This window comes from Podarcis bocagei, assembly GCF_964188305.1.
Source record: "Podarcis bocagei genome assembly, chromosome: 10".
Classification (NCBI taxonomy): Eukaryota; Metazoa; Chordata; class Lepidosauria; order Squamata; family Lacertidae; genus Podarcis; species Podarcis bocagei.
Window position 1 is genome coordinate 32824454 of NC_138135.1, and position 143188 is coordinate 32967641.

Genomic DNA, 143188 nt, shown 5'->3' on the forward strand with positions numbered 1-143188 from the left:
AAACTGTATGTAATTTAATTTTTAAATGTATTATTTGGTGGAATGAAATGGTAAAAGATTGAGGGAAATCACCCTAGGCATGTGATGGGCATGTCCTCTCTGTTTTCTACAAATGGTATCAGAATGGTGTTGGAAATGTGTCCTCTCTGCCCTTTTCCCCTTTAATTCTCCCCATGCCAAAAGCTTAATGATCCTTAGTGCAAAGTCCTATAATCCCTGGCTAATTAACACAAGGGAGCCCTCTGTTGCAGTTGTGGGGGAGGAAGACAGGGGCAGAATAAACATAAAAATAAAAGAACTAAATGAAAATGTACATTTCCTGCACACACACACAAAATAAGCCTCCATTTTGGCCATTGTGAATATACCGGTACATATTAAGGTGTGCATGTACAGGAACAGAATATCTGTTTACATGTCCAAAACAGAAGGCAGAGGAGGAATATTTGAGAGGAGGGACAGAAAAGCAGCCCACCACATATATTGTGTCAAGATCTGCCCACTGGTGTGGAAGACAAGTAGTGGCATAGCAGGAAAAGGTAAGGTAAAGGACCCCTGGATGTTTAAGTTCAGTCAAAGGTGACTATGAGGTGCAGCGCTCATTTTGCTTTTCAGGCTGAGGCAGCCGGTGTCTGTCCACAGACAACTTTCTGGGTGGCATAGCAATCAATATCCATGACTTAAAAATGGGAATGGGTAGAAGCTAACGTGCAAAACATGTGCAAAGAGAAATCCAATCCTTATGATCTGTTTACAATAGAAGATCCCAATCTGAAAGTGCCCCAAAACCAAGAGGTAAATCTCACAATTTGTTGAAATGCACACATTTCCTGACATTTCCCCACAAGTTAGACTGTACTTCTCTCTGCAAACATCCATCTGTGACATGGTCAGAGCTAGGCATGATATTTACAGGGAAAGCTAAGAGCACATTGTTGTGGAACTGCCCTGTTCTGTTCCCACTCAGTCAGGACCATTCTGCAATTCATTCCGCAATTCAACAGAACGTGAAAATACATTTTACACTGCATCAGAACAATTTCCCGTCTAACCCAGGGATAGGAGAGGTGGTGTAAAATTCTAATTGTCATGTGGACTTGGGCCAGAGCTTTATAAGTGTGTGAGAGTGTAAGGGAAGGTAAAGTAAGGGAGAAGGGCTGTTTGTCTATATATGAGAGTGAAGAGAAGGCTGTTTGTATTGCTGAGCATAGGGGAGACTGTGTCTGTGAGAGAAAGAGACTGTGTGTGTGTGAGAGAGAGAGATACAGAGAGAGAGAGAGAGAGAGGAGAGGGCCTACCAATATCATTTTTATCGCACATTCATAATGATTTGTTCTCATTATGCTATTGGGGCAGTCACACACAATCCCACTTTCCATACAGTTTGCACCTGCAAAAGTTATGGGACTGTGAAACTGTGAAAATTCCAGTCAGTGCATATCCTGTAACTTCCTGCTGGAAACCTGTAATTTTTTATGCCACAAATGTTTCACTTTATTTTTGTCCTGCTTTTTGTTGTGTGGTAGCTACTATGGACAGCAATGATGTGGTAGCACTGAGATAGCATTGCAGAACAAACTAAAGCAAAATAAATCCACCATTAAGGCACTATTATGGTGTCAAGAATATGTTTCAGAATACACTCGCAATAAAACACCAGTCAGGAGGAGCCCCCCCGGGGGGGCACTCAGGCATGCAGTCCTTGAAGCTGAAAGGTTTACCTTCCCTGCTTTACTATAACACAAAGTAAAAGAAAAGGTTCGTTCAGGAAAAAGAAAAGAAAAAACCAAATACAGCTCCATTCAATGCAGTTTCTAATCAGAAGTTCCATAGTACTTAGTGAGGCTTACTTCCAGGAAAGTCTGCACAGGATTGCAACCTCAGACATAACACACCCTGCACACAGAGAGAGAGAGAAAGAGAAAGAGAGAGAGAAAGAGAGAGAGAGAGAGAGAGAGAGAGAGAGACTCTGTGATTTAAGACACTGCCCACTAGCTTGAACTGTCAAGGCTAAATAAAAGTTCATGATGACCTACTAATCTTCAGGGACATTTAGTTCTCTCATAACAAAGCGAACCCTCTCTACTGCCACATAAGCAGGATTAATTCCAGAAAGTTGACCTCCAAACTACAGCTCTTCTCCATCATTCTTCATTTATACGAGAGATTTCCCAATCTACTAAACAAGACTTGTGTGGTTCTGAGCCACTCAGGCTTTGGTCGCACTGCGAATTGGAAAAGACCCGAGTCACATATGGAATATAAGGGGTAGCAATCAATTTATCTAGTAGAACATGTCTGCAGAAGAATTATCACGGATATAGAACTTACACAAATACACAACTGATTGAAAACAAGGTAGACCAAATGGGTCTGTTGAAGCAGGCCTGGTGTCAGTCAAATACTCTCAGGTAGCTTCTAAAAGCCCTGATGTCTGCATTGGCATTGATTCCTGCCTTGGTCCCACCACCACTGACACCTGTTTCCCCCCTCCAGCCTACCCTTTCCCCCTGCTAGTGACAGTGGGTGGGTCTGGGAAGTCACCCACCATTTAAATTTTCCCACAGTGCACTGGGGCACCCAACACTCAAGGGCATTGTGGGAAATTAAAATAGCAGGTGGCTTGCCAGACACTGTCATCAGTAACCCCTCCACTGTGGTGGGTCTCTGGAACCAGCAGCCTGGTCTTGTGCTGAGCTTAACCTTTGGGTTTAAGATGGAGGCTTGGAGCCGAGATAATTTAGCTAGTGAAAGGCAACCCATGTCAAATATTGCGTGTATTTTTGTCACATTTATTCAACTTCATGGGAACCGAAAAACCTCTTGTTACAAGAAACTGTTGAAAAGGAAGGCCCTTATGAACACTGAGGGCCAATTAGTAGGCACAATGCAATATTTTCAGAGAAAGCAAGAGTACAGTTTGAATAAGCAACAGCAGACGGGCTCATTGTTCCTGAGGTTGTTGCCAAGGGTGCTTTCTCTCATTAGGGCGCTTCAATCTTTATTTTGAGAAAATAATGAGAGAAACAGCAGATAAATTGGACGGGATCAGAGTTTAATAACCATAACACCAGCACTCTGACATATTTAGCAGGCAATATGGCCTTGGCTCTTGGTTTCTCTAAGGACCTGCAAACCTTACTGAAATAATTTGTTATTCATTTAATGCTTTGTTACATGTGCATTATGACTTTCTTTCCTAGAATTAAAAGCAGTGTGCAAGGGGTTCGCAAGTGGCCTCTACACAGGCACTGACCTGGCCCAGATCTGCATAGATCCTTATACTTTTCACATTCGGAACTGCTTTATACATTACAAAATTTCTACACAGAAGGCCCGTCCATTAATTAATGGGCAGTCACATGTCAGATCATCACATGTAACAACATAGGCTTAAATATATAGCTCAGTCAGTACAGCATGAGACTTTTAATCTCAGGATCGTGGGTTTGAGCCCCGAGTTGGGCAAAAAGATTCCTGCATTTCACGGGGTTGGACTAGATGACCCTCGTGGTCCCTTCCAGCACTACCATTCCATGATTCGATAGGCTTTCCCCTGAATGCTCATAGGCTGGGAAGCTGTGGCTGCCTGTGGGATCTCAGTGTGTCTATAACTCACAGGGAGAGTGCCACGCATGCAATTGTTACACATGATGATCTTCCTACAGAGTACATGTTATTTCCACCTAGCTGGCCACTGTGGGGGGAAACAGAATGCTGAACAGCTGACTGAAATGCTTGGGGAGGGTTCACAGCTCAGTAGAAGCCCCAGATCTGCTCTGGAGGGTTAGGGGAAACCCCAGAACAGATTGGGGGCACAGTGGGGGGGGGCACAGAAGCCTGGGAGAGGAAGTCCCATTATGCAAGCAGGACAGGTTGCAGCCCATGGTTTTGCACGCAGATGTTCCCAAGTTCAGTCCTCTGGCATCTCCAGTTAAAAAGATCAGGTCACAGGAGATGACAGAAAATAACTTTCTTTGGCTGAGACCCTGGACAGCTGCTTCTAGTCAGAGCAGACATTCCTGGTCTTGATGGACAAGCAGTTTGGTATCTGGCAGCTTCCTGCAGTAGTTGTTTTTGTTGTGTTTCATGCATTTTCTTATTATTGTGTTCTCTTCTGACATCACTGTGAACCACTTTGGGCATGGTTTGCCCTGGGAAAGGCGGCATACACATAAACCAATAGGGCTGACTGCGTGATTGATATGCTGCTTTTCCAAGGGAAAAAACTGCGGTGGTGATGATAGTTTATGATGATGGTTATAATAATTAAATGGACCTTGGTCTATGAGCAATGTTTTATGAGAGAAGAGGCTGCTTTTGTTACTGCTGCTCCTAGGCACTCTTAGAGTTTTGCATAGCCCATAGTACTGTTGCCCTCTCTTCAAGTAGAGATCAGGGAGCTTTGTGGATAAAAGCAGCAATGAACTTGCTCACAGCATCAGTATCTTAGGACAACGGGGCCTGAAGTCCTTTCAGCCTATGATTTATTGGCACCTTCAATCAGAGACTGAAGTGGGTTGAAAAGCATGTTAGCAACACCTGGCAAGATCAAGACAAGCGCACATAGTCTCATTTCTTTTTCATCTTTTTTATCCCCAGGCAAGCTAACATAGTTAACAATGGCAGGTTGGGCAGAGTTCACGCTTCCACACAGAAGCCCAAAGCACTGCAAATGGCTCAAAATAAATAGCAAGAGAATAAATATGAGAGACATTCTTGGCTGTATAGATTGCTCTGAGAAGTGGGAAGGAGGGAGAGAAGGCACATTCCTTTCCTATAGCTACAAAGGAATTCTACAAATGAAGCTCCACTGAGCATTAATAACTTGAATGGGTTGCCAACATGATGCCCTTCAGCTGTTGTTGGACTCCAGCTCCCATCACTTCCAGCCAGTGGTCAGGGGATGATGGGAGTTGTAGTCCACCAACATTTGGAAGGCACCATGTGGGCTACCTCTGCTTTAACTATCCTTCCATTCAAACCACAGCTTGCCCATCAGGCTTCCAAGGCTTCACTGCAAGCCTCAAGACAATTCAAGAGCTTGAATGCTCACAGTTTTTCCTTTTATACTTGGTCCAAGTTTTGCTTCCAGGACCTTCCTCTTGTTCTTTTAAGATATTCCACGTTCCCTTCTCCCTTGGTTGCTCCCTAACCCCTACACTGTAGCACAGAATGACTAGTGACTTCCCTACGGCAAGGCTTGAATGTAAGAGGTAGCATTAAAGAGGTGTGTTTGAACAGGCCAGGGATCCATCCCCTTCAGGCAGCGCTACTTCTCTTGTCTCGCAGCTCTGAGGATGTATACTGCTGTCCTTTTAAGTCATTTATCAGGACTTCCTGGCTTTCTCCACTCTTCTTCATGCAGTCCTCCACCATGTCTAATATCTTCTGGAGCCGCCGGTCCAGTGCCTTCAAGTGAGGCTCCGCTAAGACTGGTGACAGCTGATCAGTGGCCAAGGACTCACGCATGACGTCACTCAAGCGATAAGGCTCCGTAGCAAGCAGTTGGAGGCGCAAGAACGTTGACTTTTTTATACTGGATCCATCAATAGCAACAGGAAAAAATCAAGAAAGAGGAAGGACAACATTTTTAAACCATAAGAAACGTCACATTGAACATTTCCATTAGTACATGCACAGACTTGGGATATCAGAACCACATCAGAGGCAGGGGTGAGAGTGGGCAAGAAGTTATAGGGTCAGACTAACCACAAACATTATGGATTCTTGCCAAATAATTTCCTCCATATTTATCCCGAACCTGAAAGCAAGAGTATCATGCCATGAGTGTTTCAGGGTGGAGGAAATGCTGAGTCCGCTTTCATATCTGATGAAATTTTTGCTCAGTTGTTGCCCTACATAAAAGGCTCCTTGTTTTAACCACAAGCACTTGCATCTCCCTTTAGCTTCGGGAAGTGGTGGAAGTAGCTGAGTAGGCTTTCTCTAACTCAGAGTGTGGGCATTTCAGTTGGCTTCTGGCAGAAATGAGCCTGCATCCTCAATTGCGCTGTGCTCCGGTGTATCTGCTGGGAACTACCGGTAGCTTAGGCATGCATGCTTCAGATAGCTGAGATGAGAGCCAGTTCATAGAACTGTAGGCTTGGGAGAGAGGTCATCAAGTCCAATGGCCAGCCCCTCATGACTAACCAGGAGTAGCTAATATGGTGCCCTTCAGATGCTTTTGATTAATGACCAATGGTCAGGGATTATTGGAGCTGTAGTCCAAAACATATGGAAGGCTACCCCTGGCCTACACAATATGCCACCAGCAGAGCACAGTGGTGGACAAGGTGCATGGGCTTATGTAGAGGAGGCAAATGGCACAGCCACACGCTTCCGTGCCACTACAATCTGACCAGGGGAAAATCCTTAACCTAAAAACTGAGAGCAATTTGGCCTACAGAACCAAAAAGATTACCCACCTCAAAATAATAAGACTTCCTTAATTATACCCCCTCCAAAGACAGAGTATAAACAAGATGTGAGAAAAGAATCCTTACATGCAACATTGCTGAAGTGGAACCAGAATGGACATTTCATCATGGGAGTGTCTCCCAAACCTGAGAAGAACAAAAGGCACAGATGGTTACTCTATTTTTGGGAAATGCTATTTTGGGAGTGTTTATCTTGCTCAATAAATACTTCTTTTGATATTTAAAAGTCCAAATGTTGCAAATGATGTTGCAACTTATGTAAATTATGTGTGCTTGTGCAGTGCTGTATTCATGATCCTGTTGCAAAGTTTACTTTCCCTGCAGAATTAATATATCTTGGTAGATATTAGAATGGTGTAGAGCAGGAATGTGACCCGCCAGATGTTGCTGGACTATTAAGAGGCATCATCCTTGACCATCTGGCTACTCTCGCTGGGGCTGATGGGAGCTGGAGTCTAACAATAGATGGAGAACTACAACTTTTCCATCCCTGTGTAGAAACAGTTTTGTACTCTCTAGCTGTCATTTGCTATATTCAGGTTATCCTATAATTATATCAGGAAGGGACATTGGAAGGGAAGAGTAAATGGTATGGAATGGGGAAGTTGGAGGACAGCCAAACCACTTAATGTCTCCCCTCCTACATATTGAATTGATATCAGTAAATAACTATACAATTTTAAGGATTTTCCTTTCTTTCTGTTAAAGTATAGAGATTTTTGTTCCTAAAACAACAACAACCCAGTTCTGAAAGTATCACAAACTACAAGGCCATCTTCTCCAAAGTGTGTCAAGTTTGTATGTCCGCACCATACATTTAAAGCACATTTAAAGCTTGTGGCTTCCTGGGAACTTTAAGAAGTCTTCTAAAAGACAAATAGCTTTGGGTCAGCTGGAAAGAGCTTTTGATTACATCGCCACCGCATTAAAACTGAGTTACATTTCTTCATCAGAATATGTGGGTCTGTCATTAACATCAGCTACCGAGCACTTTCCAACAGGTCAAGTCCAAGACATTTCACCACCTGCGGTGAAGAACAAGATAACATCGCTCCCCAATTCCATATACAGTGGTACCTCGGGTTAAGTACGGTCCATTCTTAACCTGAAACAGTTCTTAACCTGAAGCATCACTTTAGCTAATGGGGCCTCCTGCTGCAGCCATGCCGCCAGGGCACGATTTCTGTTCTCATCCTGAAGCAAAGTTCTTAACCCAAGGTACTATTTCTGGGTTAGCGGAGTCTGTAACCTGAAGCGTATGTAACCTGAGGTCCCACTGTACAAGAGCTGACTGGGCTTGCAATCAAATCTTGCATCAACACCTGGTGACTGGGCAGCATCCTTTGCCACATCTGAGAGCCAGTGTGGTGTAGTGATTAGAGTTCTGGACTAGAATCTGGAATACCCAGGTTCAAATCTTCATTAGGCCATGGAGCCCAGTGAGTAATCTTGGGCCAGTCATTGTTTCAGCCAAGCCTACCTCCTGGGGTTGGTTGGGTGATAAAATGGGGAGGAGGAAAGGCGGGATACAAACATCATAATAACGATATTTTCAAGACAACAGGTTAACTTGGAAGGTACAGTGCAGGCCATGTGGCATAGTTCAGCCCTCTAACATCCCACCAGTTTCCCAAGGCTGTCTGAGTACAGTACCTGTTGTCTGGGGCGGCTGCCTCACTCTGCCTTACAGTAGGACTGGCCCTGCCTGATATAGTCAAATAATGGTTTGCTAAGAGCAGTTCAGCATGAACCTGCCACAGGACCACCTTATACTCTGGTTCTTGCCTGCTTTAGATCCTTGTCTTGTAAGCTTCTGCTTTCAAAGTTCACTCCCAGAAAAGCAGCTCATCTCAAGTAACAGCCTGAAGTAGGAATACCCTAGCCCTTTCTTCAAAATGCAGATCATTGTAGGACAGAGCTCAAAAGCTTCCCCTAGTCCCTCGCCCACACATGGAAGCATGTTGCATTCTCACCCTCGCCCATTGTCCAGATGAAGGAAGAAAGTGTCATTCCCAAACTTGTCAAAGGTCTCATAGTGGTGGCGATCCATGTTTCCTACATATGGAGGCAAGAATTATAGAAGAGGAGGCAGACAGCAGAAATAAGAGGAGGAAGAAGGTATTAGAGAAGTCCACCCTGAGAGGATCTTGGGGCAGGATATAAATTCCAAGACCAAATGAAGAAGAAAAAACTGCAGACAATATCAAATAGCAATTATCAGACAATATCCTTATTCCATGCTATTTGTCTAGAAAAAGAGGTACCGGAACTCACCATGAAACCTCCCTCATTCTCTTAGATTAGCAACAGCACCCACCTGAGAGGTGCCAGAACTGAGTTCCGGCAAGTTCTGGCTGAAAAAAAGCCCTGTGTTTTATTCAGGCAAACTAGAAAGGCTCAAAGAGCCTGAGGTCATCAAAACTCTTTATCTGACGCTAATTAAAAAGAGAGTGGCTTCCAGGGAACTCTGGGAATTGTAGTTCTGTGAGAGGACTAGTGTTCTAGCTCTTAGCACCCTTAACAAACTACAGTTCCCAGGATTCTTTGGGTGTAAGGCATGACTGTTTAGCCCAGGGTCCCTTACCTATGTTTAGGATCCTAGAGGAAGCCTATTCCCTCCCCCCTCCGAACTCTTGAACTATCCTCAGCAGGGAGATAAAATAAATGAATAAATGAAATGCCCAGCTATTAATTGGTCAGTGGGTACAACCTGAAAGCTGTTAGATAGGGCAGAAGTAATTATGAAGTATTAAGTGGAGCAGAAGCGATCTCAAGGACAGAAATAACAAATCAGCCTAAGTTATTGGCACCGATGACAAAAGGATGAAAGGAGGGGAATCCATCCAGGTTATGTAACTTGTTAAACCAAAGCCAAATGGTGGGCAAATCAGATGCAAACCCCCCCCCCCAATAAAATGCTGTGAGTGACACAGACTTAAGATGTACTGCCGCTGGTATTGTCAAATTGAGGAAAGAGATAGAGTAGGGATAAGAACATTATAAAAGCCTATTTATTTATTTATTTAATATCCTGACTTTCCTCCAAAAGGAGCCCAGGGCAGCACACTGTATATAGGGGGTGGGGAGGAATCTTTAGAATATAAGGAATGTAGCTGATCAAGAACAGAGGCCATGTGCTCTTTAATTCTGAAGTTCCCAAACTCTTTTCCACTGGGAAATCTAAGAAACTATTTTGTGCACCAGAAAATACCCACTTCACGGGGTGGGGGTGGGGGTGGCGGGAATCTGGCAATGAACAATACACTAAATGATGGTGGTGGCAGTCAGTAGTGGTGATTAATTAGTTCAAGTATTTATTTACCACTTTTTTTAAAATTACAAAATGGTTTGAAAGTAAATAAAATAAATAAATAAAAGACAAGAGAAGAAAAGCAGGCAACCAACCCCCTTCAATTTTTTTTTTAAAAAAAATATGGGAGGGTCAGCAGGCCTCGGCAGTCACCAAGGACAGTGTCTGGGGTCATGATGTTGGTCGCTTTATCACAGCCCACCTCTGACTCCAGCAGTCCCTTCCTACCCCTGCCCCATCCCCACACTGTTCAGGAGGACCCCTGACCCTCTAAGAGAGGCTTTTTGAGAAGGGTGGAGGTGGCTTCGGGGAGAAGGAGGAGACCAAAAGCTTTTCCTTCATTAACTTCATGATCCTTCCCTGACTCACTGTGACATGTTTTCACTGGCAAATAACCTGCTTCATCCAATGTGCGAAATTGGATTGGAGGGGGGGGGCGGGGGGAAAGGTGCAAGGATATGGTCCCATGAAATGAGGTACGCCGGAGAATAAGGCGATGTCAAAAGACAGGTGAGAACGAAACAACGGGAAACACAACTCAATCTGCTTAGCGGGTTGTGTTCTAGTCACGTATATTAACACAATGCACAGCCAGAGATGCTTATTGCAGGGAAGCTGGCAGGCAGGCAGATGTACGCAAACAGAGTTAATTTGTTTCTCAGGAACTCTCAGTGCTGCTGAGTTTCCATCGCGCCTAAGAATAAAATGCAATGAGGCAAAGTCTCTCTATTAAAGGCTGAGCTAAAGGACTGGAATGACACAAAGGAAAGGGTTGCAGCAGTCAGAAACTGGGAGACATAGGAAGCAGCTCAGACTTTTTGTCCATCTATCCCGGGATTGCCTGCTCTAAGGGGCATAAAGAAGGTCCCAGGTTCGAATCCTGATGTGTCATGGTAGTACAACGGTACCTCGGGTTAAGAACTTAATTCGTTCCGGAGGTCTGTTCTTAACCTGAAACTGTTCTTAACCTGAGGTACCACTTTAGCTAATGGGGCCTCCCATTGCCGCCGCACCGCCAGAGCACGATTTCTGTTCTCATCCTGAGGTAAAGTTCTTAACCCGAGGTACTATTTCTGGGTTAGCGGAGTGTGTAACCTGAAGCGCCTGTAACCTGAAGTGTCTGTAACCCGAGGTACCACTGTACTGGGAGAGAGCCCTGTCTGAAATCTTGGAGAGCTGCGACCAATGGTCGGACTCTGTATAAGGCGCCTTTCTGTGATCCTTTTTTTAAACTGCCGGTGCCAAGGATTGAACTTGGGACCTTCTGCATGCAAAGCAGATGCTCTACCCCTAAGCTATGGTCCCGTCCCCAAATGCAGTGCAGTTCGCAGGAGGAAATGTACCCAAGCTCACCCATAAGGAAGTCAAGCACAGTCATATCGATGAGGTTGAGGAGTCGGGATACGTTGTCATATGGTGCCGTCTGTCGTACCTCTGCGCAGTAATCATCATCTGATTCCCACCTTAGAACAGATAGTCATGAAAGGTTATCATTTGTTGCATATGGTGGGGAGAAACCTTTAATTTAATGGTCTCCACCCTTCCTTATAGCCTCTCTAGCTCCCCCAGGTCATCTCATCATTTGTCAACGTATCCATCACCCTGACAGGGCACAGATGCTAAGTGCGATTACATAAATTCTGTTTGAGCCTTTTCATGTACAGCTGCAGCTCTTTGAGACCACAAACAGCAGACTCAGGACCTCTTTAGTTGAATATGTAATGCAGTTTTGTGGCACTGGCAATGGTTCCGGAGCTTAAAACAAAAATAACTCAGGAGATGGTCTCCAACAGAAAACAGATCAGCATGTGTTCACCCCCTAGCTAGGAGTTAGTTCTTCCTGATTGTACTGCTACTTTTTCAAACATTAACAATAAAGCAGTATAAAAAATAGTATTGTATTTATGAAATAAATGCATAAGAAATCTGTTGTTGTTGTTGTATTTGTACCCCAAATTTGTACTCATCTGACTGGGTTGCTCCAGCCACTCTGGGTGGCTCCAGCAACATAAAATCATAGAAATACCAGCATTTCATATTACCCCATGAGCACATTCATTTCAGGAATTCCTGCTACCCTTCCTGTATATTGACAGGGCCAACCAGCCCTGAATGAGCCTCTGAACCAGTCTGCTGGTTGGTTTACTTCACCACCATGGAGCACAGCTACATTGTGCACATAAGAACTAGTTAGAAGTGATGGAGAAAAGGCAAGCTAAGAAGTGCCGAACAGATATGGGGTTTCACCTAAATAGGAGTGATGGGGGAATGTAGATTCAGCACTCCATGCAGACTCATCAATGTCTAGGGCAGCCCTGGTTTAGGGACATATATACATTGCTTCCTCAGTCTTTGGCTGTCCTGGCTCATCAGTTTTCTCCTTTGGCTCTCTTCATCCAGAACATGCGTTTCACAATCTCTCATTCAATACTGGTCCTCCCTCTGCACCTGAGCATACTTACTGAGCTTTCTTGAATTTGGAGTAAGAACGCCTCCAGGGGCTTCTCCACGAACGCCGGTCAGCCAGTTCTTTGTCCGGCAGGAGGGCCGCCATTGAGCCCTCAAGCTGGTCAGGTTTGCCACACAAAGCATGTTCCGTGGAGCAATAGTAGGAGCACTCGCCAAAGAAGCAGACGTTGCCGGCTGGGTTGACCCACGCAAAATGGAGGGAAGCAAAAGTGAGGGAATGCCAACAGCTCATCAACGTGCCACCACATGTCTTGTGGGTGCAAAGCAACATAACAGGAGGGGAGAATAGCTTACATGGCTAGCACAGTTGCTCTACACCAAAGCTGAGGGACCTGTGGTGCTCTGGAGGTTGTGGGCCTCCTCCCCTTCATCTGTGCCAGCCAGCATGGCCAATGACCAGGGATGATGGGAGCTGCTGTCCACCAACTTTTGGGGAGCAACAGGTTCTCCACACCTGTTCTACACATTAGAGCTCATCTTATGAAGGAGGGATAAACAGGGGACAGAGTGCTCACCTGGGGAGATGAAGAAAGTCTTAAACAGTTTCCTGTCCGTTGTGATATCACGGATTTCTTTGGTTATATTCACCAAACGGCCAGAAACGGGGGGAATTCTTCGGAAATCCAGGATCCTCCCCAGAAATGAGCAAAATGGGAAAATGAAACAAATTCTGTTTGCAGCTGGACCAAATAAACACTCTAAACACAGACAACAAATCCTACACAAATGCTCATTATCATAGAACATACAATCAGTTTGGAAAATAGTCCTGTCTTTTCTGCTTCGCACTAATACTTGTCTTGGACACTATCTTCAGTGTAAATTGCCTTGAGATGGTTGTTTAGAATTGATAAATCAATGATATTGATAATATTTGGCAAGAATCTGCCGCACCCTGCAGGACAGGAGAGTGCAGTGTGCTGGACTCACCTGTCGAGGTGAAAGGCTGCTATTTCTGCATTGTGCCGTTCAAAATCTGAGAAGTAAAAGAAATCTGCTGGAGTCTCCTGATCTCGGGTTTGCCTGGGGAAGGGGCAAGACGAGATGGGTTGGGTTATCATGTTCACTGTCGAGTGTTGAACTGAAGCCCACACATCTTTTGCAACTCATAGTCACTATGCACAATGCATACATCCCTTTTATTGGGTGTTCATGATGGTTTGTGCTCAAATTTACATACATGATTCTGTTTTCAATACTGTTTGCACCTGCAATAGTTTCAAGTATGGACATACCACTCTGTTTCCAGTTGGTGCATGCCCTCTAACGTCCTGCTGAAATTCTGCAACCTTTTATACTATAAATGTTCCAGAGCAGCTTGTGTGTGTGTGTCCTGTTTTGGTTGCACTATAGTAGTGCAAGAGGGTCCCTTCAGACAGCAGTAATGCAATAATGTAGTGGAAGCATCACGGAACAACTAATAATGTGGAATGGTCTGTGGTCAGCCAAATATAAACCCACCGTTAATGCACTGTTATTGTGTCAATATTGCAAGATACACCCACAAGGAAAAAACCCACCTCTCTGGAGAAGCCCTGAAATTTTAATCCTAGCTTTGCAAACTAGGAGCGATTGAAGCAGAACTCTGACACAGAAGTCTAGAGCCCATTTCAGTATAACAAACAGGAAGCCCCCATCCCACCCCCAATAGTTGCCCTGGTTTTGAAACAAGTGAAACAATACACGTTACTCATCTGAAGACTACGAGGTCCTCCAGTCTAAAATAGCCTAACTGCACAACTGGCCAAGGCTGAAACAATATTGTTGTGGCCTTAAATGAAAGGGGAGAGGAGTCCATTGAGAACAACATAGCACAACATTTCACAACTTTTACCACCAGAGGTCGCACCTCTCCATCAGAAACAAACCACAACATGGAGGGCTGAGTTCGCCATTTACTGTGGGAGCTAAAACTGATCCAAGGTGATCGATGGCTCTCTGCCATTTCCACAGTAACAGCCTAGGTTTATCTTATGCTGCAGCATTGTTAGGCTGTTGTTGAACGATGGTCCACAAATCCCATAATTAATTCTATAGAAACACCTGCTTTATGGTCCATCAAAACTGTTTGCTTTGACTATTAGCGAACATGATAACCCAACTTGGTAGTGTGCAGTGAGGTTATATTATTGTATTTGCAAACCGCCCTGGGATCCTCAGATGAAGGGTGGCATAGGAATTTAATAAATAAAGAGTGTGAGGTGGCAGAGACGGTTCTCCAGGGATGGGGTAATCAAAGGAGGAGCCTTCACTACAGTTGCTCCAGAGGGTTATGTCCAAACACAGCCTTGCTTTTAGCTCTGTTTGGAGAACTGGCATGAAGGGGGTCACCCTCACCCTCTTGCTACACAGAAGCTGCCTGGTAACTAATTAACTCAAAGTTTGGAAGGTTCCAAGCACAATCTGTTTTCCAGGTGGAGTCCATCGACAGGTTATTGCCACACATGAAAAAGAACTTGGACCCAGGATATTGGTACAGGGCCTCTAAAAGCATTGCTGGCCTTCCTTACTCACTTCATGGGTTTGAAGAGGGCTTGTCCATGGTTGGGGAAGGTCATGATCAGCTTCAGTTGTGTCCCTCCAGGCTTTTGAACTGAAATTACATTAAGAAGGAACAAGGCTCAAATCGCCACCTTTCCCAGTTTTGAGAATGAGGACGAAACCTGGTATTTAAATATTAACAGAGTCCGCTCTGGTGCTTAGCACTGAGGCAGAACATTCCAGAAAGCAGTTCATGCCCCCTTCCCACAAGACTCTTGTCAGGATGGTTTAACAGCCTGGGTATCAAACTGAGAGGGAGAAACAAAGTGGAGATTGAAAGAGTGAGGGGGGAGGAACAAGGCAAACAGGCAAGGTGAAGTGAGAAGAAAGCAAGTAGGAGCGGTCGAGGGACCCGAATGTGGCACAGAATACCTGAGCTGACAATTGGCTGCATGGCCAAATCTTCCATCGTGGCAAGGCGAGCAGGGTCATGGCGGGCATACAGTTCATAGCGATTGATGCCAGTGTAGAACTGGAGCCAAGCAGGGTTGGCATCGTGTTTTGGAAGCTTCGCATGTGCCTTATTGCTGCTAGCCCTGCAGATCCAATACCCCCACAACACAATACACAAAAAGAATTGCATATATTATCATAGGCTGGTGAGCTCCAGAAGGTAACAGAAATCTGGCTACTGAGAAGCAATAAGGAATGATCTCGCGCTGGACCAAAAATTTATTATGCATCTTCTTTTGCAATTCTCCATTAATGAATGCGAGAAGAGAATTATCAGGTCTCTGTCCCCCCAATGTACTAGAATGAACAGCATGCTTCTTCAGGGGTATCACGAGGTTTGCAAATGTGCACACACAAAAGCCCTTTAGGGAAAAGAGCCCAGGGCGGAGGAGGGAGAAAAGCAGGCCAATGAGGACTGAGTGTACTGGCTGGCTGTTGTGAGGTGAGGGGATGGAAAGGAGGCCTTTGCATGCTTTAACTGGAAAGCACGGCCTGTCTGAAAATGTTGCAAAGAAGCTTGAGCCCCCATGTATGTCTAGCAGTGCTTATCAAACGGCAGGCCAACATTCTGAGCCCAGCTGCCCTGAGAGATCAGAAAATGGCAACGAAGTGCTGGCAGAGGCAGGGACTCCGTGGTGGAATTCGTTTTCTCCATATCTAAGGGCAATATCTCAGGCTAAGACCCTGAAGAGCCACAGTCATCAAGGGTAGACAGGATGGCCTGCTGGTCTAACTCAATATAAAGCAACATGTATCCCTATATTAAGCAGTAACAGAGAATCTCAGAGACTAACATATTTATTATGGCATATGCTTTGGTGGATAGGGACGTGGGTGGTGCTGTGGGTTAAACCACAGAGCCTAAGACTTGCCAATCAGAAGGTTGGCGGTTCGAATCCCCGCGATGGGGTGAGCTCCTGTTGCTCGGTCCCTGCTCCTGCCAACCTGGCAGTTCGAAAGCACATCAAAGTGCAAGTAGATAAATAGGTACCACTCTGGGGGGAAGGTAAACGGTGTTTACGTGCGCTGCTCTGGTTTGCCAGAAGTGGCTTAGTTATGCTGGCCACATGACCCAGAAGCTGTACGCCAGCTCCCTCGGCCAATAAAGCGAGATGAGCGCCGCAACCCCAGAGTCGGCCACGACTGGACCTAATGGTCGGGGGTCCCTTTACCTTTACCTTTATGCTTTGGTGGACTCAAGCCCACTTTGTCAGATTATGGTGAAGTGGGTTTGATTCCATGAACGCCATCCCTGCAGAGGATGTATACCAAATTGTATGGGCCACCCAGCTGTCCCTATGAAAAAAACCCCAAGAGCCTCTCACCATTCATTGCTACTTCTCACAAACATCTTCATCTTCGGTCTGGTAGCAAACAGCTTGTCTTTCTTCATAACTTTTGGGATTGGAATCTTGTAGAGCGGATGGTCGAAAAGCGCAGCCAGTTTGGACCTGCCTGTCCATGTTGGTTTTTCTTCTGCTTCTTTTGGCTCGAAGTTGTGACTTTGGAGGGGGATGTTGCCCCTGCTACCTGCATGCGGTACGCCTTCTGGTGAGTGAACACCTTTCTCCAGGGAGCTGTTGCTACCACTGAAGTCCTGGAGAATCCTCAGGTTTAACTTATTCTGGGCTGATAACGCGGGACTAGGTTGATCTTCTCCTTTGCGGGTACATCCACAAGAATCAAGGCCGGCGGAGAGCGCCAGATCCAACACCATGTGTACCAGGAGAGCCAAAAGGAGCAGAAAACAGAGAATGACTTTAAATTTCCTTTGGAACAGAGAAGGCAGGTGGTGCACCATCCTTGTGAAGTCCTGGATGCCAGTAGCACAAAATGTATGACAAAGGTCCACGTGTCAGTAAAAAAATAATAATCCGCAATTTGATCCCCACTCGAAAGGATGTAAAGGATGTTATCTAAGGTTTATTTCCAGCTTTGGGAATCCAAAGGAAAAAGTAGAAGCTCAATTAAAAAAAAAAAAGCAAAAGATTACTTATAAAAAACAAAACCTCTTCACTTATGCTATGATAATCCTTACCAAGGCAAAATAAATAAATAATTCTGGGTCTTGTATAAGGGGCTGCTTCTGCTAGGAATCATTCTGCTCACATAGAAGTCCTCAGCAGGAAAAGGGCAAAAAAGCTGGTTGCAGATGAATTTAATGATGTTGATAAGGGAAGAGCAAGTGGTGCCAAGGTTAACATGAACTAGTTAAACTCCAGATTGATAGCAGCAGATTGGTCAATGCCACAAATCTCTTCGAATTATGTTATTGCATCACAAACTCTTGTGGAACCCCATCGTCCCAGCAGGCTCACATATTGATTCCCTCCTTTCACCTATAAACACTGTCAGCTACCCACCTACATAATTCATATGACTTCTTCCTTCCTCCTTCATCCATTTTTAAAAGTTCGACCTTCACTGAAAAGCTGCAGTGGCTCAACAACTGTCCACAAAAGAAAAGAAGAATTAAAACAAGTTTCTAGGATTCTCAGGCGCAAGAGAGGCATTGCCCGCTCCTTCCATATTCATTGTGTGGGGGATTGTGAAGGGAAATCAGATTTTTTGAGGGAATTGGCATAAAGGCCATGTGTTTTGTGGAGCTCATGAAAATATTGATATGTGGCACCTAGATCTGAGCCCTTAGTTCCCCCTTTCCTCAAAGCACTCCATACATTAAGTGCATTATTTTATAAATACTGCTAAGTCAAATAAGTTTGAAGAATAACACCCCTACCCTTCAAAAAACACAATTCAAGCTATTCCTTTATTAAGCCAACAGTAATGATGGAAAAAAGGGACGCGGGTGGTGCTGTGGGTTAAACCACAGAGCCCAGGACTTGCCGATCAGAAGGTCTGCGGTTCGAATCCCCGCGATGGGGTGAACTCCCGTTGCTCGGTCCCTGCTCCTGCCAACCTAGCAGTTCGAAAGCACGTCGAAGTGCAAGTAGATAAATAGGTACAGCTCCGGCGGGAGGGTAAATGGCGTTTCCGTGCGCTGCTCTGGTTTGCCAGAATCATGCTTAATCATGCTGGCCAATCAATTTTGATTTTAATTAATTCTTATGATGTTTTTATAATGTTGCACTATTTTAGTGTTGTTAGCCGCCCTGAGCCCGGCTTCGGCTGGGGAGGGCGGGATATAAATAAAATTTATTATTATTATTATTATTATTATGACCCGGAAGCTGTACACCTGCTCCCTCGGCCAATAAAGTGAGATGAGCGCCGCAACCCCAGAGTTGGCCATGACTGGACCTAATGGTCAGGGGTCCCTTTACCTTTAATGATGGAAAATAACGTGCAGTGCTTTGAGTTCTCCATAACTCTTCAATGGGCTAGATGGTAGAGGGGGGAGGGGGAAAGTTGGCTGATGAAAGTTGTGGTGTCTGCATCTGGTCACAGAAATGTGAGATAAGGCAGCACACATTCACATGAGCCTCTATTAGGTGCTAGACAGGTTTCAGGTCGAATAGCACCTGATAAATGCATCAGATGCAGGCTTCAAGACTTCCCCAACTTCCCCTGCCCTTTTACATACCAGGGAGAACTCACAAGCTAGTACATCATTTTGGCTGGTCTAATAAAGGTATTGTCCTAATGCGGATTTTGGATTTTCGTTGCTGTTCTTGGGCCAAACACACCTACATTCTCTCTCTCTTCTCTCTCTCCTTCTTTTTTTGGTAAAATGATCTCTTGCTCTTCCTGCACAGTGACTTAGGTGGGGTTCTCTCATTTTATCTTGGAAACAGCTTTGTAAAATACTGTACAAGGCTTCTCCAGATGATCTATTCATTCAGAATTCATCCTGATTTGCACAAAGCTTACACAGGGGTTAGTCTATGTGTGGCTTTTATTGAGCATTCAGCCCAATTTGCCTGCAGGATGTTAACACATCTTCTTGTCAACCACCCATCCATTCTGCACTTTTCAATGTGTTTCTCTGTCACTTTCCAAACTGCAAGAAGTCCTTTTTGCTTTTAAGTGGATTTGTTGCAATTGGACAGCAGAGCATTTTAACCCAATTCAATTGCACAAACCTCAAGTTCTGGTGAGTGCTTGAATCTCTCCTGCAAAATAATGATAGCCCAGAGGTTCCCACGATGCTTGTTCTGCCCAAGGTAACCTTTTTGAGCTTTCTAGCTGAATGATGGCACAGCACCTTTTAAATCTTTGGCCCCATCTGCACTATACTTTAAAGCAGTATCATACTGGTTTAAACAGTCATGGCTTCCTCCAAAGGATCCTGGGAACTGCAGTTTAAGAGTGCCATGAATTGTTAAGATAACACCTATTCGCTTCACAGAGAATAACATTTTCATAGTGTCTTAATAATCAATCCCTCTTTCCCAAGCAGCTCTGGGAATTGTAGCTCTGTGAGGGGAATAGGAATCTCCTAAAAAAACCTCAGCTCCATTAACAAACCACAGATCCCAGGATTCTTTGGGGAAGGCCACCGCTGTTAATAAAGTGGTTTGATACTCCTTCAAATAGATATGTGGTGCAGTTGGGGCCTTTTGTCTTGGCAATTATTTCTAGGACACTGAGGGAAAAGATGTGACCATGCTCATACTCTCTGAAAATATACAGCCACTTCCTCACCAGCATACCATTCACGACACGCAGCCGCGCATTTGCTATGGCACATTCACTTTGTCTCACACACAGAGAACAAATACCGTGAGCTGCGGAGAGAACGGCGAGCTCTCGGCTTACTTATGTCCCATGGTGCGGCGGTTGCCTAGTAACTGTCTCCAGCTAACACTTTCAGTCGCCCCAGATTCTGACAACACCATATTTCTTTTTTCCCCCTTTCCCCCTTGCATTGCAGTAATACCGAGGCGAGGACAAGTCAAGTAAGTTCTATAGCTCCCTCAAGGTGGAGAAATAGGCTCTTGCTTGTGCTCATGTGTGAGGCTTGGGATGAACCGAGCTTTCCGGTCAAAAGGGCCGACCTAAAACCCTGCTTGGAGGACTGAGGTGTCTAAAAATGATGACTGATGAAGATGGCAGAGAGCCTTTAAGCAAGGCATTTTTAAGGCAGGGGTGGGGTACATGGGGCCCTCCAGATATTGCAACGTCAGCTTCCATCAGCCCCAACCAGCATGGCTGACAGGTCCAGTGACATCTGGAGATTCAAAAGTCCCCCACCCCCCTTTTAAGGGCTCTTTGTCAAACCCAAGTGGCTCAGGTGATCTTAGCACATTATGTGCTGGTCCAGTAAAGTAACCTACTGTCAAGAAAAACTCCCTCTGTGTGTGTGGTGCCAGGCCCAAGTCCTGACTGGAAGCCGCATCCTTGTCTCTAGTCCCCAATCTATGATCCTTGGTTCTGTCAGTGGGACAGCACCCCACATGAGCTCAAATACACACATTATTATAGCCCAGGTTTCAAGGGAAGAGGGCATGGAGGTCTAGTACTGAAAACTGGTTCAGAGGTGGACAGTTAAACCTTGCCTCACATTAAATGCTGAAGGAAGTGAGACATTTATCCCCATACAGGTTGCCACTGGAACATGCTTGATGAGCTGATACAGGCCGCTGTTATCCCATACAAGTGATTAAACCAAGATTTGGGGGAAGGCCAGCCCTGGGCCAGACATTCAGTTTGGGTGGTGGTGGTGGTTTTTGGCCAAAACAAGCTCAATAACCACCCAGCCCTCATTTTCAGGCCTCTTGCGCAAATCGTGTTCAAACATTAACACCTGAAACTATCTGCATATAACTGAACTGAGAAACCAACAACATATGCATGCTGTGGGACAGTGCTTCTGGACAAACAACATATGAACCGGGCATCAAAAGTATTACAAATACAGTATAATAAGTTCTTAACATTGCTAATAAAGCATAGCAACACATTAACTTCTCAAGTAGCTATGAACCAAAGACTCTTGCCATCTGCTAGCTATGTTTTCACACTTCTGGTGAGATGTAAAAACAGGGGAGGGGGGAATGTGCAGGGTTTAAATGTGCACATAGTCATGCTTGTGCATTTTAAACGATGCAAGTTATTTTCAAATGTTACACTTAAGCTCAGAAAGAAGAGAGGCAACCTGCTTGAAGATCTACCACTGACTTTTTGTTTCTTTAAATAAAGCACATTTGGTGGCTTATGTGAAAGAGCCTACAGATCTTGGACTGTTTTCACATCGTGCACTCACATTACAAAGTCTCTGCAAGCATTTCTCCAACTTTGTGTCATATGTAAATGCTATTTATAGAGAAGACAAATTGAAAGTATCACCTGGTGCAGACATGTTTAGAACAATTCTGTGCACAAAATGAATCAGGCCTTGTGTGACAATGTCTGAGAGACAGACAGGCAATCTGTAGTTTTCCCTTGCTGTTACAATTTTACTGTATTTTGAGAGTCCTGCGCTCTCATTTTGAATCGCTTTGGGGTCTCTTATATGGAAAAAACCAGCATTTATAGACAAATAAAAATAATCATTGTTTCTCTATATGAGGGTAGGGAACCTTCAGCATGGGTTCCAATTTGGCCTGTGAAGCCATTTTGGGGGACTCGACTGCATCACACTAAATCCTGCAGAGAGCAGAGCTGAAGTCACCACCTATCAGCTGATGAGCAGAGTTCAACCCTCCTGCACCGGCTGTGCAACCAAGTTCCAGCAGCCAATCCCTGCAGATAGCTGCTTTGCAAGTCCTGTGCATGGTGCTTTGCTGAGCCCAGGGCTGGCAAAAACCCAAGTGCCGGAAAACTAGCTGGCTGCCAGGTGCTTGAAAAGCATTGCGCAAAGGACTTTGACAGGTGGGTGCCGCAAGGCATCTGTCAATGATCTGGTGTCATAATGATGCCACATGACTGACAGGTGGGTTGAATGGTGTGGTCTACCCCCTATGTCATACAGCCAAACCCCTGAAGGGAGCTGCCAGCTTTCTTCTCCTTACTTCACATAATAATAATAGAACATGGCGGGGGGGGGGGGAATGATGAGATCCCATGTATTGATAGGTTCATGATTGCCTTCAAATGTTAGTCTGATGGCCCAATGATCCATCTTGGAGGAGGCTGCTTTTGTGCGACAGAAGGAAAAACTAAGCAGGGATGAATCTTGCCACCCTCTGGCTTTGCGTCACTTCATTGCTGGCAATATAAACTGGAAGATTTTTCGTCGTTGGGTTTGAGTCTTGCAGTGAAATGAGATTTTCAAAGCCAGCCCTTCACACCAGGCAATCTGTCAATGTGCTTTGTTGCCATGACACCACTGCAGAGCAACACTCAAATTTCTCACCTCTTATTCCTTGATGACAATGCATTAGTCACATTGTTGCAGTTGCACAGTCACTCCTATTGCTACCATTGGATACATGGTGTATAGCTCAGTGACAGAACATCATGTTCCCATGGCTCCCTCAGTGGGAAAGCAAGTCACAGTGGTTCGCAGCTTAAAAATGGCATGCTAGAGCATTGGGGCCTAGCACTCAAAAGACATGGGCGTTTTACAGCAGTAAATATTACCCTCCAGTTGATCACTCCCACATCTATGACTCATTGTAAACAGAGGGGATAAAAAGCACCACCGTACGATATAACTCTTGTTATGCCCAATTAAGGAGAATACATGTTAGATTTTGCAATAATGGAATTGTGGAGCTACTGCACAACAGCACTGTCAAATTTTCGGAATGAAGGCATTGATTATGTGTAACACAGAGGAGGTTTTATGAAGGTAAAGCACACTGAACTGGACTCCTGTTACCAAGGAAGAGAGAGAAAAAATCCCTCTTCTGCTGGAGTTCTGTAGCAGGGAGTTCAGACCAAAGAGCTGGGGATTGGCTAAATTAGGCTGGCCTTGCTTGCTTCATACAGGTCACAGCTACAGCCACATGACCACTGGATACTGATAAGAGACAGGCAAAGCAGCCAACAGATTGTTTGCTGAGATAAGCCCCCACCGTAGCAGTTTGATTTCTGTAGGTCAGCCTGACACTTGGTTGGGTCATCAAGACCAACATATGAGTGTGCGTGTGTGCTTGTTCAAATATGGACATTGTACTTATTTCTGTAATGTTATTAAAGAAACTATATCAATATGCATAGAATCTCATGCCCCATGTTTGCAAGAGAGATAATTATATACCTTCTGCAATGCCATATTCTATCATCGAAGAATGATGTTCTCTCTCATATGCCCATGTAAATCTATGAAAAAGATCAGATGGCCTATTAAAATTAATGCTGAGCACTAAGAAATAAGTTGATGAGTGAGGAAATATTAATGTGTTTCTGGGGTGGGGACTAGAGTCCCACTGATTTTAGTGGTATAATTCAATGGCAAGCCATCAGTGAATTATCCCTTAAGGAAGCTTTCAGGTGCACATTCCCATGGTGTCATATTGAATACTATGCATGTTTATCATACAGATATTTTGCCAGATGTATATAAATGCAAGAGTTGGGAAGTCCCTCGTTGTAAGGCAAGATCATCCATGCAGTAATCCCCCACTATATAAGCAGGGCCATGGTGGAACAAAAGTAGATACCAGCTACAGTGCAAATATCAGCACAGTACTCAGGTAAGTCATATATCATAGGAAGAGGCAAAAATGTGATTCCTGGATATGGTTTAGGGTTAAAAAGTTCTTTAAAAAATAAATTGTGGTATGTTATTTTAAACTTTCTTGTTAGCTGCCCTGATCTCTATTGAGGAAAGGCAAGATACAAATGTTTTAAGTTGTTTTAAGCCCTACCTACACCACCCTGAGTTCTATCACAGAAAGATCAAATGGGGAAATAAGCCACAATTGAAGTACGAAAATTGACATCACAAGCCATCCTTTCATAACATACACGGTAGAATTTGCTCTTTTGGCGAATATATGAAAAGCTCATGCCACCCTTCCACCACCACACACAAACACAATGGATCCAAGTGAATTCTCCAGACATAAGCCATGCATTTAAAAAAAGTTTATTGTAAAAAGTAAGTCCCCTTCACACTCCAAATTCAAATAGACTATATAGAAAATACAATAAGGACCGTTAATCAACACCCTCGTGACAGCATTATTAGACTCTACAAAATGGAAGTACAATTGTACTTAAAAGTTTTGAGAAACTGGCAGCTCAGGCAGAGCTTCTTCCCACGACCAGTTTCTGAACAAGATACAACATATTGGCATCGTGACACTCCCACCCCATCCCACATGCTATGCAAAATAGTCTTATTTGTGTGCCATACGCTTTACAAGCTATATCAGTGCTCTGTAGGTGTAGTGAGGAGGTGGAAGGGCAATTATCCTAGCAACCGTCCACTGGGTCAGGTTTGTCAAGCTGGCACACACACTTCTGACAACCAGGCAGCTGTCATCTGGGCAAAGAGAAATCAGCTGCCTTTTTCTGGTCTTCTCCCAGAAAGTGGGAAGAGATAGCAAGGAGAAGCTATGGGAAGTTTGGATTCAAACTCTTCATGCTCTCTCTGCAATGTATGGCTTCATAAACTGTGACTTGCAGTCACCATCCCCTGATCCCCACCTCTAAGCAAAAAGCCACATTGGTAAAATCAGAGTCAAACACTCTATGAGCTGGATTAAGTAGCTCAAACATATTTACTTACACTCACGCACACACTCAGTATTTGTCATAAAGCTGGTATATAAATAAGAAAAAGCTCAATATTTTATTATTAAAAATAAGCCTGCCCTTTAAATTGTACAAAACCAATGCAAAGTCTGGGGGAAAATCTCCTGAATGTGGTGAGCTTGAAAAGAGAGAGAGAGAGAGAGAGAGAGAGAGAGAGAGAGATGGAGTATGTCAGGAGCACTTCCAAACACAAACAGCAAGACTGCCTCCAAAGAACATGTACAGCAGATTCTTCACCTCGTGGGTGATCTCGAAACCAAAGCCCTCCCCAATCACGACATGCCAGGAGGAGCCAAACTTCTTGTCCATTGTCTCTTTGATCATCTTGGCAGCACTCTGAAGGGAAGAAACAAGAGATTCAACAAGGAAAGGAATAGGAGCCAAAGGGGAAGGAACAGCAAGTTAGAAAGAGAGAAAAATGGATTCTTTCTCATATGCCGCTGAAGCTCACCAACTGTTTATATATACAGTGAGGGGGGGAAGTATTTGCTCCCCTGCTAAATTTGCCCGTTTGCCCACTGACGAAGAAATGACCAGTCCGTAATTTTAATGGTAGGTTTATTGTAGCTGTGAGAGACAGAATAACAAGAGGAAAACCCCCAGAAACACAGAAGACAAAAGTCAGAGATTGATGTGCATAATAATGAGTGAAATAAGTATTTGATCTCCTATCAACCAGCCAGATGTCAGGCTACCTGGTATCTTCACTGTTTGTAATGAGCTGAGATTAGAAGCACCTGCTGTAAGGGAGAGGTGTTACCTGTAATCCCAGCTCGTTACAGTACCTGTACAAAAGACACCAGTCAACAGAAGCAATCAATCCAGCAGATTCCAAACTAGCCAGCATGACCAAGACCAAAGAGCTGTCCAAGGATGTCAGGAACAAGACTGTATACCTGCACAAGGCTGGACTGGGCTACAAGACTATTGCCAAGCAGCTTGGTGAGAAGGTGAAAACAGTTGGTGCAATAATTCGCAAATGGAATAAACACAAAATAACTGTCAACCTCCCTCGGTCTGGGGTTCCATGCAAGATCTCATCTTGTGGAGTTGCAATGATCAGGAGAATTGTGATGCTGCAGCCCAGAACTACACGGGGGGAACTTGTCAATGATCTCAGGGCAACTGGGACCATAGTCACCATAAAACAGTTGGTAACACATCACACCATAAAGGACTGAGATCTTGCAGAGCCCGCAAGGTCCCCTTGCTCAAGACAGCACATGTACAGGCCCGTCTGCAGTTTGCCAATGCACATCTGAATGACCCAGAGGAGAACTTGGTGTAAGTGTTGCGGTCAGATGAGACCAAAATCGAGCTTTTTGGCATCAACTCGCCGTGTTTGAAAGAGGATGGATGCTGCCTATGACCCCAAGAACACCTTCCCACCCGTCAAACATGGAGGGGGACATAATATGCTTTGGGGGTGTTTTTCTGCTAAGGGGACAGGACACCTTCACAGCATCAAAGGGACAATGGACGGGACCATGTATCGTCAAATCTTGGGTGAGCACCTCCTTCCCTCAGCCAGGGCATTGAAAATGGGTCAAGGATGGGTATTCCAGCATGATAATAACCCAAAACACACAGCCAAGGCAACAAAGGAGTGGCTGAAGAAAAAGCACATGAAGGTCCTGGAGTGGCCTAGCCAGTCTCCAGACCTTCATCCCATCAAAATCTGTGGAGGGAGCTGAAGGTTCGAGTAGCTACACATTAGCCTTGAAATCTTACTGACTTGGAGAGGATCTGCAAAGAGGAGTGGGACAAAATACCTCCTGAGATGTGTGCAAACCTGTTGGCCACCTACAAGAAACGTCTGACCCCTGTAATTGCCAACAAGGGTTTTGCCACCAAGTACTAAGTCATCTTTTGCAAAGGGATCAAAGACTTATTTCACTTATCAGAATGCACATCAATCTCTGACTTTTGTCTTCTGGTTTTCTGGGGGCAAATTTAGCAGGGGATCAAGTACTTTCCCCCCTCACAGTATAGAGAGAGAAATACACACATACACACGCTGTTTTATCTGCTGTTCTTGGCTTCATTATGTAACTGCTTTTTAAAACAAACTGTTGTCATTATGCATATCAATTATATGGTCATTTTTGTTAGCTTTGATACATTTATATTTTGGTCTTGAGATGAATTTGTAACTTTTATTGAAGTTATCTTTTTAATTGAAATTAGTTGCTCCACCAATTTCATCAATCATGTGTTTACATGGGTATTTTGTATTAATATGATTCTGGTATCATCACTGAATTATTTCTATTTATTGTTGTATTGGCTAATTAAATTTAATTTCAAGTCAACTGACAGAGAGATCAAACAATTTCCCCCCACAGACATGGGAGCTTAATAGTAATGTGTGGAACGCCCTCCCATCAGATGTCAAACAGATAAACAACTACCTGACATTTAGAAGACATCTGAAGGCAGCCCTGTTTAGAGAAGTTTTTAATGTGTGACATTTTAATGTATTTTTAATCTTTGTTGGAAGCCGCCCAGAGTGGCTGGGGAAACCCAGCCAGATGCGCATGGTACAAATAATAAATTGTTGTTGTTGTTATGTATCTTCCTTATCATTCAAAAATAAATAAATCCAAGCACGTAGTTCTCAGAGATGACCAATACCTCATTGTTGGTGGAGTATTTCTCACACGCAGTGACACACAACTCCATGGTCTCTACTCGCATCTCCTCTGGCATGTCTGTGTGCTGGAAGACAATGCAAGGAAGGCCATCAGCCACAAAGCAACCCACACTCCCAGACCCATCTGGGGGCCACCACCTCTTCTTTCTTTCATGCTTGGCCAGGAGTGGGCAAAGGATGGAAAGTGTAGAAGCCAGGCACAGGAATTCAAGAGAAATCCTCTGTGACTGAGAAGTTTATTTAGGCAACTGGAATATCTCCCCGTTTATAGAAATGGCAGTCTTGAAGCAAGACGTCTTTCCAAGCTAGATACAGCTCTGAGGTACATTGGTTTTCTGTCCCATTCTCCTCGTCCCACCCTTACTGGGGGCAGAAGCATGCCAAAGATTTTAAAACCTAGCTGTTTGCATTAAAATATAGATATGTATAACAGTAAGGAAAACCTTGCTAAAATAAGTAAGTTTGCAGTTCTTGAACTTGCCATACACACAGAGACTTTCAAATGCCAAGATAATACAAAATGGTTTCCAATCATTCTGCTTTCCTATTACACAGGTAAATGTCTCAGCAGCACATGCTAAAAATTGCAATACTCCATTCCTAGAGATATTATAATCCTGCCCATGTTTATTACTTCTGTGCTAAGAATAATGTGGAGGCAGGAAGTGAGAAAGAACATGCTAATTCCACCCCTTCCCCATGCAGCAGGGAGACTTGTTCTGCTTGTGTAGCCTCTCCATGCAATGTAAAACCCAATATTTCAGAGTCTTAAATAATGGATGGAGCCCGCATAAGTAGAGGGAATGGCAAGAGGGGTCAGAGCTAGGACACTTGTCCTCACTCTTCCTCCTCTTGTGTTCATTTAACCCAGAAGTAGTATGTGTATACAGGACTTATACCTCCTCCACATGCCTCAAATGTTCCATCATTTTTTCTTGCTGCCCACTTATTGTCCCATCTACTATGAAGAACTCCCTCATAACATCACATGCCTCTCCTCTTTCCCATAAGCATCTGGTTGGCTGCTGCAAGAACAGGTTCCTGGACTAGATGGACTACAGGACTGATCCAAAAGGCTCTTCTTCTGGTACTCTGTTTACCCTTCCAGTTTTCTTTCATGCCTTCATGCACAGCACTTTCTTTTGAGCAATCGTTCAGAAATTGTTGAGCCACTGTAGGCAATGACCACAATGACTTCTGCTTCTTCATGTGTACTTTGTAAAATACTTGATAATAAACTCTTTGGGGAAGAAGCGTGGGATAGAAATTTAATAAAGAAAGAAGATGGTGTTTGCTGAGCAATAGACACACATCCCCATTTTAACAAGATTGCTGGGAGTGCCTTGTGCAACTGTATTTTTATGAGATATACCAATAAAGTGTCTGCTTCACCCCACACCTCAGTACTCCTATTTAAATTAAGTAGCAAAGTAAAATGGAAGCTAATGGCACCAAGCCCCCACATCTCCTGATCCAAGAACGTATCATACTTCATTATTCCCATTCTTACCCTGATCAGTGGAAAGCTGTGAAGTCTCTTATAGTCCGCCTCCTCTTTTTTCCCCTCCCCAGTGTCTGCCATTGTCTGTCCACTGTGACCCTGGGAAGGGGCAGAGCAGCCTATAGGGAACCAATCAAGGGCAGACTAGGAAAAGGCTAGGACCTTTTAGAATTCAGTCTGAACTGTTTTGCAGAAGCAGGGTATTCCGATGCTTAAGAGAAAAAGAGAGGGAGAAAATAGTTCAGTTGACGTATCCTCAGCATGAGGATATCACACATCTGAAATCTTTAAAAGAGTCAAAATAAAGAATGAGCCATTCATCTAGTCATGATTATACATGGCTAGATAATATACATGCATTATGATGCTATAGTTTTAGATGATGGTCTTTTTTGCAACTGTCTGTTGTTATTAGCATAAGACGTCAAATTGAAATGGTAACAATATTAAAATACTGTGAAAATCCCAGCCTGCTTGACTTTGCTACTGCCATTTCAAAATGCCAACTCTATTTTGCAAGCAAAAGCTTACAGAGTAGTACGTCTTTTTGCTTGCATATTCCTATCTGACACTAAAGGAACAATGTCCTTTACATCCTGCCTAGTTAACAGCTATTCAATCAAATGTGTCCATAAGTACTTTGAGGTATAATTTAGAAATTATATTCCTCCTGGTCTAACTAAAAAAGGCTGACACTTAAAAATGCTTATTTTGTCAACTTTAAGAATAGGAACTTAATCCCACAATAACCTTCTCTGATTAGCTTTGCACAAGCCCTACTTCTTGCCAGTCTCTGGCTTGAAATGGATTGATTAGCTCACAAAGGTCCTTGGGAAAAGCAGGAAAAGCAGTCCTTGGGAACAGCTTAAGTAACTAAATGGGCTTGGATTTTATTCCAAGAGATGCAAAGAACCTCTCTGTGAGTGAGTGTAATGGTGGCAGATGTAGGTGCCTTTCTTCCACTGATAGGTGGACATATCTTTGTGCTCTGGTCTCTCTCTCTCTATCTTGCAGGCAGGCATTTCATGTTATGCAATGCCTCCCACAAGCAGCCATTTTGTGACTGCTGCAAAATTCCAAATGTGCCCACTGGCCCCCAACAGGCAGACGTCATAAGTCAGTGGTAAAGCCCATTCTTTGCATATAGAAGGGTCCAAGTTCATACCATTGCAGCTCCAGTTAAAAGGATTGATTAGCAAGAGGCAAGAAAGATCTCCACCTGAAATTCTGGAAAACTTCTAATAAAGAAGGCAATATTGGAGAGAGAGACCCCTAGCTTGACTCAGTATGTCAGGCTCATATGTTATCGAAATATCAACATCTGATGCTGCTGCTTATACTGTACAGGAAAATATCCAATATTAGTCATACTCAAAGTAGGCCCTTTGAAATCAATGGATGTAAGCAGCTTAGATATACTGTGTTGATTTCAGTGTGCTCACTCTGAGTTTCCATAGCTGAGCTGTAAATGAAAAAAGCACATTTTAAAAAATTAACGCCTAATGCCAACTTCCTGGAAGAGAAAAAGTTCGCTGTTCTCAAGAGACTGGCAAACATGAAACATCCATTAGCGCCTGGGCACTTGTGTGAATGACTTTCCTCTTCTATTAGTAATGTTCCCTATCTATGAGTACAGCGATGGGCCAAAGGAAGTAACCCGAACAGGAGACGGTATGTTTAGGTTTGTCTTCTGCCTTCTTCATGGATTCTACTGTTCCTAGTTCTCCCCTAGCAGACTTTTTTTTATATATTTGCATAAAACATTGCAAGAAGACCTAAAGTGTTCTAATGCAGGTGAGCTAGAGAAATGATCTGCAACAGCGGAACATTTGGTGCCTTTGTTGCTCCCTGAGGAAATTTGTTTCATCCAGCCTAGACCTCTTACCACGCCAGAGTCCGCCGCCCCGCCAGGCTCCGCGTCAAAACCCAGCCCGCGCCCCGCGAAGATGGTAGCCTGGGATGACCCCCCCGCCCCAAGGGGGCCGGACCGCGCTTCATCCTGTGAGGGGCCAGAACCGCCAGACCGAGCGGGCTGGGGGCGCTCCGAGTGGCCCTTGGCCGGCCGGGAGGGAGGTGTGGTGGGGGGCGCTGGGGTCTCCGGGTGGCGGGAGCGCCCAAGGCTCCACTCCGACGGGGCGGAGAGGGGAACGGGGCGCAGGGAGCCCGACCCGCCTGCCCGGCTTCTCTCACCTGAGTCACCTCGACCCGGAGCCCCAAATACCAGCCTCCCTGCGGTTGTTAAGGAAAGGAAACGTGCTTGTCTTAGCAACCGACGCCGGAAGTCCCGCCTTCCCCCTTCACCCATAGGGCGAGCCGCGAAGGGCGGAGAACGCCGGGTAGGTTGCGAGCGCTTGTCTGTCACGAGGAGGGGAAAAAAGGTCCTTCAGGATCGGCGGCGGCGGGAGTTGGGGGTGTCTATAAGCTGCCGGATGCGATTTGGGAAATAAATAAAATGCCTACATGCTGCAAAGCGGCACCAGAGGTTTTGCAGCTGTGATCGTGTTGTAGGAAGGAAGGTGTGATTTGTCCAGGCAGTTAAAGGTGCTCTGTCCCCGTAGCACCCGGCATTCTCCTGCCTCTCTCCCCGTCACGTTGGGAGGGAAGTATCCCAGCAGGCGGGTGCCAGGGAACTTTTTTTTTAACCTAACCCTGTGTAGACCCTGAATTCTGTATTTATTAAAAAATAAACTGAACGGTTGTGAATAATTCAAATAAAAATACTAAGGGGGCGTGGGGGTTGGGAGAAGAAAGGAAAGCTGGGGGAAATTGATCAAGGCAAGGTGGTTAGAAAAAATCTGGATTTGCTGGTACATCTCTGCATGGTTCTCAGCATAGCTGTCAACTTTCAGGTTTGAAAATAAGGGATCAGCAGCCTGAAAAATAAGGGATCAGCAGCCTCTCCTGTCCCGGGGACAGGCTACAGGATATCTAACAATCCGGGATAGCAGCGGGAAACGGCGCTGGAATAAGGGAATTTCCCGCAAAAAAAGGGAAGGTTGACAGCTATGGTTCTCAGTAGAAGTGCCTATGATTTCTGACTCCCAATTGTGTCACAAGAGCAGCAACTAAACGCCCTCAATTATACCGCTGGAGTGAGAGCTTTGGAAACGGGGAGTGGGATTTTATTGAATCCTGGAGGTTCTAGTAATGAAACTTTGATCCCACAAGCCTGTTACAATAGCAAAGAACATTAATTTCACTCATGGAGAAACAACGGCCCTATCTGAAAAAAGAGAACAGTTGCAAAGAGAGGTGTGGGTGAAGAAAGCATAGCTGTCAACTTACAGATTTGAAAATAAGGGACCAGCAGCCTTGAAAATAAGGGACCTGCAGCCTCACCTGTTCCAGGCACTCTAGTCTTCCTGTCCTCCTGCAGTCTGGTCAAACTCAGGCTGGTCCAACCAACTTTGTAACCAGAGGTTCAGCTGAATAGAATCTGAATCACATGCACCACAAGGCCTATGCAGCCTCAACTTAAGATGGCTCCCCAGCCTGGCTTTGCACTGCAAAGTTTGCAGCAGCACATGCAACAAAATGGCGCCCAGCATTCAAAACCCCCCTCAGCTTGTATTAACTAGCCACACACAAGGCATGCAAGCTCCACCCCCCGTCGTTCTTAGACTTCTTATTGGGTGAGCAACACAGCCAAGCAACAGAGTTAGAGCCTCCCTCCTCCCTGGCTGGCAGGTAGGGAGGGAGAGGAGCTGCTTCCTTTGAAATTTAAGGGACATAATTTAAGGGACATTTAAGGGTCATCTATCAATAAGGGACAGCAGCGGGACATGGCGCTGGAATAAGGGACTGTCCCTTCAAATAAGGGACACGTGACAGCTGTGGAAGAAAGGGGAATACTGCTCATCATCTTAAATGACTGGGTGAACTGGCATTGCAGTGAGAGAAAGAGTGCAGACGGAAGCTGCAGTTGGAGCCATCCTCCCCTAGGACTGACCCTAGACCCTAGACACTAGAGTTTAGGCAAAGTGGAGCAGTGTTATGAAAGAGCAGCCAGTTTGGGAGGAGAGGGGCTGGTGGTAGGATTGCCATATTTTGAAGAGCAAAAAAGAGGACACATTTGCCGACTTCTGCTTTTAACTATTGATCACTATGGCGACTCTACCCATGAAAAAGAGGATGTGTCCTGGAAAAAGAGGACATATGGCAAACCAACTAAGGTGTTCTGCTTCAGGTGTCAAAATAACTTAATTGTCCTCAGGCACCAGGCACTTTGGTTTGATGTGGGGCAGAGGCACCATTTTCTCCTCTGCCTTAGAGAGCAAAATGTCTTGGGCCAGCTCTGAGTTTGAGAGTCCTGACCCAAAAATGATTGTTTTAAACCTCATGCCAATTTGGCCTCACTGGGCTGTAGTACGTGGCTGGCGGACTGCAGCTATTACATGTTAGGCAAACCAGACTGACAGAAATGCTAGTCAATCCAAGTATATTGTGTATTTGCAACCCATCTGTTTGGCTATTCACGATTTCAGTTCTCTGCTAACCTTAAGTCTTATTTATAGTGGCTGATGTTTCTGCTTTTTTCCCATTTGCTAAATTACACATTCTTTCTGGATCCCAGGACCTCTTGAACCATGTCCTATTTCTTGGCTTCCTTTGCAGCTTCCTTTTTTGATTGAGATTATATGTGCTCTTGTTTTACATCCCTAAATAGCTCCTATGTGGAATTTTAAAGTTTTTAATTTCCTCTCCTTACCTTTTGTCTCCACCATCTCATTTCCTCACCACCACCCCCATATGTCATCATAGCAGAAAGGCTGTTAATATATTTTTTTCATTGTTCAGCAACCTGTTGTTGTTCTTTGTGTGAAATGTACCAAGCTGGTCCATATTTATAGTTTTCTTTTCAGCTATGCCATTTTTATTAAATACTTTTGAAATCATTTATTTTTCTGAGGAAAATGTTTCTTTGATCTCAGTCAACCCTTCCTCCCTTTCCTTAGTATTTTCACTCTGCTGTAAAAAAACCAAAAAACCCCCCACACATTTATCTATGGTTCTGTTCATTCTCCTATTTACTTACCACATTTCCTGTGCTAGATTTTTAGTCTGTGTCACACATTAACTGAAATGCATGTGTGTCCTGGACTTGGTTATAAAATCCTACTGTTTGAAGTGGTTTTTCTTAAACCAGCTTCACACCAGCTAGAGTTCTTAAGGCATTGCTAATCCATCTCTAGCTATGCAAATACTTATAGACATCCCTGTTACATCAAGGCCCCTGGTGTGTACAAAAACAGAAATGAAGCTGACACTAATGATGCCATGCTGATGTATGGTGAAACACTGGAAAAACAACAGCCTCACCACACTTCAAAGTGGTAATGTGAACACACCCTCTGTGTTTGAACTCCACCAGAGTTTTCTGGTTCTGTTCAGAGCAGATTGGCACATTTCCCGATACGCCATGAATATGCTGCCACAGCAACCACAATAGTTTGGAGTGTAGATTCACTGGTTCAGATATAGCCACCTGTGTGAAGCTCTTAAATGTGTTGCAGCTACATGTACTTGCAGATCACGTGTGCTGGTTGAGTAAATGTACAACTCATGTTAAACTAACCTGTAGATTTGGGATGGTGCAGAGACAGCACTGGAGAGGTGAAAGCAGAAGATGCTGGCCCAAGCTTTGCAATGAACATTCAACATCCAGAGTCATAAATGGTTCTGTATCAGTGCCATGTGGATATTTCTCTGGTGCTTCCTAATGCCTGCTAGTTCATGGGCAAGAGCAAACCTTGGAGGTAACACAGAGCTGCACCTCTTTATAGTTGCCAGTAGCTGTGAGGTTGGGTGTGAAGGGTGGCAGGAAGATTAGGGCAGGGTATATAAATCCAGGAGCCACCTGTTGGTGGCTGCTTGAATTTCCATTGCTCAAAAAATAGAAGACATTGCAAGATTTACAGTCGTCCTTGTGGTGTGATAAAGTCTGGAATCTGGTGATAGGTGAGAAAACAACACACAATTGAAAAGTCTCAAAAGGATCTGAAGAACATTTCTACACCAATTAGTGGGAATTTATCACTTATGCAACTGCCAATGATCTACAAAGTTATTGGTACTAGTGTGTTAATATTGGACCTCATAACTGCGTTATATAAAAATTGTTCTCTGTTGATCTTATTCCGTGGTTAATATTAGATGAGTTCCTCTGTAAGGTGACAGTGGAAAAAAGTATTCTTAGATGTATATCCCATAATTGCAATTGTTAAGTCCTTTTCCTTTTTGTTACAGAATTCAATAAAACATTTAAAAAACAAAACATCCAGGAGTCACCAGCAAATTAAAAATAGGACTTGAGGTCTGGTACCTGGATTGGTGAAGAGGATAGGAAGCGTATTCTTTTGCCTCCTCAGTAGCTGCCCTATTATACCAGGTAAAATTATTTGCCCCTTTAGCCTGGCATTATTTACGCTGAATAGCAGCAGCCCTCCAGGGCCTATTTTCCCCATCTGATCCTTTAAAATAGACATACCAGGGATTTGAACCTCTAACCACCTGCTCTCAAAGTATGCGCACTAACATTAGCCGTCTGCCACGCACCCCACCCTGGTAACATGCTGCTGTGTGTAGGATCTAGCTACCTCACTTTCTTCAAGGATGCCAAGCATTTTCCTGTTTCTCTTTTCTCCTCACTTCAATATATACCGTATTTTTCGCTCTATAAGACACACCAGACCATAAGGCGCACCTAGATTTTGGAGGAGGAAAACAAGAAAAAAATATTCTGAATCCCAGAAGCCAGAACAGCAAGAGGGATCTGGCTTCTGGGATAGCCTCTGGCTGTTCTGGCTTCTGGGATAGCTGTGCCAAGCCTCTTCAGGGCAGTGGGATGAAGGCTCCCCTTGCCCGAAGAGGCTGCGCGTGGCTAAGGCAAAAGCCAGGACAGCAAGCGGGATCGCTGCCCTGGCTTATGGAATAGCAGCGCGCAGCCTCTCCTGGGCAGCAGGATGAAGGCTTCCCCAGCCCAGAATAGGCTGTGCGCGGCTAAGGCAGAAGCCAGGAGAGGCGCTTCGCTGAAGGGGCGCTGCGTAGCTCTCCCTCTCTGTGCAGCGCCCCTTAAGCGAAGCGGGAGGAGGAGCCCCTTCTGTTCCTCCTCCCGCTTCGCAGGACAGGCGCATCGCTGAAGGGGCGCTGCGCAGTTCTCCCTCTCTGCGCAGCGCCCTTCGCTCCATAAGACGCACTCACACTTCCCCTTATTTTTTAGGAGGAAAAAAGTGCGTCTTATGGAGCAAAAAATACGGTAATTTCCTTCTGGAAAGAAAAGTGATTTCTCAAGTTTTTGCAAGTGTTGCATGGAATGTGCAAGTGCCACTCAGTGTGTGTGTGTGTGCGTGCGCGCGTGCGTGCGTGCGTAGCGGGGGGGGAGTAGAAACTGTGACATCACTAACAGGGGGCCATCTTAATGTTTCGCCATCAGAAGCAACAAGGCCTTTAACAGTGTGACACTTCAGCTCTCTCTAGCTCAAGTACCTGCAACTGCATTTGCTTAAATTCATCCCTCTCCTTGTTGCCTTCCTTGCTGTCAAATATATATGTAAGCTCCTTGGTGTCAGCGACCTGTATTATTATCATTAAGACCTGTAATGCACATCAATAGTGCCTTATGAAATAATCCCCTGCACCCATTATTATTATTATTATTCATGAAGTCTGCCATTTTACACAATACCCTCAGCATCCTAAAGAGAATCAAATACAAACACCAAAGTTTATTGTCAACCATCAAATATACAAAAAAAATACATATGACACATACATGTGTGAGCACATGTCAAATCCTGTTTAACAACTGTACAAAAGAAGGAGGGGGGAGCGAGAAGGAGAGTGAGAAAGTGACCGGTGGTCTAATTATGCCCTCAGGCTTGATCACAGTGTTTTACAACTTGAACATCATTGCTTCCATCCCCTCACCGACTTCTGTTTAGTCTCCTCCCTCAGAGGGGTTTGGGTTCCCTTGGCAACAGGACAATTTGATAGCAGCTTTATATGTTATAGTTTTAGTGGGTATATCTTGCAAGACTGGTGTGTACTGACATGACACTAACAACTCCACATATACTGTGGAGAGCTAGTGTATGTGGCTCCAAATAATGTTATAATGGGATGAAATTGGGGGTTGCAATGGATGACCTCAGGGTCCCTTCAGGCCCTGTGATGCTTGCTTGTAAGAGTGAGGTATGCCAAACTGGTTGGACTAGCATGGCTGCTGGTAATGACTCTGGTAATGTAGTCAAGAACCCTTAATGGAGAACCTTGTTAGGGAGATAGCTCTGTGTAGCTGGAGTCTTCCGGAAGAAAGAGCCATTTGTGAAGCAGGTCTTGCCTTCTCCCATGGGGTAATTCTGTACCTATGCGGAATATAAACAGTCCTAACTGTGGCTCAGCTATACAGCTGCAAATAAAATGTTTGAAGTGTGTTTTAAGTGCGATATACACTAAATGGCGATGGTGAGCCTTATGGAAAATTCAATGTAGGTTTTAAAACGCCTTTTTTTAAAAAAACATTTTCAGAACTTTTTTTTATATGTGTGTAGATTCCACCCCAGTCAGAACATAGAGGGCTGAGCTGTTCTCCAGGAAATCCCAGTGGTGTTGGCAGTTTCTCTGGAAATCTGATGGGGAGCAGCAAACTCTGGAGATCTGTTGATGGGTTCAGTTCTGTGAATCTCCACCTATGCTCCATCTGAATATATGTGTAAATAAAACATATATCACAAACTACCAATAAGTCTCTAGCGGCCTCTTTCTGAAGGAAACAAAATCCAGCAATGCTTCACCCCTGGATTTCTCGCCATTTGGAGAGTAGTAGGTTTCTGTGGCTTATACTGTATCTACCCTACATGTAACAGGAGGCAAGTGGTTATATGCTAGATCAAAGATATAACCTTCTCCAAATGTTGTTAGACTAGATGTTGTTAGCTCAGTTGGTTAGAGTGTGGTGCTGATAACACGAAGGAAGCAGGTTCAATCCCTGCAGGTAGGGGACAGCTACATATTCCTGAATTGCAAGGCGTTAGACTAGTAGATTCTCAGGGTCTCTTCCAACTCTATGAACTTCTGGAGGAGCACCACCACATTGGCTATTCTTGTTCTAGATCTACTTTGCCCATTAAAAGTGCAACATATAAAGCAGTCCTTAAAGGAGGAGCCAGAAATCTATGAAACGACTTTGTCCGCTCTGCCTTCCCTCACCCCTTTTGTTCAGAGAGAGAGAGAAAGAGAAAGATCCAACGTGTTGTATCACCAGTCATGGCAAGTGGTAAGTTTAAGGTGAGGGAGGAAGCAAAATACGACACAAGCAATCACAAGATCCCCAAAGGAAAGCAAAATAACTCACAGGTGCAGTTATCAGTGGGTTCACAGGTTTCAAAACCATTGTAATATATCAGGCACTCAAAAGGCATACAGACTTCCCCAGCTACTACATTTCTGACCCGTGGCTAACCAGCCACCCTTCCAATCTCTTCCCAACGTCTTCTTTTCCACTAGAGTAGTGAAGACTCTCTCGTCAGCTGCTCCAAGAGTTATCGTAAGTCCCTCCCCCTAAGTGGCACATTGAGAATGTGGGGGGGGGGGAATGGCGGGGATCAGAACAGGAAAAAAGAACACAGCTAGATTAACTGCACAGACGTGGTCTCCCATCTCAGAATATGGCCTGTTCAAGGCTGACGCACACACAGCATTTTCTTTTACAGGGTTCACACAAGGGGTGAAGGGTTATCACAGACACATCCAGCAACAAGTCACGTGGTCACCAGAGAAGCTTGAAAAAGAATCATGGCAGTCCATGGGTATTCCAGTTTCACGGTTGTCAACTAACCACTTAAAAAAACACCCAAATCCTAGCCTGGGTAGCTTTTAAAAACAGTTTTAAGTCTAGTTTCCAGAAAAGCAAATTGCAAGGCTGTTTCCGCCTGCTCTGCTGCTGCTAGTAGCATTTCTTCTCGTGAAACTGTGCATCTTAAATGATGCAATGCCTTCTGTGCTTAGTACTATCCCTGGGGCCAGCAAAAACCACTGGCTAAGTGCAGGCAACCCTACAAAATTCACGTTACATTTATCTGTGAATGTGTGCTGGGAGAACAATTCAACCAGGCCTTTGGCAGATTAACAGTCTATGTCCTTTTAAATGTGTTTGGAGGAGAGGGGTTATTGGTTGTTTCGCTCTTGTTCTTTATTTTATTTTTATTATATATATATATATATATATATATATATATATATATATATATATTTATATACACACCACCCTTCATCCAAAGATCTCAGGGCAGTTCACAAGAGAAACATATTATGTGGTTTGTGGTTTTATTCTGTATTTTTATGCTGCATTTTACAAATTTGATTAATACAAATTTATTTCATTTAAATTTAAATAATTAATAACAAAACAATTGGGCTTGCGGATTTGTGTGATCAAATCCATGTTTTATTTATGCGGCAATTGCTTCCTTTGACTGGTGGTACTACTGAATAATCATGCATAGGATTGCACTGTAAATACCAAGTGGTCCATGATATGCAGAGATTGGGCTGGGAGCAGCAGGATACTCTGCAAGCACTTGGGTCACTTACATCATTGCTGTTTAAGCCACAGAGGAGGAGGCACACACGGTTACCGACTCAGGATGAGAAAGGCTCGTCTTAATGAATTCAAAAACAGAAGAAATATTTTGACCTTAAATGTAAACATTGCAACAGGTTGAAGGAAAAAACCAGGGAGGGAAGGAGGGAGGCAAGCTTCTTCTTCAATGCATGCTTTATGCTTGATTTGGGAAATACTTAAGTATCCACATAATTGTGACAATCTGGAAGAAGGGAAAGAGTCTTGAGGGTGCTTCCCAACCACTGCTATTTGGGGGAGGCATTCACAGAGTGGCATATTCAGGCTACGCACCTAAAGCTGATTCACCTGCTTCTTGGAAAAGTATGACTGGAAAGTGTGGAAACACGTGACATCGTGTGACCTCCCCACAAACAAATCAGAATGGATCCTCAAACCTGGTTTTATGTTCTTCATACTTGCGTTCTAATCTCTCATGGTGAGAAGCCAAAGGGAGCATTTGCTATTGCTCTTTCTGGGAAAGAGACTGGGGAGGAGATGGGAGTTATAGAACTATGAAATAATTGAGCAATGTCTAGTCCAGAGCTTTCCAAACGTTTCATGTTGGTGACACACTTTTTAGACATGCGTCATTTCGCAACACAGTAGTTCAGTTTTACCAGCAAATTAGAGGTTTAACTAACCCCTTTCCGGCCCCGGGAGGAGTGGAGGGAGCGGTTGCGTGACACACCTGCACACTGCAGCCGACACATTAATGTGTCGCAACGCACAGTTTGGAAAGCTCTTGTCTAGTCTCTACTACTCATTCCCCATTTGAGTGCTTTAAGTCAATGCACCACAAGCATTGGAGAAAGTATGCCATGAGCATCTAAACTAATATCTAGAAAGCAAAAACGTAGATGCTGATCATTCTTCTGGTTTGATTCTTTCCTCTCTTATTCTGCTACTCCTTTTCTCTCTTTTTCTACCACCACTTATCTCTCTCTTTCTCTGCCTGAGGTCCAGCAGCCTGGATCTAATTGAAACCTCTGCTCAACACAGAAAATCCTAAAGTAGAGCACACCCAGCAGATGGCCATCTAGCCTCTGCTTTCACAGCAAGGAGGAGTCTTTATGGTTCCTTTCTTGAGCAGGGACATTGGATTGTCAGGAAGTGATCCTGCTGTGACCTATTGGCTGTTCTTCTTCTCATTTACCAGAAGGCTTATAACTGTTGGAAGCAATCTACAAGGGGTCAGCAGCAGGAGAGTCGACCTGCTCATACAATTTTGTGTTGCCTAATCCATTAAGAAGCTGTGTATTATTAGAGCTCATTCGTGCATGCAAATCCATTGTTTGATTATTACAGCCATATTGACACTATACATTTAAAGGACTGTGATGCCACTTTAAATAGTCATGCCTTCCCGCAAAAGAATTCTGGGAGCTGTAGTTTGGGGGAAGCCGTGGCTGTTTTAAATGTATGGTGTACATGTGACCTTCATCACCAAATAATAGTGACTTGCCTGGGTGGAGCAGTCATCACAGATCAAAAAGACAGTGAGACTTCCCTATCATATCACACATCTCTTCCAACACCATGCTTTTGAATGGAAGCCATTCACATGATCAGCTGCGAGTCATCAAGTGATAACACCGTTGAGTGACAAGAAATCAAGTAAAAGAACATGCATGTGCGAATCAGCCCTTAGAGGAAGGGAAGAGATGGGAAGAGCAGCTCCCGTAGATAAAGGGTTAGTTAGGAAAGTCAGAATTTTCTGGTTGCCACTTATGCGTTGCCTCTTTAAAAGCTATAATAAAGTATAAAACAATGGATTCTTTTTTAAAAAAAGAAAAAGCTGTTAAAAGAATTTGGAATCTTAAGTCCCATTAAAAATGAACAGAACTGTGCAAATCACACAGCATTTAAATGGCTTCGTATCTGGGGTGGAATGTTGGATTATCGTAAGGAGAAGAGAACCCGAACCTAGAATTTAGGCCTTTCTTGAATTAAGGAATCTGTTGGCAAAGGGCTGCCTTACTAGTGAAGGCTAGAGATCAGAGGCCAGAAGGCAGAAAAGTCGGTGGAACTTCCTGGTGGTTGCATGCAAAGACTAAAGGAATATTGGCTTGTGTATTCCAAGACAATCAATGGCTTCTCATGGGCAAATACCGCCACTACCAAGCAAATTTTAAAGCCTTCAGAATCCTGCTTATCAGAGCCCCCTTATCAAATCAATGATGGCACCAGCAAAATGGGAAGGGGGGGAGCAATGTTGGCAATACCAGTTCCACCAACAGTTTCCCATTCACAACATCAGCCCCTGGCCTTCATCACACTGTTGTTGGGATATGGCCTACCGCTCCTTAACACACACACACACACACACACACACACACACACACACACACACGCCGTCTTTTTGGAGGGCCTTGCCACTCACGGTATGAATTAGAAAGAGTTTTACTGAAACAATGAAAAAACACAGTGTCACAATTTTCTTTGAAGTTCAGAAGGTTTCCCTGTCCCTTGCACACATGCACACACTCACACACGCAGCTCTCTCCCCAGACCAATTCAGACTCCAGGATGTTTTTGTATGGGGATAAAGATCTTCCGTGCTGCCTCATTCCTTAAGTAGAATGGAAGAAGGGGAAGTAGCTTTCGTGCTCCTTTGGTAGGTACAAGGACCTCTCACGCCTTCATCCTCTCCTCACAGATGTCAAAGCTCCACTTGGCTGCCCCTCCATGGACCTCAACCAGTTTTTCATCCCAGTGGATGATGTTGCCTCGCAGGTGGGCCGTGCAGTTGGCTAAGCCCAAAATCTCTGCCGGGGTCAGGACATGATCCCACATGTTGAACTGAGAAATTTCACCAACGAAGGCCTGAGTGGCATCAAATCTTCCACCCAATGCATCCTGTAGCATCGTGTTGGAGAAAAGGACAGACAAACAAAGGGCAGCCAATAAGATAGAGAAGAAAAATATATACAAGAAATTGAATATGAGGCCTTCCATGGGCTCTGCTGAACTATGGGCCCTGCCACACTGCCAATCCTCTGCAAGTGACAACGTTGGGTCAATTGGTTTCCAAGGAGTTCAGGACCCTGTTTCATTCTCATTTTTCCTTAGCAGTATGGCACAGCAAACTATGGAATAGCTTTGCTCTCTCCCCACCCTCTGCAACTTTCTGCATGTCCAGTTTTTGCATTAAAATGCAAATTTCCAAGTGCTTCCATGCAGCAGTTTATTGTGCAAGCAATAATGCGAGCTTTGCATCACATCCACACAGCACTATCTTCTGACACAGTACCGGTATATTAGTTTCCTGTTTAATCAAGATTCTCCACTTCTGCCCGAAATCCCCCAAGTAAAAATCAAAACAAAAATGTAGAAATTGTACATCTGGACTGAATATGGGGGCAGTGGTGGAACATAGGGTGCCATTTGGATGAGGGTGGCATCATGTGGGCGCTGCACAAAACTTGCATGCCAGAGCAGCACCAAGTTCACAATAAGCCGCCATGCAGACACATTCTTAGAATTTTAAGAAATTTCTGTGGGCATTTTTTTGGAACCACAATTCTATTAAAGACACACTGCAAATCCAAACCAGAATCCCTGTGTGGTTATAGGCTTCAAGGACAACACATGTGGCATGTCCAAGAGACCAGCTGGGGATCTCTTATACCCAAGTTGTCAAATTTTGTTCCTTTGAGCCCAAAACTTGGGCAGGTCCTTGAATTATGTTTAAGTTAACTACTGCAAAGACAATACATGGATTAGACTCACCTGCTCCTGGCCCAAGATGATCACACCATGAGGTTTGACCGGATGCCAGGATGCCAGGTTATCACCGGCCCCACGCTCCTCCCCATTTTCATATGCTGACCATATGCCATCGCGTGTGATCCAGGTCAGGCAGATGTGGTGCCACATCCCAGACTTTAGACTCATGGGCAGCTGAGCCACCTGACAACAAAACAGAAAAGTGCCTTAAAATGAACAGTGCAAACAGTTTTTTGGAGGGAGTCTCCCACTGATGTATTTTAGCATCACCTTCCCCAAAGCTGATGAGGAGCACATTATGTCCTTTCTTGCTGGCTGCAGAACAGGAGTGGGTGACACATGCCTTTCTCCAATCCTCCCTCTCTTAGGCCCTTCCCCAGTCCTGGTCTATGCCATCCTTGAGTGCTCTTTCCTGAATGTGATGATTCCTCCTAGCTGGGTGGGTGGAGAGATGTGTAGGTATAAGCCTCTGATTTATACTGTTCAAAGGTAAAAATCACATCCACTGCTCCACTCACTTTTGCCTCTAGCCCCACCACAGGGGCATGCAGCCCTCCAGCCTCCTGGGACCATGCCTGAAATTTGGAAGTAGTTTGAACTCTGACCCAATGGGATGCTTCAGCTGATGCTGGTCCATCATCTTCTCGGGTGACAGGGACCAGTGCAGCACCAGCATTGCTTGCAGCAACAACATGGTCACTGTCTCCTGTTCACTATGACCCTGTCTGGAGGGAAATGTACCTGCCACTGCCTCTCCCCACAATCTTGGCTGCACGTGCCAGGAGTCCTGAACCTGTGACTCTGAAAGTACTTACCAGGTGGAGTCTTTGGTTTGAACCCATTCCCTTCCACTTCATTTTAACGAGGCTGCTAAGAAGTGAGCAGGAAGGAGTCATGTATATCCAGGGCTTTCCCCCCCCAGCCAGAACTCGCCAGAACTCAGTTCTGGCACTTCTCAGGTGGGCGCCATTGCCATTATAATAGAACAAGGGAGGTGGTGAGTTCTGGCACCTCTTTTTCTAGAAAAAATAGCACGGTATATATCTGTATCTCTCTAGATTCATTAATTACAGTTGGCTCTTGTTTTCCGAGCTAATGTCATTTTTCCTAATGGAGTGGGGCCTTTTCTCAACATAAGGAAGGTTAGTACGTGTGTCTTCCAGATGCCCATGACAAAGTCTTCCTTCCCTCCTTACCTTGTCATTGATTATCAGCTCCATGGGGTTATTTCCCCACTCCAGCAATACAAGCTCATTGGACTGTCCTGGTACCGAGTAGGAGAAAGGGGTGCCCACCCCTGCTGGGCCCTTAGATTTCAGCCACATGCAGACTGTGAAAGCATAAAGCTCAGGCAAGCTCTTCTTCATCCGCGCATACATATAGTTGTTTCGTACGGGGATGGTGACTTTGAACGCTTCTGGGTTGCTGAAGGCTGTAGTTTCTGGGTGCATAACAGAGAAATTGGGGGGGGGAGTGTCAAGAAAGACTACAGGGATAGCAGCTGAGAAGAACAAAAGACCACAGACTCCAGAAATTCAAGTCAGGCCTTGCCAATACTGCACAACAACACCGCTGCAAAAATGGGTTCCAGTTGTTATTGAACTTGGGTCATCCAATGAACCTGACCGTTCATTGACACATTGCGTAATGATTGGGTAATGATTGGCAGCTTGGATGGCTCAATTTGATTTATTAGACTTGCATATTGCTTTACCTGCACACAAAAGTCTGAAAGTGATTTACAATGATTGTATAAGATCCAATAAAATATGATCAAACAGATGACACAATATGCAGTACAGTATCAGCATTCCTTGTGTATATTTAACTCTCCCTGTGTTTATTTTAAAGGGGGTTCAGCAAGTTAAGTTTGCCAGTGGCTGCTGCTTAGTTATATTATGATGACTATATGAAACCTCCAAATTCAGAGGCAGGGTGCCATTGTGTAGTTTTTACCCCTGTGTAGATTTCATGAAACTAATGGGCTAGCTTGTCATGCTTGTCATTCATAAATTCATGTGTCTGGAATGGACTCAGGAAATACATATCTAACAGGCAATCACATATATGTAGCAACTTTGGAGCCCTCAGATTTGGCGCTCTTCCTTGCCAGGACTGACCATGCTCAAGCTCAGTGACCCGGTTCTGGAGGGCATCCAGCTCCTTCTCTACATCTTGCTGTTGCAAGTCGTGGTTGTTGGGGACAGATGACCGGTCTTTCTCCAGAGCTAAAATCTTGGAGAGGATCTGCTCCTCCAGTTCTTCCATCTTGTTATGGATTGTCTCTTGGGCTGGCACAGGAGCAGAAGTAGCATTCATTCGGGCTGGAATATCCTGCTGCGCACAAAGGAAAGATATATGATATATGGGAAACAGTGTGTGTGTGTGTGTGTGTGTGTGTGTGTGTGTGTGTGTAATATCTCACACAAAAAGTATCCAGGCAAAACATGTTAACCCAGCAAGAAAAACAGGGCCATGTTCTCAGGGCGTTTCCAGGCTATTGCTGTTTTGGGGTGGGATTCTATCCATAGCTGCCAACCGTCCCTTATTTGGCGGGAAACTCCCTTATCCCAGCACCATTTCCCACTGCTGTCACTTATTGATGATGTCCCTTAAATTTCTCGGGTTTCATGCTCGCCCGGCTCAGGAGGGAAGTAGCAGCTCGAGGTTCTCTGCCACGAGAGAGAGCGTGCGCACAAGCTGCCGTGTCTCCGCCTCTCCCTTTCCCCCCTCAGGGACGCGTCATGAGGAGACGGGTGGCGGTGGGTAGGAGGCAGCCCCTCTCTTGCGAGACTTCCACCGTGCTGCCAGGGGAAGCCGGAGGCGGCGGCGGCGGCTGAGGAGGCAGCCTGAGGGAGGAGGAAGAGGAGGGGATGGGGAGGGACGCAGAAGGGCAGTGCTTCAGCGGACACTGCAGTGCTGCAACCACCTCATGCCGGGCTCGTGGGCGGCATGGGCGAGAGTCTCTTTCCCTCCCCCCTCTCTCTTGGGCGGGGAAGGGCTGATGGAACTCCTCACACCAGGACAACGGCAGCCCCGACGTGCTGCTTAGCATACCCTCCAACTAGTGCAGCATCTTAATGTAGTGATTTCCCCTCTGCATTCCTTTCATAACTCTATTTTTATAAATCATTTGTCCATCCATAGTTCAAATTTTTACTACAAGTTTTCTGTCAATCCTACCAATGTATGTAACTCTTTACAATAGCTTTTCAATTATAAACTTTCCCCATTCTTAATAAAGAGGTCCTCTTCCTGGTTTCTAATTCTGCCTGTAAGCTTTGCCATCTAGACATCGTTCATCAGCTTTGTCTGCCACTCTTCTTTGGTCGGAGTTGTAGACCCTTAGGATCATCTAGTCCAACCCCCTGCAAAACACAGGCAGTCGCAGCAAAAGCAGCACGGCTCCATCAGTGCTGGATTTCTGTTTAAGCTAAGCAAAATCCCTTATTTTGGCTGCTGATCCCTTATTTCCGAGGCTGCTGGTCCCTTATTTTCAAATCTGTAAGTTGACAGCTATGATTCTATCATATACTGGTAAATTTAAACTGAAGTTACCATTGATAGGGAATTCTTGTGCAACAAACCTTCTTCCCCCAAGGATCAGACTTTTTGTGATAAGGAAAGTGAAGGGGAAATGCTGCTTTGGTGCAATGTCATCTAACGTATCCTGCAAACGCACCAGAATGAATTACCAATGTCGTCTAACTTCCCTGCAAACAAATCAGGATGAATAGTCAATAATCAGGTTGTCTGGAAGTACCCTCAGAGGCCACACCCACACTGTGCATTTAAAGCACATCCAACACACATTTAAAACACATCGCTTCCCCGCCTCCAAAGAATCATGGGAACTGTAGTTTGTTAAGGGTGCTGGGAATTGTAGCTCTGTGAGGGAGCAGCAACCACTCGCAAGATTCTTTGGGGGAAGTTGTGTGCTTTAAATGTGTGTTGAATGTGCTTTAAATGGATGGTTTGGGTCACTCAAACCAAGAACCTTTCTGTCTAGGCACTGATGCCCCTTGTGGTGAACCAGATAGGTCCAGCCTAGCCAGGTGTTTCTGAGACAGAAAACAGTCCCATCTATGAGAGAGAGAGAGACCCTGATTCAACCTCTGACACCCCATCTAAATGGGTCACGTAATAGCAGGTGATGAGCGAGTCCTCTGCCTGAGGTTCCCATGAGCCACAGTCAGTCAGAGAAGGCAATCCTGATCTAGATGGGCTGTTGGTCTGGCTGTACAAAATAGCTTCATACAGCTTAGAGACTGGAGGAGGAAGAAGTTGTTGTTAATAGTTTTATTTTTAGCCGCCTTGGAAGTCAGCAACCATCACTCGAAACTCAAACAAGCTCCATATCTCTCCCTTGAAGAGTTTTCTTATACAACATGGAACGTGTCTGTATAATGACTCTTCCTTGTCTTTCCATGGGATTCAATATGGAGAAATGAGTCAGTGGGACTCCGTTCTCTCAAAGGACACTTTTCTCGTAAAAAAGAAAGAAAGGAGCAGTCAAGCATGGAGAGAAACGGGATCACAGTTTTTCCCTAATGAGGATGAAGAAGTGTGCCTTTTTTCTGCCGCTTCGAGGCAACGCCTGTCATTTTGACATTACATAGTAGTTCTGTAATCCTCTTAGAGCTCTACGAACTGAACTGTGTGAGTCTGTGTGCTGAGAGGTCACAGCAGGTATTACACAGCTACAGCAGGGAGCAGCACCCACAGCTGGAGGCAAGTCCTCCTTATTGTCCGCCCATGCCAACCTGCCAGGGCGCTTGCGCAAAGGGAATCCCAGGTTTTAAAGCTAAAGGTTTGTGTTCTGTCCACCAGTGGCAAGTGTGATGAATTCAATGCTGTTTCCATGCTGGGATTAGGTGCATCCTTTCAACACACCCAAACTCTATCATCCTTTAAGACAAACAGCCATGCCTTTGGGTAGAAATGACCACTGTACCATTTACACTATGGCAGTGGCGTACCATGCATTGCCAGCACCCGGGGCAAGGCAAGCATTGCACCCCCTAACCTCATTGCGGGTATCGTGCAGGAGGCAACAGGCAGACTTCGCTCACTTGCACCCCTGAAATGGCACCTCCTGTTCCTCCAAAGACAGTCCTGGGTTGGCTGGCAAGAAAATCTGCCTGATCAGAAGGTCCTGCTTGCTTGAGAAAAGCGCTGCTCTGGATCAAGTGTCATTTGTGGGAGAAAGAAAGCTTACATTTTCTGTGACTTGTAAAACCACATAGATCACTGCCCAGAAAACACCGAGTGGTATATAAACAGACCAATGAGCAGGTAAGCAAGCTGTGCTCAGAGAGCTTATCTGAGAGTATACACACACCATATATTTGAAGGCCATTTAAAGCTCATGACTTCCCCCAAAGGGGTGAACTACAGTTCCCAGAATTCTTTGGGGGGGGAATCATGTGCTTTCAGTCTGAAGCTTGCCTTTCCTCCTGGGCTATGCTTGGGGGTTTTGGTGGAAGAACGGAGTCAGGAAGTTCCCATGATCTAAGGAAGAGGAGAGAAGGGAGGCATGACTCAAGTAGTCATGCAAGGCAAGGAGAGAGCAAAAGAGAAGGGATGGAGAAAAGCAAGGGAGGAGAGGCAAGGGGGAAGGGGCCTTCTCTCCTCCCCATGACATTTCACAGGCCATTAGTCATTGCCTATTCCTCATTGTTGCCATCAGGACGAACCTTAGCCTTTTTGCCAGCCTGTGTGAGAGGAGAGACGTGAAAGCCAAAAGGTTTGGGGGAGATCTCCTCTTTGAGGACTCCCTGTTGTGCTCATTTATTACAGCGAAAGCTCATCAAAGGAAACAGGCCTATTATTCCACCACATTTCTGCCCTTTGATGAGGTGCTCCTAGAGCCCTTGCCTCCTAATTACTGCTACGGCTGCTTATCTCATCATTATTTCAGGCTGTGTTCCCTCTTATGCCAAGTGAAAAAGCAAGCAGCCCCCCTGCCTGTAATTCCTCATAAGTTAATAGGGTACATCCATTGAAAACCGTGTTTTGTCTGTTATGGTGGTGGAGCTTTCTAAAGGGAACTCAGGTTGCAAAACTGAGGCTCCACAAAGGAGGCGGTGAGCCTGGAGGCAGAAAAGGTTTCAGCCCACTCTGAGTAAGTTGCTCACCTGAAATGTTCAGGGGTGCTGTAACTTCTTCCCCGCCCTGCAGACTTATTGTCAAGAGGATACCCACAAAACTATTGGGTTCCCCATCTCAGGGGAGAGGATATTCACAAAACTATTGGGTTCCCCATCTCAGCATTATTTTACCGTGCTCCTTGGATGCTCACCCTTTTGATTCTAGGAATCCAAAAATGTACACCTGAAGAAGAGGCTCCCTGGTGTGAAATGTGTATGTGAAAGACAAACTCATGCTCAGCTCTTGCACTCCCAAGTTGGCCTGAGATGAGGTCATTGCGCTAAAGGCCTCTAGATAATCACAGCTTAATTCATTACTTGGGGAGAGGCCATCTGAGAGTATGACCAGCTCAGGTGAGCTGAGTGGCAAGGAGGGAAAACGTGCTAGTTCAGAACCGGCCTGCGTTGTCAACTGTGCTTTACTTTCTCTGCCCTCGCCTCTCAATCCAGGTAACACAGTTTCCTCAGTTGCCTGTTTATCTTGCTTTTATGTAAGTGATCTGTGTCAGTCGCTTGCTGCTTGCTGCCTTCCAGATGCTTTTATGTCTGCCCTAGTTTCCCAGCTGAACTTTCTAAATACCTTTTAGATTTGCAACTATGGATACTCGGGAAATGCTTTGTTTCATTTCTATCCTGTCCTTCTCCCTTCCGTGGGCCCAAGGCAAGTTACACATTCAATGGAACACTCTATCCATTAAAACAATGTAAGAATCGGGAATGAAGCACCATAAAACCCTTTAGTGTAGCAAAATCAAAACCATCTCAGAGGGGAAGGAGCTCCACAACTGCAGTGCAGCCATGAAGAAGGTCCTATCCTTTGTAGCTACCAACCTAATTCCTAAAGAAGGCAGTATTGGTGTCCTACCAGGGCTGTTTTAGCAGAGGGCCTGAATCATCTACATGAACATGACTGCACTGCATGATGAGGATCTTGGCTGTAGATAGTTGAGCTCTATGTTGTGGTTCACCATAGGAGCTCACTGGAAGGGGAGGGGGAAGAAGAGGAAGAATAACTTTATTCATTTCACATAATTTATGCACCACTTGATTGTAAAAAACCTCAGTGGTTTACAAAGAAGAAGAAGAAGAAGAAGAAGAAGAAGAAGAAGAAGAAGAAGAAGAAGAAGAAGAAGAAGAAGAAGAGCTGGAGGACAGTGGGTGAGCCAAGGAAGTGACGAAGTCTGGTGGAAGGAGATTCTTAGTTGATGGCTGTAACAGCTGTCAGCATCTATTGCTTTACAATCACCCAGAGGCTTCTGAGTATGAGGATACTATCATTCATGAGCTCATGTGTGAACCAGGGCTGCAGCTTCCTGAGAGTCAGTCCTGTTGGACCGCTGTGTGTCTCCATTGTGATCACTGCTATGTGTGGAATGGAGACATATGTCTGACACATGAAGTAAAGATGTGCTCTGGAGACACAGTTGCCCAAGGCTCATATGCATTCTCAGTGACACGCTTCCCTGCCATATATGTGGCACAGAGACATGTGAACAAATGGGAGCTTGTTTTTCCTGTAAGATGGGAAGCAGCCCTCAGCAAGTAAAAGAGAAATTATTTGGATTTGCTTGGCATCTGTTATGCTGCATGTAACATTTATAGGGCTGGTTATGTAAGTGTGCTGAGCAGTGGATGCTGCAAGCACATTGATTCATTTTTAGCCTCATCTCCACTTTAACTTTGGAAGTTCAGGGCAGTTTACATGGAGTTCCCAGGGAGATTCCCATCCTGGAAGATCCAGGATAGACTTATTTCACTTTAACAATGAAACAGCACCACATGTCCTCAGACCATGTTCCCAAATGTGGTTGAGACAGAGCATAAGAAGATAAGAGCCTGATACATCAGGCCAATGGTGCATCTAGCTTGGCATTCTGTTCTTACAGTGGTCCATACGAAACCCTCAAGCAAGACCTGGGCACAGGAGCCCTCTCCCCTCCTGTGTTTTCCAGCAACTGGTATTCAGAAGCATTATTGCCACTGGCTGTGGAGGGAGAGCATAGCCATAATGGTCAGTAGCCTTGGTAGCCTTATCCTCCATAACTTTGTCTAATTCCCTTTGGAGCCATCCAAATTGGTGGCCATCACTGCCTCCTGAGAAAGCGAGGACCATGGTTTAACTATGTGCTGTGTGAAGAAGTACTTTGTTAATATATCTGTTAACATACCATTCTGTTTCCTTGGACGCCCTTGTTAAAAGTGTGTGTGATGTATGAAGTGGCCTTGAGACTCTGAGGAAGCTATAATCCTTGTTCACACATGAGCTTATCCATGACCTTTCCACATCATCAGAAGGCACAGGGTGACTGCAACAGCTATCAATTTTGATAGGAGCTGCAACTGTTCATTCACCATGAGCCCCTTTCCAGACATTTTGCACTGCTTTCAGGGGTTACAGAGCTTAGCTCCAGAACTTATTTGCTTAGCCCTCCGAGCTATTCTACGTACCAAAGCTCAGTCTGGGAACATTTAAATTAATAATGAAGGACTAGAGCAATCCTGCAGGGAGTGCACACGAGTTCATTGCTCTGACACTACACTGCTCAGCACACAAATAGACCACTCCTGAGCAGGTATTTGTGAGCCAGCTCTCAGCTCTAGCTGTTAAACTCCTGCATCGCAGGGGGCTGAATTAGAAGACCCTTGGGGTCCCTTCCAACTCTACAATTCTATGATTTTAAGCAACGCAATGTGGAGGGGGACCCAATTTCCTACTGAATTGGGTTCCTTGTTTTGCCTTGTTTGACCCTGAATGAATAAAGACAAACTTGCAAGCTTTTTATTCAGCAAGAGTTGGGTGCCATTAGATGATCTTTCCACTCACTCCAACTCTATCTTACTAAGATGAAGAGCTGCATTGTTCCTGGACCCATGGAAACTGGCTGAATTCCCCCCTCCAGTTCTCTAAAATCAAGGAACGCTTCAGGTAACACTTTTGTGATTAATCATATCAAGGTTTTCAAAAGTGATGTGGGAACCAAACCATCGCCTCTGTAGGGAAAATAAGGCATGGAGTGTACTGTGGAGAACAAAAGGGCTTGGATGGTGCCCTTTCCAAAAAGAGAGAATTAACAGGAAAACGCTTCATCAGGAAACGAGAGGAGGGCAATTGTGCTCCTTTATCCCCCATGCCTCTGTGGGGAGCAAAGAAGAAGAAGCAGCTTCAATTGCAATTATGACAACTGAATCATCGGCATTAACAAGAGATATGTGAGGTCATTGGCTCTCTCCTGCCTGGTTCAAACCCTGGATTGGTTTCTTTGGTGAGCGGCACTGTTCTAGTTTTAATTCACTCAACGCCCAAGACTCATGCTGTGTCCCCGAGAGGCTGTTCCTCATTGTATTAAATTAGCTGGCCACTGGGGAGATGCTTCCGGGTCTCCACACACACCTTCGCTCTGCTTTGCTCTTGCCCCCATTACATCTGGGCTTCTCCCCTGCAGGATATGAGATGCACAGAATGTGGCATGTTCAAATGCCATCCAGGTAGAGAATAGAGAGATCCACAAAGAAAAGAGACAATTGGGAGAACTGAGCAGTGACAGGGACAGATGAAGAGGAAGGATAAAAAAAAGTCATTATCCCTGCCCTCCCTTTGGGAATGGCAAAGGGAGACATGATTCCTGATAAGAGCTCATGTTTGCAGATGGTTCAATTGTGTTGCCTGCTGGTGGCCTGGACCTGCCTTCTCCCTTTTTTTGTTTTGCTATTGATGCTGCCAAGCGACTGGAAAGGTTTTCTGATCCATGGAGTCTGGCTGGTTTTGACAAAGGGTGCAGAGATACTGTCTGCTGCACCCTTTGATTGTTCCAGTTCTGGATTTAAATGCCATGTCCCTGTTTTTCATGTATGACTCCATCTGTTAATAGAAAAAAGGGTTTTTCGCTTTTGTTACTCTTGTTAGCGTCAAGGCAATCTGTCCTACATCGAATAATGAAAGGCTTCTTTACCTCCACCCCATCTCATTCCGTTTTCTGTCTCTGTAATCTCGCTTTTCCCTTTCTCATTTCTGTCATTGCCCTTACTAAATGAATTTCTTGCTCCTATACAGTTCATTTTTCTTCCTTCTGCTCTCCAGTACCCCAATTTCCTATCATTATTAAGGAATTACAGTCCTGGCTCTTACACTGCCAAGGAGATGAACAAGATTTGTGCCTTCATATTCCAAGTATTTGTGTTATGCCACCAAAGATTACTTCTCCCTTCATGATAGCTGCAAGGGAAATTCTATCAACTTTCCCTGCTTTTCCTGACAGCTGAATCAATTTGGGCAGGTCTAAGCACTGCCCTTAAATGGCACCCAAAACATGCCATTGGAGACTGATGTTTCAAGTCTACATTGTGGTTTTACACCCCCCCCCCAGCTCTGCCCCAGTGCCAGCAAACATAGAACAACAAATGGTTTAGAACGAAAGAATGATCTGTAAATTTAGATTACAGTATATTAATTTGCTCCAGTGAGCTTATGGCTAGTGACCAAAGGCCCAGAATCACACCAAAAGAAAGTGAATTGAAAATTCATTAAAAATTATTGGCAAATTGTGGAAAGTTGTAAATAGTAATGAAAGCTAACTATATAAAAATGCTTACATTAATAAATGAAACAAGTACTGTGAGGCTACTATGAGCACTAAACAAAGGAAATATATGAAGAAATTATAAATGAAAAATGAAATACAAGAAAACAATTATCCTTCTAAACACCCTCCCTACAGTCCTGTTAACCGAAAAGTAATAGGAAAGTTTCATTCTCTTATAAAGGCATTCTAAAACAATGTAGGAAAAGTTACTTAAGATATTAAAGTAAGAGACAATGGGCTTCATGGAATAATGAGTCAAAGGTCCATATCTACCAGACTTGGTGTGGTGAGGTCAACCTGTTTCCACTGGAAGATTCTTGAGCAAAAATAATCCATGAGGATTAGGTAAAAAAAATAAAAAAGGAGAACCCTAAGAAAAATCTAGGCTCTATGAGATCTATCCTGACAGTACAAGTCCCCTCTTAGCACAGAAAATTTTCCCAAAGAAATGCAAAAAGCACAGATCTACTCTCTATCTCCCAAGCTAGCACACCTTCAGGGAAGGTGCTGTTGTGGGAATAAAGATTAACCACGTAGGCTAAAAATTGTAAGACAACATTCAAAGAGAGAAAAGTGTCCTCCCCACTCTCCAATAAAATGCTCCAGTTCTTAAGGCGCCGAGGGCCTTCTGGCGGTTCCCTCATTGCGAGAAGTAAGGTTACAGGGAACGAGACAGAGGGCCTTATCGGTAGTGGCGCTCACCCTGTGGAACACCCTCCCTTCAGATGTGAAGGAAATAAGTAGCTATCCTATCTTTAAAAGACATCTGAAAGCAGCCCTGTTCAGGGAAGTTTTTAACATTTAACGCTGTATTGTTTTTAATACTTGATTGGGAGCCACCCAGAGTGACTGGGGAAACTCAGCCAGATGGGCGGGGTATAAATAATAAATTATTATTATATTATTATATTATTTCTCTAATATAAAATTCTTTCACATCAAACATTTTCCCACATTCTGATAGATTCTCCTTGACTTCTACCAAAATTCTGTGTCTTCTTTGTTTCTCATCCTTTCGTTGCAACTTGCCTTTCTTATCAAATCTAAGCCATAAATTCTGCCTGAGCTTGGAAGACCTAAGAAGATGCTAATATTGTACTGTATTTTCTTAAACTAGCAGCCCAAAACAAAGGCTTCTGTCTCTAAACAGGGATGAAAATACAGGTTAAAATAAAAATAAGCTTCTAATGTAGCAAATACAGAGTATAAAGGCAAACACTTGGACAATTATCAGACAACAAGGGAAAACATCACTCACCACAACCTTAAAGAGCCCATATCTTATATCTCCATGTTTCAGCTCATAACAGCTGCTTTCCAGTTTAATCAGAGACACAGGCAATGCTTAAAATCTGAACAAGAAGTATGTTGCATCAAAAGGTACCCCAAAATATAAGTGTATCAAGGTAATAAGATTGCTATTTCCCAATTAAACAGACATTCTGTGTTGTTCCAGCAGAGGCTTCGATGTGTCACAGAGATAAATTATTTCATTTTTCTTAATTTTATTTGAAACAGGGAATAACCAAAATTCAGCTGTCAAGGAGCCCTTTTAGTGCTGCTACCAGAGAACTGTAAACCATTCAGTCACCCATCTTCAAAGGAAGAGATACAGCTCATGGCTATGTTTATCTCAAAGTCTGTATGGTTGGGAAAAGGCTCTTGCAGCCTTCAGGCTAGGCATATGATTATCATGGCTTCGTAAAACCAAACTTTGGTTCATACACTATGAGTATCTGCTCTTTCTATATAGCAATCAAGAAAAGAAGCCTGAACAGGAGGTTATTAACATACCTTGCCTAAACCCTGCTTATTCATTTGCCAAAATGGCTTCCTCTTATTACTCGTTAGTTTAATATGCAGGCGCTTTGCATAAAGTTTCCCAATTACACATAACAAACTAATTGGGCAATAATTTGCTGGGTAAGCTTCAGAGCCTTTCTGTCTGTATAATAAAATCAGAAGGATGTTGTCAGGCTGCAGTTTACATGGCTGCTGATAGGCAGCTGCACAAATGGCAGCAGGATGACAGAGCAGGAGGTAGGTGACCTAGAGTCAGAAATCATCTTGCTCCTCTACTGCTTTTCTTCTAACAGTGATGCTGTTGTTTTGGTCTCTGACAGCAGGATCAGAGGCCAAGGAGGGTGGAAGTGGCAATAGAGTAAGACAAGGTGCAGCTTAGGCGAGCTGGAAGGGTGGGTTTGGCAAGGTGTAAAGGCAGGTGGTAGGATTTTCCAAGGAGTAAAAGGAAGGAAGGGGGTTTGGTGAGGTGTAAAGGGAAGGAGGATGGAGTTGGCCAAGTATAAAGAGAGTGGAGATTGTTACAGAAAGAGTAGGTGATAGGGTTGGCTAGTGAAATAAGTAAGAGCAGCAGCCCCTAGTTTTAAACATGTGGACAATTACTGCAGTGATCCAAGCCTCAGCACTCATCCTATTAAATCAGTACAGTGGTGCCTCGGGTTACATACGCTTCAGGTTACAGACGCTCCAGGTTACAGACTCCACTAACCCAGAAATAGTACCTTGGGTTAAGAACTTTGCTTCAGGATGAGAACAGAAATCATGCTCTGGTGGTGCAGTGGCACCAGGAGGCCTCATTCGCTAAAGTGGTGCTTTAGATTAAGAACAGTTTCAGGTTAAGAACGGACCTCCGGAATGAATTAAGCACTCAACCCGAGGTACCACTGTATATGTAAATACAGCTACCAGCAGAAGAGACCACAGGCTAACATTAAATTCCAAAAATTATGGTGGTATAGAATCTATTGCCAGTGCTTTTCTATTTCTTAACTGGCAGTCAACTAATTACTCCCCTTTGTGAAGCTTGTTTCACCTTTTTCAGATGGACATGGAAGTGTACCACTTTCTACAAAGAGAGATGCTCTTATTATGAGTTGAGCCAAATTGGCAGGTAACAATGTACACCCAGCAGCTCCCATTGCATTTCCGGCAGAGAGATTATTAGTAAATCCCAGCATTCTGGGCAAATGGGAACTGACTGTGTGATTTTGCAAATTCAGACATAACAATTGCCCAGGGATTGAGCAATGTTTGGAGGCTGAATTCCCCAAGCAAAGCTGGAAAGCTTTTTGCACCTTGATGAGGATGGTACATGTCAGATATTTCACCCTCCGCTGAGTCTGCTCTGTAAATCACCAGGGAGTTTTGAGCTCTCCAGATCTCATGGCCTAAAGCCTTTTTCTCTCCTATGCCCAATTATCTTATTGAAACCAATGTGGGTTGGGTGGTATTTATCAGAGAATATTTATGGGGGGAGGAGGAAAATGTTCAGAATGCATATTTTTAAAAGCTGTTGGGTGATCTCATAATTTCCCATCTGCTGAAGCGAGGGCGGGGTGTGGGGATTTGTGTAAGATTCTTGGCTGCCAAGCCATCAGAAAGATTGAAAGATGCCAGGTAATATTAATCATGTGAAATGTCAACGTCTGGAGTGGGGGGAAAGCGGGGGGGGGGGAAGAGAGAAAAGCACTCTCTGCTTTTGCAATATGTGAGTCTACTTAGGTAAAGGGTAAAGGGACCCCTGACCATTAGATCCAGTCGTGACCGACTCTGGGGTTGTGGCGCTCATCTCGCTTTATTGGCCAAGGGAGCCGGCATACAGCTTCCGGGTCATGTGGCCAGCATGACTAAGCCACTTCTGGCGAACCAGAGCAGCACACAGAAACGCCGTTTACCTTCCCGCCGGAGCGGTACCTATTTATCTACTTGCACTTTGATGTACTTTCAAACTGCTAGATTGGCAGGAGCAGGGACCGAGCAACAGGAGCTCACCCCGTCAGGGGATTCGAACCGCCGACCTTCTGATCGGCAAGTCCTAGGCTCTTTGGTTTAACCCACAGCGCCACCCACGTCCCTTGTGTGAGTCTACTTAGATGGGGTTAATTTCATTCATTGTCAGTTGCACACATTTATCTAAGGAGATCAAAAGCCGTCAGTTATTAAAGCATCAGAAAATCCAGTGTCTGAGACTTTCACCAGCTAAGGTAAAAGAAGACTGCTTCACAAGCTCATGCCCAACTTGTTAGTTCTTTATTGGTTTGTTGTGGATCATTTGGGGACTTATGAGATGCATCCTGTCCCCATCTTTGCAGAGGTTCCCCTGGTATCTGAAATAGTAATAGAATCACAGAAATGTAGAGTTGGAAAGAGCCCAAAGGACCATCTAGTCTAACCCCCCACTATGCAGGAATCACAGCTAAACAATCCCTGACAGATAGCCAGCCAGCCAACCTCTCTTTAAAAACCTCCAATGAAGGAGAGTCCATCACCTTCCAAGGTAGTCCGTTCTACTGTTGAACACCTCTTACCATCAGGAAGTTCTTTCTAATGATTAGTTAGAATCCCCATTCTTGTAATTTGAGCCCATTGGTTCGGGCTCTGCCCCCTGCAGCAGCAGCAGCAGAAAACCAGCTTGCTCCTCCTACATGTGACAGCTCTTCAGATATTTGAAGACGACTCTCATATCACCTCTCATATTCTTCTCTTCTCCACACTAAACACATCCAACTCCCTCAACTGTTCCTCAGTCACACAATGTGCTGGAGTTTCGGAAGCTTAACAGAGCTTGCAAAGTGTGGGATGTGATAAGAATATGTGATAATTAAGAACATGATGCCCCTGGGTAAATCTCAGCTTAGCCACAAACTCATTAGGCGGTTTTAGGAAAGCCACCATCTCTTCACCTCAGTCATATTATGGGAATAATAATGGTGACTTATGTTGACGGTTTGGTCTAAAGATTACGGATAATAAGTAATACTGTCAAGTCTTACAGGGTTGTTCTACGGCAGGGTTTAGGAGCCTGTGGCCATGCAGATTTTGTTGGGCTCCAGTTCCTATCAGCCAAAGGGTCAAAGGCAATGGGAGTTAAAGTGAGCAACTTCTGCAGAGCCACAGGTCTCTCTCATCCCACCCCATTCTAAAAATTAGTGTCAGGGCCGGCCCAGTCATTAGATGGGGTGAGGCCACTGCCTCAGGTGGCAGAAGCCCCCAAGGTGGCCCTCCCATGGATGCCCCACTTGCCCTGCTGTCTCCAGCGGGGGGGGGGGAGCGTTGCCTGCTTTGGCGCCAATTTCAGTGGAGATTTTGCTGATTTTGGCTGAGATCTCACTGAAATCGACTGAAATCTTACAACGTGCACAATATCTCACCCAAAATTGATGCTGCTTCTCCTCCAGCAGTGGAGACGGCAAGGCAGGCGGTGAAGGCAGTGGTGGCAGGGCAGATGATGTAGGCAGCAGCAACAGGGGCAGCAGGGCAGGACAGCACTTCCTGTTTTGCCTGAAGCATTGAAATGGAACATGCCACTCCAGCACAAGCTCTGCCCAGAGGTCAGAACTGCAAAATTGTGTACAGACATGCACAGGCGTGCCATCTATGCCAAGCCCCCCCAGATTTCAGTGAAGGTCCCGGGCCCCCTCCAAGTTCTGTGGCATCCCCGCACACACACCACAGGCTGTCTGCACGACACATCAGCATGCCCCGTGATGTGCATGAGTAATGTCAGCACACTGCAGGGCATGCTGCCATCATGTGTGCACACTACAGGGCGTGCACACACAGCGTGGTGGTGTCATGTGGCCCCGGGCCCCCTCAGTCATGGGGGCAAGATGGACATGAATAAATTCAGCACTGAATCTAATGGACTGAATCTACACACATTAAGCAATATTAAGCAGTTGGTCCCTTACCTTTCTCGCCCTGACCTGGCCACAGTGATCCATACGACGGTCACCTCCAGGCTTGATTATTGTAACTCGCTCTATGCAGGGCTGCCCTTGAAGCTGACCCAGAAACTCCAGCGGTTGCAGAATGCCGCGGCGAGGCTCCTTACAGGGCCCTTGCCGCAGGATCACATTCATCCAGTGCTTTACCAACTGCACTGGCTCCCGGTGGAGTACAGGGTCAGGTTTAAGGTGCTGGTTTTGACCTTATGTGGCCTAGGACCCACGTACCTATGGGACCACCTCTCCTGGTATGCCCTGCGGAGGACCTTAAGGTCCACAAATGACAACATTTTGAAGGTCCTAAGTGGCAAGGTGGTTAGATTGGTCTCAACTAGGGCCAGGACCTTTTCAGTACTGGCCCCGACTTGGTGGAACGCTCTGTCACAAGAGACTAGGGCCCTGCGGGACTTGACATCTTTCTGCAGGGCCTGCAAGACAGAGCTGTTCAGTCTGACCCTTATGTTTCCCTCCCCTTATGGTTTTGATCTATGGGCTACTTTTAAAATGAGGCTGCATTTTCCCCCTGTTATGTTTTTACTGTAATTTTACTGGTGTTAGCCACCCTGAGCCTCGCTCTGGCCAGGGCGGGTGGGTTTTAATAAAATTTATTATTATTATTATTATTATTATTATTATTATTATTATTATTATTATTATTACAGTTGTTGTGAGACATATGTAGCCTTCTGTCTAGAATTGAGCTTTGAGAGGGTGTCCCCCCCACTCCATTATTTGAGGAGAAGTCAGATTGGCTGGCCCCTCCACATTGGTGTTCTATTGCAGGTGTATTCTGCATTAGTGATGGATTTATTCTGCTTTAGCTTGCTTTGTGATGCTACCATATTATTGATGTCTGGAGAGGTTCTAAGCACTACAAAACTGGGACTGAAACATACCAGAACATTTGTGGTATGTTATGGGATCTCAACATTTGTGGTATGTTATAGGGACGCGGGTGGCGCTGTGGGTAAAACCTCAGCGCCTAGGACTTGCCGATCGCATGGTCGGCGGTTCAAATCCCTGCGGCGGGGTGAGCTCCCGTCGTTCGGTCCCAGCACCTGCCAACCTAGCATTCGAAAGCACCCCCGGGTGCAAGTAGATAAATAGGGACTGCTTACTAGCGGGAAGGTAAACGGCGTTTCCGTGTGCTGCGCTGGCTCGCCAGAGCAGCTTTGTCACGCTGGCCACGTGACCCGGAAGTGTCTGCGGACAGCACTGGCTCCCGGCCTATAGAGTGAGATGAGCGCACAACCCTAGAGTCTGTCAAGACTGGCCCGTACGGGCAGGGGTACCTTTACCTTTATGGGATCTCAGCAGGACATTGCAGAGTATGCATTGAATGGAAATGGTCTGGTATGACCAGCCCAAATCTTTTGCAGGCACAAGCTGTATTGAAAGCAGGATCACGTGCGACTGCTGCGATAGCCTCATAAGCACAAATCATGAATGAGCAAGAAAAAGGATATTGGGGGGGGGGGTGCAAGTCAGTGGAGATAAAAGAGATGGGAGCTTTTAACAAATAAAGCAACAAGCACAATTTTAATTAGATAATCATACGAGGCACTTGGAAAGAACCCCACCCAAAGAATGCATAGCTTGCCAGTGGCTCCTGACTCCCCAAAGCTCACTCAGCTTTCACCCTGGAGGGTGGCAAGAGCTCATTTCACTTATGTTCCTAAATACGGGTTGTATCTGGCTGTAATCATGCTCAGAATAGACCCGCTGAAATTAATGGATACGAATAAGGTAGCTCCATTGATTTCAATGGGTCTACTTTGAGGAGGACTTAGCTGGATACAACCCTGTGTCTGTAGGAAGCCCAGGACCACACCGGATGCAAACTTTTGTTGAAACGTGCACCAAATGGACTCTTTACTTGCCCACTGTCACCCTAGTATCAACCTAATCAGAAATAAGATGCTAATCTCTAAGAAGAAACCAGCAGAAATTAGTCATGGTTAATGGGATTTCAGATAGTCTCAATTAAGGCTGCAAGCAGGGAGCCAACTGGGTGAAAAATGAGGACAGAAAAGAAAGAAAGGCTAGTGAGCAAATTAAACTCAGTATGATTTGTTTCGAAGAAAATGTGGTTAGGATTGTGCTGCATGTTCTGTTTTACGGCTTTCGGTGGGATAACTAATCAAAGTAATGGTTGCTTGTTTCTTTTCTCCCCTACCCTGAGAAGCGGTCTCAGAAGCTGCAGTCAAGAGTAAAATGGGGAGGAGGGACTGGTTAACCCATTCACTATTTGTCTGCTCAAAAGCCATCCACAAGCAGTTTTCCCTCTGGTGGGTAACAAAACTTGGGGTTCCCAGTTCGGAACAGGCAGTTTTGAGCAGGCAAGTGGCGGGGGGTGGGGTGGAGAATTAAGTGTCTCCTCTTTCTGCTGCTCTTCCACTCCTGATGCCAGCCTCCAAACCAGCTTTTCACTAAAAAGAAAGGTACACACAACTGCCTGTATACCATGGTTTAGCCCATCACATCTAATTTGAGCTGGATTGTGACCTCAGGTGAGTCCTTAAGGGGTTTAGTCATTACTACCATAAACCACATTGATCTGGGATTATGACCTGGGTCATAAAAACCAGAGCACTTCAGTGTGAATTAAGATCCAAAATCTTTAATAGGTATTTGATAAATCTTCCCCAAATCCAGTTAATGTCTCACAGTCATAACACAACACATAGATTATAGTAATAATCTTATTTGAAATCCCTTCTCAAATTTCTGCAGAATCAATGGATGCTCTCTAACGTATGTCAGCATGCAGATAAAAAGTCTGTGGGGAAATCCAGTGAAAGTTTTGTAGTGTTAATTCCATTTGATTTCAGCGGGAGATAATCAATCATGTATTCACTTCCCCTTAAAAAACTTAAATGTGTTTAAATTTGGCTCTATGGGTCTGTTATTAAGAGGCTGTTTTAAATTAAATCAAACTAGTGTTTCACTTACTTGAATTTTGTTTTTTCTGAATTCTTCAGTAAAAGAACCCTTCTCAGTATCTCATGAGGAAACTCAGAGCAAAATTTCTAAAATAGCACAATGCCTGCACAAGATGCTCTGCCTGTGGTTGACTGGGTCAGGCATTGTTCATTGCTTTTCCCCTGAAATATTAGTTGGGAATGGCAATAACCTGCCTTGCCAGCTTGCAAAGATCCTGGAATCTTAGAACTGGAAGGTGCCAAAGGATCATGCCCTGAGGCAGAACCATCCACCTATCAGGCACCCGTTTAGACTGCAATCCTGCAAAGAAATTTAATAAATGATGATGATAAGTTACCTAGGAGTAAGCTCTATTGAAACCAGTGGGACTTTCTTCTAAATAAACATGCATAGAATCACCCTATACCAGGAGGAGAGAAATAGATTCCTCAGCACCTCCAGCATGATTGGCATGGGCATTCTGCACAATGTGTGCCTTCTAGACACTCTGCAGACAAATCAATCACATGAACCACCAGGGCTTTCCACCATTAAGGGATCTTGCATGAGAGTGCTGTCTGAAAGGAATGAACCATCAGTGCTGCCTCTTAGTGATTGCCATGGACATATTTTAACTGTTTCACTGTCAAAAACGCAGCTCTACAAGACAGCCTATCACACTTGGATCTGAAAGACTGGGGCTCCGAAAGGACTGTTGTAAAAGTGAATGGCAGAAATTTGTATGCTTGAGTTCAACAGTTTTACATGCTATAGGCATGGTCATTAATAGCAAACAAGCATGGCTTTATCTTGAACTATGAATATACCTGTCAGGGAACTGCCATCAGAGCATCAGGTGGTGGAGGGACTCAGGCAGGATGAAAGAGACTCAACTGCTGAAGCAGGGACCAGCAGGGGGAGGAGTGGGTCTCTGAGGGAATGCGAGCAGGAGGGAGGGCTCAGGGAGGCTTCCAGCGAAAACAGTGGGGAGGTATCGGAGTCTCCCATAGGGAGACCCATACCTCGCAGGAAACTGTCACGCCGTGAGTCCAGGAGACGCGTTTCCGTTAAGGAACTTCTTTGTTGGAAACGCTTCCGCAGACAGCCACTGTCGGACTCTACTAGTGACTAGAGCAGACATGTCTGAGGAGCTCCGTCACACACGGAGGTTTGTGGGGGCGCACAAACTCTGAGGGAGCACGTTTTCACGCACAAGCAGCTAATCAAACCCTCACAGCAGTCCGACAGTCTTTGTACGCTGCCTGTGCAAGAGAAGGCATCATGAGCGAACCAACCGGAACCGGAGGAGCAGGGGCTGGAGCTGGTCCAAGCTTGGAAGATAGATACCGAGCGTTGGAGGTTCAACTGGCCCTGCAGACGGCGAGGCTGGAGGAGAGAAGGGCTCAGGATGCAGACAAGAAGGGGAGAGCCACTCAATTCCCCAGAAAGGTACCAGGATTGGTGCAGAAATTTGGGGGGGACCCCAAGGACTACCATGCTTTTAGGACAGAGATGCAATATGCCCTTAATGTGCAGTTCGATGAGTTCCCTGATGAGGAATCGCGAGTTGCTTTTGTAATTGGGCATCTTGAGAAAGGGGCTAGAGACTGGGTGCGACCCCTAATGGCAACGCACAATGACATACTAAAGGACACAATGAAGTTCTTTCGTGCAATGGATATCATGTTTTCCAGCGATATTGAGGAAGGGGTGGTGCGCAGACAGCTAATGGCTTGTAAGCAGGGGAGTCGATCTGTCCGTGAATATTGGACTGAGTTTACCATGCTGATTCACAGACTGAGTTGGGATTTATCGGCGGCACCCGTTCAAATGCTATTTGGAGAAGGTCTTTCTTCGGGGGTGAAAGACGAGCTGGCACGGAGCCCCAGGGCGGAGTCTATGGATCAGCTGACCAAATCTGCGCTGACCATAGGAGCGCGGCAGGAGGCAAGAGCCTTGGAGAGGCGGGAAGGGAGAGGGGAACGTTGGAAGGAGTTCCGCATTCCAGACATTCCTGAGCCAGCTTTCCCGCCGGCAGAGCCGATGGAAATCGGAACAGCGCGCGCGCGCGCATTTTCAAAAACCAGCGAGGGAGCTAAGAAGGAGGGAAAGGGCCCCCGGAAATGCTATCTCTGCCAACAGCCAGGCCACTTTGCCAGAGTCTGCCCCCAGAGGAAGGAATGGCAAGGGATGGTGGGAGCTGTTGAGGGGGGAGAAGAAGGGGGAGCGGAGCAGGTAAAAGCCAACGCCTGGTTGCCACAATTGGGGCACTGCAGCCAGGCCAAAGAGCAGTGAAAGTGCCCGTGCCAGAAGCTCCTCGACCTGCTCTAGTGATTGAAGTGTCGCTAGAGCTGCAGAATGGGCACCCCCTAAAAATAAAGGCGCTATTGGACTCAGGCAGCTCCTGCAATTTTATGAGCAAGGAGTTTGTTGCTGAACACCAGATACAGACCATCCCTTTAAGCAACCCCCTGCAGGTGACCACGATTGATGGCAGGGAGTTGTTGGGAGGAGGAGTCCGCTTGCAGACTGTCCCAATGATAATGAGGGTGGCAAGGCACACAGAACTGATAGCGTTTAATGTGGCCACCCTGGGAGGCGCTCCCATTATTTTGGGAATGAGCTGGCTAGCTCTACATGATCCGCTGGTTGGCTGGCATCAAAGAGTGGTGTCCTTTGGTTCAGCACATTGCCTAGAACACTGCAAAGGGGAGAAGGGTTCAGTAGGGGCCCAAGCCACCCTAGCAGGGACTGAAGTAATGGGAAAGGTGAAGGTACCACCACAGTATGCAGATCTCAGCGACGTGTTCAGCGAGAAGGAAGCTGACCAACTACCACCTCATAGACCCTTTGATTGTCAGATCAATTTACTCCCTGGAGCACAGCTTCCCGTGGGCAAGTTGTATGCCATGTCAGACAGGGAAATGCAGGAGTTGCGAGGGTTCATTGACAAGAACCTGAAGAGAGGCTTCATCAGAGAGTCCAAAGCAGCAGGGGGGAGCCCAGTGTTCTTTGTGGACAAAAAAAATGCGGACAAGCCGAGACTTGTATGTGATTTTAGGCGGCTGAATGCAGTGACTGAACCGGTGGCGTTCCCTATGCCCAGAATTGATGATATTTTGACCATGGTGAGGAAGGGAAAGATTTTCACAAAGCTGGATCTAAGGGGGGCGTACAACCTGATACGCATAAGGAAAGGGGATGAATGGAAAACCACCATGTTTACCCCTTTGGGGGCGTTTGAATACCTCGTTATGCCATTTGGATTACAAGCAGGCTCCGCGTGTTTTCAATCTTTTATGAACCACGTGCTGGGCCCTTTGCTCTACAAGAATTGCGTTGCCTTTCTAGATGATGTGTTGGTGTATTCTGAGAATGAGGAGCAACATGTGAGAGACGTCAGAGAAGTGTTGAGCAGACTGCAAGCCAACAGGCTGTGGGTCAAACTGGAGAAGTGTCGGTTCCATACCAAGGAGGTGGAATTCCTGGGGTACCGCCTGTCAGACAAGGGATTGGCCATGGATCCCGGCAAGGTACAGGCAGTGCTGGAATGGAAAACACCCAAAACCAAGAAGGATGTGCAGAGGTTCCTAGGGTTTGGAAACTTTTATCGTAAGTTCATCCGCAACTTCGCCCATCTGACGGCGCCCATCACTGACTGTCTCAGCAGTAAGAAGAAGTTTGTATGGACGGCGGAGGCGGGGCGAGCGTTTGAGGAACTGAAAAGGGCCTTCGCCTCTGAAGAACAACTTCTGCATGTGGATTTACGAAAGAAGCTAAGGGTTGAAACAGACGCATCTGACAGAGCCATAGGGGCGGTGCTTCTTCTGCAGCCGGGGAAGGAGGAGTCGGAGTGGCGTCCGTGTGCCTTCTTCTCGCGGAAGCTGAACAAATCCGAGAGGAACTACACGGTGTACGACCGAGAACTGCTTGCTATTCATGAGGCGTTCCGGAGATGGAGGCATCTGCTAGTTGGTGCACAACATAAAGTGCAAGTGTGCACGGACCATAAAAATCTAGAGTACTGGAGAACGGCGCGAGTGCTCAACCAAAGGCAGTTGAGATGGGCCCAAGAGTTCTCCAAATTTAACTTTGAGATTTGTTATGTGCCAGGCCCAGAGAATGTTAGGGCGGACGCTCTCTCACGCAAGCCTGAATATTTGGAGGGGGAGGGAGCACCCGAAGAAACCCATATCATTCCAGAGGACCGCTGGGTGTGTGGGGCGACTTTGGTGGGGCAAAGGGAATTGGTAGAGGGTACGGTGCAGGATGCATACGCCCAGGGGAAACTCAGGGATCTCAGAGGGGAGGAAGACAAACCCGGTGGTTTTGAGGAGAGAAATGGGGCATTGTATTATAAGGGAGCGTTATATATACCTGAAGGGGAATTGAGGGAGAAAGTACTCAAGCAGCTGCACGATAGCCCCACAGCAGGGCACTTTGGGCAACACAAAACCATGTGGCTGGTTACCAGGGAATTTTGGTGGCCCAAGGTCAGGGAAGATGTGCGGGAGTATGTGAGAGGGTGTGAACAATGCCAAAGAGCCAAGGGGGAGAGGCAGGCGCCGGCTGGTTTATTAGAACCACTGCCCACACCTGAGAGACCGTGGGAAGCAGTGGCAATAGATTTCATGACTGATCTGCCAAGGTCTAGAGGGAAAACAGCCATCATGGTTGTAGTAGACCTGTTAACTAAAATGGCCCACTTCATAGCCTGCTCACATGCGGTTACAGCAGAAGAAACCGCCAAATTGTTTGTAGAGAATGTGTTTAGGTTGCATGGCGCCCCCTTGAGGGTGGTTTCAGACCGAGGGAAACAATTTACTTCCAGGTTCTGGAGGAAGCTCATGAGCTTACTGCATGTAGAGGTTAATTTCTCGACGGCCCGTCATCCTGAAACCAACGGGCAGGCGGAAAGAGCAAATGGGGTTCTCCAACAATATTTGAGGTGTTATGTTAATGACAGAGAGAATGATTGGGTGGAGAAGCTGGCGTTGGCAGAATTTGCCTACAACAATGCAGAGAACGTGTCCACGGGGATGAGCCCCTTTTTGGCTAATCACGGGTGCCATCCCAGAGCCTTCCCAGGGGGGGAGGGGGAGAACTGGAGCGTTCCAGCTGCAGAACAGTTCGTGGAAGAAATGGAAGCGATCCATCGCCAGCTCCAACTCAACTTAAACAGGGCTAAGGAGGAATATAAGAGGCAAGCAGACAAAAACAGAAGGGAAGGTGAAAGCATCAGGGTGGGGGACCAGGTGTGGCTGTCAACCCAAGGGTTGCCATTCAAAGGAGGTTGTAAGAAATTAAGACCCAAAAGGCTGGGTCCGTTTGAAGTCATACAGCAGGTCAATCCAGTGGCTTTCAGGCTCCGGTTACCGAACCACATGAAGCTGCACCCAGTTTTTCACAGGTCGTTGCTGTCACCGTATAGAGGAGACAGTGAGGGGAGGGTCACTAGGGGACCAGCAATGGAGGAGAAGGAACACAGCTACCATGTAGCGGAGATCCTCGATTCCAGGTGGAAGGGAGATCAAGTAGAGTATTTGGTAATGTGGGAAGGGGAACCGGAGTCGGAAAACACCTGGGTTAGGGCAGAGGATGTCAATGACGAGGTTTTAATAGAGACTTTTCATCAGAGGTTCCCACGTAAACCTCAGCCTGTAGCGAGGTTCCGAAGGGAATACTTTGCCACCACCGACGAGGAAGAGGAGTTGGAGGGGTTCCCAGATTCTGAAGAGGAGGAGGATTCAGCTGGCCAGGACGACGATCGATGGAGAGAATTGTTCGAGACGTCAGAAGATGAGGAAGATTCGTTTCGGGGTTTTAGCCCTTCACCTCCCAGGGGGGAGGAATTGGGAGGGGGTGAGGGGGGCCCTGGAGGGGAGGTGGATGTCAGGGAACTGCCATCAGAGCATCAGGTGGTGGAGGGACTCAGGCAGGATGAAAGAGACTCAACTGCTGAAGCAGGGACCAGCAGGGGGAGGAGTGGGTCTCTGAGGGAATGCGAGCAGGAGGGAGGGCTCAGGGAGGCTTCCAGCGAAAACAGTGGGGAGGTATCGGAGTCTCCCATAGGGAGACCCATACCTCGCAGGAAACTGTCACGCCGTGAGTCCAGGAGACGCGTTTCCGTTAAGGAACTTCTTTGTTGGAAACGCTTCCGCAGACAGCCACTGTCGGACTCTACTAGTGACTAGAGCAGACATGTCTGAGGAGCTCCGTCACACACGGAGGTTTGTGGGGGCGCACAAACTCTGAGGGAGCACGTTTTCACGCACAAGCAGCTAATCAAACCCTCACAATACCCATCCATATAGCCCAGCTCACAATCTGGCCAGGTGGAATCCAAGAGAGAAGTGCATTGCTTAATGCACCCTGACTGGGACTTACGTGAGCCATGGTTCAAATCATCTAGAGAACAACTGTCTCTGGAAAGGCATGAAAGTCAGCATCTGATGAGCTTCTTAGAGGAGAGAGTGTTCCATAAACTGGGTGTAAGGACCAAGAAGGTTCTCTCTCCAGTAGTTAACTGCCTTACCTCAAATGGTGGTGGTTAGAGTGGGGCACTAAGAAGAGGGCTTTTGGAGATTATTATGAATGTCTGGGCAGGCTATGACTTTACCCAATGACTATGTACTGTACCGGACGCGGGTGACGCTGTGGATTAAACCACAGAGCCTAGGACTTGCTGATCAGAACGTTGGTGATTCGAATCCCTGTGACGCGGTGAGCTCCCATTGCTCGGTCCCTGCTCCTGTCAACCTAGCAGTTCGAAAGCATGTTAAAGTGCAAGTAGATAAATAGGTACCGCTCCAGCAGGAAGGTAAACGGCGTTTCCGTGTGCTGCTCTGGTTTGCCAGAAGTGGCTTAGTCATGCTGGCCACATGACCTGGAAGCTGTACGCCAGCTCCCTCGGCCAATAAAGCAAGATGAGCGCCGCAACCCCATGACTGGACCTAATGGTCAGGGGTCCCTTTACCTTTACCTATGTACTGTACCAGATCTCACAAATTCTAAAAAGAATTCAGCCTGGAAGTTCAACCAGTGTATAATTACTGTACTAACCATCCAACCTTTGCTTTTTTAAAACAACAACAACAACCTCCCTGATGTATAACGGAAAGCAGGGATACAAACAGTGTCTTGCTAACTTCTGCCAGGATTCAGGACCACAGGAGGCTCTGAACCAGAGATTCAGTCTGGGCACAGCATTAAAGTCTGGCCAAAGAAGAAAACTGCAAGGTTGGTTGCAGATGTACATAAAAATACAGCAGTGAACCTACTGTAGAAGCGCAGACATACAGTTTTCTGTTGGTACACATGCAGCCCCACAAATGTAAACTGTGAAAGCAATAAAAGCATGTGTTTGCCAATATCCTTGACATGAATTCACTCATCAGAAAGGTGGGATTGGCTTCCACTCCTTTGGGAGTGTGCACTCAGTGGCAAATAATATAACGTGCAAATTGCACCTCTCTGATTAGGAACCCTGATCTCAGCATCAGCTAATCAAAGCACATCCACAGAGCATGGGAGTTCAAAGCTCTTTCCTCCCTCTCCCTTTCTCATGCAGCCATAAAGCAGAAAACATCTCTGTAGCTCTTTGTGTGAGGTTTGAAACATCAGCAGTAGCTCTTTGTGTGAGGTTTGCTCTCATCCATCTGTAATCAGGTAGGAGGCAGAAATCTGGGGCAAGGATTCCAAGATGAGTAATAAGAGAATCCTGGTGGTGTGGGAGGGGGGGAAGCCCCTAGGGCCAATATCTTGAATGTACAGGGGCGTGAAATAATATCTAGCTTCATCAAACAACTTTCGAGATATTGTGATTTTTAAAAACCAAAGACAAAATGACCTAGTGGCAGAGCCACCAAGCATTTTACACTGGCCTACTAGTAGTACCATGTGCAGTGCAGGAGTTGACACTGGAGTAGAACTATGTCTTTGACTTTAATAGAGTTCTTAACAGGAACAGAAGAAAATAATAAATGAATCCATTTCCAAGAATTTATGTTGTTGCCTTTATTAATCTGAGTAACTGGTGGGTATACGGATATCAAGCAATGCGGCATGAAAATAATAAAATTAATGTTTTAAGCAATTAATAACACAGAGACAGGAGTATGCTCGTGGGGAATTAAAGCAATAATTAGTTCAAAGAAAAACTGAATAGGATTTGGATCCCCTAATGCAGTATCAAATTTCATAAACTTCTACTATCAGGTGCTCTAATATGTAACATGCCCCCAGGTTTTTCGTAATATATAGTATTTCAACAGAAGAGAAGAAAACTCTGTCTCCCGAGAATTAATTAAAATGTGACTAGAAAGAAAATGTGCTCTGATGATAGGGACAGAATGGCTGTGGGGTGTGCGATGATAATCTGACCCAAGCATGTGTCTATTTGGCTTTTTGGTTTTTGTTTTATCTCAATATATGTTTGTTCACCTGCTTGTATGCACATTTCTGTACATATCCTATTTCTTTAACAGGTAATGTTTGTGAGCCATCAAAGAGATTGCTTACAGAGAGTACTAGAATGCAACTCACATGTATGTGCTCAGTGCAACAGCCAAGTACAGTGGTGCCTTGAGTTAAGTACTTAATTCGTTCTGGAGGTCCGTTCTTAACCTGAAGACCACTTTAGCTAATGGGGCCTCCTGCCGCTGCCGCACCACCGCTGCACAATTTCTGTTCTCATCCTGAAGCAAAGTTCTTAACCTGAGGTACTATTTCTGGGTTAGTGGAGTCTGTAACCCGAAGCATCTGTAACCCGAGGTACCACTGTATTCATCATCCCCTCAATATATATACACATACAGTATCCTTGACATGAATTCATCCTCCACCCTCCACCCCAAGTCCCAAACCTAGACACACACATCTTACCTAGTTAAGGCCAAGTGATTTACCAGAATATACCACAGCTACAATTAAATTACATGAATTATTAAAATGCAATTTAAAAACAACAACCTTATGGGCAGCAGTAGAGGGGAACATGACTGTTCACAAGCTAATAGCCTATCCTTACGGGAGAATGATTGCTCCCATATACAATTTAGGTGATGGTCTTGCGGGGGGAGGTAATTAAAAATATTGGCAATGTGTGTGTGACACACACACACACACACAGAGAGAGAGAGAGAGAGAGAGAGAGAGAGAGAGAGAGAGAGAAACACCATGAACAAGGAGATGCAGTAGTAATAATGGAGAGAAACCTGCCTGGGACTGAGGGTATGTGTGCCCATCATCTTCTCTGCAGTATTTACCCTGAAGTTAATTTATTATAGCAAGATGAATTTGCCATCTGTCCTCTTGCTATGCTGGAAGTGGAGCTGCAGTTACTTCCTAGCAGATCTTGGTTTCCCTCTTGCGAGTCTCCCCTAACCACTGCTTATGAGTAGACTTTTAAGTGCCTGATAATATAACTCCTGATTACAGCAAAGGAGGTAAAAGTAACGTGTGCATAAGGCAGAGGGGAAGCAAAAGGATGGGGTAGTAAAGGAGAGGGAGAACCTATAAGGAACTGGCTTACGAAGGGCGGTGCATTTTCACTTTTTACCTCTATCTTGTCGATCCTGTCTTTCAGCGACCTGACAGCCTCCTCGAGCTCCTGAATCATGGCCGGCGAGTCCCAGGGCAGGTCGCCCATGGTGTCTTGCCTGGGGACGCCCCAGACGGAGGGGCTATCCTGGAAACTAAGTTCAAGGCCGTTCTCGCAGCGGCTCAGCTTGGTGGTCAGCTCCCGGATGGTCTCCTGGTCAATGAGGATCTGGTCTTTCTGCTGCTGCGCCGTCAGCCGCAGCTGCTCGGCCGTGCTCTGGAGGAAGAGCAGCTCTTCGCTGGCGGCGGCCGCCCCGGGGCTGTCCCCCTGCGACGGGCACTCGACGGTCAGCGGGGTGCACAGGAAGCGGCTGAAGAGCTGCTGGTGCTGCTGCGGCCGGGCGCTGGCCAGCAGGTCCAGCAGCGCGTCGTGGGGCCCCGCCGAGAAGCCCCCGTAGGGGCTCTCTCCAGCACCATGGAGAGCGCCCAGCGTCTTGTCGGCCGAGCCCGAGGCGGGCAGCAGGGCCGCGGCCGCGGCGTTGGAGCCATTGTCAGCACCTTGGAGAGCTCCTTTGCCGCCGGCCGCAGGGTAGACGCTCGCGATGATGCAAATGATTGCACCAAGGAAAGCCAGCATCCCTGCGGCCAGGAGCACCACCAGAAACTTCAGGGTGGCAGCTTCGAGGGCGACCCCAGCCAAGAGAAAGCGGCACCCCGAGGGGGGGAGCCGGGGGTGGGAGAGAGAAAAGGGGCGGGAGGGGAAAGCGGCACGAGGTGGGGGAGAGAGGAGCCGGGGAGCTGGAGAGAGAGAGAGAGAGAGAGAGAGAGAGAGAGAGAGAGAGAGAGAGAGAGAGAGAGAGAGAGAGAGAGAGAGAGAGAGAGAGAGAGAGAGAGGACGGGCTGCTGGAGAAGCCCCGGCTTCCTTCTGCCACCTGAACCAAGGCTGTTGATTATATCTTGATTGGAGAGCGCGAGCGGGGACGTCATCGACTCTTCCTCTCCGGGCCCCTCCGGCGGCTGCCTCGTAACCCTTTCGGCGCCGGGAGGAGCGGAGGAAGGGCGCTGTTGGTGCTGCCTCGAAGAATCACCAGCTCTCTCGCTCTCTTTGTCACACACACGCACACGATCCAGCAGGCATGTTTTTTACACTGGGGCGGGGAATGGAGGGAAATAGCAATCGTCCTGGGAGCACTTCTTCTTTTGGGAAAGGGGAATGAAACCGCGGTGCCCGGGATTGTTTCCCGTCGGATTGAGATGTGAAGAGAGCAGCGTAATGACGATCGAGAGCTGGCAGTGAAAGGGCGAGGAGGAAACATGAGAAAGTCATGTTTCCTAGTTGCTCTTTGCCCCTAGCCCTTCTCCAGCGAGAAAGGCTTGGTCGGTATGTGACCCTTTTAGCACTAGCCATACTTTCGGGTTAAGCGAGGCACAGGTTAGGTTGGAGGGTCTATAATATAATGCTATAGAGACTGAGGGGGCTTTCAGTGCTCCGGTAAAGAGGCCAATCCCAGATTGATTTATTTCTATTTTTGCTAAAGGACCAACAAAATCACATCGGAGCTCCTTAACGATTCTTGAGTGAATATCAGCTCGAGCAACCCCTGTGGCACATTCCTTTTTGTCAATTGCATGTCTGTCACCTCTGTGTGAAATAGCTCTTCAGATGCAGTATCGGGGGAAATGCTTCAAGTGTGGATCTTTCTCCATCTCATGCAATTAAGAATGAGTCAAGGAGTTCTCTCACACTTTCCCTTTTGCCTGTGGTGCTTCTTTTCCACACCTTTGCCATCTAATAGTCCTTCTACATCTGTGGCTGGTATCTGGTTTCTGACGTACTTTAATAAATTTCTATGATCCTTTGTTATATACTTCCTCACCTGTTTTGCTTAACTTGTTGTAAATTTATGTTTGGTTTATCAGGATTAACATGTTTTAAAATTCTCCATTTTGGACAAGGTTGCCATTTTTAAAAATCTCAGTGCTTCAATTTAATTACAGTGGTATCCTTTTAGATGTGTTCTGAAATTTCTTCTAATTTGCGGAATATGTTTTATTTGAAATCTTACTTCCTAAACAGATCTTACCTTTCAGTGCTCTTCTAAATAGTTGATTCATTTGCTAGAACTTTGTAATTGAATATGAATGCACTGTATTTTTTTATAATTGTAAAATTATTATTATTTATGACAGCAGAAAATCTTATATGACTACATGGCCTTCTAATATGCTTCAGGAATACAAAAACAGGGGACAAGAAAGGAATAAATGAAAACAGGATACAGGACCACCACCATTTGCTGCATGTCTAAATAATTAATTGTAAAATGCAGTATGACAAAACATGTTAGCATCATTATAACTCTGGCAAGGTTTCTAGTTGTGTGCTTTCTGTATGAACTCTACTATTCCAAAATATCACATTTCTGTTAATACTTTTTTTGCAATAATAATGCTTTGTCATGACCGGCTCACACCTTCAAAATTGCCAGCAACATAGCATTTTTGTCTGGATTTTCAGCAGTTTTGAATTTCTGGATTTTTAAAAGCAGTTTTGCATTATCGTATCTGTTGCCTGCCCTAATCAGAGTTCCCCAGGAGCTTCAGGATGCTTACAATAGACCCTTTGCACGTTATAGCATTAAAACAAGAATAGTATTTTGTCTTGACTGATCCAAGACACAACTATTTGTTATTTAGAAATTGTTTCTTTAGCATGACCTGAGTTTACATCTACCTAGTTTTCTGGCAGTTAAAAATCGCTCATTACATTCTTTGCTTTTGCTCCCTTCCTGATTTTTTAGTATCTGCAACTCAGCTTTCACCATTATTATGAACTTTCACCAATAACAGTTCCTAGCACTATTTTGCTTTCTTCCTCTCTCTCTCACCCGCCCCTCTCTCTATTCCTCTGTGGGACTTCTGTATGTAGTGGCCAAGACCCAATGAAACCTCCAACAACTTTTGCCTGCCTATGGGGCTGTGGATTTTTGTGACTACTAAGACCCAGCATGGGTTCTCAAAAACAAGTCACGCCAGATGAATTTCATTTCTTTTATTAATAGAGTTACAAGCTTGATAGATCAGGGGAGTGTTGTGAACACAGTAGAAATCTGCACTAGATTGCTGATTATTTTTTTAAAGCAAACTGATGTGAAAATGCAGAGGACCATAGTTAAGATTAAGAAAATGAGAAAACAACATGGACATATTTGCACATCTCTAGTTGGAGCTAAGGAGGTTGATGAGGGACTGTTGAGTATTGCAGATAATAGCAGAGAATCAAGATGCTTTGTCTATGCTTTGTCCCAGGTGCCTGGGAGCAATGATTAAGACTAAAAAGCTAGAAGAAACTATGCCAGGAAAAAGCAGCTGTACAGGAACTGAAGAAAGCCACAGTAGATGCCCACAGTGGAAGCTGATTATTGTAAATACTGGAGAGGATCATTTATTTTGAATGGTGGTTTAAATAACCATTAAATAGTAAGCTAGTTGCTTTGATCAGCAGCAGGCTGGTGGCAGAGGTGTGGGAAAAACACTTCATTGATTCCTCTACCCCATGTATTCTGCAAAAAGGAAGAAGGCAGAATTAGGCTCCTGTAACTGACAGGCCCCTCTTTGGAAGTATTGCAGAAGTCTGCCAGCTATCGGCCAGAGTTAAGTATCGTGCTCATTATAAGCAACTGGGATGGTGGAGTGAAAGTGAATTACTGGCAGCTGGCTTGATTGGATAAGCCATGGGTAGGCAACCTAAGGCCCGGGGGCCGGGTGGGTCCCAATCGCCTTCTCAATCCAGCCCACGGATGGTCTGGGAATCAGCGTGTTTTTACATGAGTAGAATGTGTCCTTTTATTTAAAATGCAACTCTGGGTTATTTGTGGGGCATAGGAATTCGTTCATTCCCCCCCCCCAAAAAAAAATATAGTCCGACCCACCACATGGTCTGAGGGACGGTGGACTGGCCCATGGTTGAGAAAGGTTGCTGACCCATGAGATAAGCTTTCCTGGTCTGGCAAAACAAGCAAATGAAACAAAAAAAATAACAAAGACTTGTTCAAGGCCTCAGATCTACAGATTGGATCAAAGCATGACTCGCTTTGGGGGTTCTGGACTTGGCACAAGCTAGGGAAGCTCAGGTGCCAACACTGGCTACAAGTGCTTAGGTTACAGTTGGCATACCAACTGAATGGAGAGGTCTGGCCTTCCCTTGGTTATCAGTGCATTGATGACATTTTGGCAAGACTACCACAGCACATTTGACCTAGGGTTGCCTTTGAAGATGGTTCAGAAATTTGAGCTGCTGCAAAATGCAGCCACCCAAATACTAGGGAAGCCAATTCATGTGATACCTATGTTGCACCAGCTACACTGGATGAGTTGTTAAAAGTTAAAGCCTGAAACTGTCTGGGTTTGAGTTACTTAAAAGACCACCTTCACCCAGACCAGCTTGCTCACATGTTGAGTTCTACATTGGATACACTTCTCACTCTGAGAATAATTAGGTTGGTTGGCATGAGAGGACCCTTTTCTGCAACAGCCCCACACTTTTTCAGTCGGGCTCCATCCACCATTAGGAAAGTCCTCAAGACCCATTTCTTTTTGCTGTCTCTTCCGAGGGAGTCTGGGTTGCAATTATGTATTGGATTTTAGCATTTGTGTGGGTGGGTGTCTGTTTTATTATTGTTGCTGGCATTTATTAATTATTTGGTGCTTGTGCTTGCATTGTATTCTGGAAGCTAACGGAGAGCATGCCTTTAGAGATACGATGGCTTTTAGAATTAGGGCTGCAATCCTAAACACATTGGCTAGAGAGAAATCAGCACTGCACACAGTGGAACTTACTTCTGAGTAGACCAGTACAGAATTGCACTATGCATGTTTTGATCATTCCTCATGACAAGGAGTTGAAATAAATGCTTAGGAATAAATGCTTTGTAAGTTTTAGTGTAAAGCAAAAGATAAATGGGGTGAGGAGGAGGAAGGGCACTTGGTTGCCAAACAGATCAGTCTGGAGTGTAGGTAATTAAAGAGAGACTGTTGGAAAGGGTGAATTCTTATGTTTTGTCCAATCCACTTCCTATAAGGGATAAATATTCTATTTTGCTAATAGTAAATGCTGCCTCTAATGGTCTGGATGAGGATGAGTGTTATCTGGAGAGGAAAATATTTATTGGCGTTGGGAAACTGACTGCAATTACTCGAAGTGCTTGACTAGAGGAGAAATGCCTTTGTAAATAATTAACTGTGAATCCTGCTGTGTGCTTTAATTTTTGCATGTGTATCTGTGTAGATATTATTTTTCCAGGAAGAATGCTGTTAAGCATTATGAAGAACTTGTCTGGGAACAAACAGCTTGGTGAAGGGGGGATGGTGGAATTTTAACAAAGGGTTCTTAATGGTATTGACTGGTCAGCAGGTGTCATAGTCTGGAATCCAGTCATCGGAACACAGGAAGCTGTCTTATGCAGAATCAGACCACTGGTCCATCTAGCTCAGTATTGTCTACACTGACTGGCAGCAGTGGCTTTCCAGGGTTCTCTCCTCCTGTGGTTTCAGGCATACAGCCTCTGACCATGGAAGTAAAGCATGGCCATCATGACTGGTAACCATGGATAGCCTTTACCTCCGTGAATTTGTCCCATCCTCTTATAAAGCCATGCAAGTTGGGAGCCATCACTGCCTCCAGAAGTGCTTTCTTTTGTCTGTGTTCTGAGAAGGTGGAGCAACTTTTCTCTCTCCACTTTTCCATGCCATTCGTAATTTTATGCACTTCCATCATGTTGCCTCTTAGTCAAACCAAAAAGCCCCCAGGGCTGCAATATTTCCTCATAGATGAGTTGCTCCATCTCCTTGATCATTTGATTGTCCCTTTCTGAATCTTTTCAAACTCCACAATATATTCTTTGAGATGAAGCAACCATAATTGTCCATGTTATACCAAATGCAATCACACCATAGACCAGGCATAGGCAAACTCAGTCCTCCACATGTTTTGGAACTACAACTCCCATATCCCTAGATAACAGGACCAGTGGTCAGGGATGATTGGAACTGTAGTCTTAAAACATCTGGAGGGCTGAGTTTGCCTATGCCTGCCATAGACCTATATAACATGATATTTGCAGTTTTGTTTTCAATTCATTTTTCTAACGATCCCTAGCATGGAATTACCTTTTTCAGAGCCCAGGGTTTTGTTCTAGGTCAGTCACCACCAGTTCAGACCCATAAGCATATATGTGATTCCCCCCACCCCCATATTCCTACTCTCTGCTTACTGTTTCTTAACCAGTTCTTGAGTCATAGGTGTCTCCCTCTCCTGCTGCAACAAGCTCCCCTCCTGTCTTCCAGAACCTGAAGGGGGCTGAAATGGGAGATGCAGTCTCCAATTGCTTGGGGAAAGCCCTGGAGAGGAGGGAACTGTAGGACAGCTGGGGGAAGTGGAGACTTTCAGTCTCAGCAACTGATTCATGGGTTAAGATCTACCGGGGATGGGTTTATTAGGCCTGACACTCAGCCAAGTCTTGAAAGATTGTGCTTTTGCTAATAAAGAGTTAACTCCAACTTTGAACAGTGTGATTTACTGCTGGCTCGCTCTGTTGACAGACAGACATTTATTGAATGAATGGATAAATAAATCATAGATGGACAAATAACCTGACCTGGTATAAAAGCAGTTTCCCAAATATGCTCAGAACTATAGTATATACAACAAAACCCAGGATACAGCAGTGCAGATCAGAGTAGGCTTTCTCCTTAATGGCTTAGGTTGCTAGAGGCTAGCATGGGAAGAGAGCAGATTTCCTGCTACTTCTGTGGCTTCCCTAAGTGCACTCCTTTACTTACTCCTGTGCAGAGTGAATGATTGTCATTCCTTTCCCTTAGAAATGTAAAGTGCTATACTTGAGACTGCTGGTATGGTAGCCGCAAATTCTACCCTCCACTCTGGATAGTGGGTGGTCTCGCCTTCACCAAAAGGAATCTCAATGAGGGCACTACAAAAGCCCTCCTTTTAAATCCATGTCTCATGATGGGTATTTTGCTAGCATTATAGAAGTGCCTCTAGCACATGCAGAGTACACATCTTTCCCCAGTCATCAACTGCTGTCTATTGCTGCAGGGTATTTGTTTTCTTAGGAGTGAAATCAATATAAACTGCAGATTTTCACCTTTTGCCTTGCAATCCCATGTCAAGCTAAGAAGCAGTGTAGAAATGTTTGAATAAAGAAAACACTCCATACTTGGTTGTGCCCACTCACATGCACCATGGCAGGCTTGCTATAGGGATCATGACTGGCTTCTTGGACAGGACTTTGTGCCATTAAGAAAAATCCATAGAGCATTTCATGAACAATTATAGTCCCTGTAATGAGAACACCAGTTCCTTTTCAAATGATTTTTGATGTGGAAACACAAGAGAAGGATGTTTTCAGTTCTGGCAGTATATGGGGTTTTTGGTTGAGTTTTGCAGTCACTCTCTATGACGCCTTTCAGGACAGAAAGGCATTGTGATTCATTTTCAAACAGATGGTGGTATACTTAATCACAGGGTATATTTTCAGGCTATATTTAATTCAATGGCCTGTACTAGCTCACCTTCTTTCTCGTATTTATGACATCTTGTGTTACATTGTGGAAAATGTATTAGCATGACTACTAGCTCATAGAAGATAAATGCCATTGCCTGCTGAGTGCACAGAGTGTCACAAATCACTATACAGAATCATGCGTTCCATTGCAGGGTCACAGGTATTCGTGGATATTAGTCATGGTTATGCACCATTGACATCTGCAGGGAAATACATATTCTGCTTTTCTTTAGCTGCTGAGCAGAATCTTATCTTGAAATCAGCACCTATATGACAAAGAAGCACCCCTAACACATGACCACTCAGGCTCTCCTTAAAGCTCCTCCAGCAAAAGATCCTCAGCCACCAAACAAAATTAAAATAAATATAAACAATGCTCTTTAACTAGAGTTCTTTCATCTTCAGGCTATCAGGCTGCTTGTCTTCATCCGTTATTATGCACTTTCATATCATTCACAGGATTAAAAAATCCAGGGCTTGGCTGCACAAAGGAAGTTGTGGAGTCATCCTAGACAAAGTTATTCTTGATCAGGTAGCCTACGCTAGCAGTGCAATTCTGAGAAACATGGGAAGATTTGGAACAACTTCATTGAAATTTTTTGTAACCAAGCAGGTTAGGTGGTGATCATGGATGTTGGCAGTGCTGTGGTCTGGTTTCCAGAGTGGAACTGAGTGAGAATGCATGAGGCTTATGTTTTAACTTGCAACAAAATCCTTCTTTATTAATTCCATTTATTCTTATTCACCTTTGTCAGTCTGTTTGTTTCCTACATTATGGGCGAGAGCCATGGACAAATGCCCTGTCTCAGGGAAATGTAATACCAGGATCACAAAACCTTAATAAAAAAGAGAGACATCAACTTCCAGAGAGGTCTGCAAGATCAATTTAGTTGTCTGCTTGCTACCGACAGTTTCAAAGTTTTTTTCTCTTATTTTTAGAAAGAAGCTTTAAGGTGGCTTCAGCATATGAAGAAGGCTTATAGTAATAATAATTATGTACCTATATTTGGGGGGGGGGGTATAGCACATAATTTCTTGCTGTAGATGCTTCTGGGCAACAGTCAGGGTAAGAGTGGGGGATGAGAGGCACAGAGGGAAAAATGGAAATGCTTACTGTGAATTTCTACTCCCAGGGTTCCTGGAGGGCAGTCCTGCTAGGGGCTGGCTCCTCCTCTCTTGCAGGCAGGTATCCTTCTGGGGGAGGGGCCATCCCATGCTCTCCAGTCTGGCCCTACCTTGTGTACAGAAGGGTCGGAGTCTTTTGAGCTCCAGAGAGCTCAGCGGAAAATCCTCCATTTTTCCTCCTCCCCCCCCTTTTGTTTTCCTTTTATACAATTTCTTCGATTACTGACAGCAGTTGCGGTACTGCGGCGGCGGCAGCAGCAGCAACAACAACAGGGAGCTCCAGGCAACTAAATTCAGCCCTGCCCCTATCAACAGCCAGGGAAGAGGCTCAGGCGAGGAAGCCCCACGGAGCCCAGGAAGGAGGGGATCTCTGGGCAGCATCCTCAACCCCTTGCATGACCTCAGCCACCGCAGCCGGCCCTTGCTACGTTGCCTGAGGGCTTCCTGGCACGGCTTTGTAGTGCATCTGAAAAAAAGTGCAGACTCCATCGCAAACAACAACGCATCTCAAGAGTATGGATAGACTCACAGACATTTCGGATACATCTCCGAGGAACAATTAAGGAAAATCTACTCCCTGATGCAGAAGATACGGGAAGCCAAGGTTGCAGATATCATGGAATTGGCAAAAATGCAGGTGCTCATGGTTTCCTGCAAAGGTCTAGTAGATTAGACAGAACTCCACAAATGACCCATTACAGACGCTACCGCCGTTTCAAGAAATGATCGTGACATCCAGACACCGAAGCATTCCTATGGGCTGCCATAGGTGAAAAACAGGGGAAGGGACTGTTGCTAAGACCTTTGGTTGCTTCATCTATTTGAATGCGTTTGTTTTTACCTAGATATTTGGTTAAATTATAAATATTGATTTTTGTTATTGTAGTTTTGCATGTTATAACAGAAATTGTTACATTATTGCTTATTAGGTGTGTTTATATGACTTTGTCATTTTTGTATATTGTTGTTTTTTCTGTTTATTGCTTTCTTCCTCTCCCTGGGATTGACAATATTCAACAAAGAGCTGGCTATAATCATGCAACTTCAACTCTGTATAAGGGTTGTCACCTTAAGCTTCAAACTGTTGAGTCTAGGATACGGATGGGGAACATTTTTCAGCTGAAGGGCCATATTCCTCAAGTGGAAACCTTATGGGGGCCACATGGTAATAATAGGGAGGGGAAGAGGCAAAAGTGGCTGAAGCTGTGACACTTACCCTTTGTACAGTCAGCTATGTTCCAGCCACACTAATGTCTGAGGTTTCTTCCCTCTCTCACCTCCTGCTCTCAACACTCTATTCAGGAACGAAAGAAACTCGGCACTACCACGTTCAAGAACTCATTCCAACCAAGCAAAAACACTTGAAGGAGGCCAGGGTGGGGTGCAGCCTAGGAAAAGTACCGTATTTTTTGCACCATAACACTCAATTTTTTCCTCCTAAAAAGTAAGGGGAAATGTCTGTGCGTGTTATGGAGGGAATGCCTACGGGTGGCATGCCTACGGATTTTCCTCCTCTAAAAACCACGTGCGTGTTATGGTCTGGTGCGTGTTATAGAGCGAAAAATACGGTACTTAGTAGGCCTGGAGGGTTAGACAGTAGAACAGAGACTCCCCACCCTTGGTGCAGGATGTATTTCCTTAAATGCCCACCCTATTCCAAAGGCGCAATCATTCTCCAAAGGATGAATAAATATTTTAAAGGAATTCTGCCAAAAGCTAGGACTAAATCTAGCAGATGACACCATTCCAGCTCACTGTCTACAACAGTGCCATGCCTACATGTAACTGTATATATGTAAAGAATCTGGTACAGTTAGACTTTTAGCAGTTCTGGATAATCCTGTGTTTCATATAAATTTTAAAGTGCAAAGTATCAGTTGCTGTAAATGGAAAATATAGTTGGACATAACTCCTGCTGGATTGTAGCCAGGTTATCAAGGTTAACTCTGTTCAAGCTGCTGAAAAGTCCCCTCATTGCTGAAAAGCCGTGTTGGAGATGCTTGCCGCCCCATGCCATACTGAAGTAAACACCAACATGGCCTTTCGGCCTCGGACAATTGGTGGGGATTTTCAAATGGCCATGCAGGCAGGATTCACAACCCTTTCAGGCTGCATCCAGCACCTGGGCCATAGTTTGCCAACCCCTGCTCTATTTGGACCCATGCAGTGTTCTTTCCATTCCAGCTTCCTAATACTGCCTTTTTGGGAAATAGCCATTTCTCTCCTCCATCCTCCCCTGCTTCTTTCAGAAAGGAAGGTGTGGCACCAAGCAGTATTTGTGACAGATGCTAGTTTAGCAGCTTTGAGAGAGATTAAAGGATTTCTTTCAAAAGGCTGCCTGTAATTAACTCTCTGAAGGAACAGGATGCAGAAAGGCAAAGTACCAAGACAGGCCAGGTTCAAATGGAGAGGTGGTAAAGTGCAAATTGAACCAAATTTCCCAGCAGGGTGGGGAAGAGGGCATTTCCGCCTCCATCAATCAGTCCTTTTCAGTGGCGGATACTGAAAGTTCTAATCCTGTATCTAGTAGGGATGGGGAACCTCTTTCAACACAAAGGCTACATTGCCTTCTGGGCAACCTTTTGAGAGTCAAATGCCAGAGATGTGCAAAAGTGGGTGGGGCAACAAATATAATTTTTACCTTTGAACAGAAGGCTAGTTTTGGTACTCACACACCCCAATACATCTATGAGCAAAACTTGCAGACAAAGCCCAATGAGATGCAGTTCTCGGTTTCAAACGCTAGGAGAAAGAAAGGCATTTGCTATTGAAGTGAATGAGGTACTTGGATGCACAAGAGCTGTGTGCATTGAACTGCATATTGAAGGCACTGAACTGAGACATGAAGATGTAGATGATGCACCCCCCCCCCCAGCCCTGCAATGAACCATCGGAGTGAAACAAAGTGATTCAGCCCATTCCAGGGCAGAGGAAACTTGCATTTGGTCATTCATATTTTTGTAAGTTAGAAGGGATCAAACATACATACAACAAAGGCAAGAAGCTTTGGAATGTAACAATTTATTGGGGTTCATCTTTTTAACTCCCCATTTCTGGCATTGATACAATACTCAAGAGCAGCAGAAAGAACAAAATGTACAAGCACACAAGAGTAATTAGCACAACCCCCCGCAAAACCTGGAGCAAGCCACTTTTCTGATGGAAATGCCAATGGGGGGGTGATTCAATCACCCACCCCACTATGCTTCCCATCCATCCACTCTAGACAGTTTAGCCAGCTGAGAACTGGATTTTTAAAAGCAACCAAGCAAATGCAAACACTATATTTAAAAATGAATAAGACAAAAATAATAGATAACACTTCATTCATGCACAATTGTTTCATTAAATGCATTTTTTGCCAAAATTAAAAAGTTACCAGATATATATTTAGTTATTGGTTTTTAAAGCCTATTTCATACGCCAAGAGGCAAGAACACAGCAACTTCAGCTCACCCTTTGACAAAACTTAGCATAAGGCCTCAACTTTGCAAAAGCCAAATGTGCAGACTTACACTAACCCTCTCAATTGACTGCAGTTTTGTAAGGCTCGAAGCAAGTGCCACCATCGCCTTAGAAAGCCCTTACGTATTAACAAGGTTCACAATGGGATCACACTGACATCAGCAGCATGTCTGGCAAGGTTGAGGCCTGGCACTGGCAAGTGCAAGGGTGAGCGTAAAAGAGGAGCAAACACCAATTCTGAACCTCCTGGAACAAGAGGCTTTTCTCCAAGAGAACTCACAAAGAGAAATGTGGCAGATGAATTGGTTTGAGTATAAAATTTCAGGAATGTGGGGAGGGGGAATAAGCACCAGGAACATCACTAAAGCCGTGGTTAGATATATTTACTTTAGGCTGGTGGTAGCAGCCACCATGAAACAAACTGCATCCTTAGAAGTCCCAACTTTCTGCCAGTCCCTTGCCCCCTGTGGCATTCATCTTGGAGAATATCCACCACCTAACTTGCTGCCTAGCTTTTGCATCTGCACAGGTGTCCCACATTCTTTGCATGTCACGACCTATGAGCAACAGTATTCTCCAGATTAAAACCATAAATTATTCCCAGGTTAAGGGGACATCTTTCTACTACTGATAATGGCCTATGAATACCACAGGGCAATCTTCCACTAATTACATGGGACACATACAGCAGCCTCTGAAGAATAGTTGAGTTGCTACATTATTTTCTTGCTCCACTGAAAAGCTTGACTGTAAAGAACTAGGAGTTGCTTCCCACATTACTATACATGCAACGTTGGAAAGTTCCTCCATGTCATTCCGGCACCAAAAAAGCAACATACATGTGTTGACTGCATAAGGACTGATACTGAAAGACTCAAAGAGTCTCAGCAATACCCTTGCCAGTCTCTGAGTAATAAATATTCCCCACTATGCTATTTAATGACATAGGACAATTCCTACAAGTCATTCTTGTATCTGGGGAAAAACAGTATGGAATGGCTGGTTCTGTGAGAGACTAGAATAAATGCTAAACATGGTGATCAGGCAAAGAACAATGGAAGAGGATCCCCCATTTAAAATAGCAAAGTACTTCACATTAGAAGCCACAGTATGAGAGTGCTGAACTTTTAAAGCATGTGCTTGCATTTTTTTTTAAGTGCTATACAAAATAGGAATGGGTTTTCAGCATATTGGAATTGGGACTTAAATGAATCCAATCAAATGTTAAGCTGCAAAACATACTCATCTGCAAATTATCGTTTTACTGCCCATTGTATAGAAGAAAGTTTTTTCTCCAGATCACTTGCATGCCTTTATTTCCTTCAGTGAAAGCTTCAGACTAACAAGGAATCATCAGCATCCATCTTGGGAATGCTTCTTCCTTGTCAACAGCTATAATGTTGAGAGCCTTACACAGCATCATCCTGTGCTACACAGAAGGAAGAAATATAGCCACAGAAAGGCATACATTTTAATCCCCACTTATTCAGTATTGGCAACGACCAATTAAGTGACCGAAATAATCCCCAGATGTTAGCAAACCAGAGGGACCAACTTGATCCCTGCAGAATCTTTGTATATTGTAGCTGCAGATTGGCAAGTGATCAGCAACCCAAAGAATAAACAATTAAGCATAGTGCAGCCTTCAGGCTGCCTATTACATATATGGCACCCAATAAGGGTTACCAGTGGAGACAGCAATAGGTGGTATATGAGCCTTTGGCCTAACCCTATCAAGTTCTTATGTATTGAAGCAGCTCTGAGACCACACGGCTTTCATCAAGATGTTACTTTTACTTGACACAGCATCAGTAATGGGTCCCTCATGGGAAAGTGGACAGGCTCCGCATGCCAGCAATGGACTAGATAGCTCACTTGAATTCTCTACTGCAAGTAGAGATAGGGCTCTCCTATCTTAATGCAGCACAGAAGCACAGAAACATAAATTGAGGAAGAGTATAGCCCCTTTCTCCACGGGCAGCCCATTTTACTGCCAAGCTGCGCAGTGAGGAAAGGACTCCTTTTCTCACCATGCAGCACAGGAAATAAAGCAAGCTCCCTCTTCCTCACTGCTGATATGTAAACTGAATAGCTGAACAGCATGTGTGGGGGTCTCCCCCACCACACAGCTCAGCTGATTGGAGATTACCACTCAACAGTGGGGAGAAGGGGGCCTGGAGAGAGCGAGTGGGGTTTGGATGCCAAGGCTTGGTGGACCAAATATTTTGCATCTCCAGATTAAGTCTTAATGAAGGCTGAGTGTATTCTGTAGTTCAAGAGATTATGTATCTCCAACAAGATAATCTAAACTTTGCACTCACCCAAGGTTGCTACATGCCTAAGTCATGCAAGGTTAAGTACATCTGCATAGATTTGCTTACTTTGCACCATTTACTCTGCTACTGCTAGTCATTGGGAGGCACAAGCGGAACTATGCTGGGCTGTGAACCCATGCTCAGGCCCCACTCTGGCTTCTTCGCCATGCATTGCTCACACATTTTCAAACTTATATTTGCAGCCATGTTAGCTTTTTTTTTTAAAGGATAAAGAATGCAGTTTCTTACGAAGCTGAATTTCAAATCCCTTACAAGATGCTGAATTCCAGAGCCGAAGCTAAATTCTACACTTGAACAATCACAGCCTTGGTCCTATGATCTGTGGCAATGGCACATCCAAATGCACAGATGCATTTCAGTGTCACGCCACCTTTCTGTTTCTAGGAAAATCTTTTGGCTGAGACTGGAGTAAAAGAGAAATGAAATAGATGGCGCAATTAATCGTTCAGGAAAACATGGAACTGACACAAAGGGCATAACAATGACATTGGGAGGTCTTAACTCAGTGTTAAATCACATATTTTGAAAACAATAAGGGGCCCACGTTGAATCTCTAACGCCCCTCATTAAAAGGGGCTGGGGGAAAAATCTGTCTGAAATGTTTAAGATATTGGAGTGCCACTGCCCATCAACCAACATTGAGTTGGTTGGATCAATAAGAACTAAATGGGACAAAGGTGGCTTCAGATGTTGTTCATATGCCATAGATAAGTAACCCTGACACTTCAATCTCAAGAAGACCCAGTAGACCTCTCAAGCAGGGCAGGAGAGACTACGAGGCAATCAGGGTGTTGCTGTTGCATTAACTGAGAAAGGAAGCCATAAATGGAAGAAGAATATTCCAACACCAGGCTCCTCTTTCGTGGCTGTGCAAAACCTGACTTGGATGAAAGCTAAACATTTTATGGGGAAAATACTAAATACAATTAGGGCTGTTCATAAGTGCTGGGAGCAGCTTTCATAAGAGCAGCCTCCTTCAGTACATACTTTGGAAGCCAAGTGGCTTGCAGATCACAGCATTCAGACATTCCTAGTTCTCAGCCTTATGGTCATGCTACTGGCCCATGCTGGCTTTGCATAACACAAAGCACTGTGGTGGGTTAAGTGGAGGATTTTACTTACACACACACACACACACACACTTCAGTAATAAGAAAATAAGATCCCAGCTCTTGCACCACTAGTGGACAGTCAAAAAAGCAGCAAAGCAAGCAACACTGGAGCACAGGATGCACCAGGCAAAACAGTGCAAAGCCTCAAGGGAAGAGGCAAGGGGGGAGGGGGTATAGCAACATGATGGTTCATAACAGAAGGACTCTGAGCACTAAGTGTGAAATCCATTCCAGGCCTATTACATTTCCTTACCAAAGGCCCACTTGGAATCTTATACCTCCTGAGACCAAGGGCCTCTCCTAATTATCTGGCACGGGGGGGGGGGGGTGCCTTTTCCTGATTTTCTCCTCCATCTCAGTTACCCAAAATGTTGTTCACTCACACAACTGCAGCTTCCATGGATGGTGGACAAGAAATAATGTTGCAAGGCAACTAAACCTCCCCTAAGCACAAGAGGGGGGGAACATGGGAGCTTATTAACCAGGAAGACTCAGCTCAGATAGCACCCATTTTATAATGGAGGTAGGATTGCAGGTAGTTCTCCGTGGCCAAAATGGGTACTAAGTTATTGAGCAAAGAGGGGAATTCTCCTGAGACGGGAGACACTGTATTTCAGCAGCTCACCAGGAATCACAGGCCCAGAGTATTGTTCTCAGAATTTCCCTATCACTGCCCGTTGCATGCACCCATAGCCTATTGATAACCAATTATCACATATAGGTTAGCACATACAGAGACATGGGACTCAAGTCCCCCTGAGGAAGGATATCACAGTTCAACTGGTTGGTAACAGATGAGAAAAAGAGATAATAGTGAACAGATAAAAATGAGTTCTCTGCACAATACAGAAAGCTGGACAACTTAGCAGGAAAGATTTAGCTTTCTGGGAGATCTAATACTTTTTCCTAAACAGATTCCAAACTTCCATTTCAACTATGCTTTGCTGCTAACTACAAGAAGTGAACAATTAAGAGCACAGAAGCAAAGGTGTAATTTTGCAAGCAACAGATAAACATGAAAGCTACTTCCACAAAGAAATATACTGCTCAAGTAGCAGGACAGTCTTCCTCCAGCAAAAACTGTCACACTTCATCCTTCTTGTCTTAGGGTGTATCCTATAAACACCAGGAGACTATTCCTCTGCTGTCTGAAAATTGATACTGAAGTGGACGACGGGTGGTCTCTTCTACAGATTTTGCATTGGCACTCATGGAAAAAAAGCCAATCTGGACACTTTGGAACAGGAGGGAAAGTGCCAGCCCATTCTCCACCAGTCAGTGCCACATAAATTCTGGGGACAATCTTCACATCCAACCAACACTCCCCCTTTTAATGGAATTCCATGATGTCTCTTTTGCTAAAATCTTGATCACATACTTGCTCCTTTCACCTTGCTTTCCCTCAGGGCTCAGAATGAAAGCAATCACTGCAACCCAAGCTGCCATCATTAGTTTGGTGTTTGCTATCCTCACGAAGGTCCTAATCACCTTTTCCTCACATATCAAGGCTGTTACCCACTTGAGAACATCTTGGTAAAATGTACCTGGAAGATGTAAAGTGAATTAGATTAATTAGAAGGAATTCTTTGTTATGAAACCCAGTATACATTGACGTTGACCTATTATGAGGAAAGTTTTGCCAGCTTCTAATAGTTTGTTTGGTTCACAGCTAAAACACATATTTCCTGCTTGCCTGGTATCTTAGATACTTTTAGATACATGTCCCACTTCATCAAATAGCTCTCACCTCAGTAGGTCATATTGATGCCTAAACTGTTCATCTGCAAGTGGATAACATGCCACATAGCCCTTCTGACAAAGCTTTGCCAGAACCAGGCTGAACTCTGGATCAATCATATCCAGAAAGGAAGGAAAGATGGGAGGCATTCTTCCTCCCTTCACCCCAAGTAAAAGAAAGTAGAGGGAAGAGAAAATAGGTTTTTATGCACTTGCTTTCTCAACTCAGACACTGTTACTTTTTGCTCTTCCCTTGCCCAATTTGAATGGCCTGAACACCACCCTCCCTACCACACACAAATACTAAAAATACTCTTTTCTTTAAGGACCAGCTAAAATCACTACAGTTTGTGCAATCACTGCATTTAATATTTTTAAATTCTCTATCCTTCTGTCTGTAAAAATCTCATTACCTTTAAAAAAAACCTTTTTTCTTTTCTTGCAAAACTAGTTTCTTTCTCCCTCCCCTCCCCCCATTCAAACTCTCCTCTCTAAGAACAAGAAGTACAACAAACATGGCACAGACGCAAAGGAATACAGGATGTATCCTATCCTCTATTACATTAAAATTCACAATGATTCAAGGCAAAAAGACAGCCCAAATCATGAAGCCGTTAACAGTAGCCCTCTGTCACCATCTGGTGGCTAGAATGTGTCAGGTACAAGGTTTGCCACTTAACAGGAAAGATGAACACAATCTGCTTTTGGAGGTTGTGTGCCAAATACTGTAAAAGGGAAAATTTCAAGGCAAAACCAAGCAACCCTACATTCCAGCATTACATGCATCTAACTCTCCCCCTTCAAGAGTGATGGTTCTTTCTAGAGATGGAGGGGGAATGTTCAAGCAAATGAGCTACCAGGTTGGTAAAATCTTAGCAGCATAGAACTCCCTAGGGATGTTGGTTAGGAGCTGTGGTTGCTAATGCCAAAGAAGTGGTCAAAATGCTAGCCAAAACAGAAGGCTTATCTTTGCATCAGAGCGACTCCTGGTACTGCACAAGTGGAGTGACTCATGCATCTGTGGGCTACTTACCGCAATCCATATCCCTAGCCTCTGATCCCAACAAGAGTCATCATACTGGATGGAGATGGAGAAGATACCACTGATGCAGTCAACTAAACCCTGCTCCATCCAATTGGTTTCACAATCACTTATCTGCCAAGGCTTTGCTTCTCACCTGCCTCCTCAAGGGAATGGCCTTTAAAGTACTTTCAGTGATGTAGTTTTAGAGCATCAGTAGTAACTCAACCAGCTCAACTCAACTATGAGACAGACAGGGACTGCTAATCCCTTTGATGGCCACCATCTTGGAAAGAGGATTAGACAAATCTATGGAGGATAAGGCTATCAGTGGTGACTATCCATGATGACTGTGTTCTCCCTCCACTGTCAGAGGCAGTATGCCTCTGAATGGCAATTGCTGGGAATCACAAGCGGGAGGAGAGCTGCTGTGCTGTGGTCCTGCTTTCACACTTCTCAAAGGCATCAACTGGCCTGATCCAACAGGCTCTTATGTTCTTAATCCCAGTCCAATGGCTGCTGTTCTAGGTAGACTAGAGGAATCAGCATGGTACCACCTCATCAGCCATCACTGCACCAAAATTATGGTGCTGGATGCATCCCGTGTGTTGGCACCATGGCACAAGAGTAGCTGTTATCTGTATTCAGGAAACAGAAGCTTGTGACATGAGTGCCAGGCGGCATCCCACTTTCATACTAAAGCTACTTCACATGTTATCAGAAAGATTAATTCCCATTTCCCATTTGTTTATCAAGTGCCACACTCACTAATCTGTGGAGAAAGTAGACATCTGAAGACACACTTTCAACACAACCCCAGGAACCAATACGGTGTAGAAGTTTGCATGTTGCAGTGGATCTGGGAGACCAGGGTTCAAATTACCACTCAATCATGAAGCTCACCAGGTGAGCTTGGACCAGTCGCTATCTCTCAGTCTAACCTACCTCACAGGTCATTGTGAAGACGAGAGGGAGAACCACATGTGCCATGTTGGGATCACAGACTAGGGATGTGGGATGCAGTAAGTAGTGGGATATAAATGTAATTCTAATAATAATAGCTAAATTCACCCTCTGGGCAAGGGTTTATTCCACTGCCTTCAAACAGGTGTGTCCCCTCATCCCACTGCTTTGAGAGTCATGAAGGAGAAATTAAAAACTGTGTTTAACATATCATGCAAATCTGCCCTCCCACCAGACCATTTCTAGTCTGGGACCTTTTTTTCTGGAACAAATTCCAAAGCTATTGTTGATCCCCACCCTCCTTTCACTACTGACAAGTTGTTTGGGGGGGGGAGCCAACCTGATGCCATTGGAGGTACCATACATGAAATCAGTCAGCTTCTAACAGACAACAGCTTCCAACACCTCCAAGAAAGGTGAATGTCCTACTCTTTTGAAACACAGAGAAACCAAAGTGACAAGAGACTCTAGGGAAGGGGGGGAGGAATCTGCCAAGAACACCTGTTAAAATATTTGAAGAGTTTCCTATTAAAATTCCCTTTTATATTGTCCATTTACTTTTTTCAAATATTAGACAAACTTCAAAACCATACACCACACAAACATACCAAGCAATCTCAAAACATGATTGACTAGTATGCACCCCCACCCAGTATAATAGTTCCTCTCTTGCAGCTTCATAAAATATTTCATTTTTTCTCTCCTTTAAAGTCTTCTCTTTAATACAAGTCTCCCTGCTCCATCTCCCATTATACATCTCTACCCCACAACCCAACCCACCCACCTTTGAAGCTACAGCCATTAAAATAAACTCCCATAAAAAAAACCTCCACACTTCCTTTGAGGCAAAGCAATGATACAGCCTGTCTCACTGAACTCATGAAAAACAACAACAGCTATTTCAAAGCATGCGCCTGTGGAATTACAAGAAGCCTTAGACTTACACATTAGTGGAAGGAGTGTGGAGGAACTTAAGCCTGCACACCATGTAGATTTCACTTGTTTTGAAATGATTTTAAAAGACACAAAAGGTGTTATATGATAGGATAAAGGAAAACCAACATTTTGAATATGTCTTAGGTACTGACTACACTCAAACTGTCACAGACAATCACACTGTTTAACATTATATAATTTGCTTATGGTAGGCATCTCTATATATAGACACTCATATTTAAGATTATTAATAAGGTATCACCACACACCATCTCTCAATCCTGTACTTGGCAAAGTCCAGGCTTCTTTTTAAACACAGATATAGCCAAGTGGAACTTTGCAAAGTCAATGAGGAAAAGGTGAGACAGCTTAAAAAGGTCTGAAGTCCTTCCTGATGTGAGATACCGATGAGCTAAAATGCCACAATTTTTGCAGCACCAGTCTTTACATGTATTGATAAATAATTAACTCAATGTAAAAGTGAACAAAACAACTAAGCAAGCCCTTGAAAAAAAGAAAGTTCACACAGGGAAGAGAGATGCCATTAAGAATTGAATGCAGTTATTTCGGTGACAGCATAGCATGCAGACAAGCCCTTGAGAAATATTACTACCACACACACACCCCTTCCCCCCAAAAAAACAATGTAACAAAGATTACAAATAGTATGACAGGCAACACTTGCACGCACACATGCCACTGGTAACAAAACAGAGGCACCCAGGAGGGGAAAGAGAAACTTGCAACAGGGCTAGAACGTAAGATGGAAGAAGAAACACAGAGCAGAACTTTGCAGAAATTGTTTTACTTCTGCAGTGAACCTTGGACACAAATATATGAGCTCATGGTTATTAACCCATTATGCGGGATGGTGAGGAGATAGCAAAAGAAGCCACATTTTTACCTCCTTCCAAGACAGGCTGTAAAGGTTTCAGTCAGAATGAATTCATGAAAAGCAGCATGTTGTTGGCAGGTGGATGGGAGGGAGAGGCGAACACACACTGCACATGCACTCCACACACACACACACACACACACACACACACACAAAGATCCAAGAGACACACAGTAAGATTTTACAATAGGTTCTTAGCACCTTTGGTTGGCAACTGTAGAGGCAGTTTGAGATCCTAGGAATTGTAGATGTGAATGTTCTTCCATCTCACTCACCTAGAGAGAGATGCAGATGGGGAAATGTGCAAGAAGCAGGCCCTCCTCCTACCCACCTCACTGGAAGGATGATGGAGTTAAGTTAATAAGAACAGGGCTCACTCTCACTGCACAACTCTTCCATCCCTCCTACATTGGAAGATGGATGTGTGGCTCCTCTCCTTTTCATCGTAGCATGTTTCAGGAAGGGGACACACATGCCTCAGACTTTAAGAAGAGGAAGGAGCAGGGCACAAGACTGACAACTTAAGAAGGCTGGAGAAACTCTAGTTTGGCCCGCCACAAAAAAATGTGCAGGGTGTCTTAGAACCAGGACTGAGAAATGGTTCGAGACAGATGGAAGTGATAGAATGTGCCCAGGCTGACTCCAAGGGCTACCACAATTACCAAGTTAGCACTTTTGGCATATGCAGGGAGGAAGAGTGCCCAGCAGCAGAATGAAAATTTAGGGCACATAGGTTTCCCCAGATGTTCTGTAGCACCCCCACCTAATCATAGTGATCTACTCTCCAACCTCCCTTCCCCTTAAAAAGCTGCTTCTTCCTAGGGTATAGTCAATACAATCTCACCAAAGCTACAGATATAAGAGCAAGGTGACGGGTACAGAGGTGTAGAGAGTTGGAAAACAGGAATGCAGACTCTGCCTGTGTTGACCAAAGGATCTCTGTTTCATTAAAGAGGATGGAAAAGCAAATCCTTCCCCTCTTAAAGATACGAACCCATTCACCCAAGTTCTTATTCACCAGGTCCAAATCAGCACAACATAACCCTTGAAGACAAAAGGGAAACTCATGCCCCACCATAACCCCTAGCAGCTGTGACATTTGGAAACTTCAAACACATCCATTCCCATTCCTCTACTACCGTCTTAATTTCCAAGCAAAGAGAGAAAGAATGGATAAGGAGGAGAGAGAAGAAAACAGGCATTCACACCATGCATGATCTTGCAGTAGAGCCTCCCTGTCCCTTCCCCCTCCCCCCAACTGCGCTGAAGGAAGAAGGCAGCCTCTCATTTGCTGCCTCCACCACCACCTCCAGCTGCTGCCACCTTTTCGAAATCCTCTGCATTGCAGAATTCCTTGATGGTGACCGTCAGAAGGTTGCTAGTGACATCAGTGACCACCACATTAGAGCAGGGAGACATTTCAGGGCGCCAATCCCCAGCCTCCTGCTCTGGGTCAGATGAGGATGGAGATGATGGCATCTGACCCCCTCCTCCAGAAGGAGAACGCTTGCTGGTGGCTGCTGATTCTGGTGGAATTGATAGATCAAGGACTTCCGATTCACGCCAGTCAGGAATGGCTGGGCTTAGTGTCTCAGGAAGCAGCTTTGGTGGGGAATCATCTGGATCCGATGAGGAGTGTGGAGCTGGTGAGGGGCAGTCAGAGGAGCTTGAACTGCGGGCATCATAGGCAGAAGAGCCCATGAGCCCACAAGAGGCACCCTGGGAGCCTCCTGCCTCTGTCTTCCCCTCCAAGGATGGGACTGGAGTGGACGGCTTGTTGTACAGCGGGAAGTTTCCAAACTTCATGTGGCGGATCTGGTTACGAAGCATGCTCTCGCTGAATTTCTTGCTCTTGCCAATGACACGGTTTCGTGAAGGTATCTTGGATCGAGCCAAACTTCCTCCCCTGCTTCCCACTTTCCCATCTTTATCAATCACCTTCAGGTTGAGAATAATGCGACTGCGCTTGGGCTCACGTGGCTTCACCTTGCGGTTGATGATGCGGACGGTTTCTGAAAAGGGAGAGACAGGAGGGCGGATGCCAGTGCCCCCACCAACTCCACTATTCTGGGGGTCTGGGCGGGGCAAAGGGCGCCGAGACATACGGTGACATCGCCGGATGTCCTTCTTCAGTCGGTGCACTGCAGCACTGGAGTGGAGTTTGGGAGAGGATGTGCTAGAACTAGGCTTGACAGAAAAATGTACATCCCCAATGTGTAGGGCCTCCGCCTGGGCCCGAGCCTGCAGTGGAAAAAATGGAGTTAGATGGGAATAAATCACATTCTGCATACTAAACTGCAGGCACCTGACATCTTAAGGATATGAAGCCTAACTGGAGGAAGTGGAGGATGAGCTCTGCACAGGCCTGGATTTCAAACTTAGCATGTTCCCAACCCAAAATGAATCCATCTGACCAAGCATAAATCACCCTAATAGTGGAAACCATGAAATCCATTTCCATACATTTTCACCCTGGGTTTTGAATTACAGTTTGGGATACTGGGATTGTTCAAGACTTAAAGAACATTAGGAGATGCTCTTCAAAGAACATTTGTTAGTTATTACTAAGGCTATTCATTTAGCAGACTGCAGCACAGTACAAGTTAAAATCTACCAAAACTCCACGTGTAACAGGAGAGTTTGCAAAGTAAGCATTTAAAAGAAAGGCATATTTTTTCCCTGTAATATGTACAAACAATGTCTTGAGGTGACTTGCAGCCAGATCATTACATCCACCACTTCTTAGAAGTAAAGCTAACTAGGATAACATCAGGTCTCCCTCGAAAATGAACAATAAATGCAATTAATTCCATTTGGAAAAGGTTTATTCAATCCTGCTTTAGGTCATACAAAAGCTTTCCCACTCTGTGCAACAAAACAGAAATCTATTTGAAAATTATCAGGGTTTGACTAAACCATAAGTAAACGAAGCAAGATTTAAGAAAGGATATTATGCTATTAACATGCAGATTAAACCTTTAAATATACAATATTAGGACATACAGACTATTGGCTGGGAATATAGGACTGCCTTCTTCCATCTTCAGCTGGTATGTTAGGCTACAGCTATTCCTGGACAGGCATAACTTGATTACAGTGATGCAGGCCTTGGTAACCTCTAAACTGGACTACTGCAATGTGCTCTATGAGGATTTTCCCTTGAAGCTGGTTCAGAAATTACAACTAATGCAGCTAAACTGAGTCATGGACCTTATTTGAGGAATTTAAGTGCAGTTTTCCCAAAGTTCCTCTATTAAGATACAACTATAGCTTCCAGCATTAGAGTGAGCTGAGATATTCCTAGTCAAATCTCATCCCATCCATGAAATCAGTACTCTTGGGTTACCTATAAGCCATGACAACGATACTGATCTATGTTCAAAGTCATTATGAGGATTACGAAATTAATATCCCTTCTGCCCTTGTAACAAAGGATAATAATAATAATAATAATAATAATAATAATAATAATAATACCCTGCCCATCTGACTGAGTTTCCCCAGCCACTCTGGGAAGCTTCCAACAAAATATTAAAATACAATAGTGCGTCAAACATTAAAAGCTTCCCTAAACAGAGCTGCCTTCAGATGTCTTCTAAAAGTCTGGTAGTTGTTAATTTCCTTGACATCTGATGGGAGGGCGTTCCACAGGGCAGGTGCCACTACCGAGAAGGCCCTCTGCCTGGTTCCCTGTAACTTGGTTTCTCGCAGCGAGGGAACCACCAGAAGGCCCTCGGCGCTGGACCTCAGCATCTGGGAATAACGATGGGGGGTGGAGATGCTCCTTCAATTTAGTTTTATATTACACTGTTGAATTTGATTTAGTTTACTATAAAAGGTCCCCTCCCTTTTAGAAAACTAACATCCCACTGTGTGATGCTTACAACTAGATATTTATTGTAGACCAGATGATTCAAGTCATTCAATGTGCTAACAAAAATAGCTAACTTCTGTATTCAAATACCATCAGACTAACCAAATGTATCTGTCACCCACCCCCTTAGTTCAATTAGCTTTTCCCACCATCTGGTGCCTGCAACAAGAATTGCAGGTGAATGCTTCTGTTCCTTCCCATTTTCTTCCTACTTACTTTCCACACAGATATATAAGCACCAAAGACTCTGGTTATGCAGCAGCTCCAAAAGTAATAGTAATAAGCTGGGAATAGAAAGGAAGGGGATAATAGAGAGATGCTATCATAGGAGAGACAACTGAATGTAAAAGGAGTAGGAAGCGGGGATGAAAGAAATTGGCAGGGGGTGGGGTGGGCAGAGGTACAAGATAGGTGTGAAAGGAAAATGGGAGAATAAATGACAAGAGATGAGTAAAAAATACTTTGAGTGGCATGAGGGGGAGGTGGAGGGAAGGGGAAAATATACAAGAAGCTTTCTCTACTTAGAGCCTCTGGATCAGCAAATTCTACCTAAAAGGGGAAGGCTGAGTCACAACACCTTCAGAGCCAATGCCTATACTTCACTTGAGACAACATGCAAAAAGTACAGTGTTGCCATTCAGCTAGTTTAAATGCATGCAAAATAAACTGTGTTCCTTCATTGCAATAATTGCTGATAACACAATCACCTTGCCATACATATTGTGCTTTCTTTCCAGTGCTGAGGAGTAACTCTCTAGTCAACCAGCAAGATAAGTTGGCATATAGCAGAGAACATCATCAGAATCTCATAATTATATTAGTTTCCACCTCCCATGCACCTATGGCACTGTACTAATTTTCTAAATAACCTCTCCCTCTTCTAGTGTTTAATATTGCAAATCCCATACTACAGTACTAGCAATGTACTTAATAAATGTCCACACCTTTAAGAGAAGCCCCACAAAATGATAAAGACATTGGAAGTGGAGACACAAGAATTTAAACCAGTTCATCTATATTTCTTTGATCAGGAAATCCAGTTTTGGGAAATGAATGTAATTTTGTAATATTGGGAAGTTAAACAATGCACTAAGAATTAGTCAGACTACAGACGTGTACATTTGTGCTTTTGGCTGCATTTTAAAGGTGTTTTTCCAACCAAGTTCACATATCAGTGCATTCAAATTACTACAATACAAAGTTAACATGTTTCTTTCCAATGATGACTTGTGTGAAGTACTTTGATACACAGAGCATAAACTATGGTTATGATACTACAAGATGCAGCAATGGCTGCCAACTTGGACGGGCTTTAAGAAGTGTTTAGACAAATTCATGGAGGATAAAACTATCAATAGCTACTAGTCATGAAGGCTGTCTACTACCTCCAGCATCAGAGGTGATATGCCTATGAATACCAGTGATTGAGGAACAACAGCAGGAGAGCATGATTATATTCAAGTGCTGTTTGTGGGCTCCCCAAAAGCATTTGGTTAACCACTGCTAAAAGAGGATGCAGCATGGCTCTTATGTTCTAATGTCTGTTTCCATATATTCATGAATTGCTTATACTTCTGGTTTTTTAAAAAATCCCCCTTAAGCAGAAACTGGATTCTTTGTTTATACCTTGCCAGAAGTTCTATTTTAAATATTTGTGTCTTTAGGGGAATACCACTCAGTGCTATACTTAATTTATTCTATTGATTACTCATAGTTCAGCTTCCACTTCTGCAAACCTACATAAACAGAAAATATTGGCACATTAGCTGAACAGGTAGGAATTTTTGTCTTTTGTTAGAAATCATTCAACCCTTCCTTCTCGGACATCCCGTTTTGCAGACCAAACCTTCTGCACACCCTGGAAGTGAAATATTGCTATCAGTTCAGAAAATAAACTCAGAAGCAGTGATGAACATAGGAATCTGCCTTATACTGATCGAATTCAGAATGATTGATACTGACTGGCAGTGGCTGTCTAGAGTTTCAAGGTAGAAGTCTCTCCCAGCCCTATGTGGAGATGCTGGGGGCTGAGCCTAGGACATTTTGCAACCAAAGCATGTGCTCTTAGCACTGGGCAGATGGCAATAGTAGGCAGGATTATATTCTGTCCAGGTTCCATCACTGGAAACAGGAGCATTGCCTCTACCCTCACCTGACTCTAGTGTATGCAAAATTCCACAGCTACCCAAACAGTACTGAATTACAACTTTCAGGATCTTCCCCCGCCCCTATTCCACAAAGCTGTGTCCAGAACTTGAGTTGCTTACTAGAACTCAAAGTTGCTTCCTAGAACTCAAAGACTTACTGCTACAATGTGTATTTTCCATGAATTATAACAAACAAACTCGGATAAAATTAGTCCACAGCCACACAGCCCAATGGCCAACTGAAGGAGACTGTGTTCTACCTGGCCAGCCCAGCGCTTACCCCTTCTCACAGTAGGTTAACCCAATTTTCTAGCAGCTATATACTCACAAAAAGCCAGTAAAATGTACATAACTGCAAGCATTTTCTTGCATGCTTTTAAATCAGTAACTTCTCATGAACATAGTATAAAGCACCTGATGTACTGACCAAAGGTAATATATAAAAGGATGTTTTTATCCATTCTGAGAGTAAAAGAAGTCGTGCAGAGCACTCTACTCATGCGGTTAAAATTCTCCCTTTATGTATTACCTTGAGTCAGTAAATTTCTAAATGATTGTTTATACTGTGTAGCAACTGTGTTCAAGTTGCTAAAATCATCAGTTTCTGCTCTGGGAGTTTCAAACATCTTGTAACTACATGAGCAAAGCTCTCCTCACCTGATTCCCCCTGGCTGAGAATAAAAGAAATGGCACTGAGGGAGATAATGAGGGTTCCAAAATTCTAACGTAAATAAATTATAGAAGATTAAAAGCAAAACTGATTTTTAAGTGAAGAGAGAAAGAACTACTTGTCAAAGAATGCAGCCCCTCCCCCCATTTCTCTGTAGACCACAAGCTACATCCTGCAAACTGTGACTGGGAAATTCCCTAGAGAACTAAGAATCCATTACTTGCTACTGACCGTCTAATTTACTCCTACTAGCTTACATCTACCCACCTTCATGTTTACAATTTATACAATGACCCAGCATCACATTCTTTGCAAGCTAGAGAGTTGGTCAGTACAAAGCAGGTCATACATAAGTTAAAGCATTATAGCATGACAAAGTGGCCCTGTACTTACACAAGGCCAAGCTGATGGGCATACAATATTTTAGTTTCCATTATCCCAGAGCACCTGAATGCTATCTTGAAAAGCATTTGAAGTGGTTGTTGTTGTTACTGGTGTATCACCATCAATTCAAATGCATTCCAAGATAGCGTTCAGGTACTCTAGGAGAATGTAATAGAGCTGGGTCCAAATTTGCCTCAAGTGTTTCTTACTACACAAAGGACGTACATGCTGCAAACCCGGAAATAAGCGTTCCAATTTGCGAACATTTTTTGGAAGCCAAACATCTGTTTCGGCTGTTAGCATTGTTTCCGGGGCCAATGAGAAGCCGCACCTTGGTTTGCAAACGTTTCAGGAATCGAACGGACTTCGCAAACAGATTCTGTTTGACAACCAAGGTACAACTGTACTCTAGTCCCCAGAGTACTGCCATCAGCCTTGCTGCCATTTTGGTCTTTTTGTTTTCCTGGGCATTTGGGTACGACCAATGATCTGACGGATGGTTAAATTTATGTTTAAAATAAGGTTTATGTTTTTTTATAATTGCATTTTTTAGTTTGGTTGTAAATTGCTTCAGGACATTTAGTGGGAAGCAATGTATAAATTTAATAAATTGAAACCACTGTCTGGGAAAATGAGTGGCCCCTCAAATTATTAAATTAGTCATCTTTAGCTTAATATAGCAGTGACGAACCTGCAACCCCTCAGATATTGTTGAATTACAACTGTCATTAATACTGACCATTGGCCATGCTAGTTCTTATGGAGGTCAGGATTTTTTGAATCATTTACATCTGCAAATAAGCTATCCAGTTAGTTTCCAGATCAAATCAATTATCAGACCACCTATGTCATCAGAAGTCAAACACTAGACAAAGTCATCTTTATAAGTCCTGAATGAATATTTAGGAATTTGTTGAGAAGAGTGGTGAAATTTACACAACCAAGGTTTTCTTAGTCCTGACAAAGTGCAAATATCCACTTTGGGTGTTAAAATCTTTATTCTCCATGATGGATCATCCTTTTCCAAACTGGTTTATACTGGTTTAAATGCCAACTCTGCAAACCCTCCTCAGCATTTGAGGTTCAGATTTCTACCCATGCTTCCAAAATTCACATCAGTAAGAGCTTCTACTTTAAATGAGCTGAAAGCAGCATTAGTGAGAACCGAAACCCCAGCCCACTCTGCCTCTCATATAGTAAGCACTGCCTCAGCAAGACTGGGAGGAAGTTTAAACTCTGATATACTGATATACATATACACTTTTCTCACTTTTTACAGACAAGAAACCTCAATGCAGGTTTTAGTGCTGCAATCACAATAGCCTTAAACAAATGATATTTTGGACTGTCTGGTCTAGAAAGTTCCTGGGCACTTTAGCATTTCCAAAGTTTAATTATTTTCTTTCAATAAGATTTTAAAAACTACTGGTTTACATTGCCCCCTCTTCAAAGTTCTGAGAAAACACTAAACAACAAAGCCTTCAGACAAGTCCGTGAAAAAGGGTGGCAAAGCACTGGCCCATTTTTAGACAGCAAGAAGTCACGAGGCCAGAAGGCCAACTTACATACACTTTAAGCAATCACTTGCAGTAAAAATGAAGATAGAAAGAGATCAAGAGCATATTTGTAGCTTTCCAATAATTTATGGCGTCCCTGAACACATACTGCAAAATAACATGTGAAGCTTTAATTTCTAACTACTTCCTTTCCCCCAGCTGACTCTGTTTTTTGTTTTATTTTTGTTAAGAGTTTTTAGTGGGCATTTAACCAGAACCTTGAACTGGTTCAATTAGAGCCAAGTTATTAAAGTGAGAGTTACCTTCAGCAGAAAAGTTTTGGGCTTGGGTCCTCTCTTCTTAGGTCCGTACAGCTCACGCTCACGTTCCCTTTGTGGGGGGAAGAAATTAAACGCTTTTTAAAAAAAGTCAAACCTCTCCATTCTGCAAACAAAACAAGTGATAACTCCTAATTCTCCCTCTGCTGTCCAGAATCAATCTCAAACTCACTTTTGCTCAAAGGCTGCAATTAGACGGGAATCCAAGATGTTCTCTTCAGGTTCCCAAGTGCTGTACCTGCAAAAGTGCAGATGGACACAGTTACAGGCACATGCAAAGGAATGAAGTGGGGGGGGGGGAGAGATATATTAGCACATGCTGAGGAGTTCTTGGTGGGTGGGGAGGCGAAAAGGATAAAGCAACCCTACAGGCACTCTGTGAGTGTGTGTGCACGCGCACGCGCGCGCCTTGTGCGCACCCAGGGAAGGGACACATAATATTAGCCCAGCGAGAGGCCCACAGGAGGCGGGAACGGGGCTTCTTCACGCAGACAAGACACAGAGAGGCGCTAGGGGGGAACTCACTTGATGGCCCAGCCTTTCCATTTCACCAGGTATTCGATGCGTCCCTGCAAAATACGGGGGGGGGGGGGGGTTGGCAGAGGGGATGGGGCAGAGATGAGGGGAGGGGGGTAAAATGGGGGGGGGCGGTGGGGAAGAGGAGAAACGGGAAGCGCAGGTTAAAGAGGTGGCAACGGCAGAAACAACCCCCGCCTCCCAAAAAAAGCCGAGCCCCGGTCTGGGGCCTCGTTGGCCCGCCGCTCACCTTTCGGATCCGTCGCTTGATGATGGATTCCGCCGCGAACACCCGCTCGCCCACTGCAGACAGCTCCATTTTTGTTTATTTCTTATTTATTTCTCTCTCTTTTGCTCAGCCCTCAGCAGCAGCAGCACCCACAGCCCATAATAATCCCGCTCGCTCCTTCGCCTTCCTTCCCTCCCTCCCTCCTTCCTCAGTGTGTGACTGACTGACTGAGGCGGGCGAGCGAGGGAACGGCTCTGAGGGCTGCTGCTCCCGCTACAGCGGCTCGAGGGGCTGGCTCGCGTCGTGAACTCGCACGCACGCACGTACGCGGGCGAGCGAGCGAGCGCGCCCCCTCCCCCGAGCGTGCGCACCGTCTTTGCTCGCGCGCGCCGCCACGGGAAAAGGGCCGGGAGTGAGGGAGGGGGACACGTGATGCGAGTAAAGCCCGCCTTCGGCTTCGCGCGCCCCGTTGCTTAGTTTTCAGGGCTTTGCTTCTTCGTCCCCCGCCTCCCGCCCTCGCCTCCTTCTGAGCGAAGGGAGTAAGGTCTGCAGAGCGCAAGCGCGGACCCTTAAAGGGGCCGTGCGGATAGCTTTTTGAAGAGCGGGAGGGTGGTGGACGTGCGGCAAGCAGAGGCAGGAAAGTACAGCGTGGACTCGCAGGCGGGGCAGCGCCCCCTCCTCGCGCGAATGTTTCCCGCTATTTCCATTTTCTCAGCGCCCCCCCCCCCGCTCATGTTTTGCCTCATTTCTCTGCTCCTGCCTCTGCTCAGGTTGCGATGGAAGATTATGACCACGATGTTGTCATTGTCGCTGCAAATAAAAGCAACACTTTCGAGGGCCGTCGCCTCCGGCAAAGTGCAGCCGGGTTTCAGCTCGTGCTTAAAAAAGAAAAAAAAGGGGGGAGCAAATAACTCTTTGACCCCGCTGAGAGAAAAGCAAAACAGTGGGATTCGAGAGCTTGTAACTCTGGAACATCTTTCTGCAGGGGTGGGGAACATATTTGGAAAATATAGCATATTCTAGGCCTTTTCAAAAGCAAGATTGGAATCGCATTTTCGATTTGCTGCTGAGTGATTTGATGGGGTCTTTGGCTGTAGGCCTTCAGCCTTGCAAAAATGTTGAGGCTTACACCAGCGATGGGGAATCTCCCTCATCCTTTGCCACATAGGCTATGCTGCACCAATATTTAGTGGGGTGTGCAGTGGTAAGATTTACTATTTTCTTTGCCCTCCTAAAAAAAAAAAAAGAATATGTTTTAAAATGGGGGGGATCCCCAGGGGCTTTAATAGTACAGTACAGTCAATCCTATACTTGTTTACTCAGAAATAAGTTCCACTGTAGTATTTCAGGGTTACTTCTACGGAAAACGTGTTTAGGATTACAGTCTGAAAGTCAACACACATCTCTCTCGTGTACACACACATAAACGCTTGAGAATCCCTCTCCTGTCACAATTGGTTGCTCTGATTCAGTCCTCCATACAAAAGGATATCACAGACAATCCTCAGCTCTCCCTACTCCACTCCTGGGTGTTTATTTTGTGCAGATTTACAGGCAGTGGAAGACAGGAGTGCCTGGCGTGCTCTGGTCCATGGGGTCATGAAGAGTCGGACACGACTAAATGACTAAACAACAACAGGCAATTTGCAGGAAGTGGTGAGGAACATAGGAAACCGCCTTATAAGGAGCAGTCAGAGGTCTCTCTGCTTTATCAGGAGATCCTATTGAGTATTGAACCTGGGACCTCCTTATGCAAAGCAGGTGCTCTACCCTTGAGCTACAGAGCCTTCTGCAGGAGGGTAGAGTTGGAAGAAGGAAGCTGGAAATGGATACATAGAAACAAGCTGAATAAGATTTAGCACATCGAGCAATGATGAGGTAAATGGAAGGTCAAAGAAAGGAAATCTTAAAAAATTAACCAGTTCCTCAATTACTTTCATGTGTTTTCTTCATTTGTTGAAGTTACTCGTTCCTGGGAGGAGCGTAGCTCATGCATCTCTGACATTGTAGGGTATGTTTTGAAGCTTCACAGTCACAGATGCTACCAAAGAAAGAGCAATTAATTTCCACCTTGTATGTTACACTATGTAAATAAGAGAAATAGCCAAGCAAAATGTGTGAATGGACACTTGGGCATATGGTCAGTGTGTTCATTATCAGACAAGCTCTCAAGGCTCTCATAATAAAAACAAAACTTTATTCAACATTTACACTGAAGTGTGTAGGCAAAAGAAACCTAGTCACTAGCCTACCATGTTGCTAGTGCTGAATAAATACCAAGGACTGATTCACACCTGCATGTGTATCATTCAATAACACATGACTCAATGACTCACAGCTAAAGTTTCAAGCTGTGTTACACACATCCTGCTTCTGAATAGTGAAAACAGCAAGGGTAACAGTTTTCTTTGCAGAAGAGTACACTAAAGATTCACAGTGCAATCCTGTGGAGATCTACTTAGAAAACAAGTCACATTGTGTAACATTACTTGCTCCCAGGTAAGCATGTGCAGGATTTCAGCCTTATAGAGTCTTTGTAATGTTTAATTTGCAACTATTACAAAACACAGCATTATGAAAGCAAACCACCACGTGAACAACATGCAGTAAATATATTGGCGAGCAACTTCTGTAGCCATCCCCTGAGGCTCTATCAGCCAAGTTTCAGCCCTCTGTCAATTCAAATGGCATGCTGTTGTTCCCATCCCAAGTTGATGTTCATGAGCTGACTGAAGTAGCTTCTGAGCTTCCAGTGACTGATGTGGGCAGTTTCACATACTACATTTTTACATGTGCCAATACAGACCATGCATGTGTACATAGCAATTTAATAATGCAGGCATGCAACAGATATGGTTGTCTCCATCTCTGCATCCATATCTCTTGTAGTTCTTGTACTTTTAGTCCGCATTTCTTTTTTTTTTAATGATATTTATTAAAGTTTTAGTCCGCATTTCAGGTCCAGATGGGCTTGTAGAGTATCTTACAACATTTAAGATACAGTCAAAAATGCTGCTGCTCACTGGAAGGACAGATTGTGAAGCTGAGGCTCCAATACTTTGGCCACCTCATGAAAAGAGAAGACTCCCTGGAAAAGACCCTGATGTTGGGAAAGATGGAGGGCACCAGGAGAAGGGGACAACAGGACGAGATGGTTGTATAGTGTTCTCGAAGCTACCAGCACGAGTTTGACCAAACTGCGGGAGGCAGTGGAAGACAGGAGTGCCTGGTGTGCTCTGGTCCATGGGGTCACAAAGAGTCGGACATGACTAAACGACTAAACAAAAACAACAATGCTGCTAGAGTGGGGATACCTGCCTGGGTTGAGTCTGGGAAGTTTGGAAGACTGCTGCCTCCCCTCCCTCTTATGCATCAACTAGGTACACATGCCAGGATGCTGAGACTAGCCATTGCATATATATGCACAGCAGTAAATCTATGACGTGTGAAGCACTGCCATGCATGGCCCCATTTAAACCAGACAGTGACTCTGTTACATAAACCACCTTTTCAAACCACGTTCACTGCAAAAAGTAGCCAGACACCACTGAATCTACCATTTGAATTGCAAGCCACTTTCTACACAGTTCAATAAAGTGGTTATCAATAACGTGGCCTGCCTGTGTTGCCCACTTTCTTTACATTGTACATAGCAATTAAGTGCTCTGATAAGCTGCAATGGTGCTTGATTACATTTCTGAAGCAATCAGCACTCTGGAGAGCACTTGCTACCTTGTTTTGTTTACAATCAGCAGATGCCCTGAAGGGGAAGCATACAAGGAAATTAAGCATGCAATCACTGTGCAGAGTCAAACTGACGAGGGACTTATTGGAGAAGTCTTAAGGTCAGCCACATAATTAGGGCTCCACATGAGTCCATTTGAAATGCTTTCAGTGTCTCCTTTTATCCTGTTTTCTCTCCCTCTGTGGAACCAAGGTGGTAACATCACCACACCCTTGAGATGTTACTATGAGATACTGTGAAAGCTGGTAATATAACTGGCTTAAAAGCCAGTTAGATGAACTGACAGAGCGCATAAATGGTTCTGCAAACTGCAATGCTTCAGAACCAACTTCACATCCATGGCTGGTCTACATTTCTGTGCACACCCTCCAACTCCCCACAACTTGTTTTAAAGCCATTCAGTCATTTTGATTTATTTGATTATTAGAGTGCAAGAAGTCTGGAATGAGAACTATAGGGAGGGGCAAGCTATTCATTTTGTAAATACAGTTCTTTACAGTGGTAAATGTTATGAAAAAGCATCGATACATCAGATCTGGATTGCTAAGGCACACAGATAAGGGCTCTCAGCTTCACAGTTACAGAACTTCCTACCTCCCCCCCAGCCACCCTGCCTCCCTCGAAGGCTAGCTTGCATGCATTGAGAATGGGTTAAATATTCATATATGAAAAACATGGATTGTAAAAAAGTTGAAAGCTGCCCTTGAATTGCAGACTCACCGGCCAAGGACAGTTTTGCATTTATGTTGACATCCAGTTTGATGAAGGTTAAATCTTCCTGCTGCAAGTGCTTCGTAGTACTGAGACACCTTATTTGTCATCAAAACATGGGAGGCTGCCTTATACCAGGCCCAGACTGTTTGTCCAACGAGCCCAGTAGTGTCTATGCAAGCAGCAGCTTGCCAGCATCCCATACAGAGTAGGACTAACCAAGATCTCTTTAACTGGGATTGAACCTGGGACTTCTGCAAGTATATGCTCTACTAATCCCTCCCTGCAGGAACCCTTGCTCCAAGCTTGCAGAAGCATGCATGCCTCTCTGTATTATTTGTACTACATAGCCTTGTCAGTCTAGGGCAGTTGTGGGGAAAATTTGCCCCCCCCCGATGTTGCTGAGCTACAACTCTCATCACCCTCAGGAAGCATGGCCAATGGCCAAGGATGTTGGGAGTTGAGGTTCATCAACATTTGGAGAGCCAAAGGTTCCCCACACCTGGTCAAGGAGCTCCAGATGTTGTTGGACTACAAATCCCATCATCTCTGACCATTGTCTGGGGATGATGGGAGTTGTAGTCCAATAACATCTAGGGACCAAAGGTTGACAAATACTGTAGATACTTCAATCTAGGTCCTAGCAATATGGATGTGGGAATAGGGAATGAGGAGCATGTGACCCTTCAGATGTTGTTGGATTCCTGACTCCCATGGTCAAGGGTCAGAGATTTGGGGAGTTATATTCCAGCAACATCTGAAGAGCTGCAGGTTCTGCATTCCTGCTCTAGCCTCAAGCCTTGGCAGTGGCTCTTAACTCAATTATCATTATCTTAGCCGCAGTAATGCTTACCCAGCTGCCTCATAACTTCTGCAGCACTGTTTGGCATGCTATTCAACTCATTACATTATGGCAATGCCTCTTCTTACACTTTTAAGACAGCATATTTCTTCTATACTATCACTTCATTCAAAATAACAGTGCCAGGGTTTAATGTGTCAGATTCAAACCAGTGCTTAACCATGCGGTAGACCTAAGAACAGCCTATTAAGTCACTTTTGTAGCACTAAAGTAATTTCACAGACAGATGGATAGGTTATTGATCACCCCTTTCAAGTTAGAATACTTACTGTGTGGTATTTTCCTTTAGACATATGTGCCAGCAAGAAAGAGAGAGAGAGAGATTGTATTAGGTGTTTTTTTATATAAAAAACTAATTCACTTGTTTAGTACTGTACTGTTGTGTCCGCCAAATGGTGGACATTTTGACTGAAAGCTTCCTCTCTCTCTTATTGGCTCAGTGCAAGTAGCCTCCAGACAGTTAGCTTGAAGTGTAGATTCGAAACACTTAACCTTCATCAAGTCACTTTTCATCAAGTCCTCCCATCCTGTCCAACAGCTATGGAAACCTATGCAACTATCTAGATAGCAACTCTCATCATTTGAAGACTTGCTGTTGTATTCTGCAGGACTGTGGACATTACCCTTGAAGAACAGATCCCAGCTTTGTGTCCCAGGCACATTTCAGCCCCACCTCTTCACCCTCAAATTCCAAAAGCAGTTTGTTGAAGAGCTGTATTCAGTAAAGAAAAACCTTGGTTGGTTGCAAAGAATTTATTTCAAGGGCCTCTGGCTTGTAGACCAGCTAAGCTTGCACGGATCAGGTTTCCCGACCTTTTCCAAGTCTTCTCCATTGTGATTAGGAGTGAGAAATTTGTGGCTCCTCAACTCCTATTGGATTACAGCTCCCATCTTTCCTCACCATTGGCCATACTGGCTGGGTCTGGGTCACACCCACACATTTAAAGCACTCTTATTCCACTTTAGGAGTCATTAAAGGTAAAGTGTAAAGTGACCCCTGACCATTAGGTCCAGTTGTGGCCGACTCTGGGGTTGCGGTCCTCATCCCACTTTATTGGCCGAGGGAATAACAGCTTCTGGGTCATGTGGCCAGCATGACTAAGCCGCTTCTGGCCAACCAGAGCAGCGCACGGAAACGCTGTTTACCTTCCCACCGGAGCAGTACCTATTTATCTACTTGCACTTTGACGTGCATTCGAACTGCTAGGTTGGCAGGAGCTAGGACTGAGCAACAAGAGTTCACCCCGTTGCGGGGATTCGAACCGCCGACCTTCTGATCAGCAAGTCCTAGGCTCTGTGGTTTAACCCAACAGCGCCACCCGCATCCCAGTTAGGAGTCATTGCTCTCCCCCAAAGAATCCTGGAAACAGTAGCTTGTTATGGGAACTGAGAGCATTAACAAACCAGATTTCAAGATTCTTGGGGCAGAGGGAGCCATGAATAAGAGTGCTTTAACTATATGATGTGGATGTGGCCTTGGTCTAGTTCAAGAGCACATGGAAATGGGTACAATGATCCACCACAGAAATCTGCTTAGGCACACAGATAAACCTGTTTGTGTGGAGGTCAGAAATCTATTGTATTAACTCAGCACTCCCAGAATCCCACTATTTTGGGGTGGGATTCAATCATATACTGGCAAATTCAGGTTGCCCAGCTGTAGTTGATAGGGAATTTTTATGCAACAAACCCACTTCTCCAAAAGATCAGATTTTTTTTGCAGGAAGGTGAAATGCACCAGAAAGCATGAGATAACACTTGCTTTGGTGCAGCAGCAGCATCTAACCTCTCTGCCAACCAATCAGAATGAACCGCTCATCAAATAGCCAACATCATCTCATTTACCAGAAAATAAATTACGATGAATGCTCAATAAACCAATGGTCTGTGGAACAAGAGCCCGTTCCTTTCCTTTGCCTATTCCCCTGGCTCAGACACTGATGGGTGCATGAGCAGAGCTTTCTTTCTGTTTTTCCTGCCCCACCCTCAACTCTGCAAAATATCCACAATACAGCCAGAATGTTGGTTTATGTCTTGAACTGCTGCAAGCTGGCAGCTGCAGAAAGCCTGAGATTCTTACTCCAGTGCTCTTTGCTACAGTAATTCTTTATCAACGCCGCATACGGCCAGCTGTTGAAATCTCTTTCAGTTATGATACTGGTCCCCGGAGATCTGGCTACAACTCCGCTTGTGAAGTAAGTTTAGAAATCTCCCTCTTCATACCTCCTTGTGTCCTGAGAGACCAGTCGACAGGGAAGCTTATTGCAGCAAGAGGGTGAAGACAGCTCAGCTTCCTCACCAGCCTGTCCGATCTCTGCCTCTTGGCCCCCTTCTTATCCAGTTTCCACTTCTGCCTCCGATTCTGGACTGCTCTCTGCCACGGCCTATTCCTGCTCACTAAACCCTGTTTCCTCTTCAGCTTCTGACACCTCCTCCTCCCAGTCTTCCCCCTCTGGCCACTCATCCTTGTCCCACCACCAATCCCCTGAGCTCTGAGCCTTCTTCTCTTGTGGGTTCCATAGCTGGTACCTCCCACCATTCCTCTGCATCCAGCCAGTCCATGACAGCAGGTTAGGGCTGGGACTGAACCGAATAGCTGGGTATATTTTTTCAGCCAAAGGGCCACATTCCCTCATAAGGAACCTTCCAGGGGCACAGCTAGAGGCAAAAAATGGGCAGAGAAATTTTATTTATTAAATTCATATCCCACCCTTCCTCCCAAAGGAGTCTAGGCAGTAACAAACGCAACTCCATGTCAGCAGACTATATTCCAGCAGACTATAGAATCCAGCAATTTTTCACCTCTCCACTCAAGCAAGCAAGAAGCAACCACTACAGTTCAAGGCCCCATTTGTTCTTCTTGTTGTTGTTTAGTCGTGTCCGACTCTTCGTGACCCCCTGGACCAGAGCACGCCAGGCACTCCTGTCTTCCACTGCCTCCTGCAGTTTGGTCAAACTCATGCTGGTAGCTTTGAGAACACTATCCAACCATCTCATCCTCTGTCGTCCCCTTCTCCTTGTGCCCTCAATCTTTCCCAACATCAGGGTCTTTTCCAGAGAGTCTTCTCTTCTCATGAGGTGGCCAAAGTATTGGAGCCTCAGCTCCAAGGCCCCATTTAGAGCTATGCAAAAGCACTCTTGGATCAGGGCAGTAAGGCGTAGTGGGTATACAGTCTTGAAGGTGCTGCAGTTGCCAGGAGATTCAATATGCAGCAACCTGAGGGTGTTCTGAATACAGGCACCCCAATTGTGGAACTCTCCCAGCCGAGATACAGTGTCTTATAAGCCTTGGTGGCCAGACAATTTATTCAACTTGGGGTTGAGTCCGTGTTGTTTCACTTTGCAAGCTACTATTTAACTGGGTATGCGCTCTGGCCTTTTTTTACTGTTTCCTGATAGACTGTGTGGTTTTATAGTGTTTTATCAGTATTGTACCCCGCTTTAGGATTCTTTAATAATAAAAGCAGCATAAACAAGTTTTATAAAGTGAATAAAAATAAATAAAAGAGAAAGTGAAATTCCAAATGCTAGATAGAGAGCCAGAGAAGCTGGTGGTTTTCTGCGCACCCACCCAGAGGTCAAAGGTTTCTCAACCCTGGTCTAGTCACTCTGGCTGTGTGCTATTCTCAATATAGTAAAAAGAGTGGAATGGGCTATTTTTATATATACACACCCACACATATACCACAGATGCTTCCAGAAAGAGGGCCTAGCAAAGAACAACTTCAGACAATAAGGGTTGAATGAAGACACAGAAACAGGATGTTAGTTAAATGTCAGTTCTCATTTATTTTATTTTAATAATCTTGTTTGCAACATTTACCACATAAATCATCTAAATAAATAGATGCTGTACAGTCTCTTAACCATCGTCAGTACAAAAATAAAGCTGCACGTTGAGTCAATTAAAACTCGCTCTGGCCCTCTCATTTGTATTACAATCTCTGTTTGCATCAAACACTCACTCACACACAAAAAGGCATTAAAACTTTGATATATGTCTGTATCTCTTAAATTTCGTTTGGAATTTTGTTCCCTCAGCCCCTCCCTCCCCCAGTACATTCAGTTAGTCTGTACAAAAACATAACAAAAACAAAGAACTGAGAAGCTCATTCTGTGCAAAGGAAGCTTTCGTGTGCAAAGGTTTAACTTGGGCGTCACGTCAAGAAAACACCAAATTGGATTTCAGGCCAAAAAGGAGAAGGAAAAGAAAACCACTGAGCGCACACGCAAATACACACACGGAAATTCAAACTTTTTTAAAAAAGCAACACCTCAGGTCAGTTTCTCTTTTCCCACCCGTTCATAACTACTTTGCCCCTTTCTAGCTCCAAAGAAAACAACATAGAATCAAGCAACTAACTCAGACCGAGAGACCAAACAGTGCAAACGAGGAAGAACATAGTTCAGACATCCCACGCCCCTCGACAGGATATGGCAGCCGTCAGTAACCTGGTGTCCTCCAGAAGTTTTGGACTACAACTCCCATCAGCCCCAACCAGCACAGTTATAGCAGCCAGGGCTGAGGGCAGTTGTTATGGACAATATGTTTACCACTTTTTACCTCAAAGCATACTTTTTGTGCCTCAAAGCGACTTGCGTTATAAATACTAAAACCAAATATAAAAGCAGCAAGAAAAGAAGGCCTAAAGTGCTCATCCAAGAAGATATTGATAAAAGGAACAAATCCTACTCGCCTCACTTAACTGGATGAGCACCAATAGCTAGTTACACTAGTTATGAACCAAAAACCTAGGTAAATAAGATGTTTTCGCCTGGCACCTAAAAACAGATAATGGCGTCAGGTGTGCCTTGCACAGAGGGTTGACATAGGGAGAGGCGTTCCTTGAGGTATTGGGGTCCTGAGCCACATAAGGCTTTGTAGATTCAAGCTATCACTTTGAACTGAGCCCAGAATTTAATTGGTAGCCAGTGCAGTTATGCCAGGATTGGTGTTATGCGCTCAGGCCCTCTTGCCCTGATCAGCCAGCTACAGTTTCCAAACTCTTCAAAGGCAGCCCTAAATATAACACATTGCAGTAGTCTAACCCAAGGCTACCAAAAGAAGACTAGACTAGACAGAAACTAGTCTAGAGGTTGTAGTCCTAAACATCAGGAGGGCATCAGGTTGGCAAAGGCTGATATATGGACTCCTTCAGAGATAGGTACTTGGCACTGAAACAAGCCTCCTAACCTCATTAGCCAATTATAATGCCCCCTTTTGATTTCCTGTAAGCTTTCTACTTCATGGTATTTCCTTAACCCCCCCCTTTACAAAATGGGTCACCATTTAATACAACAGTCGGGAAGAAAAAGCTGCTGCATTGCTTACATCCCACCCTAGAGCCTGCCCTAGCTCCATAACCCTAAAAAGCTGTCAAAGTGCAATTTATCAAGGGGACGGGAGTCCGAAGAGATGCATTAAAAATACATTAAATACACGTACTTATAAATGGAAGAGATCCACAACGCTGCATTTGACTGACTTGCCCTAGGTCAGAGGGATTGATACTGGAGGCAATTTTATTGCTGATGCCTGGAAAGTGTAACTAGTTTTTCATAGAGCTGTATGGAATCCTAGAGTGGGAAGTATTATGCTCTCCTTGCTTGGAATGAGGAGCCTACGGTAAGAGTCAGCCAAAGCATGAAAGGCTAACTGCAAGTCGTGAAGAGGAAGTTTAAGAGCAGCTTTGTGGCCTAACGTCACTACACCTGTTATCTTGCCAGATGCCATTAGAAAGCACCAGAGAAATAAGCTTTTACAGTGGAATCCTATGCATGTTTCTCCAGAAGGAAGTCACGCTCTATTCAATAGGGTTCACTCCCAGTTAAGTGCATAGGGACTGCAACTCCGGTGCCCTTTCCTGTGCGCCTCAGGCAATCTGCAAGCTGGTTGCCAGTCAAGATACATAGGAAGCCTAAACAATCTGCATTACAGGCAAGTGCAACCTGTCTGACTGTGGGGTTGGTCTGGAACCCAACTGTTACTGGTTTCCCCCTCTACCTTAATTCCTGGTACACTTTGTCACAGGACTATTCATACTGTGACAGTGTTGAGATATGTGTTGAGGGGTGTTTTGGCAGCAGTAGGATCTGTATTTCCCATAAAAGGGATAGATCAATATTTTTGATTCATCATACGAACTTCGGTACCAGCACAACATTCACCTCTTCCTCAAAGATCTTGTTTCACCTCCTTTTCTCCCATCAATTCTGTTGGTTTATAAGCTTCAGAAGAGGACAGTATTCCATTCTCACCAAGCAGGCAAGCTAACACCCAACATGGATTTGAAAACACACCTTTCCCCACTTCTTAGGACTCATCAAAACCCAGCTTTCACTTCTGGGCTTTGCTTGCTTTGTGGTAATTTTTTGTTCAGAACATGTTTACTATGCTCTTCTATATGTGCAAAATTTACAGTGTTCAATATCAAGAGGAAGAGACAACGGCTGCCTCTTCCAAGAAAGTCTCTTATCGTTAGAAAGGAAAACCTGATCCACATCTCACCAGTGGCGTAGCGTGGGTTGTCAGCACCCGGGGCAAGGCAAGTAATTTGCGCCCCCTAACCCATGGATTTGCGCCCCCTAACCCTAACCCCCAGATGTTGTGCCCGGTGCGACCGGCACCTCCTGCACCCCCCACGCTACACCACTGCATCTCACCATTTCTTCACATGCTCACATCTCCTTCCACTTCTGAATGGATTGCTACACTGCAGGAATGGCTATAGCAGGTTCACCATTCCTACTTTATACAGTCTTATGAAACCAGCAACATAAACTGTCTTATGAAACTGCATACAGTTTCCTTACTTCTTTGCTCTATCATCAATTTTGGCTGAAGATGCACCAATACCTGAAGGAGCATCAACTTCACTATATAACTGCTTACGAAATCAACTCTTTATAACCTATATAATATTGGGGGGGGGGGGAGGAGATTATATTTTGTACAAGTGAAGTACCATCAAGAAAACATGCGACTGGAGAACATCAAACGACAGTGCACATAGTTCTCCAACTTACGATGCATTTCATTTTTAGATAAGAAACACATTCCTCTGTCTACTGTGTTTCATCTTTTCTCTACATCCACCCATATCTGCCATTACCTGTTCCCTAGTATAGCTTCAAGCCAAATGCTTTTCTGGATTAATACTCACACACCAACATGGAACATTACAAGACCCCGAGCTCTCTCTAATGCAGGGCATCAGAGCATACTATGCACATATAGCATTTATACAAGTAGTTACATTAATTGAAAATATGGCCCCCTTTCTACACCTCTCTTCTCATAGGAACCATTGTCCACACACCAAAAAAAAGGGTAACAAGTTCATGGCAATGCAAGGGGCATAAGGAGAGTTATGTAAACACCGGCTGATAGCATTCATCACACTGTGTGAAGACCCATTATATTAGTTGACTTGAGCCCCTTAAGTCCACTGACTTCAGCAGGTCTATTCTGGGTGTGACTTAGTAGGGCATCACCCATTCATAATAACTAGCCTTCCCCAACCTGATGACCTCCAGATGTTTGGGGCTGCAACTGTCATCTACCCCACTTAGTCAGTGGCCAGGTATGGAGAGAGTTGTATCCTAGAACTTCTGGAGGACACCCAGGTTGGGGGAAGCTGCATAAAATACAATGATTTTATTTAAAGGAAGTTTGGTTTAGACTCATCACTTTGGCATCACTTTAAATAAAATGGGTTGTTTTTGCCAGGAAGGGGGTTCCTATTTGTAACGTTACAAATGCTGCACGTTACTGAAGTGATGCAGTCCAACCGCAACAGTGCAGCAAGGACGTTACTAGAAATGGAAAAGAAAACAACTGTACAACTGTTTCGGAGATTTAAGAAAAAATACTGCCAATGGACAGTTCCTTGGAATGACCCAAGGGCACTCTTCATGTGATCAGAATTTTTCAATTGGTCGATTTTTATGCCATGCATACTTGCCAATCATAAACACGCATACAATAACAGTAATTGTTTGTAACATCACCACATCTCTGTCTATCATTCTATTGCCAGCTAAATCAAGAACACTACAGATTTAACTTGTCTGTAGTTTAAAAGGGAGACACTAGTACTAATACTATTGGTACCAAGGTCAGCACCCTGGAAACTCAGCTCACGTACCTATGTACAAACCTGATACAAGGCTTGGAACTTGCTTCCGCCATATATGTTAATTCTCTAAAGTGCCATAAAAGTTAGTTGCTACAGACCAGGGATGCTGACCCTCCAGATGTTGGGCTACAGTCCCCATCTTTCCTGACTACTGGCCATGCTAGCTGGAGCTGATGGGAACTGGAGTCTAACATCTGGATGGCCACAGATTCCCCATTCCTGCTATGGATGAAGAGTCTTACTTCTTTCAGAAGTCACCAGATGCTGCTGTGAAGCTTCTTTAAAAATAAACTGAAGGTGACTAGCAAACTCTTCCATCCATTAAGTCAAACGTCTATTTCCTCGTCTAGATCTTTGAACTGAAACGATGTACAAATTACTGCGACGTATTTTGACAAGGTGTACAGCGTATGGTTTGTTTTAACAACTAATACCCTGCCACATTTTTAACAGAGAAAAAAATGGGGGGGGGGGAGACTGCAGAGCCATGGCAACCATGAACCCCACTGCACACAGTAAGGCATTTTTGCAAGGAATGAAAGATAATTACAGCAACACCCATCAAAACCTCCTGCAAGGTAACACATCTAGGGCTGGCGATACCAAGGGTTGCCAGCTGCCACCACCCTGGCAAGCCTCCTTTGTGTAACTGCTGTGTGGCACACAGAGATGCAGCAGACACAACTTTCCCCAGCAGGAAATGCAGAACTCTGCACCTGCTAAATTTCTGCCTATCACACAGCTGTTATACAAAAAGGCACAGGAACCCTGTCTGGAAGGGGGAGGGAAGAGAAGAGAAGGCACAAAGCCTAATGGCAAGTCACTGGGCACATGGAAAAAAGTCTAATGGGGCAATAAGGTTACATAAAGTGCAACCCACATAGAAAATATTGCTTTAAAGAGCACGTTTCTGGGCTCTTTTTACACATGGCATATCCTCAGGGGCAACTCAGAACAGTCACATATAACTTAAGCCAATCTTATAACCAGTGGATTATAACTATTGGGACCATCCAATTTCAACTGAATATTATAACCACCTACTGGAGCCATGCAAATGTTCAATTTAAGATGCACATGCTCACATGTACAGGATTGTAGTGGATGGGCCCATTTCCCCTTGTCGTGATATTCAATTTGTTTGGCTAAGGAACAGGTTTTGTTTATTTCTATTCCCTAAGGTTTACAAAGCCACTAAGGTGGGTCAGGGGGACAGTGCTGCATTCTCCACTTCTTCAGTATTTGCACACAATTGCCAGATAAGAACTCAAGCAACAAGCTGCTTTGGAATTGTGTTATCGCACCAGAATCAAGACTTTTTGCTCCTGGTAATTAGAAAGAGACTCCAATTTCAGTGTCTCCCTGACCAGGTTTGAAAAGGGAGAGGGGGAAAACCCTGCACAAAACATATTTTCACTAGCAAACGCAACACTGTTTGAGAGGACACAGACTTGTATCACAGAGCCAGCCACAATACAACACAGTTCAAACCATCAAAGAGGGAGGGGAGGCAAGCATTCTTTCTGAGGCCGACAGCCCAGCCCTTCACATTTACTGGGAGGGATGTTACACATACATTTTGATAAGCCTTATTTTCACATGTGGCATTGGACCACAGCATGAGCTTTGAGAAAGGCAAATCATGCCACTGATATATCTAAGGAGAGGTGAAGTGCCTTTTCCCAACTGAGTTTGATCCTCTTAAACTCAGCCTCTAACAGCTGTAAAAGTTCCAAATCAACAGCAAAGATGATCACTCTCTTCTGGTGCACCCAACATGGCTAGAAATGGTTTCATGCAAGGACAGATGTCAGTGACCAAATTTTTTCGAAGTTACAAAACACACACACTTGAAACAGAAGCAGTTTCTTTTTCACTGACTGCTAGGGCTGACTCCTATACAAACCCCTATAGAAACCTTTTTCTTATTATTAAAGTGGTGGCAGGGAAGGAAATAACATTTTGGATACAGGCCTGGGAAGAGATTGAGGGCACACCTGCATTGCCGTGCAGACATGCACCATTTTGTCAGCCATTCTCTATCCCTTCCACAGAAAACCCTGACAATGGCTAAAGAATTTTCAGTACCCTTATTAATTCCCAGGATTCTCTGAGGGAAGTAAGCCAACATATATTTGGAGTGTCCGCATAGCCTTAAAGGAAGAAACAAAAGCGCCAACAGAAATGGAAGTCACATAACAATGCTTGCTTTCTGCTGTTTAAATTTAGCGAGATGGGGAAACACCTAGGAAGACATGGCTTTCCTTTTGCACAGCAGGTTAAAGCAGAGCAAGTCACAGCTGCAGCAAGCTTCCTAAACTCTGTGGAAAAAATGGGGCCAAGACTTCATAGCGCTTAGAAACCCAATATTGATTTAGATTTAGATTTAGATTTAGATTTAATTGTTTTAGATTTATATTTAATTGTTTTAGATTTAGATTTAATTAAGTATTGGTTTATAAGTACAATGTGCAGTCAATTTGTATCAAGCAGAAACCCATGAAGGGGCGGAAGGAAGTCAGAGAGTCAAATTGAAGCAGTAAAAATGATGTGAAAACTGGATGTTATGAAAAATGGGGCGGGGGGGGGGATGAGAGAGAGACCCAATTTTGTTATGCAAGTATTGTAGCCCAGCCCTTTATGGATCAGAAACTATACATGGAGTTGATCTTGAGTTGCCAACTTTTCAACTGACCCCTGAAGCTCTGCTGTTTGATCTGCAGGAATTTAAATGGGAAGGATTTTATGGCACAGAGAAGCCTTTCAGGGGATTATTGCCTGCTAATTTCTGCAGATCAAGCCACAGTTAAGAGGCACAGCTTCAGAGGACGGTGAAGAAGTTGGTACTGGTTGCCAACCGAACCCATGCATTCACATCCTGCAATATGATCTGCTGATATGTCTCAGTGCAATAAGTACCTGATTATTTTTTTTTTAAATGAGGCCATTTTTTTCATTTCTGCAAAATGGTCCATTAATGTACAGTAATATAGACCCACCAGACCCCCACAAGAGACAGCAATGGGCGCAAAAACTTAAATTTCAGCAGTGGAAATAACAATGTTATCCTCAAAACACTTGAAGTAGCCAAAGCTCCCATGAAACACAAGGAGATCTATAGCTCTAGCCTTTTGGTGGATTAGACTAGAACCTAACTAAAGAAATCAAATTTGGGGGAAGTTATCCCAACCTATGCATACACAATAGTAAAAAAATAATAATGCCATTTTTATCTGCTTCTAGTTTCTGGAAAGAGCCTATCCAGCTCTCACATTCTGTCCAGCCCTTACATTAAAAAGAAATCAGCACCGAGTCAAGCTCTTGCATCACTAACATTGTCTGGAAAGTGGAATATTTCTAGCCAGGCATCCAGATAACCCAGATGTCCTGGTATTCTGCAGCCTGATGGAAAGACAAAGACGAGGCCAGAATAAACTGAGGGACCATGTGCAAGAAGCCAGCCCCCTTCTTTGTTAGCATGAATAGTTTGAGATAGCATGATTTATACCTCCAGACCCAACAATGACCTTTTAACAGCTCTGGGACAGGAGAAAATCCATAGCACTTGCACTACTTTTAAAAACAGACACTATTATTGAGGATGGGAGGTGACGCTCTTGCACAGTACTGAAGTGTTCCTCCAAAAACTGGTTTCGGGTCTGTAGTGAAAGATTTATTGCAGGTATCTGGGACTAGAAACTCCACAGGGTGTTAAATTCAGCTTTCACAATCTCTAAAGACTAATGTAATTTCACACACCTAGGGGAAGAAATGTTCTTTGTAAGCTAGACGATGAGGTCAGTAAATAAGATCATCGGAAGGTGCACAGCATCATTCTATTGCTCCATCAGTTTCTCTTTCACCCCCTAATTCCTAAACAAGTCGTATATGCAGATGTCAGTCCCATTCATTTCAGTGGGATATAAACTGAAGTACCTGTGGCTAGGATTGCAGCCTTGCCTTCTAGCTTGCCATCCTCACTCTCTAAAAGAAGATAAATTTTGTGGAACTTTCCCTTTTGCTTAAGTAAACTTAAAGGAGCACACAAGCACAAAAAAATATTCTAAAGCTATACAGTTCATAGATACCACCGTTCCTTATATATATAAAAAAAAGTCACAAAGAAGTCCAGCACAAATTTCAAGGCATTGAAGTGCAAGACAAGGCTCTATAGAAGTGCAAGCAGCTTCTCCCTGGCAAAGGCTAAGATGTTCACACACACACACTTATTTGTCAAGAAAACCACACACAAGCATCAGAGGCTCCAGTGTTGAACAAGAGAGATAACATCAAGGGCAAAACTGAAGTGGAAGAATTTTGTAAGTCTCATAAACATATCTCAACCCCATTCCCTTTCGCGCCAATATTTCTGACCCCTTACTTTGATCAGACAGGACAACATTGGCCAGTGTCCATATCTGCTACACTACCAATTCAACAAGGCAACAGCTACAGTTCTTCTGACTCCACAAGGAAGTTCTCACTCTATCATCACCTCCACTTTTACCCACCCAAAGCCCCATGCTTCAAGAGATATATGAAGCCAGTTTCATGACAATGGGCAGATAATGGAAGTCCACAGCAAAGCTTGAACATGGATAGAATTTTATGCAGCGTTTCTCTAGTATCCTGAGCCTGGCAAATATTTAAACACAAAACCAGAGAGATTCCCAACTACCTCCTGGAAGTTGGGAATGCCTTCACCACCACAATTGATAACGAGAAGAAATGTCCAAGTGGGGCAAGCTGAAGCAGTTGTTTAAAATTAACAAAAAGTCTTCCAGCTATTTATATAAGCAGAATTGCAATTACCGGGCAACTCCATTTGTATGCATCCAAGAACGGCAAAAGACGGGCATGTAAAGCTACAGTTCATTACCGGATAGCCGTAGTGGCTTAATTCTTACACATCACATTATTCCATCAGCCTGCCAGAGGAACAAATATCTGCTTCTCATGTGGTTATGTTTGTTCCAACAGGGGTTCAGAGGTTTCACTGACACTGCATGCGTGCTGATGCACATCCAATCCCTCCTCACCATGACCCATCATCAGTCCTGTGGATTCTCCACACAGGACACAATCATACTCTGCTCTGGGAGGATTCAAGCTTCCTAGGTCCAACTGTTTGCTAAGAATCCCTGCACATCTGCCAGAGAACCATTGGATGATGCACATTGTAGAGCAGCCTCCCCATACCTTGTCCTCTCCAGATGTTTCAGACAATGACTCCCATGATAGCTGACCACTGGTCAAGCTGCGTGAGGCAAACAACAGTTGCAGCCAAAAACATTTGGAGGGCACCATGTTGGGGGAGGCTGTTCAAGAGCATGCTCTCAGTGGGTGTGCAGTGATAGTCAGACCTGGTAGGATTCACTTTACCCCCTACTTAAACCAAATGTAATTTGGCTGTGCACAGAGAGCAGTCAATGAAGACGTTCCCTGGAGTGACACAACAAAGCAAGCCGGAGTACAGGAAGTCTCCCAAATGTATAGCATGTGTGGAAGCACTGTGGAGGCCGCATCTTGTACAGCACAGAAAAGGGAGGAAGCATCAAACATGGGAACTCAGCCACCCAAAGGAGGGGGACCACTGCTTTTCACAGACACCACTGGGAAGTGATGAAGTAAAATCAACTCTGAAACATGGAAGAATACAGGGAAATTTGTATTTAGCATCTTCCTCTTTTCTGAACATTCCCCGGGTCCTTCCTTCGATGGTAGATATGCTATAATTGATACAGGGAACGGACATTTTCCAGAATGCACTGTGAATAAATGTCTTTGCCAGTGAAAAGAGCTTCCACTTCCCAAATGGACAAAGCAACAACACATAATACCTATATACTCTCTCTGTGTCTTTATAACAAATGAGGAGAGAAAAAAATGTACAGGCACCCCCACGTTGCCTTCTTTTTTTTCTTTTTTTCTTTTTTTGCTTATTTGAAAGGGGGAGCAAGGGAAAGAGAGAGCCAGTGAGATCAACAGTCAAAATAAAACAAAAATCCTCTGTAAACATTTGTGAAGGAAAATTTCCGGATTTTGCTTGTTAAATAATATAAGTAAATCCACCCACCCCTAGAAAAATCTGATTGGGAGCACGGCGGGGGGCGGGAAAACACACACACAAATGAAAAGCAAAACGAAAAGGAAACAGAAATCTTCCAAGCATGAAGAAAAGAAAAACGATGAAATAATAATAATAGAAAAATGCAGATTCAGAATGGGATGCTCCTGTCTCGGAAGAAGCCCTCTGCCATTTGTGCTTCTCTGAAAGTCACGGTAATGGAGTTTGCTGTGATGTCCGTCACTGTCACTTCATTTGGCGGCAGGGCGGGGCTCCAGGAAAGATTGCCTTCTGCTGCCTCGGAGCTCACTGTGGAAGAGGAAGGAGGAAAGAGAACAGCATGTGAGAGGGAGGGGGAAATGGGAGACCAATAGGAATCAACAATCTTGTTCTTATGGAACAGGCTGGCCAACTACGAACTGACGCAAATGGGGGGGGGCGGAGCAAACACACAGTCACAGACCAATAAATATGTGGCCTATGCAAACCACCTCAAACCCACTTTACAGGCTATAGGATTGAGACCTGCCCCCACCTGCTTATTCACTAAGCCAGTGGTTTTCAACCAGTCTGCCATGGCACCCTGGGGTGCCTTGAATGATGGTCAGGGCTGCCGCAGGCAACAATGGCCTCTGTCCCTCTTCCCTTCCCTCCCTTCCTCTGATGCCCTCGTGTCTCTGCCTCCCAAAAGCTTGCACAGATGTTTGTGGCAGCAGCTCTGGCTACAAGCTCCCCATGTGAATGGTGCCTCTGGGGCTGGCCAGGGGGTGCTTCCCAGGCCCCTGTGGGGCAGGGCTAGGAGGCACCTCTCTTTATGGCAGCTCAGAGACCAGGGGCGGCTGCCTGCAGGACTCCCAAGGAGGCTGAGGGAACACTCCACAAGGGAGGTTGTTCGAAAAAGGGTGGGAGCTTGCCAGCTCTGCAGGCAAGGGGTGACATAACTGGTCAAGGGAGTCGTGGACCCAAGAAGGTTGAAAACCTCTGCACTAAGCAAATCCTCTCACTTAAAAGGGATATAGTTTGGTATTGCGTTTATACTGTGCAACAAACCAAGGAGATATTTTCCAGGTGCTTGTTATACGAAAAAGGAGAATTTGCCACAGAAAAGTTAAAAGGAGATGCTGTGCTTTCCAAATCCCTCAAAATGAGTTTCCTTTTAGTGTCAAGTGGGAATTTACATTTCCTCTCCTCCATAGGAGTTTCATGACACATTTATTTACCCAAATGGCCTCAGCAACAGCTGAGAATGAGGGGCCCACTTCCTAGATTTCTCATTTGGGACCTTATACATAAAAAAGCAGCAGCAATAATCCCACCCCCATGCCAAAAGAGATACATGGAGAGGGGAGGGAGGGAGGCCTCCATCTTCTCTTATTTACCTGTTCTGCACCCTCCTGTCCCACCTGGGAATGGAAAGTGGGCCCTTTAACTGGGTATTCCTGGCATCTCTCTCGGATATCTGAGGTGTGTCTACTCTCACCTGAGAAAGGCTCCATTTCTCCCCGACACTACCCGGGATTCCACATGTGTGCTCACGTTGAAGGGAGAATAAAAAAAATAAGGTTTACATTTCTCTAGTAGAATTTGTCAGCTACACCTCAAGGGGCTTCACAATGAAAGCTACAATGGAAGGCTCCAAAGTACCCCACAAAATGCAGCAGCCATATTGTGTTATTGGGACTTGAGAAGAACTAGTCAACATCTTGGCTTGCAGCTGCAAATAATCTAAACCCCACTTTGCTCTTTCCAAACCAACAGTGCAGAAAGTGCAAATATCAACATAGATGGACACTCCTGTCAGATGCCTGTTTTATTTATTAGGATATTCATATACCACTATTCATTTTTTTGAAAAAAAATCAGAGCGGTTTACAACCATCATACACAAAACCCTATAGAAAACCATATAAAAATCTAAAAGCAGAGGTCAAGTAACAATTACAGAAGGGTATTTTCTGAACTGCAACCATGAGCTTGGCAGCATTTCTACCTCCAGGGATTATCTTCTGCTTTCCCCGCCTGTCACTGTGGGGAACTGCAGGCCAAGGGGGCCAAATGCAGCCCCTGAAACTCCCCCCAGGCCACACTCCTTCACTAGCCCTGCCTCACACCCCAAGTACTCACTCCCTCCCTCCATATTTATTTATAATGAAACATAACAAAGTATAATAACAGATGTCAAATAAAATAGCAAAAGTATGAGAGACTATCTAGAACTAAACATATAGGAACAAACTTCCATACCAAACGCACACATATTTAGTATCCCAAGGTCCCTACATTTTCACTTTTAAACAGTTTTTTTTTTAATGTAAGTTTTCTAGGCCTAAAGGTTGCAAAGGTAGGCTTTACCATCTACAGACAATGCTTGTTGAAACTTTAGAAGCTACAATTTACATGCACTTGACTTTAAAGTCCTTCTTGGATGGGCAAAGCTCCCTGACTAGCAGATGTAAAATAAGTTATTTTTAATGAAGCAAGTTTGCTTTATTTGCATATATGCAAGTTGTAGAATGAAGATTTCTTGGCACATGATCCAGTTTACCACAGGAACATCCCCCCCCCCAAACAATGGAGTACATACAAACCTCCTGGTGAGGATGGCACACAGGGTTTCAACAGTACCACGTAGCCCTCCAAGCAATGCATGTGTGTGAAGATCACTGTAAAAGCTCTCCAACACGAAAGTGTTCCTATACTAAAAATAGAGGCTTCCTATATACACTAGGAAGTTTATATGCATTTTATACCAATCTAGGCTTTCCTTCGTGAAGCCCAATTGATGTGGTTCAGCTGAGGGTGTGTAAACTGGGGAAGGAAAGGCCACCAGCCCAAAGACCAGACCTGGCTCCTTCCAAATACAATTGTACCTTGGTTCTCGAACACTTTGGTACTCATACGTTTTGGCTCCCAAACTCCACAAATCTGGAAGTGTTCCAGTTTGCAAACGTTTTTTGGAAGCCGAACATCTGACACAACTTCCGCTTAACTGCAGGAAGCTCCTGCAGCCAATTGGAAGCCGCGTCTTGGTTTTCGAATGGTTTTGGGAGTCGAACGGACTCCCGGAACGGATTAAGTTTGAGAACCAAGGTACCACTGTAATTTTTTGGGCCTGAGGCGACTTCAGCACATGGTTCTGGAAGGGTTTGCTACAAGTCCACCACAAAAAATTAGCTACCCCCAGTACAGATTGATCTCTATTAGATATTCTTTGAGATACCCACTAGCCCTCCCCTGAGCTACAATTCCCAAGGTTTTCAGGAAATAACTCTTAAACCACTTTAAATATGTAGCATAGATATACACCCAAGAGACCACAGGGAGGTGGGGAGAAACTTCTCTACCAACATGGCTTCTTCTTCTTCTGTGATGGTCACGCAGAGTAAGAACCCAGACAAGAAGCGCATTCACAGGCCAGCTGTCATTAAGAAGCCGTGCAGAACACCAAGCCCGAAGGATGACATTAAACGCTTCCTATTGTGGGGATTTGGCAGGAGAGCGGCAGCGCTGCCAGCACAGACCCTGCTGGTCTGCCCGGACTAGTGAATGAACGGCATGGAAATGAGCGCCAGTGTCAAGTGGTGATCAGATTTAGAGTGTCTACTAACCAAACACTCAGGGTTGTCTCCATCTAAGCCACACGCAGCTGAAATCAATGGACTTGACTAACTTAAGCCCATTGGTTTCAATAAGTCTGCTCTAAGTAGGACTTAGCTGGGAACAATCCTAGATCAGATTTAGTCTACTAACCAAACACTCAGGGTTGTCTCCATCTAAGCCACACGCAGCTGAAATCAATGGACTTGACTAACTTAAGCCCATTGGTTTCAACAGGTCTGCTCCAAGTAGGACTTAGCTGGGAACAATCCTAGATCTGAGATTTTCCCCTTCAGGTCAACCTGCAGAGGTAGCTGGCAAATAAAGGGTGAGCCCCAAGTGGCATGCACGGTGTGCAACAGTTAAGAGAGGAACCTGGATGCCCAAGCAAGTGAGATGAGATGGGCTCTACGTAGCTGGGGACGTCTGCCAGCGCTTACCTTCTTTGCTGGCAGGTTGCGTGGCCTCATCCCAGTCACTGGGGGTCTGCCTCTCCTCCAACGCCACTGGCTCCTTCAGGAAGAACTCCCGCCGACGGTTCCGATTCTCCAGGCTCGCCATGCGGGTGAACTTCTTCCTCGAAAGGCGCAGGTACTTCTGGTTCTTGCTCTGCTTCCGAAGCGGGAAGGGCAAGACAGTCGCTCCACTCTTCTCGGGCAGCTCGGTCTGCCCTCCCTTGGCTAGGCTGTTTCCTCCTCCCCCAAACCGCCGTGACAGAGAAAAGCAGAGTTTCTCTTTCCCTTTGTGTGCGCTTCGCAGGTCCATGCTATACAGCCTCTGCAAACGGAGAGGGGGAAAAAAATCACAATTCTGCAAAAGCCCTTGTATTTCTATGAACACCTGTAGCCATAGAACCATAACATCCTTGAAGAACTAGCTCAATATGCTCTTCACCTTATTATACATGTGTGTACACACACACACACACACACACACAATAATTATTTATATGGAAGCAAAAAACCTGTAATGGAGAATGATCAACAGAAGCAGAACACATTAAGCAAGGCATTGAACACACGATAGTGTGCAATGCATCTTTCTGATGGGAAAGATTAAGCCAAACTAGAGATCTGTAGGGTAACTTTGCCTGAAAATGTGTACGCAGCGATTCTTACATTTTAAAGAAAAGTGTTTTGTTTTAATCATAGCTCCAAGATTTGGAGCCGGTGAGCTGTGTTCAGAACCATAATTTGACATTAATTGCACTGATTGTTTTGGCCTTGATGGTTGGGGATGAACTTTGTGTTTTCTCTTGTTATGTTTGCTTCTTTTCTTTTTCTGTCAGCCGCTTTGAGCAACTCTTTTGTGGAGGGAAAAGCAGGGCATATATTTTCAAAATAAATGTAGAAGTACTTAATATATATATATATATATATATATATATATATATATATATATGCATGTAGTGGATAGCTGAGTCGGTACAGCAATGCTGGGGCTTAGGAACAGACAGTGTCATTCAACAAACTTGGGCCCTTACCTGCAGCAAGAGACGTTTTGGTTTGGGGCCTCTCTTCCTGTAACCTGAGGCGCGATCTTTCTCTTCCCTGAGGAGACAGAAGATACCTAGCAATTCCATTTGTTAACACAGCAAGAGCACCAACAAGGTCGCTTGTTGATCCAGGTTATTTAAGGCATATCACAGAGCTGTTGCTTGTGCAAATACAAATCGCAGTGGAGAAGGGGGATACTTTCATTTGGCTTGGTTGGTAGTTGGAGCTATACTCCCCCCCTCCCCCACAACCTAATTCAGCAATGCTTAACCGAGTCGATACCTACCTGCTATACAAGCAATAACTGGGATCGACAGTTTGGTGCATGCAAGCACACAAGAATACACAAAACCCTACGTGATGGATATCACAGTCTAAAGCCGGCTTACGCTGCTGGTTTCACCATTAAGCATAGTTTTGTGGTTCACACACAGCGGGAAGCTCTGGTTAACTGCTGTATCCTGCCTTGTTTTGTTGCCAGTTCAAAGGGTGAATGGCAGGAAAGGGACTGAGTACATTCATATATAGCTTGTGCATACCCTGCTTTAGCAAGTCAGGATTTTCAGCTTAGTGTTATGTGCTTATGCAACCAATGGTAATTCCCATTGGGCTAGGTAAGATACTGATATTCTAGACCCTAACTACACATTATGGGAAAACACATGGCTGCTGCTGGCATACATCTATCCAACATGGGTTGGTGGCACATATTTATTTTCCTAGTAACATGCAGTCCAGGCAGCTAGGAGTATTGTCATTTGTCTTATTACTGGGCAGGTGAAGAGGCTGCAGCATATTCTGGGAACTCTTCACACTGGGGTGCTCTCAGGTAATTGAGCCATAGCACAGAAGCCTCAGTTCAACTGGGTGCCTGCTCTTTAGATTAGAATAAAGAGCTTGATTATTAGCTCTCCGTGCCTTGAAAGGGGAAGAGAGAAACTCTTGAGCCAACCTGACCATGCTAGATCTCTTTGATGCAAGGCCTCTTGTTTTAACCTCTCCCCAAAATAAAAAGGAAATATTCTTACTTCTCTTCATAAGCCATCACCAGGCGAGGGTCAAGAATGTGATCCTCTGGCTCCCATGTGCTGTATCTAAGAGGAAAAACGTCAAGAGAAAACCATCAAATGGTTTCTGGTCAAGTAGGGTGTCGCTAGCACTGTCAAAGTTCTAGCACTTTCCCCCTTATCAACTGGAGACTACAATCCACTCAACAGCTGAAAAATAAAGTATTTGCATTTCCCACCCAAGGGTTCTGCCATTAAATTCTTAAAATAAAATTTATACCATACCCTTCTACTTCCGTAGAAGGGTAGTGTGGTGTAGTGGTTAAGAGCGGTAGTCACGTAATCTGGGAAACCGGGTTCGTGTCTCCGCTCCTCCACATGCAGCTGCTGGGTGACCTTGGGCCAGTCACACTTCTGTGAAGTCTCTCAGCCCCACTCACCTCACAGAGTGTTTGTTGTGGGGGAGGAAGGGAAAGGAGAATGTTAGCCGCTTTGAGACTCCTTAAAAAGGGAGTGAAAGGCGGGGTATCAAATCCAAACTCTTCTTCTTCTTCTACATGGAATGGATCAAATAAGTGACCATCCTTCTTTGAAAAAAGGGGAGCATAAACTCTGTGCTCTCAGTCTTAAATCTGCCTGTTGCAGCCAACAGAAAACCGGATTCCCACAAAACGTCTCCTATGCAGAACCCTCTGTGTTTCACCAGCTTATTCTTTCAATGGCAGGATCTTACTAGGCTACTAGATTTGGAGACGCTACAGTGTTTCTTGCCTGCGTAGTTAATGACTTTAGAGCTGTGAAGTATGATTCATTAAAGCTTTTTTTTTTTTTAAAAAAAAAAGAATTCAGAAACTGATCTCTGAACACATGGTACTTTAGAAGTATTTTTACCCTTCCTGTCAATCAACTACGGTTCCAGAAGGTAGCATAAAACTTAAAAACCAACACAAAATACAATACAAAGCCACCCAGCAGGGAAGAGGAACAAATTCCAACCAGGAAATGGGGGGGGGGGGAGAGACAAAAGACCCTCCAGAAAAGCATCTTCATAGGCTTCAAGCAGGCAGGAATATGGCAGGGGAAAGAGAGAGAATGAATGAAAGAAAAAAACAAACACTGTGACCACATTTCCTGTGGTGGATACATACATAGAATGGTCCTCTGAAGATGATTTAAATGCCCAGGTAGACATATGTGGGAGAAGGCCATCCTTAAGATAGGTAAGGTAAAGGGACCCCTGAACATTAGGTCCAGTTGTGGCCGACTCTGGGGTTGCGGGGCTCATCTCGCTTTATTGGCTGAGGGAGCCGGCGTACAGCTTCTGGGTCATGTGGCCAGCATGACTAAGCCGCTTCTGGTGAACCAGAGCAGCACGCAGAAATGCCGTTTACCTTCCCGCCGGGAAGCACTTTGACGTGCTTTCGAACTGCTAGGTGGGCAGGAGCAGGGACCGAGCAACGGGAGCTCACCCCGTCGCAGGGATTCGAACCGCCGACCTAGTGATCGGCAAGTCCCAGGCTCTGTGGTTTAACCCACAGCGCCACCCGCGTCCCTATCCTTAAGATACCCTAACCCATATTACTTTTATGGCAATTAAAAAATAAATCAATCAAAGCCAGCCTGTTGAATTGTGCTCAAACTATATTACAGTTTCTATGAAGACACTACAGATTCTACAGTGTACTTCAAGTGACTCACCATCATCAACTTCTTAGCAATGTATTCTGGGCCAGTGGATGCTTCCAAACATAGCAGCTCCATGTACAGTACATTACTGTAATCTAGCCTGGATGCCCTCAGAGAATTACGCTAGCGCTCTCTCTCTGTATATATATATTTATATATAGTACAGCAATGCTAATAGATGTTTATGGCTCACTGTGATGTGCAGAAGCAGGCCAGTGTGGTTGCAAGAGGAGAGGATGTTGCAGATGTTGATGGTGTCAAGGTGAACGTTAAGTTTTTAACACATTAGGGAGGTGAAAAATCTTCAGTAGTAAAAGTTATTTTGAAAACAGTTAGAGAAGAGCTGCTGTTTATGCCACAGGTATAATTTCTTCTAAATGATACACAAAATGTGTTTTAAAAAAAGATAAGAGAGGGAAGAGGTGGGGAATGTGTTAATAGCTGCTAAAGTGCTTATAGCAAATAATTTGAGGTAGCTTTGGTAACTTAGTCACCCCATATTATCTTGTAAGCCAGTAGCAGTTTTATGACTGCACAGTGGAAAGGAAAAAAGTCCATGCAGAGATGTATGATGAAATGGCAGCTATTGATATTTCTTTTGGTATGAAAAACATTCTGCAAACAGGGTTTATGCTTTAAAGAAAAACTGTATATATAATATACACAGACAGGGTAGCAGTCAATTAAGTTTGACTCCGAAAGTAGACCTATGGAAATTAATGGACTTAACTTGGACATGTCCATTCATTTCGGTTGGGTCTACCTGAGTAGAACTTAGTTGAATCCCACCCATAGAGACACAGTTGCAGCACCTACACGTCAAGGTAAGCCATAAATCATTTCTCACAAGCCAACTGCACCCAGCTGCTCCTCCCTGCTTGTACTGGGGAGAAACAAAGCATGATCCCTTGTTTAAACCTGGCGCTAAGCTATGGATCATGGCTCATTTCTCTCCAGGACAAGCAGGTTAGAGCACAGCAGGCATATTTGGAACAAGCCACAGTTTATGGTGTGCGCTGATGCACAAACCAGGTCAGTGGGATTGCAACAGAAGATAATGAGATTATCTTTCTGCAGCAGTAAATAAATAAATACAAAAAACCTTCCATTCTGGTGACCTGTCAAAGAATTAGAAGATGAATCTCAGAGGCAGCATAGGATCAGGATTTGAGATAATCTCAGCTTTAATCCTAACTCAGGAATTGACTTTCTGGGCACCCTTAGGCAAATTCCCATCTCTCCAAGTTACCACAGCTTTTTCTTGCCAAGCTGAAAGGCGGGGTATAAATATTTTTTTAAATAAATAAATTGCTCAGCCTTGATTTTCTCCTGCAATGTGAAATGGAAAAAACTCAGCAGCTGACTCCCACATGCCTGCCTTGCAGCAGGCTTTTTTCCCTTTTTTTTTACCTGCCCTGAGGCTTTAGGGAATGAGGTGTGATGTTAAATAAATCAATACATTTACTTCAGAAGATGTCTCTCACATCCAGCTCTCAGGGGAAGGGCAAGGTTATAAATAGCTTACATCGCCAGCTTCGTTTTCATTAATTCTTATTCAGTCCTCATCATTAGCCAAGCTCTACCTCCCAGTAAGAGCTCTTCCTCTGCCCCTGCCATCTTCCTTCCAGCCTGCTGTACCACCAAAAAAAGTTACCAAACCAGAAAAATAAAAATGCGAGCTGAGCTTGCTTTCTACCTCCTTGCTGCACAGAATTTTGCCATTTGTTTTAAGCTGCGAGGGAAAGAGAGGCTAAGAATTCCTTACAGAAGGCAGCAGAGCTGGCAAGCGTTTGGGGTTGGGGGGGGGGAGAGAAGAAGAGTAACAGATAGGGAATGTATTAGATCTTTTAAAAAATGTCCTATGGGTGTTGCCCATTCCTCTGCAGTTTAGCTTCTTGCTTGACTGCAGTGAGAAAACACTGCATACAGTATAGAAAAACATTGCAGCTCGGCACACGTAGACACACACACACACACACAGAGAGAGAGAGAGAGAGAGAGAGAGAGAGAGAGAGAGGGGCCAGACTGCAGCAGAACTGCAGACCACGCATTCTGGAAAATACAAGTCACATGATTGCCTTCCTCCTCCCTCCCCCCCCTCCAAACCCAAGTTGTAAACAAGCTTGCAGCTGACTCAGAGCCATAACCCTTCAAATCCCTGGCTCCGAGCTCCTATGGGTGGGGCATGCAGGCCATTTTCATTATTATTAAAAAATTGTTTGGAAAAGGCATCCAGAAAATCAAGAGGAAAGGAAGAGAGCATGAGCAGGGGGAAAACTGGGGAGGAGAGAGGCCAAACAGTTTGAAGCATAACCATTTGCCTGCTTTCTTCAAGCCACAGTGGAAGAACTGGCACAAAACCGGGAAGGGTTATGGAGTAAGATGGAACGCAGACACACAGAGATATTATGCAGGTATCAAAAGTTGAGATAAGATGAACAGGAATGTGTTAGGATGAACGGACGCAGAGATGGGGGGGTGCTGTACATTGCTCGTTTACAACATATTCAGTGGCAATCAAGAAAATGAACATAAAATATTTGTAGCTGTATTTTAAGCACAGCTACAACCTTCATGTTCTTAAAATAAATTATCGGTCAATCTTCAGAATGGTTTGTTCATTTATTGATGGATCTAAGAAGCCCTTATTTTTTCAGTCCTAGGAAAAGCTATGAGCTCATCGTATCCTTATTTTAGCGTTTGTTTCACTATGGAGCTTGAGGGTGGGGGGAGATAGAGCAGTGGAAGACTGCTGTGTGGAACTTAAAGAGTGCCACTGAAAAATAGTGGAAAATCACCATGGATTAGGAAACAGCAATAGTACACTCCTCTCTCTCCTTAAATATGATGTGACTAACGAATAAATCCAGCCAAACTCTAATTTGAAGCCATCTTGGGGGAAGTGTTTAGCTAATGAGCTTGACAACACCATGTTGTCAGCAGCAGCACACATTGTTAATATGGAAGACAGAACGTATGGTCAGGACACAGCTCTCTTCCTGGTCCAAAAAGGAATATTTTTTGCTGTGGCTACACAGAGCTCAGAGCGAGCAGGAAGGTGGGTACTCTCTGCTCTGTTTTTGCAGAGTGGCTATATTCTTGCAAGTTATTAAATTGCAGCTTCTGGATTGCATCTGACATGAACAGGCACTTAGCCCCTTCTCAGTTATTTCATTAAAACGGGGTGGGGGTGGGGCTGTGAACCTCTGGGTGCTGCTGAACTACAACTTCCACCGTCACTGGCCATGCTGGGAGGGCTGGAGTCCCAACAACCTCTTGGAGGGCTTCAGTTCCACATACCCCTGCATTAAAATATGCAAGATACTACTCTGCCCGCACTATAATCCCACATGGGTAGAAGAAAGCAGATGCCTCCCTATTGCAATGCAGTTTCCTCTGGGGAGGCATTAACTAGCAATAAACACCAGGCATCAAACTTGCAGCTGTTTAAGCGATATCTCGGTGGAAACGCCTCTGAAAGAAATAACGAGTGGCAGGTACTGCCTCATCCAAAAGGAGGGGTGAGGGGAGCATTATGCAGCCAAATGTATGTTAATACCTCACTGGAGGTTTATTGACAGGTATCCACAAACCCAATCAGGAGGGTCAGGGGCAAATGCACCCAGCCCTCTCTGGACAGCAGCACTGTAAAGATATATTGCAGTATTTTGCAGCTATAATGAGGAGCCTTATTTTCACTGCAGTTTTCGATCAGGTGAAAAAGCAGTGCTCCTTCTCTTCTTCATACTGCCCCCCATATGAGAGGCGACTGTGCCCCTCTCCCGAGTCCTCTGTACGCACTAGAGAATGCTGCAGAGAAGGGGACATTGCGACCGACCACAAATAATGGCTTGGTGCTAAGCCAGCATTTGTAGACCCCTGTTTACTGTTCTGCTGTCACTCTACTGGAGTTGGAGCAAACACTTAGATCTGCATCCCATGCTCTCTAAAAAGACTTGAAGACCAACTATTTCCTTGGGACTACTCCTATGGTTTCTTTTTTTTTTTTTTAGAAGACTTAAGTTTAAGGTACTGTATCTTTAGGGTTCCAGAGGAAAAGGAGCCACCTGCTAATGAACGAACTGTTTCCATCACCAGTCCAAGGATACGTATTTGAAGAAAATGTTTAAGAAATTATAACTCTTGGTTAAATAGGGCCAGGAAGGGAAGTAAGGAAAGAATGGTGTTCCTTTTGGAAGTGGGGTCAACAAGAAACAAAACACAGAGGACAGATAATTAACACAAATGCAGCTTTACAAATATACCCCAGCACTTACTTGGGGGGCCATCCTTTCCATTTCACAAGATATTCCACTTTACCCTATGGGAGGGAAAGGAGACAGAAAAGAAAAAACAAAATCAATAACCGAAAAAAGTAAAGTAAATTGGGTTGGCAGGATGTGAACCATAATAAACCCCCTCACAAATTTCAACTTGTGCAATTCCTCACATTGGAAATTTAAGCATCTCCTCACTGAGCTATATCCCTAGGTAGGTTTGCCATGCAGACCTAAGCAATGGCCCTTTTTCAAGAGGGTCTTCTTCCAGAACGATCAGCTAGAAAGCATATACAGAGACCCAAAAGAAAGACGAATCAAAGCATATACATGCAATTAAGAAGGAATGTTTAAGAATTGGAAAGAAAAATGTCCTTTTTAAAGAAATTCTGAAGGATCCTGCTGCATTGCTTGCTAGATATCTGTCTGCCTTGCTCTTCTCATTCCCTCTCCTACAAAACACCTCTCTCTTGGCAGGCAAGCTCTCTACTTACAGCATTCTGTAATATGATGGATCACATGTCATCTTCTAGATGGTCTATAATCTTATAAAAATGAATGGAAATGGAGCATGTGGCTGAGCTACAGGAATGGTTCTCAATGTCTCAGGCAGACCTATCCAGGTAGCTGCTAGGGGAGGTATCATTTCCCACTCCACCCTGTTTACACATCCTCATTGACCCACAATAAAGGATGCCAGCCTACCTGTCAATTTAATACAGAAGGTTTTGTTCCTCTACTGCATGATCAGCAAGCCAATCCTAAAGTGATGCTTTCATTTCCTACCATACATGGATGGATAAGGAAGGCAGGGGGAATAAATACCAAACAATCAGCAGCGTTCAGAGATTATAGGCGTGCTGAGCTAGTATGATGTGATACGGTTCTTTTTGGCCCTGTGACAGTTGTTTCCAAAGTGCATAACACATCCCCTCTAAGAAGGACTGTGAAGATGCATAAGACCAGAAGGACAAAAAAATTGGGGGGACCCACCACCTATCATTATCATAAATTTTAAGTATGATGCTATTTCCATTTCCAGAATGGGTTGCCTTAACTTGTAAAAGTCAAGGAAAGGTTCCTAACCCTCTGGAGTGAAATTATACATCTAGGGATAACAGCGCAATCTTAACCATGTCTGCTCAGAAGTAAGTCCTTCTGAATTTAATGGGGCTTACTCCCAAGTAAGTAATATTAGGACTTTACCCCAAGTCACCCAAATGTCAAGATGTTCACAGCCTCTCAATGTCCAAGTTGTTGAGAAAGCCCTTCATACAGAGAGATGGGTGGTAGTCATATTTTCCATTGCAAAACAATGGGCTGGCGGCCCCTAAGAAACTGATAGCACAGAGACCCCCCAAAGGCAGATAAAGCATACAGTGAATTGCTCACTTGAAATGAATGGCCTAAACAACAAGGCAAAGCTCTGACAAGAACACCATCAAGTCCATGCAATAACACTCAGATGTTCCAGCGCCCATCTCAAGTTCCAATCATGCCTTTGGTGCCAACCACCATATATTTAAAGCTGGCAGGGCTTCCAGGAGACCCAACCCGTTCCTCTTTCCCATAGGAGTGGCAATGAGGGAAGTGGAGGAAATGGTTCAAACTGAGGAGTAGGGACTTTGAGAATGCGACACCCGCTAACGGGCATGTTGGATGTTTCTCCTCCAGGAGAACTCCTTCTACTGCAACACCTCCACTTATACTATGGGGGCAAGTAAGGTTCCAAAGTGAGCCTAATGGTGTGCAATCTAGATGCACACTTGCCGCTGACCTGGGAGTAAGCCTTGTTGAAGTCAATGGCATTTACTTCCCAGTAGAAACAGGCAGAGCAACACTGGGCGAAGTCATGCCCCCTGTGTTCACCCTCCAGCAAGGGTCCCAAGCGGTGGAAACCATTCATGCCAATCACCATGACTGCCACACAACCTCGCCTGGAGCATGACAGCCAACCCATGCCCATGCCTTCAGGGGAGGGAGAGTGACAAGGGCTTCACTGCCGCCCCCTGGCGGCGGGATAACGAGACGCTCCGCCGCCACGCCCCCCTTACTCGCACCGTGGCATGCGTATGAGATGTGGGGCGTGGGGGTGGGAAGCATACGATGCCGAGCTGTTACTTACAGCACCAACACTCCTAGAGGCTTCTCCTAAGCGAGGAGGAGCCGCTTTGACCCCTGCCTAGGAGTCAGTCACCTAGATGAGGCTTAGAAATAGAAATCAAAGCGGGGCCCGCGTGCCTCCCTCCTACCTATTTGACCGCTGTTTGCAGCCGGAGTAGTGGGGCGGGGGGGGGGGAGAGAACACGAGTGGGGAAGACGCCAGCAGAACCCACCTTCCTTATGCGCTTCTTCCTGATGCTTTCCACCGCAAACACCTGCTCCCCGATAGCGGAAAGCTCCATACAGGGAGAAGACGGCGAGGAGGAGGAGGAGGAAGCGAAGGCGGCTGCTCGCGGATTCAGCGCTGCGTGGCGCGGGCTCCTGATTTTGCTGCTGTTGCTGCAGCTCTCGCGCTTACTTACTCCACACTCACACGCGCGGCGGGAGAGGGAGGGAGAGAGATAGAGACGCACGCACACCCCTCGCGCGCTCCGGCACGCCGCCGCTAACGTTCCATTTTAGAACCTGCGCAACATTTTCCCAGGCGCGCGCGCTAGGGAGAGCAGCGCCCCCGCCCTCCTTTTCTCGCGAGCGCCGGCTGTCAGCGAGGCACCGAGCGCACGGAAGGAGCAGCCGCGCCAGCCTCAGACCTGATTGAGCGGCGGCTCCTCCTCCTCCTCCTCGCACACAACAAGTAACCTGCCCGAGCGCGCGAGATAAGTCCCAGCTCCTTGGCGCCCGTGTCTTTATTTAGCGCGCCCGCGCGAGCGAACTGCTCCTCTCCGACACTTCCTCCCTGCAGGCAGGGAAAAGAAGCGCCGAGCAAAAAATTAAATAAAATATGCATATGTTAAAGATGGGCCGATACATACCGGGGCTGGAGTGGGGGAGAGAGGGGAAGACTCGCGCGCACCGGTGCTTAAAGCTGGAGGCGCGCCTGGGAACCCTGGAGGGCAATAGCATTCTTAGGCAGTACGCGCACCCGTGGCGGAGGCTGCGATCCTCTGCGCTTACCTGGGCGCGAGCTGCGGGGGAAAGAGGCCGTAGCTCGGCAGTAGAGCGTTTGCTTTATACGCAGCGGGTCGCAGGTTCCAGTCCACGGCATCTCCGAGGCAGAACGGAGACGGATACTGGAGGGAACCGCGCATCTAAGTCAATACTGAGTTCAGTTGTATGGGCCAATGGACTGACTCGCTGTAAGCAGTTGCCTAAGTTTCTGCCCCACTGCTTGACTCTGTGGGGCTGACTTCTCTGAGCAAGCATGCGTAGGATCGCGTCGCACAAGCAAAAGCGGCACCCGGGAGGGTCCTAGGGTTACTCAGGCACAATCGCCCTCGGTTTGTGTCCGCCCCAGTCGTCGCCGCCCCCAACACCATTCTGCATCGGGGGATTTTCCTGTATAGAAGAGGGAAAGCGAACCCTATTTAGGCCCCTTAGTCCCGTCCCTGCCAGGAGTATTATTCGAGCAGTTTTTCAGCATGGCTAGTTCTATAAAATTAATATCAATGAGGGCTTCGTCGCGCAGCAGACATGAGCTGCAAAGATTTGGCATCCTGCCGTCCTGCCATAGATCTTACTGACCCTAATTCCAAGTAGCATTATATTTCCCTGCCTCAGTTTCCTGCTTCCTTGACACCTGTCACCATCGCTTATTATTATTATTATGAAGCTACGTTGCAGACAGACATTCAACAGGTGGTGTATTTCACTAACGGAATAACATTTCTCGACACAAAAGTGACCGTTATGTCACACGCGGATTTCATTCTTCCCATTTGCAAGGTTCTCCGAGCAGTGAGGGTGGAAAACGTCAAGCATTCGTAGGTAGGCTCTGGACAATTGTCAAAAGCCCGCCTATAAGTTTGGAGGAGTGTGCGTTTAGAAAAGCAATAAGCCCCCCAGTACCACTCCCATGTGCTTTTTATAAAGTCGGAACTTTCTTTTTAAACATATCCCTATACAACGTTCCTATTGGTTCATTTCTACCCAGGGCCTGCCTTCCTTTGGCTTCATTGGCCCGTAGCTATGCTTGTTTTCTTTCCGTTCCCCATAATTGGTCGAGGTCGGTTAATTATTTCTTTCTTAATCGTGAAATCATCGCGGCCTTAGGGCCTGTCTCCGGGATTTCCGTGTGCTTGGTATTCTTAGACTCGCGAGCGGCGAGCAATGAGGATATGCATTTGAGTTGTTTTTCTAACAGGATTATTACCACATAGTAAACAAAGGAGTTAGCAGCAAAGTCGGGTTTTTTAAAGAAAAAAATATTGGATGTCTGAATGAAAGTATAGTGTACACACACACACACACACACACACACACAAGTTGCTGTCACCCAGAATTGTATTGCCTTTATATTGGTTTTTCTCTCTCTCTTTGATTGATTCTGCACAATTAAGGTGGCTAGTTATGCAGTGCCAACGGAGAAAAATCTACTTCATCAGATGCATGACATTTTATCGTGAGTTACAAGCCAATATATGCACTCACTTGATATTTTGTGTTTATGTGTGTACACACAAATATGCCATAAATAGATTAGGCTTTAAGGTGCCACACAGGCACTTGTTCATCTGGGATTTTTTTAGCTCAAAGGTCACATTTCCTCATGGGGAACCTTGGGACATACCAGTGGTGAGCAGGACCAGATGGAAGGTGGGTGGGGCTAGAAGCAAAAGTGGGTGGAGCAACAGGAGCATCGCTTCACTTTTTCCCTGTACACAAACATCTCTACCATACTTCCTGCTCAGCAAGAGGCATTAACGTGTTTCAAGGAAACATCCCGCCCGGGCAAAAGCAGTCAAGGAGGACTAACACAGATCTGACCAAAGGGCTGTGGTCTGGGGAGGGGCTTAGAGTCCCAGGGGCCTGATATAGAAGTCTGGAGGGCCACATCTGGCCCCCTGTAGGGCCTAAGTTTCCCTACTCCCCAGAATAGCACAGCTACTGCTCTGTGAATTTATATGTACAGATGCAAATTTAGAAATGGTTAATGGAATGGATCGGACAGCCCTTCAAACAGAGGATGCTTTCTAAGAGAGGGCTGCCCACTGCAAGTTAGGACACATGGCCACCCTAATCACAATGGGAGGGAGCAACATGGGGAGGGGGGAGGAATCCAGCTGGCCCACTCTTGCAGTGCAGCCGTCTGAGCTATTGCTGTATGGTGGGTGTAGGAAAATCTAATAATGGGATGTTGAAGGCAACTCGTACCATTGTGCAGGTGCATTTGGATAGAATGAGATTCAGATTGTTGCAAAGCCACTGTGCAAGCCGATCAGCCGACTCAAGCAATGCGGCACTGTGCCATGGCAGGTAGGCTGAGGCAAAGGAACCAAAGCCCAAGAAAAGGCAAGGCTATGGTCTCATATAAAGGCAAGCATGATGCATATGGTCGATGAAAACTTCAGCTTTAGGTCCCCTTTATGTGTGTGTGTCGAATCTTTTTCTTTTCTTTTTGAGAAGCAAACTCTACACATGCTCAGGAGAACTCAGCCTGAGCTGCCAGAATTTTTGTAACATGTGGCAACTCCAGCCCTGACATCTACTCAGCAGATCAATTTGAGTGCAATGCAACGTAGGATGCAGAGGGTGCCCACCTCCACCCAGATGTCCAGTTGCAGCCACATTCAGAATAGAAAACAGCTCCTGGAGAACGCAGCGAATCTCTCTGAAGACCTGTAGCTTTGCAGAGCCCCAGGAAATGGCCTTGCTATGTTGTTGTTGTTGTTTAGTCATTTAGTCGTGTCCGACTCTTCGTGACCCCATGGACCAGAGCACGCCAGGCACCTCTGTCCTCCATTGCCTCCCGCAGTTTGGTCAAACTCATGTTGGTAGCTTTGAGAACACTGTCCAGCCATCTCGTCCTCTGTCGTCCCCTTCTCCTTGTGCCCTCCATCTTTCCCAACATCAGGGTCTTTCCCAGGGAGTCTTCTCTTCTCATGAGGTGGCCAAAGTATTGGAGCCTCAGCTTCACGATCTGTCCTTCCAGTGAGCACTCAGGGCTGATTTCCTTCAGAATGGATAGGTTTGATCTTCTTACAGTCCATGGGACTCTCAAGAGTCTCCTCCAGCACCATAATTCAAAAGCATCAATTCTTTGGCGATCAGCCTTCTTTATGGTCCAGCTCTCACTTCCATACATCACTACTGGGAAAAGTATAGCTTTTACTCTACGGACCTTTGTTGGCAAGGTGATGTCTCTGCTTTTTAAGATGCTGTCTAGGTTTGTCATTGCTTTTCTCCCAAGAAGCAGGCGTATTCTAATTTCGTGGCTGCTGTCACCATCTGCAGTGATCATGGAGGCCAAGAAAGTAAAATCTCTCACACAAAAGCTGCCATTATTTCCTTAATGTCGTAAGAGCTGGCATCTGTTCAGGGCTGATCTCCAGAAGCCATTAGCAGCGAACAACTGCAACGTCCTTGACTGTCCAAGCTTCTCAGCAAAGCCTGTGGATTCCTGAGCTGGCAGCAGATGGCACCCTCTACACTCACAATGAATGTGTGCTTGTCTTGGGAGGGAACATGATTCCCTCTCCACAAAAGCGGCTGCACCACTTCGGAGCGGTGATGACTTCATGCATGGCCGCCCATAATGATATAAATTGCTTCCCATCATGTGGAGAATTTATATACTTGTGCTACTTGCTGCTAGGGGAGGCTCAGCAGGTTGCAAAGTACATGCTTTTGCCTGCAGAAGATCCTAGGTTCAATTCCTGTTTACTGTTAAAAGGTTCGGGTAGCACAGCCTTCATCAACTTGGTGCCTTCCAGCAGTTTTGCACCACAACTCCCATCAGCCATTGACACGCCTCAGTCAAAATACTGTATTTATTTATTTTTAATCCCTCTACAGGCATCAATTCATTTAACAGTGTCAGGGTGTTTGTTTTATCATTAACACACAGTCACTGAAATTACCTTTACATTTGATGTAATTATCATAGTCTGTATTCCTTGCGTTTCATATCCCTCTGACTTCATGGCTAACATTTCCCCATTCTTCCCATGTTCATTTCATGACATTAATCCCCAAACTACAGGACTATAATTTTAAAATAGAGAAACATTTGTACAGCATGTATCTCTGACTAAGCAGCTGATGTTTTCACTGAGACTATACGTTACAGTGTGCAGCTCTACTTTATTGCTGTTTGACTTTAATTCTGCATCATTAATGACACAGACGTGAGACAGTTCCTGCCCAGAGGGTTTAGTTAGTATTTAAATTGGATTGACAGCTTTTACCAAAGATAGTCCTTGCTTTACAAAAACCTCTGGCAGGCTGCATCCTGTCCTCTGCTTGTTACCCTTTAAAGTGTCGTTTGCACAGGATCATCAGGGTTTTTGCAGTCGGGTTTCCTTCCTCATTGCAAAGGGTAGGCCCAGTTAACCTCCTTCAGAATGATTCTCATCCATCAACCCATTGAGCATGCAGATGGAGGCCTTCAAATAAGCAGCCCACAGCACACCTGCCTGCCGCAGGGGGCCTCACACTTCCTGGGCTGGTCACTGTCGGAGACACATTACAGGGTCAAATGAAGCATAGGGCTGATGGGGATTGGCAGGCCCTGGTGCTTCCGAAATTCCATTGCGAGGAGGAGCTGCTCCCAGCTGCTACTCAGGTTGGACAGGATGGGCACAGCAGAGCTCAGCAAGTGGCTCCCATCAGGCATGGCCAGGAGAGAGGAGGGATGCTTGGAGGAATAAACAACCAAGAGTTCTGCAGCACCTTGAAAACTAAAAAAAAGACTGTTGTGAAAAAACATCTATTGACTTGTGTCTCCATCATCAGATGCATCCTCAGAGGAGGTTACATGAGAGGCAGTATTCCTTCTTTTTCTTTCTTGAGGAAGCAGTTAGAAACAGGCTGAACCCTGATGTTGACCCCTGATGGGGAACATTCCTAGCCTCACCTGGAGATTGCCAAGGATTGAACCTAGCCAAAGGAGATGTTCAACCATTGTGCTATGGCCCTTTCACCTATTCAGGTGGCTCCTATAGCTTTCATAGTTTAGAAAGTGGCATTTTGAAATGTGCTGCTTTTCCAGGTTGGCATCTGTCTGCTTCCAGAGACAATGGAGTGCGCCTCTGGGGATGAAGTCAACCTGCTGTGTTATCAGCATTGAAGTGACCACCCCCGGCCAGTGGGTATTGAGGTCCTGGGCTGCCCAGATGACAAGACTCTCTACCCTCAATCTTGCTAATGTGGTCAAAAGGAAAGCAGAGCAATACATCTGGTACCAACTTGGCTGCAGGAGTTGCCGGAAGGAGGCGTACCAGGCGCCATCCAACAGTCTTAGGGACTCTACCTTTGTGTAGGGTTTACTCCTTAGCTTTTTCTTCTCCCCAAGATATGCTGCAAGGCAGTGGAAGTTTTCCTTCTCCTAGATAGACTAACTTCCCAGGTTGACGAGCC

The 143188-nt window shown here is 44.9% G+C and overlaps 5 protein-coding genes across 9 annotated transcripts; all 5 read right to left on the reverse strand.

Moving 5' to 3' along the window:
- Nucleotides 1–3034: 3034 nt before the first annotated feature.
- Nucleotides 3035–23336, reverse strand: LOC308596834 (extracellular serine/threonine protein kinase FAM20C-like). Of its 2 annotated transcripts, XM_081212140.1 has the most exons (11): nt 23318–23336; nt 16536–17659; nt 15130–15293; nt 14731–14809; nt 13147–13239; nt 12732–12847; nt 12210–12390; nt 11101–11210; nt 8411–8492; nt 6504–6563; nt 3035–5539 (listed from the first exon to the last, which is right to left on the reverse strand). In XM_081212140.1, exons 2-11 carry the CDS (start codon nt 17009–17011, stop codon nt 5263–5265), a joined length of 1638 nt encoding a protein of 545 aa, XP_081068266.1. In that variant the 5' UTR covers nt 17012–17659; nt 23318–23336; the 3' UTR covers nt 3035–5262. The 2 variants fall into 2 exon arrangements, with proteins under 2 accessions (XP_081068266.1, XP_081068265.1); XM_081212139.1 differs by lacking the exon at nt 23318–23336 and having other exon boundaries at nt 16536–18187.
- A 796-nt stretch (nt 23337–24132) lies between these two features.
- DNAL4 (dynein axonemal light chain 4) lies at nt 24133–31286 on the reverse strand. Of its 2 annotated transcripts, none has more exons than XM_081210838.1 (4): nt 31164–31286; nt 28983–29184; nt 27454–27537; nt 24133–25155 (listed from the first exon to the last, which is right to left on the reverse strand). In XM_081210838.1, the coding sequence occupies exons 2-4, from the start codon at nt 29052–29054 to the stop codon at nt 24991–24993; spliced, it is 321 nt and encodes a 106-aa protein (XP_081066964.1). In that variant the 5' UTR covers nt 29055–29184; nt 31164–31286; the 3' UTR covers nt 24133–24990. The 2 variants fall into 2 exon arrangements, with proteins under 2 accessions (XP_081066964.1, XP_081066965.1); XM_081210839.1 differs by lacking the exon at nt 31164–31286 and adding an exon at nt 30859–30960.
- A 5391-nt stretch (nt 31287–36677) lies between these two features.
- NPTXR (neuronal pentraxin receptor) lies at nt 36678–73099 on the reverse strand. 2 transcript variants are annotated; one of them, XM_081211061.1, is made up of 5 exons: nt 72278–73099; nt 45441–45654; nt 44517–44761; nt 43324–43503; nt 36678–42450 (listed from the first exon to the last, which is right to left on the reverse strand). In XM_081211061.1, the coding sequence occupies exons 1-5, from the start codon at nt 72893–72895 to the stop codon at nt 42226–42228; spliced, it is 1482 nt and encodes a 493-aa protein (XP_081067187.1). In that variant the 5' UTR covers nt 72896–73099; the 3' UTR covers nt 36678–42225. The 2 variants fall into 2 exon arrangements, with proteins under 2 accessions (XP_081067187.1, XP_081067186.1); XM_081211060.1 differs by having other exon boundaries at nt 45441–45657; nt 72278–73098.
- A 16681-nt stretch (nt 73100–89780) lies between these two features.
- Nucleotides 89781–103390, reverse strand: CBX6 (chromobox 6). Of its 2 annotated transcripts, none has more exons than XM_081211295.1 (5): nt 103107–103390; nt 102866–102909; nt 102513–102578; nt 102326–102392; nt 89781–95618 (listed from the first exon to the last, which is right to left on the reverse strand). In XM_081211295.1, exons 1-5 carry the CDS (start codon nt 103173–103175, stop codon nt 94716–94718), a joined length of 1149 nt encoding a protein of 382 aa, XP_081067421.1. In that variant the 5' UTR covers nt 103176–103390; the 3' UTR covers nt 89781–94715. The 2 variants fall into 2 exon arrangements, with proteins under 2 accessions (XP_081067421.1, XP_081067420.1); XM_081211294.1 differs by having other exon boundaries at nt 89781–95672.
- Nucleotides 103391–115327: 11937 nt separating this feature from the next.
- On the reverse strand, nt 115328–137409 carry CBX7 (chromobox 7). The gene is made up of 6 exons (XM_081211157.1): nt 137008–137409; nt 134672–134715; nt 128730–128795; nt 127689–127755; nt 126646–126982; nt 115328–122917 (listed from the first exon to the last, which is right to left on the reverse strand). The coding sequence occupies exons 1-6, from the start codon at nt 137074–137076 to the stop codon at nt 122760–122762; spliced, it is 741 nt and encodes a 246-aa protein (XP_081067283.1). The 5' UTR covers nt 137077–137409; the 3' UTR covers nt 115328–122759.
- Between the last annotated feature and the right edge of the window lie 5779 nt (nt 137410–143188).

Coding starts and splice junctions, on each gene's coding strand:
- NPTXR (XM_081211060.1), bottom strand. CDS start 72,895: ATGCTGGCTTTCCTTGGTGCAATCATTTGCATCATCGCGAGCGTCTAC. Junction 45,658..72,277: donor ACAGGATCGACAAGATAGAG/GTAAAAAGTGAA, acceptor CTTTGTGCGCAG/CAGGATATTCCAGCCCGAAT. Junction 44,762..45,440: donor GGTCACTGAGCTTGAGCATG/GTCAGTCCTGGC, acceptor TTATGCACCCAG/AAACTACAGCCTTCAGCAAC.
- CBX6 (XM_081211294.1), bottom strand. CDS start 103,175: ATGGAGCTGTCTGCAGTGGGCGAGCGGGTGTTCGCGGCGGAATCCATC. Junction 102,910..103,106: donor TCAAGCGACGGATCCGAAAG/GTGAGCGGCGGG, acceptor CGTATTTTGCAG/GGACGCATCGAATACCTGGT. Junction 95,673..102,325: donor CCAAAACTTTTCTGCTGAAG/GTAACTCTCACT, acceptor TTTCCACTGCAG/GCTCGGGCCCAGGCGGAGGC.
- DNAL4 (XM_081210838.1), bottom strand. CDS start 29,054: ATGGCAGACACTGGGGAGGGGAAAAAAGAGGAGGCGGACTATAAGAGA. Junction 27,538..28,982: donor ACAGCTTTCCACTGATCAGG/GTAAGAATGGGA, acceptor ATTGTCTTCCAG/CACACAGACATGCCAGAGGA. Junction 25,156..27,453: donor AATACTCCACCAACAATGAG/GTATTGGTCATC, acceptor TCTTCCCTTCAG/AGTGCTGCCAAGATGATCAA.
- CBX7 (XM_081211157.1), bottom strand. CDS start 137,076: ATGGAGCTTTCCGCTATCGGGGAGCAGGTGTTTGCGGTGGAAAGCATC. Junction 134,716..137,007: donor GGAAGAAGCGCATAAGGAAG/GTGGGTTCTGCT, acceptor TCCCTCCCATAG/GGTAAAGTGGAATATCTTGT. Junction 126,983..127,688: donor CAAAACGTCTCTTGCTGCAG/GTAAGGGCCCAA, acceptor CTCCGTTTGCAG/AGGCTGTATAGCATGGACCT.
- LOC308596834 (XM_081212140.1), bottom strand. CDS start 17,011: ATGGTGCACCACCTGCCTTCTCTGTTCCAAAGGAAATTTAAAGTCATT. Junction 12,848..13,146: donor GCAGCCTTTCACCTCGACAG/GTGAGTCCAGCA, acceptor ATTTCTGGGGAG/GATCCTGGATTTCCGAAGAA. Junction 11,211..12,209: donor TCCAAATTCAAGAAAGCTCA/GTAAGTATGCTC, acceptor ATCTGTTCTAAG/GTGGGAATCAGATGATGATT.